The following is a 144,179-nucleotide window of genomic DNA, read 5'->3' as shown; positions in this document are numbered from 1 at the left end:
CAAGGTGCACAAAATGCCTGCAGAGAAGGTAATTCCAAAACTTCTATTAAAATTCTAAAAAACAGACATACGTTTGTCGTTGTCATGGTAACAAGGTGAGAATACAAAGAGGCAACCATTCGTAAGCGTTGCTATAGCAACAAACATGAGAATACATGATAACCTCGATAACACTTATTTGTAAGCGTTGCTATAGCAACGAACATAAGAATACAAGGAGGCACGCATTCGTTGGCGTTGCTATGGTAACACACGTATCTAATCATACAAGAAGGGTACGCGTTGCTATGATAACGAAGGTGAGATATGAGAATACTAAAAGGCACTCATTCGCAGGCGCTACGTGGCGCTACTATGGTATTGCGCCCGGCAAACGAAACTCAGAAATACTTAGAAACTACATTTAATGACTAAAATGAGACTTTTACACCCATGTCTGCACGATGCAGACCGGAGTTAAAGAATGAATTTATACATTTTAATAATTATAAACACGTAAGCTTGGATGCTAACTCAGGAAAATCGGACTAACATTATATTCCCGTGCGAACGGCGTATTCATCAGTTTCGTATGAAGGCAGGGCCGTAACTAACTAGTATACCAAACACATGAATTAAAATTCAATACAGGGCATACAGATAGATTGTTAAGGTTATCATTTTTTGTTTGTTAAAGCTAGAGATTGTCTAATCTAAAAATGAACGCCCCTCCACTGTGTTTACGCTCACATTCAAAGTACGTGTATAGACGCAATACACACAAATTGGTCTGCCTCATTGGTCGTTCAGTCCTCCAGTCCCGTCCATGCCCGAACGACAGGACCAGTTGGCCAACTAGTGCATAAATGACGCGATGCACGACAGAACGGACGTGTCATTCCGTACATAGCGCGCTCTCCCCGCCATACAATGCTAGGCACCTGAACTGATCGCCCGATTAGTTGACAAATCAGTGCGCGAGTGTCAAAGTTTGCAGTAGAATCGACGCGCGCACACATATAAAGTGGTTCAATAATTATTTGTCCTCACACATTGAAACAATTAAGTTTAGTGGAGGGGCGTTCATTTTTAGATTAGACAATCTCTACCTTAATTATAAGTACATCCATAGATTACAAAATAAAAGACAGATGGAGCGTTGCCGAACTAAACCGAATGATTTATCGTCATTTCCATAAAGCTATGTGTGCTGTCATTTCGCCATTGCACTGTACGAACACGGTGCTACTGTGTGCGTGTTATGTTACCAGATGTTGAAAAATTTCCCAAATTTTTGCCCGACTACGGAAGAAAGAGGGTTATGTTTTTCGAGTGTATGTATGTATAATATTTCTTTGACACGCCCTGCAGTATAAACTGTTGGATCGATTTTGAGTTGTGAGGTGTCATTGCAATCATCTGAATTATGAAGGTGGTGGTAGTGACGTAGGCTACATAAATTAGCAGTTGTGTTTTAATTTTTATTTTAATATAAATTCGGGTTTATGATATTATATTATAATATTGTTAAAATTATTTTGTTACATAAAGCACCTGTCTACTAAAGTTATACAGATATGAATACAAAATAATTTTATTCAATTTTTAATTAAATAAATTACTTTTAAAAAAGTTTTTATTTTTCAAAACATATGAATGCGAATAGCGGTAGTTTTTAGTCGAGAATGCGGGACATTTTATTTTCATCATATCCATCATGGAGTTCACAAGGCGATTTATCGCGAGTGAAAACGACTATGACGCTTTTTATAAAAGTAACAAAATAATGTACATATAATGTTTATTAAAATAATCTAATAATGATCATGAACCTTTATTACACTATACAAATAATCACATTCACGATCGAAAAATCCAACAGCACTACCCCGAAGATCTTTTAACCATTTTACCGTTTTACCCACAGATCACAGAAACTAAAGGGTTTTACCCCTAAAAATGGCAAATTCATTTTCAAAATACTGGCAGCATACGTTGAAGTTTTGAATTCCTTCGTATATGTAAAATTATTATTTGTATACAAAATTAAATAAGCCAAATAATCTACAGAAAACCTGTAAAACGATGTTTTATCTTTTTGTTTGTTTTCGGGGACAAATTATACAGCGTTTTAATATCACAAGACAGCATTTTTTTACTAAAATATCAAACCTATTTTGACGTATTGCATGACACTAGAATCGCTATAGCACTGGCGGAGGTTCGTATTCGTTTTTGATTTCGTATTTTCTTTGACAAGGGCGATGGACGATTGACATGCTCCATCTGCCTTTTATTTTGTAATAAGGGTAAATCAATTCGGTTGCAGATAAAATGTCGTGCCGGCGAGTGGGACACACAGACAGTCAACGAGCTGTTGTCCCACGTAGAACGTGGTGTTAGCAAGATCATCGTGCATCCGGAATTTAATGATAGTATGTTTTCCTTACAAGCACAACACATAATTACAAATTGAAGACTTTTCACTGATTGCAGTTCCCCGTTGCATTGATAATATTATCTATACTATATTATTTTAAAGCTGAAGTGTCTGTTTGTTTGTTTGATTGAACGCGCTAATCTCAGGAACTACTGGTCCGATTTCAAAAAATATTTCGTTGTTAGGTAGCCCATTCATCGAGGAAGGCTATAGGCTATAATATATCATCACGCTGAACAGGAGCGGAGCCACGCGGGTGAAACCGCGGAATACAGCTAGTGTTATACACAAAGCCGCTTGGACATATTTTACGAGTCTAGTCGCTAGTCCCTTCAACCTGACAGTAATGTTTACAGTCTATTAGAAAACTCTGCCTATTATTTGCATAGGCAGACTTTTCTTTTAACCAATTTTTGAGCAATTGTGATTCTGTAAGTTTAATTTGATTCCAGAACGTTCTCAAAACAACGTAGCGCTGCTAATACTACAGAGCCCCTTCAATTTGACGGATCAGCCCCATATGGGGATCGCCTGCTTGGGTCGGCAGGTCCCTGCCCCCGGGACGCTTTGTTATAGCATGGGATGGGGCAAAACGTTTTATGATTCTCAGGAATACGCTACTATATTAAAAAAGGTAATACATATTATGTCACCGTAACATTGTAAACAATTTTGTATAATACATTAATATTGTGAAAATAAGTTTACGGCGACAGATTAAAATTTTGGTTTCACTTCGATAAATTGTAGTCTAACGAATGATAATGCGAGTTGTAAGTAGTATGTTACAGATAGGAAATAGTGTTTAAAGCAAATCTCATATTCAATTAAGTACTAGAGTCTAGAATTCATTCTAAAATGTAATTTTATTCAAAAGTTGTTATGAATTTACGGTCACAATAATTTTCTTTAAGTTCACAAATCTTAATATATATAAATCTCGTGTCACAATGTTTGTCCTCAATGGACTCCTAAACCACTTAACCGATTATAATAAAATTCGCACACCATGTGCAGTTCGATCCAACTTGAGAGATAGGATAGTTTAAACATGTTGGTACCACGGGCGAAGCCGGGGCGGACCACTAGTATATTATAGACATAAATTAATAAAAGAGCACGTATACTATGAAAGTAATATACAAAAAAGCAATGGGTAGATACAAATATTTTTAATGTTATGAAGCAGATAACAGAATAAGTGCAGCTATATCTTTTTATAAAAAACTAGCGGTCCGCCCCGGCTTCGCCCGTGGTACATGTTTACGATATCCTCCATAAGAATCATCCTCGTACTTCGAGGAATATTATAAAAAAAGAATTAACGACATCGGTTCAGCCGTTCACACGTGATGCCGTGACAACGCGAAACGGGTTTCATTTTTTTATATATGTACTAGCGGTCCGCCCCGGCTTCGCCCGTGGTACATATGAAAAATAGATGTTGGCCGATTCTCAGACTTACCCGATATGCACAGAAAATTTCATGAGAATCGGTCCACCCGTTTCGGAGGAGTATGCAGACTAACATTGTGACACGAGAATTTTATATATATGTATATATAGATAAGATTTTCAAGCTGCAATAAAAAAATATCAATATTTTATTTTATCTACATAATTTATTTCAGCTACCTCTGCCCATAGTCGAGAAGAACAGCTGCGAATATTCCTTGAGGACAACTTTATTGGGTTCGAAGTTTAAACTCCACAATTCCCAGATTTGCGCGGGAGGGGAGAAACAAATCGACACTTGCACGGGGGACGGGGGGGCGCCACTAGTGTGCGAGATATCCGTGAGTGAATCTGTACTAATATTATAAAGCTGAAAAGTTTGTTTGTTTGAACGCGCTAATCTCAAGAACTACTGGTCCGATTTGAAAAATTTTTTCGGTGTTAGATAGCCCATTTATCGAGGAATGCTATAGATTATTTATCATCACGCTTAGGCCAACAGGAGCTGAGCACAGCCAGTAAAATATAAGTTTTTAATTGCCTTACTTTTACAAACATTTTACAATGTAACACTAATTAATCTTACTAATATTATAAATGCAAAAGTTTGTTTGTTTGTTACTTCTTCATGCAAAAACTGCTGAACCGATTTTCATGAAATTTGGCACACACATAGAGGGTAACTTAGATTAACATATAGGAATATCCCACAGTAACGGGATCTATGCAAATTTTTCTTTGAAAACGCGGGCGAAGCCGCGGGCTTAAACCTAGTATAATATATGTTTATACATAGGTATATATACTATAGACATAAAAAAGAGAAAAACTAGCTGTCCCGGAAAACGTTCTGCCTTACTCTTATCACTAAAGGGTATGGAAAATAGATGTTGGCCGATTCTCAGATCTATCCATTTGATGAGAATCGGTCAAGTCGTTTTGGAGGAGTTCATCAGCTAGCATTGTGATACGAGAATTTTATGTACAGGGTGTCCCACCGTCGGTATTCTAAGCTCAATGGAGGTTTTTTTTTTGCACGTAAAAATACTTATAAAATTCCAGATGCATTTTTTTTAAATAGATGAATTCTTAAAACTTTTTGTGTACACCCATAACAAGCAACCCGCCCAGCTTTGCCACCCGCACGTGAGCTATCGTTTAATATTATGTTTTCATGGACAAAATGCTCACATTAGAGAAGCGGTATATGCCGGCTGCGCGAAGCTTGAGAAGAAAACATGAATTTTAAGGAAAAATTAAGCAAAAAATTTTTGGCGTAATTTTGTTGTTTAAATATTTTTTACGTGATCAGTGTATGCAAGACTACAAGTTTCTTCGCGCTTAGTATACCGATAGTGGGACACCCTGTATATAGAGAATATCAATGTAATGAAAAATAACTAGTATTGCTGATCCTTTGAATCACGCGCAAAAGCCGACAAAATAGGGAGCAGTGAGCAGGACGATGAGCACGACGAGTGGCATGACGAGTAACGTGGCCACACTATGTCTCTGCCTACTTTCCTCGTTACTTCCCATACCACTCGTCGAGTGTGTGGCCGGCCTATAATATTACTAATTTCAGCCCCTTTTTTTAGGTCTATTATATAAATATTATATACTAGCGGTCCGCCCCGGCTTCGCCCGTGGTACATGTTTACGTTTTCTCTACATAAGAACCATCCTCGTACTTCAAGGAATATAATAAAAAAAGAATTATCGAAATCGGTTCAGCCGTTCTCGAGTTATGCGCTTACCAACACATTTTGCGATTCATTTTTATATATAAGATTATATTAGGTAATAAAATAACAAAAAAAATATTTTTTTTACAGAAAAACTCTGACGTCAGCCGGTACGCTATTTACGGTATGGTGGCATTCGGAATTGGCTGTGGAAGCAAGGTACCAGGAGTATACGCGAGTATACCCCACGTATACGACTGGGTCGTGGAAACCCTGGCCAATGAGGGGATACCGGCAAACACTTTCACGATTTAGTGAATAAATTATTGTTAAAATAACTTGTTTTATTTTTGACCCTGCAACCCATCTAATAGCTATATGTACTTATATTTATATCTATACTAATATTATAAAGAGGAAAGGTTTCTAATTATGTATGTATGTATGGTTTTCACGCATAAACTACTGGACCGATTTTGATGAAATTTGGCACAGACAATCTTTAGACCCTGAGAAAGAACATAGGCTAACTTTTATTGCGAAATATATACCACGGGCGAAGCCGGGTCGGACCGCTAGTATATTATATTTTAATATTATAATTTATAAAGCTGAGAGAGAGTTTGTTTGTTTGTTTCACGCGCTTATCTCAGGAACTACTAGTCCCATTTGAAAAATTCTTTCGGTGTTAGATAGCTCATTTATAGGAATAATATAGGCAAAATACCTATCACCAAGACCCAACAGGAGCGGAGTTAGTTACTACATACAAACTCTTATCTTGTATAATAAAATCCACGTTTTAGTGAATAAAATGTTGTTTGAATTTATTTGTTTTATTTTATCCTTACATCTTGCATTTATTTAGAAGTTTCTAAAGTATTGGCAATATAAATACAGCTACAGTCTCTAATATTCCCTGCAAACTATGTGACTATCAAGCTAATTTTAGAGATTCCATTTTACGAAACGCTTAAAAATGTTTCATAACACGCTCCTGTATGTTTATTTATTGTAACCGATTCCTTTAGGGTATTTTTCCACCAATATTGTGCGAGGAATGTGTTTGTAGAAACCAATCATATCGCTTCATTTAGTTTGAAGTTTGAAGAGTTCAGCGTGTTAGGTGCGGGTCAAACACAAGCGGCGCGGGCGCGGGCGTGCCATAAGCGCACCTCTTGAATCTGTTTTGCACCACGTTCTTCTTATACATTTTGTATGAAAGAATTTTGGACAGGCGTCGAGACGGCACGCCACGGTTGTGCCACGGTTGCGCCGGCTTTCCAAAATTATTTCATACAAAATGCCAATAGCGCACCCGATGCACGCCGGCAGCGCGCCCGATGCGCGCCGCGCCTTAAGCGATATGATTGGTTATTTACAAAGACATTCCTCGCTACACATCCACGCACATAATTGGTGGGAAAGCACCCTTATATTCGATTTTTACGACGGCCTTAGAAAATGTATCGATAATAATCTGCCCTTTACCCACTACCCCGGGGACACGGGACTTTACTAAACACAAAAATTATCGTCGAAGTTTTCGCATCGTCATCGAGAGTATGACGTCATTATCTATACCAATAATAAAATTGGTGTCTCTAATATTTAATTTACCCCTTTTTACTAAATGCATATGGACGTATACAGTAGGTATACACGGTATATGACGATACTAGAGGTAAAATAGTGTTTTTTTACAATTTTTTTTGTCTGTCTGTTCGTTCCGGCTAATCTCTGAAACGGTTGGACCTATTTAACGGGACTTTCAATGACAGATAGCCGATGTAATAAAGAGTATTACAATTTTTTAAACTGATATTCCCACTCTCAAAACTCATTTACGCGAGTGAAACCGCGAGACGCAGCTAGTTAGTTACATATAAAAATTAGTTCCTTTTATGCACGGTAGGGGCGCTGTTCAAATTCCTATACAAATGCTCTCGATGGGGATATGAATACTTTGACGATAGTTTGCGTGCTCGCACTTCTGATAAAAGAGGGAAAACCTCGTTCGCAGTTCGAGTTGAGCTCGTAAATAAAAATGATAACATACTGACCTTTCTTCGAATAGGACAAACCACAAAGTAATATAAATATAATAATATAAATAAACTGGGGAAACCTCATCGAGATATAAATAACAATTGATAATAATTATTACTTAAAAGTTAGCAAAAATAAATTGAGTATTTGAATTAAAAAAAAATATTGATTTTTTTTATGTATTTTGAAACTTTATTATTAATAATATTGATATTTAATACAAATAACTTAAAAAAATTTTTTTCCGTTAATTATAAGCAATTAAAAATTGATGAAATTTGAATTAGAATCACGTGACTACAAACGCGCCATGACTGGTCACCACAGTTGTGACGTCATAATGTTATAGCTATGTATTAACTGCAGTACATAGCGTTTACGGCTATTACACGTGACTAGGCAATAATATTGAAAGTTTATTGCTAAAATATGATTTGTTAGTTGGTTCCGAATTAGTTAGTTAGTTACGAAAAAAATAAGAATCATCAAGAATAGATGTTGATATATTTATGATCACCGATTTTTGTCAGGAGTTGCCTTTGTAGTATTCGTACATAATGGTACAAAACGATAACTTTTGAGGTTCGCCATTTTTAATATAAATTTAAGTAATATAATTATTAACAATTAATATATTTAATATGTAATTTAATAATGACAACAAAATTAAATAGATCAAAACACTGTATTAACACGCTTTTATTAGCTTCACCTGTATGTTTGTATGTAACAGAATCCTTTCGAAGTTTCGACTCGATTTTGACCCACTTAAAACCGACGGATTTTGTTCAAATTTTGAACACTTATCAAGGTCCGATGACAATACAATAATATCATAAATTTATCCTGATAAGGATCGCCAGGATCAGCTTAAAACATATGTTTGTATGTAACCAATTCTCCTTTCGATTCGATTTAGAGCGTATACGCACTATGCGGGTAGCCGCATTGCGGGTAGCCGTCCGGCTGACCGCAAGCACAATTATGTACGTAATATTCATTTCTATGCGCACTGTGCGGTCTGCGGTTGCGTACATAATTGTGCTTGCGGTCAGCCGGACGGCTACCCGCAATGCGGCTACCCGCATAGTGCGTATACGCTCTTAGACCCACTATAAACCGACGGATTTAATTTAAATTTTTATACTTATAAAAACCCGGTAACAATACAATAATTTCATAAATTTACCTTATAATCCTGTTAAGTATTTCAAACTATATTTATTGTTCTATCAACTGCAATGAGTGAAAATTAACATTATGACGTCACACGCGCTTGGGTGACGCTTCGGGAGTTGCCGGCGTGTCTTCGGTACTGGATTCAAAGACTAATTTTTATTTTGAAATAACTTTTGAATTATTGCAAAAAAATAAAAATAAAAACAGTTTTGCTATAAAACTAATATATAATCTTTCCATTTATCACAAAAAAAATTTTAATTCAAATACTCAATTTCAACAAAAAACTACTGGACGGACTTGGATGAAAATTCACAGTAATGAATGATCTACATCAGAGTCACACATGAGCTGTAGAAATAGTTGATTTTGCCCGTGGATTTGTCTGCGGGTGAAAGTGGGCGGCACAGTTAGTTCTCATTTTATAAAAGCAAAAGTAACCCTTCTTCACGCCTCAACTACTGAACCGATTTAGATAAAAATTTAGTACAGATTGAGACCTGACAAAGGACACATACCTAAATAGTAGATAGTTTAATCCTGGAAGTCCTAAAGGAATGCAAAACTATGCGGGTTTTATTTTATTCGACTATTCGGGTGGACAGCTAGTATCAAATAAAACACAAAATTGAAAAGAAAAAATATATTTTTGAATCCTATGTTACATTCAGATAGGTTACTAGTTACAATTACGTAATATTATTAAACATGATTTACGCTACACCGGGGCACGATCAAACATTATTGCATACCTTTTGTATGAAATTATTCATGCCTAAACATGTGACAGTGCACGGCGGGAATGTCGATGAATATTGTTTCATTTGTTTCCCGGCTCCGGCATGGGCACGGCTTAGTGTTGTAACAGACGAACGGCAAGTTGTGAACGGCAGAGGCTACTTCAACCGTCGCCACAATATGTCGACGTCAGTCGTCAACGTGTCGGCGGCAGCAGTTAATATATGTCGACGGCTGCCGTCGACAGGCAAAAACGGATGCCCTCAAACGTCAAACGTTTGCCGTCAACGCAAACTGCAAGCGTCGTCACTTGTCAACGGCAACCGCCGACGTATTGACTGCTGCCGCCGACACGTCGACGTCTGACGTCGACTGGTGGCGACGTCTGAAGTAGCCTCTGCCGTTCACAACTTGCCGTTCTTCTGTTAGAACGCTTACAGGGCACGTAAGCTTCTAACTTCAGGCGTGTCTGCGATCTCCATGCCAGCAGCTAGACAGTCTCTCCATATTTTTGGATAGCTCGACGATTCTGCTGATCAATAATTTATACTAATACTAGCTGCATAGTATTAAGAGAGAAGTATGTTATCTTCGAACAAAGGTACATCACGCTGTTACTGTAGCCTATGCTAGCTGTCCCGGAAGACGTTGTTCTGCCGTAGGGCGCTTGTGCACTACAAGGAATTTTACTGTCCGGCATTCCGATTTTTTACGGTCCGGTGTGGCATGAAAAAACCGATGAATTGCTTGTGCACCTGTCCGTCTTTACTCGGATCAGTGCGGTACAGTTCAAGGAAGTATGGCGGTATAATGCTATCATAAATGATTGTTTTCGCATTTTACAAGAAACGAGTAAAAATATAGAAGGTGAAATATTATATTACTTCGTTATAATAAAAAGTAAAGTTCTGTAAGAGATTTAAAATGCGTGTTTCACTTATTTATTTTAATCGGTGACGAGGAGCTAAATCTATTCCCACTTGAACTTTAACTTACCAACACTTACTAAGATAATAATAATTATAGGTCAATGCTTGGTCAATGTATATAAAATAACAATACCGACTTCTCAAATCTCATTGCCAGCTAAAAGAAAGTAAAACAAGAGCTTGCTTTCAATTGGCATATGCAATAAAAAGAGTAAAATCCAAGCAAGTGGGCACTCGAAAACAATTATACCTACAGCGACTCGTAAACTCCAAAAACCATCCGGAATAGGGAAAAGTAAAATGTCGGACAGTAAAATGACGTATAGTGCACAAGCTAGTATTTAGATTAATTGCGTGCCATACCGGACCGTAAAAAATCGGAATGCCGGACCGTAAAATTCCTTGTAGTGGACAAACGCCCTTACTCTTATCACTTAGAGGCATGAAAAATATATGCTGCCCGATTCTCAGATATAATAGGTACATAAAATTTCATGACAATCGGTGCAGCCGCTTCGGAGGAGTATGGTGACTAACATTGTGACAAGAAAATTTTATATATATAGAGAAGAAGAGATTTAAAGCTGCACAGTTTGTTTCTTTTGTTGTAGGTACGCGATAAACTCAGGAACTAGTTCGATTTGGAAAATTATTTCAATGTTACCGTGCATTTACATCAAACGAGCGAATGCTCATTCTAACCCCACTATGTCCAATTCTTTTAGTGTAAACAGGCGTAGAGCATTCTTCCGTTGTTCTAAGTGCATACCAAAAAATTCTATACAATCCTAGTTTTCGTTTACACTAAAAGATCACGAAAGAATGCTCTTGCTCTAGCTCTATGTTCGTTTGTTGTAAAAATGCATCAGATAGACCATATTTTATCGCAGAAGATCTTACCAAAGTTATTTTTCCGTTGCGTTGGACAGGTAGGATATGATGGTACCACGAGCTGGTCCAGGCAAGCCATTTTATACCGTAGAGTCACCAAGCATTGCCTGGTAATGAAACGGCTCAATGCTGATTTTTCCACGCTCAACATGTTTTTGAATATTGTTTTTGACTTCGTGTGGGAATTTTGACGGATCTACATAATGTATTCAAAGTTTTGTCAAATTATGGTATGGGATGTTGAAAGGAGGTTTCATTCAACTATTTTTAATGTGACAGTGCATTTACATCAAACGAGCAAATGCTCAATCTAACCCCTATTATGTCTTCATCAGCATTCTTTCGTTGTGCTTAGTGACTGATGCTGTGACGTTTTTTTTATACGTTACAGATGTTCACCGAGTGATTTCCCCTTTTAATGGCATCATGCTTCACAGACTACACACTTCAATGTGTATTTTTAAGTATTGTAGTAAGTAAGTATTGTAGTAGTATTGTAGCATATAAGTATTGTATAAATTGTTTTTCATTATGTACGTGTGAGGCTATGTGTCATTAAATAAACGTTTTTTCTTTCTTTCTTTCTTTCTTTCTAGTGCGTTCGAAAAGATTCTATATAATGTTCTAATACTGAACAACACTGAATAGGAGTATTCGTTTTGACTAAAAGATCACGAAAGAATGCTCTTGCTCTAGTAGTCCATTGAAATGTTACATTTTTTAGGCCTAACCTTGCGTAAAATTGCGTCCTCTAAAAAACGCAACGCTCTATGTTCGTTTGATGTAAAATGTAAATGCAGCGAAGAATTTGACCCACCTGTTACCAGAAAAACCTTTGTCTCATACATTTAAAAAAAACCTTTAGTTCAGACATTTGGCGTAGAGACACGTAGGTAGGCAGAGGCCAGTTATAAGTCATCATAATTTACCATTGTCGACCAAGGGATACGTTCTTTACTTCTTACCAAAGATACAAGAAAAACACTTTTCAGATTGCGTATATTTTATTATAAGATAATTATTTTACTATTATTGAAGTATAGAAAGAAGAAAAAGAATAAACTTATCTAGAGATTAGAGCATGATTCCCTTGCTCCGTGCCACCAAGCCATGGTCAAGCATGAATCAATTCATATAATAAGTATACAACAATGTTTGATCATGCCCCGGGACACGACACAGTGTAGCATGAATCATCCTTAATACACAAAACTGTCAGTAGTCAGGCCTTCTGCAGACATTGTCTTTTTCACCCAGTCATATACATAAGTGACATCAGTGTACACCCCGGGGGTATCTTTTCTTCCGCAATCTATTCCAAAAGAGACCATTCCATATACAGCATAGCGGTTTGAGTCGGCGTCCCCCTGAAAAATATTATTGAAGTATAGAAAAAAGAAAAAGAAGGAAGGAGAAGAAGTATAGAAATAACGTTAAAACAGATTTTAGCGCAATGGGCAGCTAGTCTGCCCGTGACCACGCTAGCTGTAAAGTGTCCAAGATTAAAATCCGTGAATTTCTAAATGGTAGGTATAGTTACAATATACATAGAAACTCTGTAGAAACTGCTTTCCGAACCGGCTAAATTTTTATTTTTCTGTAAGTACTTTGACGATTCAGAAGCGTTTCTAAACGAAGTCTATTTGAATAAACAAATGTTTGAGTTTGAGTTTGATAGATTTTACTTCTGTTATAATTTTACATCAAGGCTGTGGTGGCTCAGTGGTGAGGACCACGGAAAACAAATCAATAAGTCGGGTTCGAGACCAGGCGGGCGTGCTGAAAATAAATTGATTTTTAAATTTATCTGCTCAAGTATATAACATCCACTGCTTGAAAGGTGAGGGAAAACATCGTGGGGAAACCGACTCATTTGGCCAGCGTAGTGGATTACGAGCTGACCTTACGGGAGGCCCGTGTCCAAGCAGTGGGAACCTAATGGGCTAATAATGATAATCTTACATCTATTTCGCAGACTAGTGGTGAACCTCCGTCTCCCGTGCAAGTGTCAACGCCTTCCTCTCCCCCAGCACACATCATAGAATCATGTAGTGTCCATTTGCGAAGCTTTTTGTATTTACGAAGATTCACTTGACATTGGTCTCTATTGTATATCGGTAGTTCCACCTGGGAAAATAATTACTTGGTACTTTATATTTTGTTTTCAATACTTTATAAATATAAAAAAAAAAATCTATCCTAGCTATCACGGGTGGCTGAGAAATCAGGTGTCACCCCGGCATGGCGAAAGATGAGGGTTCAAATCCAACTTGTAATAGGATTTTTCTATTCTTTAAAAATGTATACTTTGGTTTCTAGAAAGATAACAGGGAAATTTCCAGAGAAAAAGTTCAAGAGTCAAATTCAAGATTTTTAGGTGATTTATGTTTCTTTTTTTTCGGGATAATTTGTAAAATTAACAAGGAAAACGTACAAGATGCTAATTAATGAGTTACGAATTAAAGAAAAGTGCAAAAAAGTAAACATAAAATTTATCTAAAGCGGGATTACGGTAACGTCAATCGGTCAGACTGCTATTACCTTTTTTAATATAACTGCATATGCGTCTGGATTCTTGAACTCTGTTTGTCCCCAGCCCATACTTATACATTTCGTTCCTTCACTGGGCATCGACTGCCCTAAACATGCGATACCGATGTGAGGGGCTCCAACCAAATCAAAGGGCTTCTGGAGAATTAACAGGGCTATGTTATTAACGCCCTTTTCTGAAAAAAAGATGGTCAGTCATGTTATTTTATGTACCAGCTTTCCTCTCGAGGCTTCGCATGCTTTGTTAGGGACAAATTATATACTAGAACCTTCGAGAACTTTTCTATATATTAAAAAAAAACCAAATCAATATCCGTTACGTTATTTGAAGATTCTAAGCATACATAGAGACCGACGGACTGATGGAAGCAACTTTGTTTTGTGTATTTAGACAGACCAAAATTAATTATTATGTGCACTTTTGCTATAGGCACATATAGTTTTTATTTATAATCTACTTCTCTAGTCTAGTATTTTGCAAGAAAATTTATTTTTACAATAGCTGTGCCCCGCAGATTTACCCACAGTGCTCCGCTCCTGCTGGTCTTAGCGTGATGATATAAAGACCTGACCTTCTTCGATAAATGAGCTATCTACAGCCGAATGAATTTTTCAAATCGGACCAGTAGAGGCTGAGATTAGCGCTTTCAAACAAACAAACTCTTCAGCTTAATAATATTAGTATAGATAGGTATAAATTTGGCAAAAGCGAATAAATAATTTCTAAACACACTCACTTAACCACAACCCTTCGTGAGATATAATCTTGGCCACGTCTCTCTCTTGGTGATCATATTGCTCATTGAGTGTCTGAGTATCCCATTCTCCTGCACGACATTTGATCTAAAGACGATAAGAATTATATATTTTAGTTAAAAAAAGCACACGTGTCAGAAGTGAAACTTCTATAGCAAGTTTCAAAGATACCAAAATCGTCGCATTACTCTATGACGTGACAGTATTGCCATGACGCGACCTGGAAATATTACTCTCAACGTGCCTAAAGAAGTTTCACTTCAAAAACGTGCTTACCTAAATAAGATAAATTCAAGAAGTTTTAGTTTTGTCACCGATACTTGATGAGTGTACAAAGTTTGGATTAAATCTGTCTGTTTTAAGTCAAAATCGTGTCGAAAGGAGTCGGTTACATACAAATATACAAGCTAGCAGACATACAGGTGAAGCTAATAAAAATGTGTACAATGGCTCTAATTTCTCGCAACTAGACTCATTTCAATTATGTACCTAGAATAAATTTACACTAACTTTAAGGCCTTATTTTATTACAATCGAACTAAACATAGCGTATCCTAGCAGTGGGAACATAATGGGCTGATGATGATGATGACGATAATGAAACACTCCTATGGTGCCTATGGTGGAAGCCTCTTTCATTTCCACTTCTATCTATCTTCTCTTAGAAATTAAGAAAATCATCTTGGAATACCTCACCTCGTTTTTGCTTAAATCGCTGACCTTATGCGCCGTTGTCATGACAACCCAGGGGTGAATCAATGAGCCTCCCCCCAAGTAATCCTTTTGCTCCCAAATGTTGGAAGTTTTGCTAAAATAAAAATCAAGGTTTTGGTTGGTTTCAAAATGAGTTGTAGGTACATTACTAACTTGGCCAACGTGGTTGGTGGCCTGAATCCTCGTAGGAGGCACGTGTCCCTACATTATGTTCATAATGATGATGCATTATGTTCATAATCATGATATTTTCGTTATGATCGGTTCCACAACTTTTGGATGTTTATTGTCATACTTCAGATGCTGACAATTTCTTTTTTTGGAAACTGTCTTTTTTTAATTCTGGCAATTTATCTTTAAATATCGCCAATAACACAGACTAATAATAATATACTACGTATACCACCACATATACAAACAATAACTAACTTTCATTAAAATATTCAAGAAATAGGCGTATTTGTTATTCAAGGGCCGGCAAATCACCTACGAGTATTACTAATGTTTATGTGCACTGTTCACCACTTAAAATTATCTGGTTCACCAGTTTGCGTGCTCTACCATAATATAAATAATTAATAACTAAAAGGCCTCCAAATTTTCACAACTAACGAAATTTTACCAGGACGGCCGGAGATCAAATAAAAAATCTTCTTCTCAATCAAATTTCTGAGGTAACAATCCAAAAAATACAGTCGAATTGAGAACCTCCTTCTTCTTAAGGGTGAATTACAATACACCGTGTCACGATCGTCCGTGCCACGTCCGGGGCTCGATTAAACATTACTGTATAGGTACTTTTTATATGAGGTGATTGATGCCTGAACGTGGCTCGGACGGGGCATGGCGTTGAAATGTATATGGATATAGTTTCATTTGTTTTCCGGCTCCAAAACGGTGTAGCGTGAATCATGATGATGATCTTAATACTATTATAAAGGCGAAAGTTTGTAAGGATGTATGGATGTATGGATGTATGGATGTTTGTTACTCTTTCACGTAAAAACTACTGAACCGATTACAGTGAAATTTAGCACACATATAGAGGGTAACTTGGATTAACACATAGGATAGGTTTTATCCCGGAAATCCCACGGGAACGGGAACTATGCGGGTTTTCCTTTGAAAACGCGGGCGAAGCCGCGGGCGGAAATCTAGTAATTATATAAGGTAGAAAACCCCTAACCGTAAGAGAGCCACCATCCATGGGAAGTCTCCAAAGTTCGCGTAGTTGGTACCGGTCGTCCTGATGCTGGTTAAGTCAGGCATTGGCCAGCCGCAGCCCACGCGGGGCGCGACGGTCACTGGCGGTATTGTGGTCGGCTTCGTGATTATCAGCTTCCTGGGACAACACTTCAACAAATAGTGGCAGTCCAACCCCCTGAAAAGTAGAATAACATTTTGTAATCCTTATCACTACATGGACTTAAACTAAAAATTACTATTTTGATAAGGTTCATAATAGATAGAATGTTTCAAGAGGAAGGCTATGATATAATTTGTCAAGTTTTGGAAAGCTAGTTAATATCATAAATAAGAAAGTGTTATTGTTTGTGCTTCTTTCACGTCTCAACGGTACGATTTTATGCTACATTATTTTTGCCTGGAGGCATGACATTGACATACTGTCAGTATAGGACACTTTTTACCGGATTGGATTATCTCATTGATAAGGGAATTTCCTTTAAATACGCGGGTGCGGTCGCGGGTCAAAAGCTTCATTATATTTATGATTATTTTATACTAGCTGTGCCCCGCGGTTTTACCCACAGTGCTCCGCTCCTGTTGGTCTTAGCGTGATTATAGCCTATAGCCTTCCTCAATAAATGGGCTATCTAACACCGAAATAATTTTTCAAATCGGATCAGTAGTTCCTGAGATTAGCGTGTTCAAACAAACAAACTCTTCAGCTTTATAATATTAATAATATAGGACAACACATTAAATTCTCTAAAGGGCCTCTGCGTGTTGGACCTGTGTCCCCACGTAAGCCTTCCAAAGGACCGGGTATCTTCCTTAATGGTGGTACCCGTGTATTATGGAGAGAGTAATAATATAGGTAGTATAAATAGTAATGCACCTGTATGCATCAATTGCGGTCAGATCTATTTCTTCATCAGACGCGTTGTCTGCACACTCGCTCGGCTTCACACACCGGCCAACTAGCTGGTCTTTCGTTATACAGTCTCCCGATTTGGCTGTAACCAATAATAATAATAATTAATATTATCCTTGTGGAAAGGAAAACATCGTGAGGAAACTGACGTGTCGACGAATTACATTATTTATCATATAACATGAGTGTGTGGTTACAACAGGCTTGGAATTTCCCTGATAAGTTAAAAATAACCTATGGTAGGGAAGTTGGCTCTTCCTCATTTATTAAAACAAACATTACATTTAAATATATATAAATATATATTTTATATATATATAAAAGCTTTTCTTAAGTCTTTTCTTGATATCAGTGTTCTAATATTCATCCTTAGGATAAAATATGAACGTTATAGAGCCATTTTAAGGCCAGAAAATTGCTGGAGAGTAGACTACATCCTCAGATGCTTACGCATTATGAGGCGTGCAAAAGTAATTTACTTCAAATTGTGCATAAATATTACTAACGGCGCATTAACATCAAACGTTCATAGAGCTAGAGCAAGAGCATTATTTCGTGATCTTTTAGTGTAAACCAAAACTTTATATAGAACAACTCTAAATAGTATTCAGTGTTGTTCAGTATTAGAAAATTGCATGGAATCTTTTCAAACACATTAAAAACGACGAAAGAATACTCTACGCCTGTGTACACTAAAATAATTTGACATGGTGAGGTTAGAATGATCGTTCGCTTGTTTGAATGCACCGCGACCGTAACAACTAACAGGTCGGGTCTACATTATATAGGATACTAGTAGTCCGCTCCGGCTTCGCCCGTGGTACCTACATGTTTAAACTATCCTATCTCTCAAGTTGGATCGAACTGCACATGGTGTGCGAATTTTATTATAATCGGTTAAGTGGTTTAGGAGTCCATTGAGGACAAACATTGTGACACGAGATTTATATATACATATTAAGATAGGCTATGTATATCTTGACGCTAAGACCAATAGGAGTGGAACAATGCGGGTAAAACCGCAGAGCAGAGATAGTAGTAGATAAAGGAGTCAAAATAAATCTATAAGATTGTACATCTTCAAAAGGTCTGCGACACTATATTTCTTTGCTTCTTATCTCGGGATAAACCCAGAATGGCCATTTTTAGGGTTCCGTAGCCAAAATGGCAAAAACGGAACCCTTATAGTTTCGTCATGTCCGTCTGTCCGTCTGTCCGTCTGTCCGTCTGTCACAGCCGATTTACTCGGAAACTATAAGTACTACAGTGATGAAATTTGATGGGAATATGTGTTGTATGAACCGCTACAAAAATATGACACTAAATAGTAAAAAAAAGAATTGGGGGTGGGGCCCCCCATACATGTAACTGAGGGATGAAATTTTTTTTTTCGATGTACATACCCGTGTGGGGTATCAATGGAAAGGTCTTTTAAAATGATATAAAGTTTTCTAAAAAACATTTTTCTTAAAGTGAACGGTTTTTGAGATATCAGCTCTCAAAGTCGTAAAAAGTATGTCCCCCCCCCTCTATTTTTATAACTACGGGGTATAAAATTCTAAAAAAAATAGAGGTGATGCATGCTAATTAACTCTTTCAACGATTTTTGGTTTGATCAAAGTATCTCTTATAGTTTTTGAGATAGGTTGATTTAACTGTAATTTATTATATTTGCTGCTACGGAACCCTTTGTGCGCGAGCCCGACTCGCACTTGGCCGGTTATTATCTTTTACATATTGCAATTATTTATTAACGAAGCTATTTTAAACAATAAAGTATAATCTGATATTCTTTATTAATTTGACTGACCGGTTGGCTTGGTTGATAGTGGCCCTGCCTTCCAAGCCAGAGGTCGTGGGTTCGATTCCCACCCGGGGCAAATATTTGTGTGATGAACATAGATGTTTGCTCTGTGTCTGAGTGTTAATTATCTATATAAGTATTTATTTAAAATTATATAACTATATATGTTTATCAGCCATCTGGTTTCCATAACACAAGCGAAAGCTTAGTATGGGATCAGATCGTGCCGTGTGTGAGAATTGTCCTGAATATTTAAAAAAAAATGCATTAGAAAACTACATCTTTACACCAAACAAACATTTAATTTACCTTTTTACTTATTAGACCGTACGTATTTGTGATCCCGGAGGTAAATTGTAAAAATATGTTCTGACGATTCAAAAGTGCTTCTTGAAGAACCCTAATTTAATAAATAAATGTTTGATTTTGAGGATATTGTAATGTCATAAAATAATTAATTAACTTGATTAGTTCATGAATAACGACTCCTAGTAGCACCATTATTGTAAGGTTGAAATATATGGTACTAGCTTACCGCCCGCGGCTTCGCCCGCTTTGTCTAAAACCTAATAAATTATATACAAAAACCTTCCTCTTGAATCACCAAAATCTATCAAAAACCGCATCAAAATCCGTTGCGTAGAAACGAAAGTAAGATTTAAGCATACACAGGGACATAGGGACAGAGAAAGCAACTTTGTTTGATGAGTGACTATGTAGTGATGAGAGGATTACGGTGAAGGTAAACATCATGAGGAAACTGACAGGTCGATGAATCAAAAGTTCGACGACGTTGGAGGCCTGTGTTCTGTGGGAAGCTATGTAATATGGGCTGATGATGATGAATATCTAATGCTAGGCGTCCATTAGAGGCGGATCGGGCCGGGCCGCATCGCAACGGGCCGTCTCTAATGGACGCGCTGTTTGCTCCTGTGTCCACCTGTACGGGGCGCGGCGGACCGCCTAGGCGGATTTTATCTAACAGACGCTCGCCGCTCACATCCGCCTGCCTGCGTCCACTAGACGGGTCGGGGCGGGCCGGGCCGCAGCGCACCGCCGGCAGAAATCCGCCTGCGAAGCGATATCCGCCAATGCGTTGCGGCCCGCCCCGACCCGATCCGTCGCTAATGGACGATGTTTCATACAAAACATAGGCCGGCGTATTTTTGCGTTGCGATGCGGCCCGGCCCGATCCGCCTAGTGGACGCCAGCCATAATAGAAGAAAATACTAATTATTTAAAGTATTTTCATATTAGTTAATTATCTTATTTATGTTCTGTTATCCACGAATTATATTTATTATTATTTTTTTAATTTATCTATTATGCAAAGCACTTGACAATCTAGATGTTGGAAGGGTGTCACTGAAAATCAGTGCTGAGGTATCCCGCATGCAACCACATATTATTTTATGTTTGTATTATATTTTTATAATTTACCTTGTACTTATTTAGAATGTTATTGTTGTGTGTTTGTGTGTTGAAATAAATGCTTTCTTTATTTATACCTGTGGGGTCTAAAGACTTCGGCGTACTCAGAAAACTTCCCAGCCACTGTAGATGCAAAGGATCCATCGTTGTCTGTGATTCGATCTGAGTCACCGCCAGCAGCAGGCATAAAAGAAAATACCTGTAATATCAATTTATTAAGCTTTCCGTCTGCGGCTTCGCCCGCGTTTTAGAGAAAAACCCGCATAGTTCCCGTTCCCGTGATATTTCCGGGATGAAACCTATTTGTTAATCCAAGTTACCCTCTATACGTGTGCTGAATTTCATTATAATCGGTTCAGTAGTATTTGCGTGAAAGAGTAACAAACACACATATTATATGCATCCACACAAACTTTCGCATTTATAATATTAGTAGGACTAACACTAACAGTCTACCCCGGCTTTCGCTTGTGGAATATAAACTTTACTCAAAAATCACGTAGGTACCTAACGTAACGGCACCAGTCTTGTACAGATTAAGGAAAAAATTGAAGTTTTTTGCAAATTTCTCGTAGGTTTTTTAACTTTATTGGATATTGTTTAGTTATACCTTTAGTTCTATGTTAGTTTAACGTAACCAATGTTAGAAAAAAGATTACAATGCATAAATAATGAAGTTATTTATAAATTAAAAAACCACTTTTTTGCACCAGTGTTGGACAGTGAAAAATCTAATGATGGACACCCAGTTTTGGACAACATCCAGTTATGAACACCCATTTATGGACTGTACCTAATGTCGTTTCTCCAGTTATTTACACTTGGAGAAAGTTATCAATAGAAACTTGAAAATGATGATTGGAATACAATAAATCGGGGATGTATTTATAAAAAATAGTACTTATTAATTATTTTGCATACTTATAATATTTAAAACAGTCTTAATTTCCATTTTCTAGGCAAAAATTGGAGAAATGCATCGTTAAATACGAGCTACGTCCGTTAAGAAACACCAATATGGTTTTTTTTCTCAATAAGTCAGGGATGAAAAATATAACTAAAAAAAGTACTGCCATTCCATCCATTTTGGGACTTCTTCTTCTTCGTCATATCACTCTAGGGGGGTAGATGTTACCCGCTTCACGATGTTCCGCCATATCTCTCTGTTTCCTGGCATTCCGCTACACTCGTGAAGTGAATCGCCAATCTGAATCTACCAGCAGCCTTAATCTGATCGGTCCATCGATATGGATTCCAAATTGTAGCACGAGGCAAAAAGCTTTTTTTAAACTGTTGTCAAGATGGTGTGGAATGTGGATGAAATTTAAGCGTGTGTGCTATATGGTGGTGGAGTTTGGCAGCAGACAACGATCCGAACAGTTCATCAGAGAACTCTCTATGATAGATGCGTTACAATACGCATAAGTATGCGACTTCTCTACGCAGTGATAGAGAATGAAGCCGAGAACGAGTCGCACAGCACATAATGACCCATTGTTCTAAAATATATTCTTCATGTTTAGATAGATATTATGTTGTTGGGCCCATTAGTGTAATTTTAACAAAAAATATCAATGTCCATTATAGGAACCAAAGCAAATCCAGTCATGGACAATTGTTGTACAATATTGGAACCCTTTGTTTGAATTGGTCGTGATAGGTATATTATTAATCAGAAAGAAAAGACAATACAGAAAAGCGCATGTAATTAATACCTTTAAAAAAAGTTTATTTTCGACATATGTCCATAAATGGATATATCCATAGAATTAAATCCAGTTATGGACACTGATGAATTTTATTTAAACAACATAACCTATCATGATACTAAATCGTGTAATATTTCGTACACTTAACTACTATAAATAAAAGTAATATCAAATTTTGCTGACATTTATACAAAAATTCTTATAACCAAAATTGTGTCCTCACTTCCTTAAGGATTTTCTTAGTGAAAACGGATTTCTTCGAAACGAGTCGCAGCAACTAAACATAACGTTCTGCCATCTTTAAACATTTTGGCCGAATAAGATGAAATGTCGTATTTTGATAGCTTATGAACCAAACTTTTATTTTAAGTATTGCCAAATTATATAAGGTTAATTTTGGTCTTAATATTTAAATTTAATATTTATTTTGTCCATTACTGGATGCTTGTCCACGACTGGTGCCTTTACCTTACGTCTTTAAACAAAATGTTTAAACTTTTGAAATCGTCAAGTCGATCTTGAAATAACTACAAAAACTTTTCAGCTATATATAATAGCTGCGTCTTTAGGTTTCACCGGCGTAAATGAGTTTTCCCTTTTACTTCTAATGTTCTTACCCTTATGAAATATCAGAATAAAATAATAATAGTTAAAAAAAACTAAAAAACACGCTTTTTATAGAAAACCGAACTAAAAAATAGAAAATTTTATCAAATTAGTGTATTGTCATCGGTCCTCAATAAATCTACAAAGTTTGAACGAAATCTGGCCATTTAAAGTGGGTCAAAATCGCGCCCAAAGAAGTCGGTTGCAAACAAACATACAGGTGAAGCTAATATAAAGCGTGTAAAAAGGAGCCTAAGTTATTCCTTATGGCATCGGCTATCAGTCAGTGAAATTCTCGTCAAAATCGATCCAGCCGTTCCAGAGATGGAGCCGGAACAAACAGACGGACAAAAAATGTAAACATTGAAATTTGAAAGTCGCTTAAAAGTTTTTAATTAATAAAAACGAAAATACTCACTTCATTATAACCACTTTATTTGATGTATATGTTAATTGTATATTTTATTATTTACTATTAAATTTATTATTTAAATTCCTAATAAAACGTTAGTCCCGAGACTATGCTAATATGTGACTGAATGTTATTATTATCGACATTATTATTTGAAGACGATATCGAATAGTGTTGTGATCTCTATGTCGATGTTTTTATTAATTTATAATTTTTTATATAGTATCTTTTATCGGTTCTTCTCCATAGATAATGCTTTCCGAATCGGTGGTATATGTAATGACGATTCAAAAGTGCTTCTAGAAGAAGTCAATGAATAAATAAATGTTTGAGTTTGAGTACTATATCGCTGCAAATTATTAAAGAAAGTCCTCCGCCGCGTCTAACTTTTTTCTGTCTGTCTGTTAGTCGTAAACTCGAAAACTTACGGCAATGATTTTCATTTTGTTTTCACATATTCGCGGTTCTATAGGAAGGATATTTATAATATAACTTGTTAAGTTTAAGGCGACGTGGGTGAAGCTGCGGGCAGAAAGGTTCTTTAAAATTAAATCTCGACAAAAATTGGAACAATCATTAAACTTGTCTGAACCGCCTTGAAACCAAATATAAATTCGACCATACGGGTCATCAAATCGGTTTACCTAGTCGAAAGTTTTGATGTAACAAATCTAAAAAAAGTTTGGAAAATCCAAAAGTGCACGCCTCATAATTTTTTTTTAATAATTATTTATTAATTATTATTTTTGTTTATTTAATAACAATTAAACCACATCGAATCAGACCCTGAAAAATGAAAGGGTTCTATTCCTGAGCATACTCAAGCGTAAGAGAAAAAAAAGACTCGATTAGTAAAGTATTTCGGTCGCTATCGTGTTAACAAGAAAATCCTCCGCACATACAGACACACGGACGTCCAAGACAGAACTTTTTTAAACTGTTTTTTAACTAGTTTAAATAACAAAAATGACATAAAAATATCATGAATGTTAAAAATAGTGTTTTTTCTTAATATGTGTGTGTATGTATTATCTTACAAGTGCAATGTATGATACATAAAGACATTTTATAAGTTTGAAAAATCAGATGTTTTGCGCGAAGTGACAGTAGTACCCACCTCAACGCTTCGCTTATGAGGCGTGCAAAAGAGTGTGTGTGCCGAGCACATATTGTGTTGGAAGTGAAACTTCTTTGGCACGGTTCAAAGATGTCAAAATCGTCACCTTATCCATGACACGACGCGAACTTGAAATTTTACTCTCAACGCGCCCAAAGAAGTTTCACTTCAAAAATACAGTGGAATTGAGAACCTCCTCCTTTTTTGAAGTCAGTTGATAAGGATTAGAGAAAAACTAAGTTAGTTTTATACCTATGTGGATGAAATTACTAATTACTATTCATTTAGATAACTCAGGTCAAGCGAAACGCTTGCAGCGATAAACTGTGTGATAATATATTTATATGTATAGACATAGTTAATACTTAATACGTATAAAAATAAACAATTATAAATATTACTTGTTATATTAGGGTTCCTAAGTAATTGGTTCCGAACCATAAAATGAAAAAACGGAACACTTAGGGTGCATTCCCACCAATAATATGCGAGTATATGTACCGACGAATGTCTTTGTACAGACCAATCATATTGCTTCATTTAGTTTGAAGTTTGAAGCGTTTAGCGTTTAAAGCGATACTATTGGTTATTTACAAACATATTCCTCGTTACACATCCTCGCAAATTGTTGGTGGAAAAGCACCTATATATGTACCTATGCTTTGTTGTCCGTCGCTCTATCTTTCTGTAGAAACACTTTTACTCAGGAACGCGTGGAGGTATCAAGCTGAAATTTGTATCAAATGCTCAGGTCTACCGTCCCTTGAAGCTCTGAAAATATTAAACTTCTAAGTCACCGTAATCAAAAGTTGCAGCTGTTTATGCTGAAAAAATTCGATTTGAAAATTTTCATTTTTGAATCAAAACCTACAGGGTACTTCCGTGAACACAGAATATTGAAATTTTGTATGAAGCAATGTTATATAGCTCAAATAGATATAGAAAAAGATGTGAAAAGTAAAATATTTTAAGTTACAAGTTACAACGTATTATAAAATTGGTTTGTTCGGACCCACGGTGCGCGAGTCCGACTCACACTTGGCCGATTTTTTCAGTCTTTGATTTCACCATTGTAAAAAGGTAAAATTACGAGTATATTTTAAGTTTAAATGTTTTTAATAAAAACAATACATTAAATGCCGTCTCATGTAATTTGTGGATTTCCTCTTAGATAAAAAATGGTATTTCTGTATGAGCAGAAAACAACAAAATACCTAGTTGTATAATTAATATAAATTAAACATATCAATTTATTATTCGTCTTCTGCTAATTTGGGACATTATTTAGAGCAATTCAAACGCTTTTAAATGACTTTTTGACTTATAAATTTCAAGGCACGAGGTAACATTTTATTTGAATACTAGCTTTCCTCCCGCGGCTACGCCTGCTTTGTAGCAAACGCAAAACTTAACAAATTATAAAGTTAAACTTTTCTCAAGAACCACTATTTATTTAAAAAAAATCTCATCAAAATCCGTTTGAAAGATCTAAGCATACATAGGGACGGATAGACAGCGACGGGGCCTTTGTTTTATACTAAGTATAGTAATGTATCGGACCACCTCCTTGGTACAGTGAGCGTAGAACCGTGGGGTCCTGGGTTCGATTCCCGGTGGAGGTGAAAAAAAAATGTTTCGGTCTGGCAGGACACAGAAGGCTGATCACCTACCTACTTGTGCGGTGTGCCTAAAGAAAATCGATCAGTTATACAGAAGTATAATGCATCTGCCCCTTACCCCACTAGGGGACATGGGACACACATAGCGAAACTCTAGGGTCTTTAAATTCAGATATCTCGGGCACATATTGACCCCTAGACTCAGAGACGATGATGACATTGAAAGGGAACGACGGGCACTGGCAGTGAGGGCAAATATGATAGCTCGTAGGTTTGCACGTTGTTCTAATGAAGTTAAAAAAACCTATTTCGTGCGTATTCATCTTTCTACACGTGCAGCCTATGGGCTAGTCATGCTCGACATTCTTACAGCTCGCTTCGTGTTCAATACAATAATGCGTTCCGGGTGTTAATGGGGCTGCCCCGTTATTGCAGCGCATCAGGGATGTTTGCAGAAGCTCGTATAGACTGTTTTTACGCTACAATGCGAAAGAGATGCACATTGCACATCCCTGGTGCGCCGTGTGCGGGACAGCCCCAATGTAATCATGCGCTGTATAGCGAGTCGGCTCGACTGCTGGTATGTAAACCACTGCTGCAAATTGTCTGCTTCTTTGATAGCGTTGTAGCGGTGGTGTGCATTTCTAGCAGTCATAATAAATTGTATTATTTTTACTAACATAATTTTTAAGTTATTAATTGTTACAAACAAAATGTTTCCTGGTTACTTGAATAAATGAATGAATTATTATATTATTATTATAGCGATGTATATCATCAGATGATCAAACAACTTTTAATGCCTTTCCTAGAAATATTATAAATGCGAAAGTTTGTGAGCGTGATGTGTGTGTGTATGTTTGTTACTCTTTCACGCAAATACTACTGAAACGATTACAACGAAATTTAGCACGCATTTAGAGGATAACTTGGATTAACACATAGGATAGGTTTTTCCCGCAAATCCCACGGGAACGGGAACTATGCGGGTTTTTCTTTGAAAACGCGGGCGAAGCCGCGGGCGGAATGCTAGTAAAAGAAAAGCTTCTATAAAAGAAGAGTTTGCAAATATTAGGCAATATGTGGGTGACATTAATTTATCTTATTTGATAAACTCTTTTGTGTCACCAAGTGGGGGATACCATAATTAATAACCTTTGATATACATATTCATTATTCATATAAGAATGATAATTATTAAAAAGTATTTATTAACTAGCGGTCCGCCCCGGCTTCGCCCGTGGTACAAAATATTTACGTTTTCTCTACATAAGAACCATCCTCGTACTTCAAGGAATATAATAAAAATAGAATTATCGAAATCGGTTCAGCCGTTCTCGAGTTATGCGCTTACCAACACATTTTGCGATTCATCCATACTAATATTATAAATGCGAAAGTAACTCTGTCTGTCTGTCTGTCTGTTACTCAATCACGCCTAAACTACTGAACCAATTTTCATGAAATTTGGTATGGAGATATTGTGATACCCGAGAAAGGACATAGGCTACTTTTTATCCCGGGAAGATGACGCAATCCCGAAAATCCCACGGGAACGGGAACCATGCGGGTTTTTCTTTGACTGCGCGGGCGAAGCCGCGGGCGGAAACCTAGTTTTTATATATAAGAAGATTATTTATTACTTAAAATTATTATTGTCATTATCTTCTTGGAAAATTACTAAAGAAGTTTTACTTCTGCCACGTGTGCTTGGCGCACACACTCTTTTTAAGGTGATTCAAGGGGATGGTTTTACTATGTAATTTACTAGCTGTGAGCCGCGGTTTTACCCGCATTGGTTCGCTTCTGTTGGTCTTAGCGTGATGATATACAGCCTATTGCTGTTGAATTTTTCAAATCGGACCAGTAGTTCCTGAGATTAGCGCGTTCAAACAAACAAACTCTTCAGATTTATAATATTACTATAGATTTTAGACAAAGCGGGCGAAGCAGCGGACGGAAAGCAAGTAGAAACTATAATTATTACGTCACAAATAATTAAGCCATCATTGTAATTCTTGATAGTTTTATTTCATACAACACTAGCTTACCGCCCGCGGCTTCGCCCCCTTGTTCTAAAACCTAATAAATTATATAGGTACTAAAACCTTCCTCTTAAATCACTCTATCTACTTAAAAAAACCGCATCAAAATCCGTTGCGTAGTTTTAAAAATTTAAGCATACAAAGGGACATAGGGACATAAGGACAGAGAAAGCGACTTTGTTTTATACATAAGGAAAGGAAATGAACATTTTACACTACGGGAATACATTGTTTATATTTTATTTATCTGTGTGGCAACATTAAGTTTTATTTATAGTTACACTAGCTTTCCGCCCGCTGCTTCGCCCTCATTGTCTGAAACATAATCTTCTATGTATAAAAATGAATCCCTATTTCCCTTGGTCACGGCATCACGCGTGAACGGCTGGACCGAATTCGATAATTTTTTATAATATTCCTTGAAGTACGACAATGGTTCTTATGGAGAGAAAAAGTAAACATGTACCACGGGCGAACCTGGGGCGTACTGCTAGTAAATACTATACTAAAACCTTCCTCTTGAATCACTCTATGTATTAAAAAACCGCATCAAAATCAGTTGTGTAGTTTCAAGATTCAAACATACTAAGGGACATAGGGACAGAGAAAGCGACTTTGTTTTATACTATGTAGTGATAAATCTTACATGAACTTTGCCTTGTTGGGTTTTAAACTTACGAGTAAGATTGCAAAACTAAGCAATAAAGAGTCACCTATCTATACTAATATTTTAAAGCTGAAGAGTTTGTTTGTTTGTTTGTTTGAACGCGCTAATCTCGGGAACTACTGGTCCGATTTGAAAAATTCTTTCGGTGTCAGATAGCCCATTTATCGAGGAAGGTTATAGGCTATATATCATCACGCTACGACCAATAGGGGTGGAGCCACGGGAGTGAAACCGCGCGGAGCAGCTAGTGATAATATACACCTGTCATGGGGTTTTCTTAAGAATTTGAGTATAATCGAGCAGTGTAAGATGATATATACCTACAAAAAGTGAAGTCCCGTGTCCCCTAGTGGGGTAAGGGGCAGATGCATTATACATCTGTTTCACTGATCGACTTTCTTTAGTGACAAGTAGGTGATCAGCCTTCTGTGTCCGGCCAGATCGAAACATTATTTTTTCGTCTCGACTGGGAATCGAACCCAGGACCCCTCGGATATTTGCGAGATGTTTGTCGAGATCTTTGATCATTTTGTGTAAATACTTTTAGTTTCATTGCAAACGCAGCCTTACGCCAGACCCTGTAGGTATATCAACTTGACCGCCTCATTGGTACAGTGGTTGACGCGTGAGCGTAACACCGAGGGGTCCTGGGTTCAATTCCCGGTGGAGACGAAGAAAAAAAATGTCTCGGTCTGGTAGGACACAGAAGGCTGATCACCTACTTTTCCTTAAAGAAAATCGATCAGTGAAACAGATGTATAATGCATCTGCCCCTTACCCCACTTGGGGACATGGGACTTCACTTTTTTCTCGATATTATAACATGTCATTTGTGTTTAACTAAAAAAGGCACTTTTGTAATGTACATATTACTTTTTAATTAAAACATCGACAGAACATCAGAATTACATCACTATTCGATAATATCATGAGTTATGTTTAAACTTTAATGTTTTTCCTTAATTTAGTCAAGTACTTATATTTGTTTAATGTTGTAGTCGTTTATCTTCAGGCCCAAGTGAATAAAATGAAGTAAGTATTATAATATACAAATTAAAATGGATCCATATCTTTCGTAAATTATATTTTTATTCTCATTTTTTTTAAACCTTTTACTAAAAATATGCATTAAACTTATAATTCTTTATTTCGTGGTATATATTTTAATAATTCAATAAAAAATAGTTTATGATTTCCCTTAACTTCAACACACATACACATACTTTGACTTTTTTGTATATATTTCATTGTTATGTGTTCACTTAAGCGTATTTAAATTTGTAAATCGAGTTTTCAATCTAAAGGTTAGCTTCTATTAAGTTTGGTCTTACCACAAAACAATTTAAACACAGTCTAACTTTAAACCAAGGATCTGTCACTTTAATAGTTGTCTATGTGAAATACAAAACCAGATCAAAGAGAACCCGCGCTTAAAGTTAAACCCTGTCTAAAGTTTTTTGTGGTAAGATAGTATGTGTCTAAAGTAAAAAATGTAACAAGGTGTTATTGCATAAAATATATCTTAATATATATAAATCTCGTGTCACAATGTTTGTCCTCAATGGACTCCTAAACCACTTAACCGATTATAATAAAATTCGCACACCATGTGCAGTTCGATCCAACTTGAGAGATAGGATAGTTTAAACATGTAGGTACCATGGGCGAAGCCGGGGCGGACCACTAGTGTACCTATATAAAGCACTATCAACTTTTTAGCAGATTATTAAAAAATCGACGACCCTGTGAACTTCGTATCACTAATTTCACAAATATAATATAATATGTATGTATGTGATAAACTTTAGGTTTCTCACCATTCATATCTTTCCTCAACTCTCCAATAATTCAAGATTAAAATTACCCAAATCGGGTATTCACGAGTTTTAGCGAGACAAGCTAATCTATAGGTACCTACTTAATATTATAAAGCTGAAGAGTTTGTTTGTTTGAACGCACTAATCTCAGGAAGGTCCGATTTGAAAAATTATTTCGGTGTTAGATAGCCCATTTATCGAGGAAGGCTATGGATATATTATATCATCACGCTAAGAACAACAGCCCCCCTAGTCAAGTGGCTTTCTGTTAGCGTAGCGTTCAATAGAATAGACTACGAATGTATGAGATTGACGTAAGCTGTAGATAAACGTATCTACGCTGAACGCTACGCTAACAGAAAGCCACTTGACTATAGGGGGGCAGGAGCGGAGCAATGCGGGTGAAACCGCGGAGCACAGCTAGTAGGTATTTTTATACAGGTACAGGTAACGATACCTAAAATGAATGACAGAATGAAAATCCTATAATGCCGTAGAAATAAAAAAAATCATAACAGCACACAATACATTTAAAAATTAAGCAAAGGGTGGCCTTATCGCTAGGTAGCGATCTTTACCAGACAACCTTTACAGTATAGGAAAGAAATAAAATAAAAACAAGGCAATTCAAACAACATTTTTATATATATAGATGTAAACCCATGAAAAAATATAACTAAAATTTATTTGTTTATTTATTTATGCTTTATTGCTCAAGATAAATAACAAATTGAGACATTATTGCCATGACGAGACCTGGAAATATTACTCAACGTGCCTAAAGAAGTTTCACTTCAAAAACGCGCTGAAATAAGATAAATTCAAGAAATTTTAGTTTTGTCACCGATACTTGATGAGTGTACAAAGTTTGCAAAATCGTGTCGAAAGGAGTCGGTTACATACAAATATGTGTTCATTAACGATGCACCCTCATGCTTCAAATTTTCAAACAGCTTTATGTATGCTGATGACATTAAGTTTGGTAGAGTGATAGAAAATATTGAAGATGCATGTAAATTACAAATTGATCTAAATAGTTTTCTTAGTTGGTGCCACCAAAATGATATGGAGATCAATGCAAAAAAAATGTTACTTCATAAGGTTTACAAGGAAATTAAACTCAATAAATTATAATTACAGTATAGGCGACCATAAAATTCAAGAAAAAAGCTTGGTCCGTGACTTGGGTGTTTTAATGGATAGCAAATTAACATACTTACAACACATAGACAATATTACTGCTCGCGCCTCGGGTTTTATAATGAGGAACTCCAAAGGATTTAGAAATTATAAAACTAAAGTTACATTGTATAACAGCCACGTGCGCAGTGTATTAGAATTTTGTTCTACTGTCTGGAGGCCACACTACGCCACACATATTTTACGTCTCGAACGCATCCAAAAGAGATTTTTATGGCATTTACTACATAATTGCGGAACACCAAGAAAAAAACCACACTCATACAATGACCGACTGACTTACTTCAATATGAACTCGCTCGAAGATAGAAGAGACACGAAACGAAAAGAAGATCAATAGATCTTCTTTTCGTCTCTAAACTTTTTAATAATAAAATTAACTGTCCCCAATTACTAGCAAGATTCAATATTCGTGTACCGGCTAGATATCCCCGCTTTAAAATAACCCCATTAGCTCCTCCTCTCCGCAAATCTGTTTCCGGGGCCAACTCTAGGTAGGTAGTGACCTAGACTATCAAAAATTGTTAATAAATACAGTGCTCCGTTCTATAGTGAAGGATATACAAAAATTGAAACCATAATTTGTTGTCATCATCTATTAATTAAAAATTCTTATTCTTTTAATAATAACAGTAAGTTTGTATTGTATTTTTAAGAAATAGCTTTGTATAATTGGCGCATGCTGTGTTAACCTCTAATTATTTGTTACTTTATCGCAAGAACTATATGTTATATAATATTTATATCTAAGAATCATTGTAAACAAAAAATAAATAAATATACAAGCTAACAAACATACAGGTGAAACTAATAAAAATGTGTATAAAGGCTTTTATTTCTCGCAACTAGACTTATTTCAAATAACTTTAAGGCCTTATTCTATTAAAATCGAAATAATGTGTCTTAGCAGTGGGAACAGAATGGGCTGATGATGATGATGATGATGATGATGATGATGATGATGATGATGATGATGATGATGATGATGATGGCGATGATGGCGATGATGAGGCGGTTTTGTGGCCGGCTTCGTGATTATCAGCTTCCTGGGACAACACTTCAACAAATAGTGGCAGTCCAACCCCCTGAAAAGTAGAATAAAATTTTGTAATCCTTATCACTACATGGTATAAAACAAAGTCGCTTTGCGCCGTCTCTATGCTAAAAATTACGCTTTTGATTAGGTTTATAATAGATAGTGTTTCAAGAGGAAGGTTATGATATAATTTGTCAAGTTTTGGACAAAGCGGACGAAGACGCGGTGGAAAGCTAGTTAATATCATAAATAAGAAAGTGTTTGTTTGTGCTTCTTTCACGTCTCAACGGAACGATTTTATGCTACATTATTTTTGCCTGGAGACATGACATATTGACATACTGACATAGGATACTTTTTACCGGATTGTATTATCTCATTGCTATGGAAATTTCCTTTAAATACGCGGGTGCGGTCGCGGGTCAAAAGCTTCATTATATTTATGACTAGTGGTCCGCCCCGGCTTCGCCCGTGGTACATATTTCACAATAAAGGTAGCCTATGTCCTTTCTCGGGTATCAAAATATCTCCATACCAAATTGCATGCAAATTGGTTCAGTAGTTTAGGCGTGATTGAGTAACAGACAGACAGACAGAGTTACTTTCGCATTTATAATATTAGTATGGATTATTTTATACTAGTTGTGCCCCGCGGTTTTACCCACAGTGCTCCGCTCCTGTTGGTCTTAGCGTGATTATAGCCTATAAGCCTTCCTCAATAAATGGGCTATCTAACACCGAAATAATTTTTCAAATCGGACCAGTAAGTAGTTCCTGAGATTAGAGCGTTCAAACAAACTCTTCAACTTTATAATATTCGTAAAAATAGTAATGCACCTGTATGCATCAATTGCGGTCAGATCTATTTCTTCATCAGACGCTTTGTCTGCACACTCGCTCGGCTTCACACACCGGCCTCGAAGCTGGTCTTTCGTTATACACTCACCCGATTTGGCTGTAACCAATAATAATAATAATTAATATTATCCTTGTGGAAAAGAAAACATCGTGAGGAAACTGACGTGTCGACGAATTACATTATTTATCATATAACATGAGTGTGTGGTTACAACAGGCTTGGAACTTTCCTGATAAGTGAAAAATAAACTGTGATAGGGAAGTTACTCTTCCCCATTTATAAAAACAAACATAACAAAAATAAGCTCTTCTTAAGTCTTTTCTTGATATCAGTGTACTAATATTTATCCTAAGGATAAAATATGACCGTTATAGAGCCATTTTAAGGCCAGAAAATTGCGTGGAGTTCAGAGTAGAGTACAACCTCAAATGCTTTCGCATTATGAGGCGTGCAAAAGTAATTTACAGTACTCCAAAATTAATAATGCGCATGCAGATCTTCGCTAATTATCGTATTTCCAGAAACACCCGAATCACCCCGAATCATTGAATCGTAAGTGCCCTGAACAATGCACTTTCATCTTGCACCTTGTTCGAAAGAAATAGGAGTCAATTCAGAGTCATACACAATCGAAAACAATTCGGGCGGTAGGTGACGGTAGCCTGTCAGTCAAAAAATTTAAAAATCCGTCAGTCGTCTTTATATATTGGTGGTGACAGCACGTATTATCTCTGTATGGCATTATATAGAGCTGCTGTTACATACCCTTCTTAGTTTTGTTTCAAAGTTGAATTTTCCAATAAAATGATTATTTACACAGGTAACTAGCAGATATCAGTGGGAAAAGTGAAAGTTAATAAGAGCATAATAAAAGATCTGATCATTCTAAGATATCAGAAATAGAGATAATCCCTGATTCTGTAAATCCTTTGGACTGAGATTTTAATGATTAGATTTCTACAATTTAAATGTAAACCAGTGTTTGAAAATATTTTTTTAAATATAAACTTTGTCTTATTTTAACCTTCCATACATCCACCATCACGCCAGCTTCAGTAAGACACTTTAATAGTTCTAAGTATAGAATTTTCCAAGTAAATCAATACAACAAATATATATTCGCAATCGTGTGGCTTATCCTCGCTATTAACTTACATTGAATTATCGAAACAATTTTCGTTACTTTTCTCTTTTACCATAAAATCACAATAAAACTCATAATTCTAATAAACTATGCATGAAAAAAATACATTTAACCACTCTATATACATATCGTCTTCGGAGGCTCGGGGAATATGACAGTTGCCGAACAGTGACGAATTTTTCTATGCGCATTATCAGTTTGGGAGTCACAATTTGAAGTATGTATGTACATACACAATGTACATACATACTTCAAATTGTGCATGAATATTACTAACGGCGCATTTAGATCAAACGTACATAGAGCTAGAGCAAGAGCATTCTTTCGTGATCTTTTAGTGTAAACCAAAACTCGTATTCTGTGTTGTTCAGTATTAGAACATTGCATGGAATCTTTTCAAACGCACTAAAAACGGATGGAATCTTTTCAAAGCGATTAAATAAATCTACGAAATTGTACATCTTCAAAAGGTCTGCGACGCTATATTTCTTTGCTTCTTATCTCGGGATAAACCCAGAATGGCCATTTTTATCTTTTACATATTGCAAATAATTATTTACGAAGCTATTTAAACAATAAAGTATAATCTGATATTCTTTATTAATTTGACTGGCCGATTGGCAGAGGTCGTGGGTTCGATACCCACCCGGGGCAAATATTTGTGTGATGAACATAGAGTTTGAGGATATTGTAATGTCATAAAATAATTAATTAACTTGATTCGTTCATGAATAACGACTCCTAGTAGCATTGTGCCATTGAATAAACGTTTTTCTTTCTTCTTTCTTTCTAATTATTTAAAGTATTTTCATGTTAGTTAATTATAATAATATAAGCGTATTTTATGTAAGTTTCACTGGTCTTGTTTATGTTTCTGTTATCCACGAATTATATTTATTATATATTTTAATTTATCTATCATGCAAAGCACCTGACAATCTGGATTTCGAAAAGGTGTCACTGAAAATCAGTGCTGAGGTATCCCGCATGAAACCATATATTAATTTATATTTTCATAATATAGTATTATCTTATATATAAAATTCTCGTGTCACAATGTTAGTCTGCATACTCCTCCGAAACGGGTGGACCGATTCTCATGAAATTTTCTGTGCATATCGGGTAAGTCTGAGAATCGGCCAACATCTATTTTTCATATGTACCACGGGCGAAGCCGGGGCGGGCCGCTAGTATTTTTATAATTTACCTCGTACTTATTTATAATGTTATTGTTGTGTGTTTGTGGGTTGAAATAAATGCTTTCTTTATTTATACCTGTGGGGTCTAAAGACTTCGGCGTAGTCAGAAAACTTTCCAGCCACTGTTGGTTTATAGGATCCAACGTTGTCTGTGATTCGATCTGAGTCACCGCCAGCAGCAAGCATAAAAGAAGAAACCTGTAATGTAATATCAATTTATTAACAACTAGCTTTCCGCCCGCTTAGACCGCCTTTTAGAGAAAAACCCGCATAATTCCCGTTCCCGTGATACACACACATACGCATCCTCACAAACTTTCGCATTTGTAATATTAGCAGGACTATAGTCGAGCCAATTTAATAGGTAACATTTGACGTCTATCAATTTTATCTTCGTAGGGTGGTAACCTGCTTAAAAACATCGATTAAAGTGAATTAATCGATACGGACTTGAAACATTTGTCAATCGAACTTGAAACATGTTAATTTTAAATTATTCCCAAGTAATCAATGCATTCGATTCTAGATGTCAGATTTCGATTTTTAGAGTAACGTCTCTGGTATTTAAAAAGAAAAAAGGTTTATTGGCATAAAATTGTAGCGACGTCAGTTCTTTAAATCAGAAATTGTTTATTATGATTAGAATGGTTTATCAGTAAAATCAAATCTTAAAATTACTTGTATCGGTCATTATTATTATAAATATGTAATCGTAATTGAAAAAAGTTAAGCAAATGTGCACGTTCTAACAAAACGAAATATCATGTTATTCTATGTCGTCGTTACTAGGTTACGTTGTTTAATTTTATTGAACTGTCAAATGTTGCCTATTAAAATGGCTCTACTATAACACTTAACAGTCTACCCTGGCTTTCGCTTGTGGAATATAAACTTAACTCAAAAATCACGTACGTCTAGATACACAACATTTATAACTTTTCAGCTTTATACAGGGTGTCCCACTATTGGTATACTAAGCGCGAAGGAAATTGTAGTCTTGCATACACTAATCACGTAAAAAATACTTATAAAATTCCAGACACACTTTTAATTCAAATAGATGAATTCTTATAACTCTATGTGTACCCATAACAAGCAAACCGCCCAACTTTGCCACCCGCACGTAAGCTATCGTTTAACATTATGTTTTCATAGACAATATGCTCACATTTGCGAGCGTTATATACCGGCTGCGCGAAGCTAGAGAAGAAAACATGGATTTTCAGGAATAATTTAGCAAAAATTTTTTGATGTAATTTTGTTGTTTAAGTATTTTTTACGTGATCAGTGTATGCGAAACTACAACTCCCTTCGCGCTTAGTATACCAATAGTGGGACACCCTGTATAATAGCTGCGTCTTAGGTTTCACCGGCGTAAATGAGTTTTCCCTTTTACTTCTAATGTAAAAGGGAAATCCCTTATGGAATATCAGAATAAAAAGGAGCCTAAGTTATTCCTTATTGCATCGACTATCAGTCAGTGAAATTCTTGTCAAAATCGATCCAGCCGTTCCAGAGATGGAGCGGGAACAAACAGACGGACAAAAAATGTAAATATTGAAATTTGAAAGTCGGTTAAAAGCTTGTAATTAATAAAAATGAAAATACTCACTTCATTATAACCACTTTATTTGATGTATATTTTAATTATATATTTTATTATTTACTATTAAATTTATTATTTAAATTCCTAATAAAACGGTAGTCCCGAGACTATGCTAATATGTGACTGAATTTTATTATTATCGACATTATTATTTGAAGAAGATATCGAATAGTGTTGTGATCTCTATATCGATGTTTTTATTAATTTATGATTTTTTATATTATAATTTTTATCGGTTCTTCTCCATAGATACTGCTTCTCTGATACTGCTTAATCGGTGGTAAATGAAAATATGTTATGATGATTCAAAAGTGCTACTAGAAGTCAATGAATAAATAAATGTTTGAGTTTGAGTATATCGCTGCAAATTATAAAAGAAAATCCTCCGCCGCGTCTTTATGTTTTTCTGTCTGTCTGTTCGTGATAAATTTAACAACTATGACACTGTGTTCCCATAAAAAAAGTGAAGTCCCATGTCCCTTAGTGGGGTAAGGGGCAGATGCATTATACATCTGTTTCACTACTCGATTTTCTTTTAGGGACAAGTAGGTGATCAGCCTTCTATGTCCTGCCAGACCGAGACATTTTTTTTCTTCGTCTCCACCGGGAATCGAACCCAGGACGCGTGAGCGTAAGCGTAACACCGGGGGGTTACGCTCACGCGTCAACCACTGTACCAAGGATGCGGTCAAATAATAATAATATTTAAGGTCGTGGGTAGCTTCAAGCTCCTTGTAGTAACAGTACATATGAGGCTCCGCGCTGTATGTAGTTCCCTGTACACACACAATACATTCAAAGCTTCGGCTTTAGGAGACAGTAGCAGTTGTTGACATCACCGATGATGACGATGATGAGTAATAATTTGTGAGTCGGTGTGAAAAGTTACAAACCGTGAAGGGAATAGAGTTTGAATACAACAAATGAAATAGCGACGCAGAAGTAATCTCGCAAAATTACTTGTCGAATTGTTCGCGCGAGAACGCGCTCGTTGTCAGAATGGCCGTGTGAGAGAATCATAACAGAGTAGTTGTTATGTGGCTATACCTTCCTATTACATATAATGTACTCTATGGTGTCCAACATAATGTCGATATTGAATTGATATGAAATGCATGGGGTTACGGGCCATGCTATGGTTTATATTCCTTGAGTCAGTAGCTCGATGATATAGTCTCGGTACTACCAACGACCGCGCAAGGTGTGCGCACTGAGTCATTATTTAATATTATTTCACATATCTACCTAATTATAATTAATTATGGAGAGTTATTTAAATTCTCCGACATACATTATGATTTTTAATTAAAACATCGACAGAACACAAGAATTACATCACTATTCGATAATATCATGAGTTATGTTTAGTGTTTTTTCTTAATTTAGTCAAGTATATTTGTTTAATGTTGTAGTCGTTTATCTTCAGGCCCAAGTGAATAAAATGAAGTAAGTATTATAATATACAAATTAAAATGGATCAATTTCTTTCGTAAATTATTTGTATTCTATGTTTTTTAAACCTATTAACTAAAAAAAATATGCAGTAAACTTATAATTCTTTATTTTGTGGCATATATTTTAATAATTCAATAAAAAATAGTTTATGATTTCCCTTAACTTCAACACACATAGGTACATACTATGACTTTTTTGTATATATTTCATTGTTAAGAGTTCACGAAAGAGCATTTATAATTGTTAATTGAGTTTTCAATCCACAGGTCTACTATTAAGTATAATTCTTGGTATTACCACAAAACAATTTAAACACAGTCTAACTTTAAACCAAGGATCTGTCACTTTAATAGTTGTCTATGTGAAATACAAAACCAGATTAAAGAGAACCCGCGCTTAAAGTTAAACCCTGTCTAAAGTTTTTTGTGGTAAGACAGTATGTGTCTAAAGTAAAAAATGTAACAAGGTGTTATTGCATAAATATGTACCTATATACAGCACTATCAACTTTTTAGCAGATTATTAAAAAATCGACGACCCTGTGAACTTCGTATCACTAATTTCACAAATATAATATGTATGTATGTGATAAACTTTAGGTTTGTCTCTCTCATATCTTTCCTCAACTCTCCAATAATTCAAGATTAAAATTACCCAAATCGGGTATTCACGAGTTTTAGCGAGACAAGCTAATCTATAGGTACTTAATATTATAAAGCTGAAGAGTTTGTTTGTTTGAACGCACTAATCTCAGGAAGGTCCGATTTGAAAAATTATTTCGGTGTTAGATAGCCCATTTATCGAGGAAGGCTATGTGCTACGCGGTTTCACCCGCATTGCTCCGCTCCTGTTGCTGTTGGTCTTAGCATGATGATATATAGCTAATTTTTCAAATCGGACCAGTAGTTCCTGAGATTAGCGCGTTCAAACAAACAAACTCTTCAGCTTTATAATATTAGTATATACATGTATACAGATACATTGTACAGGTACAGTTACATACTACATATACATATATGCCTATTGTAAGGACTATTGTAATTATAATTTAAAGATAATGACCATTCTTCATTTCAGGGCTCTCTTTTGTTTTTTGCTGTTGGTTTATAACGGACATTCTGAAGAAATCAATGACACAGATAAACAGGCACAAAATAAGTCTCCTACAGTAAAGGCACCATTGGGTAAGCATAAACATACATATATAATTTTAAATAAATACTTATATATAGATAAATAAATAACACCCAGACACAGAGCAAACATATATGTTCATCACATAAGTATTTCTCCTTGGTGGGAATCGAACCCACGACTTTTGGCTTGGAAGGCAGGGTCACTACCAACCAAGCCAACCGGTCAGTCAATTAATATTATTTCCCTGCGACATAATGTATTTCTATACCCATAGGCATTAGGCATAGAATATAGAATCTCCACCTTTTAGGAAGTCAGTTAAGAAACTGATTTATTCACAGTATATCTGTATAATATATGTATATCAAATTCTCGTGTCACAGTGTTAGTTACCATACTCCTCCGAAACGGCTGGACCAATTATCGTGAAATTTTGTGTGCCTGTTGAGAATCGGCCATCTATTTTTCATACCCCTAAGTGGCAGGGCTGAACAACGTTTGCTAGGACACAGGAATATGTTTTCGTATACATTGTGTAAAAATGATTAGAGATAAACTACGATAACATGGCGCGCCCCTCCAAAATTCAAAACGTTTGAAAGTATTTGTGAAAGTATTTACAATGCACCACCAAGATTCACAACGCAATACGCATGTGTGCGTAATGAGACGGCCGTCAAACAAAAACAAATCCACGGATTTGTTGCTCGACTAGTCACGCTCTAATCGCTCATTATTATTAGTAATGGCGCTGTACTGACGTATTCTATGAAAACGACACGTGCGTTGTCTTGGGCGCTCGGCAACTTATGATTAGTTGACCAACAAATCTGGACGTAAAGTACTAAAGACGAATACGTACAACTACATACAAACTCCTTCGTAAGGATGTCACTACACACATTGAAACAGTAATTTGGAGGGGCGCGCCATGTTATCGTAGTTTATCTCTACCTGTCATCATGTTTCCATATTGCTAAATTGAAACTAGATGGCGTTGAAATAAAAAACATATGGAACTGATTTAGGGGAAACCTGCGTGACGAACAAACAACTGCGAGGACGGTGTGTGAAGCCGAGCGAGTGTATGGAAACAGAATATTTTGACGACATTTTAGCCAAACCAAATGCATACAGGTATGTTAACATTGTATTTGATTGGATAAAGAGCAACAGTACACGTGTCAGAAGTGAAACTTCTTTGGAAAGATTCGAAGATACCAAAATCGTCACCTAACTCCATGACGTGACGGTATTGCCATAACGCGAACTTGAAATTATGTGTAAGTTGTATCTTGTCTGTCTGGCAAGACACAGACGGCTAATCGTGATCACCTATTTATCCCTAAAGAAAAAATCGATCACTGAAACAAATGCATCACGAGTGAACGCGGGTGGACTGATTTCAATATGTTGTGTAAATTTCTATGCGTTAAAATAATGCATCCATTTTAACACACCCATACAAGCTTTACCTGTATTTTTGTATGTAACCGATTTCTTTAGACCGATGTTGACTTACTTTAAACGGACAGATTAAATACAAAACTTGTACACTTATCATTGATTCGATTGATATGTGATAATACAATAATTTCATGAGTTTCTCTTTGAAGTATGTTTTTTTTGTTTATTAACTTTATTTATTACTAGTGGCGCTCCGCAGTTACACCTGCGTGGCTCCGCTCCTGTTGCTATTAGCGTGATGAGATAGCCTTCTTCGATAAATGGGCTATCTGACACCGAAAGAATTTTTCACCGGACCAGTAGTTCCTGAGATTAGCGCGTTCAAACAAACAAACTTTTCTGCTTTATAATATTAGTATAGATTTAATAATAGCTTAATTTCGTTTAATGTCAGATCTCCATACGTCTGTGAAACCTCGAAGCTCTGTTGCCCTAGGAAGTCGATAATAGTGCCTAAAGTTCCTGAGCTGCCTAAACTGGAAGGGTGCGGCTGGAGCTATCGTGATAATCCCGGGCTCAGGGTGTTCAGTGATCACGCCGGTTTTAGAGAGTACCCTTGGATGATAGCTGTCTTACGGTTAGTATACGATTCAAACATGGCGGCTCGGAACATCGTACGATCCGATGCGCAGAAAACAATTATATTAGCGGGACGTTAAAGGACCTACGCACTCGCACCTGCACCTAAATTCCGAACTGCCAGTTTCAATCGAACTGTATAGTGTATTTCGTTTACTTTTTTTATTGGGTTCCATACTCAAAGGTAAAACGGGACCCTAAGGATGCTTTTCCACGAATAATGTGCGAGGAATGTGTTTTTTATATATATTTTTTTGTGTTTGTAAATGACAAATGTTATCGCTTAAATTTTTTTAATTCTATTTATTTTAACTGGCTATTCTATTTTTAATTTCTAGGAAATCTAGTGAAAACTTTGAGATAAAGGACTATGTGGCAGGAGGGACGCTCATCCATCCATCGGTTGTGATGACAGCAGCACATAGAATCCTCAAGCATAAACCAAATGAGGTTGGTAGTATAAAGTTACTAGATATCCGCCCGCGGCTTCGCCCGCGTTTTTAAAGGAAAGCCCGCATAGTTCCCGTTCCCGTGGGATTTCCGGGATAAAAACTATCCTATGTGTTAATCCAAGTTACCCTCTATATGTGTGCTAAATTTCATTGTAATCGGTTCAGTAGTTTTTACGTGAAAGAGTAACAAACATCCATACATCCATACATCCTTACAAACTTTCGCCTTTATAATATAATTAGATATTAGATATATTAGATTAGTTATATTAAAAAAATATTTTACCATACGTATACTAGAACCATGCTAGAACCTCGTGAACTTCATCCCCTATTTAAACTATGAATCAATTCGATTTTTGATGTGAAAGTTGTTTATGCGCGTTGGGAATAAAATTTTGAGGTCGCATCATGGAGTAAGGCGACGATTTTGGTATCTTTGAATCTTGTCAAAGAAGTTGCACTTCTGACACGTGTGCTCGGCACACACGCTCTTTTAAAGTGAAACTTTTATTACATCGTCTCAAACTTTTTGGTCTGTGTAGCGCATGTCGCGTGACGGTCGGCTGCCGAGTAGGTATAAAGCAGTGTTCGGAAAGTTTCACTTTTACCGTGGTTTCATAAAACAACATAACATTTTTTTATATTAAATAATTATTTTACCATACCAGAACCACGAGAATTTTCATCCCCTATTATTTTTAAAGTAGCCTTTGCCCCTTGTGTCATCACTTTACAATCCGAATTTTATCAAAATCTGTGTTGTAGTGTGCCGTGTATGAGTAATAAATTCAAACATCCTATAGCGCCCGGCAAACTTTTTGGCCAAAAAGTAGCGTGGAGGGGAAAGCTTGCGCATATAAAAATGTACTAAAACTTGATGCGCATACTTCTCCCACCACGCTACTTTTTGGCCAAGAAGTTTGCCGGGCGCTATAATAATAGGCAAAAAGATTGTCAATTTTTTTCAATTTTTCCAGCTAAAATGCCGAGCTGGAGAATGGGATATCAAGTCAACTAACGAAGTGTTTCATCACCAAGATAGAAATGTTAAAAACATTATAATACACGAGAAATTTAGTATCAGTAAGTATAATTTTATACAGGGTGTCCCACTGTTGGTAAGCTCAAAGGAGGTTATAGTTTTGCATACGCTGAGTACGTAAAAAATACTTAAAAAATTCCAGACGCATTTTTTTTTTTCAAATAGATGAATTCTTAGAACTCTTTGTGTACACCCCTAACAAGCAACCCACCTTACTTTTCCACCCGCACATGAGCTATCGTTTAAAATTATGTTTTCATAGACAAAATGCTCACATTAGCGAAGCGGTATATATGCCGGCTGCGCGAAGTTAGAGAAGAAAACATGGATTTTAAGGAAAAATTTTGCAAAAAAATTTTTGACGTAATTTTGTTGTTTAAGTATTTTTAACGTGATCAGTGTATGCAAAATTACAAATCCTCCTAAAGAATAAATTAGCCACTTGAAGAGAAACCTCTTTAGGCGATATTGCATGGCACCGATTTTGGTATCTTGAATGTGGCCAAAGAAGTTTCACTTCTGACACGTGTGCTCACATGGCCTTTTTTTCAGAAGTGGCACACAACAATATAGCCCTATTGATTCTTGAGCAGCCATTCGACTTAACAAATAGCCCACATATTGGAATCGCGTGTTTGGGGCAACAAATGCCACCAGTGGGCACAACATGTATCAGTATGGGTTGGCATAATCACGTTTTAGGCAACACAAATCCAATTATATTAAAAAAGGTAATTTTTCCCTTGGTAAACTCTTTCTCTTTTTAACCCTTAAATTGTCACCCCTAGATAACTTGTGTTTATAATGTCCAAATTTGGAGGATGTGTTGGAATTAGGATAGAAAAGAGGAAAATGAAAAAAAAAATTAAAAATTTTAATTTTTTCTATTGTTTTCACTATGTCACATAAAACGGACACTGCCAATTATATGTACATGTTCGAACCGTCACATATAACGGACATTGCACATTATTCCTGCAACCGTGGTACATGAATACAATGCACATTTTCAACTCTGTAATTCAAAATTATTATCAAATTATAATTATGGACGATCTAGAATAAGCTTTTCAAACATCTGTCTTAAAATGTTGGTTAAAACTTTAACGATATCGTTAAAAATAATGGATTTTAAATAACGACACTACCAAAAATCACAGCCTAAGAATATGCTAAGAATTGGAATATAAATAGTATTACATAGCCTGAGAACTTATCTAATACACCAAGAAAGTCCTCTTCCCATTCCTTATATTGTACAGATTGAAATGTGTTCGCTTCATCGTATGCAAAGAGTCGTATACCATGCCTGAAGTACCAAAACAAACAGGAAATTTAAATCGCTTTTTTTGGATTCTTTGGCATATATTATATCCATTTTCTGCCAGTTTTTTTAATTTTTAAGGTATTATTATTTTAATTTTTCATTATTGGGTGGTATTTCTGGTAAGTAACATCATGCTGTGGCTGAAGAACTACTGAGAAGTAGGGAAGATTCATCTCGCACCGCATGTAATGGCTGTAATTCTGCAGCAATAATATTTTGTTGGTGGTAAAAATTCTGACTTTTTGGGTCTTCATTGTGTCTCAAATCAATATGTCGAATAATTCCGAAGGTATGGTGCTGGGGGTAAATGATTGACACTGTTATCATAGTGAAATCACTCCCGTAGGTCTACATTTCCTTCAAAATCGTCATCTCAACTCAACGCCAGACTCTTCAGCTTCCGCCAGAGATAGGTAGTTAATTTTTTTATTGATTGCCAAGTCATGCTCCTCTAAAACATATTAAAAATAGAGAAAAATATATCAAAATGATGACGTTGAAAATGGATGGCCTTATTGGCAACGTCCGTTACATAGGACATGTGAAGAATACCCTAGTATATACTCCAAGCTGTCAACGTCCGTTTTATGGGACATCGTATATAAACTAAGATTTGTATTCCAAATATTGTAAAATATGTAAAAATTATGTCAAAATACTATACTTACAATCGTATTCTAACTAATAATATAACATTATAAGCATAATAGCCAAAATACTTACAGTTATTATCAATTTTATCAGGAGAGTCAAGAGATCCGTTTTTTGCAATTTTCAAATGGTCACCATTCGCGACTGTACTTCGCTTTGGTAAAAAAACCTGCATGTACGCGAAGGACATAGCTAGTACCTTCCCAATATACCGATTAGCGAAGCTTAGGTCTGCTATAACAGCGCCAGCATGTGTTTAAATACTATGTCCTTTAAAACGGACGAAATCAATTTAAGGGTTAACTAGATATTCCATAATAAATACAAATATAAAATTAGTATTTTCTTTTTGATTTTACGCGAGTATAATAAAAAGTCTATTCTTAATATTATAAAGCTAAAGAGTTTGTTTGTTTGTTTGAACGCGCTAATATCAGAAACTAGTGGTCCGATTTGAAAAATTCTTTCGGTGTTAGATAGCCCATTTATAGAGGAAGGCTTTATATCATCACGCTAAGACCAATAGAAGCGGAGTAATGCTGGTAAAACCGCGAAGCATAGCTAGTCTATAATAATTTCGTTATTTAACAGGTGCAGCTGCCTATATACGACAAGCAGAAATGTCAGGCGGAATTAAGTAAATTGCATCATCTGCGTCATTGGCAAATTCACGACTCTATAATGTGTGCCGGCGGGATGGAAGGCGAAGACACCTGCACGGGAGACGGCGGTTCCCCTATAGTCTGTGAAATACAGGTGAGCTGAGAAGATAAATAAATAAATAATAAATAAATATTTCAGGACAATTTCACACACGGCACGATCTGATCCCATACTAAGCTTTCGCTTGTGTTAGGGAAACCAGATGGCTGATAAACATACATATATACAGGGTGTAATCGTTAAGTGTGCACAGGCGATGTTTCCGTAAGTATTACAGATAACAAAAAACTTTAAACCGATATCGAAAGTACTTAACCTAATGAGTAAAATGGCCGTAATAAATTTTTAAAAATAAATCGAGAAATATCAAAAAAAATATCTTTAAACCCTCCCATACATTAAGTATGAAATATGAATATCCCATATTATACATTTAATATGAAAGATTTTAGCTTTCTTTTTCTTTTTTTGGTTTTCTGCTTTAATTACTTCGCAAATTTGAAGTGACATTTTCCACGTTTTTCCGGACATTTTCACGCATTTTCCGGTTATTTTCCGGGAATTTTCCGGACATTTCCCAGGCATTTTCCGGGGATATTCCAGGCATTTCGACGCATTTTCCGGACATTTTCACGCATTTTCCGGGTATTTTCCAGATATTTACCAGGCATTTTCCGGACATTTCCCTGACATAGCCTGTAAATGTCTGAATAAGAATAAGAATAATTTATTTCGCCAAAAGCCAACAACAGATATAATGAAAAGAATAAGGAATACAAAAAACACAGAAAAAGACAAAAGTGTGGCAGACCTTTAGCAAAAAGGGGACCAACTCAGTATTAAGCTGTGCCTTCAACAGCACAGCACTGATTTTCAGTGGCCCCCAATGTTTGAAGTACAGCTACAGACTGAAGTATAGAGGGATAGAAATTATATTAATAAAATAAACAATATTACACGTTATAAATATTATACATATAAAAAGAAGGCATAGGAATGTACATATACTAGAACATTAAGAAAATAGTAATAAATAATAACGAAAATAAAAAATTAATAAACATACATACAGATAAATAGACACAAAAGAGAGATGCTACATTCTACAGTAGGTTACGGTTGTTTTTTAAAAATAAAAGCAGCAACTTTATTTTTGAAGTTATTAATGGAACGAAGGTTACGTAAGGTCTGGAAAATCCCCGGAAAATGCTCGGAAAATGCCTAGGGAATTCCCGGAAAATAACCGGAAAATGCCTGGGAATGTCTGGAAAATATCCGGAAATTGCGTGAAAATTTCCGGAAAATATCTGGAAAATGTCCGGAAAATATCCGGAAAATGCGTGAAAATGTCCGGGAGAAGCGTGGAAAATGCTCGGAAAATCCCCGGAAAATGCCTGGGAAATTCCCGGAAAATTCTCGGAAAATCCCCGGAACATGCCTGGGAAATTCCCGGAAAATGCCTGGAAAATGTCTGGAAAATATCCGGAAAATGCTTGTAAATGTCCGGAAAATGCGTGGAAAATGCCTGGAAAATATCCGGAAAATGCTTGAAAATGTCCGGAAAATGCGTGGAAAATATCCGGAAAATGCGTGATAATGTCCGGAAAATATCCGGAAAATGCGTAAAAATGTCCGGGAGAAGCGTGGAAAATGCTCGGAAAATCCCCGGAAAATGCTCGGAAAATCTCCGGAAAATGCCTGGGAAATTCCCGGAAAATGCCTGGAAAATATCCGGAAAATGCTTGAAAATGTCCGGAAAATGCGTGGAAAATGCCTGGAAAATATCCGGAAAATGCGTGAAAATGTCCGGAAAATGCCTGGAAAATGTCCGGAAAATGCGTGGAAATGCCTGGAAAATATCCGGAAAATGCGTGAAAATGTCCGGAAAATGTCTGGAAAATATCCGGAAAATGCGTGAAAATGTCCGGAAAATATCCGGAAAATGCGTGAAAATGTCCGGAAAAACCGTGGAAAATGCCTGGAAAATATCCGGAAAATGCATGAAAATGTCCGGAAAATGCGTGAAAATGTCCGGAAAATGCGTGAAAATGTCCGGAAAATATCCGGAAAATGCCTGTAAATGTCCGGTAAATGTCTGGGAAATGCGTGGAAAATCCCCGGAAAATGCCAGGGAAATGCTCGGAAAATCCCCGGAAAATATCCGGAAAATGCGTGAAAATGTCCGGAAAAAGCGTGGCCACTCAAATTTGCGAAGTAATTAAAGCAGAAAACCAAAAAAGAAAAAGAAAGCTAAAATCTTTCATATTAAATGTATATGGGATATTCATATTTCATACTTAATGTATGGGAGGGTTTAAAGATAATTTTTTTGATATTTCTCGATTTATTTTTAAAAATTTATTACGGTCATTTTACTCATTAGGTTAAGTACTTTCGATATCAGTTTAAAGTTTTTTGTTATCTGTAATACTTATGGAAAAATCGCCTGTGCACACTTAACGATTACACCCTGTATATATATATAATTTTAAATAAATACTAATATAGATAATTAACACCCAGACACAGAGCCACGACCAGTGGCTTGGAAGGCAGGTTCACTACCAACCAAGCCAACCGGCCAGTCAAAAAAGCAGATAGATAGCAATAACTTTTAGGGCCGGCGCAGATATGTCATATGGCGAAGCGCTAACTTCAATTTATTTATTGTATCGAAGCGATCAAATGCGAAAGGATTGGATAAAAAAACAGAACAGAATGTTTTTAGTTCTTTTTTTTGTTAATTGCTATAATTACTTCTCAAATTTTAAGGAAAGTTAATTAAAAAACTGTAAAAACAGCTCGTCATTGTATTGCAAACCGAGAACTTCGAACGTCAGCTTTGAATACAAAATTATATATAAATGAATGGGAGTGTTTAATGTAAAATTATTGGATATTGTTTTATTAAAAAAGATCTGTAGGTATACAGGGTGTCCCACCGTCGGTATTCTAAGCTCAATGGATTTTATAGTTTTGCATACGCTGAGTACCTACGTAAAAAATACTTCTAAAATTCCAGATGCAGTTTTTCATTGAAATAGATGAATTCTTAAAACTCTTTGTGTACACCCCTAACAAGCAACCCGCCCAAATTTGCCACCCGCACGTGATCTATCGTTTAAGATTATGTTTTCATAGACAAAATGCTCACATTAGCGACGCTGTATTTGCCGGCTGCGCGAAGCTTGAGGAGAAAACATGGATTTTCAGGAAAAATTTAGAATATTTTTTTGATGTAATTTTGTTGTGTAAGTATTTTTTACGTGATCAGTGTATGCAAGTTTAAAAGTCCCTTCGCGCTTAGTATACCGACAGTGGGACACCCTGTATATTTAATTTGTATGTTTCCAGAGCGAACCTGAATTACGTTATGCCGTTTTTGGTATACATGCGTTCAGAATAAGATGCGGAATTAAAGATTCTCTCCCGGGACTTAATACGGACGTCACTTACGAGTACGACTGGATTAAGTCGACCCTCACAAGAGAAGGTTTCAACACTTCTTCCTTTGAATATTGATATCAAGAATAGCAGAATCTATATCAATCACTAGCTGTGCTCCGCGGTTTTAACTACGTACCAGACCAGTAGTTCCCGAGAATAGTCCGATTTGAAAAATTCTTCCTCGATAAATGGGCTATTTATCGAGGAAGGCTATTGGCTATATATCATCTCGCTAAGACCAACAGGAGCGGAGCACTGCGGGTAAAACCGCGGAGCACAGCTAGTGTTGTAATATGATGGAAATAAAATTTATGTCACTAATTACATGTTTTTTTCTTATAACCTATCAACCCTAACACAATACGACACCTTTTTCAAAATTATTATAGTACTAGTGGTACGCCCCGCCCCTGCCCCCCTAGTCAAGTGGCTTTCTGTTAGCGTAGCGTTCAATAGAATAGACTACGAATGTATGAGATTGACGAAGGCTGTAGATAAACGTATCTACAACCCAAAAAAACCGCATCAAAATCCGTTGCGTAGTTTTAAAGATTTAAGCATACACACAGAGAAAGCGACTTTGTTGTATCTATGTAGTGAAGTAGAATTTAAATAAAACACATAATAACAAACATTATCTTAATATGTATATATAAATCTCGTGTCACAATGTTTGTCCTCAATGGACTCCTAAACCACTTAACCGATTATAATAAAATTCGCACACCATGTGCAGTTCGATCCAACTTGAGAGATAGGATAGTTTTTATGAAAAAAAAACGTAAACATGTAGGTACCACGGGCGAAGCCGGGGCGAACCGCTAGTTTATTTATAAATTATAATCAATACAAATAATCAGATACCCAAGGCGACATATCACTTGTATATTTAGTTGGTGGAATATCATATGGTATTATTAGCTTTTTCTTTGTATCTCCGGTAAGGGGGAAAAAATCTTCGTTGATCTGAAAAAAAAAATATTTATTTAATATACTGAGAAGAGTTAATTGTTAATATTTTAATTTGTATTCTATTAAAAAATATATTAATAATAAAAATAACTACGTTTATTGTCGAGCCAATTTAATAGGCAACATTTGACGTCTATCAATTTTATCTTCATAGGGTGGTAACCTGCTTAAAAACATCGATTAAAGTGAATTAATCGATACGGACTTGAAACATTTGTCAATCGAACTTGAAACACATGTCAATAATTTATGATGATTTTTATTCCCAAGTAATCAATGCATTCGATTCTAGATGTCAGATTTCGATTTTTAGAGTAACGTCTCTGGTATTTAAAAAGAAAAAAGGTTTATTGACACAAAATTGTAGCGACGTCAGTTCTTTAATTCAGAAATTGTTTATTATGTTTAGAATGGTTTATCAGTAAAATCAAATCCTAAAATTAGATTAGATTTCCGCCCGCGGCTTCGCCCGCGTTTTCAAAGGAAAACCCGCATAGTTCCCGTTCCCGTGGGATTTCCGGGATAAAACCTATCCTATGTGTTAATCCAAGTTACCCTCTATATGTGTGCTAAATTTCATTGTAATCGGTTCAGTAGTTTTTACGTGAAAGAGTAACAAACATCCATACATCCATACATCCATACATCCATACATCCATACATCCAAACAAACTTTCGCCTTTATAATAGTATTAAGATTAAGATGTAATCGTAATTGAAAAAAGTTAAGCAAATGTGCAGTTCTAACAAAACGAAATATCATGTTATTCTAATTATGTCGTCGTTACTAGGTTACATTGTTGAATTTTGTTGAACTGTCAAATGTTGCCTATTAAAATGGCTCTACTATAAATTCAAATTTCATTAAAAAAACCCACTTCAAAAAAATAAAAAAGATTTGATATTATTAATTACTAGATACATGTTATTTAGATGTGCTATTTACTAAATAGATTTGATGTCGGTCACATTTTTTAATGTCTGTGTGTGTGTATTTTTCTCTTTTTTTGTGGGTATGTGTTTTTTGGCCTGTTTGTACTTAAGCCCCTGTTTATCGTGTACCAAGCGGCTTTTTTGTATGTTTTGTGTGTGTGCGTGTCCGTCCGTCTGTATATACTCACCACAAACTTGGGCAGAAACAGCACGCCTGCCTCATAGCTCATCACCCGTAGTGCCCTATTGCCCTTATTTATCGTGCCCCAAGCGGCCTTGCTCACATTGCCTGAAGTGAGCAAATAAAAGGCCGCCATTTTGTTGTCGGGCGATATCCGTGTGTAGGATTTGATGTGCGGCATCGCTTTGTTGCGGTGTGAAGATGTTGCACGCCATTGGCTGAGGGCAATATTTTTTTTACTAACTAATGGATCTGCGATACCCGAATTCTATAAAAAAAATTATGGGAGTGATACACTTTCCACTCAAGTGGGGTAAGGGGCAGATGCATTATACACCTGTTTTACTGATCGATTTTCTTTAGGGACAAGTAGGTGATCAGCCTTCTGTGTCCTACCAGACCGAGACATTTTTTTTTCCTCGTCTTCACCGGGAATCGAACCCAGGACCCCTCGGTGCTACGCTCACGTGTCAACCACTGTACCAAGGAGGCGGTCAGCGCCGTGCACCATGACAAGACTGTATTGCCATGACGCGACCTTGAAATTTTACTCTTAACGCGCCTAAAGAAGTTTCACTTAAAAAAAAAAACAAATATATACTCACTACAAAAACTGATTTAACCACATTTGTTTGGAATGGGCTTCACCCGCGTACGGCAAGCAACCGCCGCCGAGTAGACCATCGTGCGATTGTCGCACGTTCTCTGAAAGGTAGATATACAGGGTTACTTGTAATACACCAGCAACCTCGCAGGACAAGATAGCTAACATCATAAGTAACAACATTTGTTCTACGACTTTTGATAACAAAAATAAATATTCATTTAATTTTCCGTTTGAATATTATAAACTCTACGCGCATCCCAAAAATTACGTAAACAAGAAGCGAACGAGAGGGGGAAGGGGGCGTCGCGTCGTCCTTTCGATAATGAATAGAACATATACTTACAAATGTTAGGAGAGTACAATAAAAGCTTAAAAAATATTTTAAAAATAATTTATTGCGTTATGCCAAAAGTCGTAGAACAAATGTCGTTACTTATGATGTTAGCTATCTTGTCCTGCGAGGTTGCTGGTGTTTTACAAGTAACCCTGTATACAGGTTGTCCCGTAAGTAGTGGACCAAAAGGACTTACGGGACAATAAATTTTAGTATTTTTGTTAGATAATAAATCTCTCTACTCCCCATAACCCGTTGGTAGATAGATAGTAAGGAAAAAGCATTTATTTATTAAATAAACTAGATTTCGGGCCGCGGCTTTGCCCGCATCATCAAAGAAAAACCCGCATAGTTCCCGTGGGATTTCCGGGGTAATAAGTAGCCTCTGTCTTATTCTGGGTATTCAGCTACCTACATAACAAATTTAATTGTAATCTGTTCAGGGAAAAGCTAGTCTTTAAAATATTATTTAAAAATTATAAATAAGTATTAGAAATAACACGCGAGGCCGGGTTTGATATTAGTTTGAACGTAATAAGACTGTACTGCGATTCTACACAACTGCCTAATTGATGTAGACAGTTGATAACAAATCACAGCAAGGCAACGACTATTAATAAAGTGAGGGTAGTTGGGTCAAACGTCGTATAAACAACGTCTGAGCCCATATGCACGATTCGTACCAGGGTCTATTATCTTGTATGGACGTTATGTTGACCCTGCACACATGCTTAATTTACTTGTGTGTGTAGGCAAAGTATACCATTCTAAGAAAAGGTGTGAAATAATTTAACAACTGGTCATACTGAAAGCTCTTATAGTAGTTTGTTGCCAGATTGGGTATTTCTTTCACAGTTCTGGGTAAAAATTTGGATACCACAGACATTTTGGAAATTGAATAATTAGAGATACTATTTAACTGCATAGTTATTTGAATGACTTTCATGATTATTTCACATTTATTAATATTTTTAGAGTATTATAAAACTAAACTAACCAAAACAATGAAGCTTTTAAGAAAAAAAATATTTCGGAGGAAAAATAAACATGCATCTGGTAACCCTCGTACACCCGCTAATCCGCCATTATTGTCATCTGTGTCGATCGAGGATAACCTCTCCGCATTTGTTCAATAATACTACATATTATAAAAAACTTTATTGTGTTAACACAAAATGTTCGTTTAGTACTAGGTACGACAGGACGTTTTCTTAAAGATTTAATGAATAAGTGGCGATAGTACGTTTATAAAAGTGTTTACGTTTTGTTTTCGGCCTCAGCATTTGGGTAAAAATGTCCGGTATCCACAAAAAATGAGCCAAGTGCGGACGAACACGCGCTGCGGATCCATCAGTGACCTACCACAAGTTTTCCTATCCCGTAACGACTAACATTACTAAGTAAGTAACAAGCTATTTATCTTGTTGAGACCTAACAACCAAATACACTAACCGTAGACCCCCAGGCAACGTTGATAGCCGAGGTTCGAGCCCGTGTGGCGCCCTTAGTCATTATTAATCTATATATATAATACTCAAAGGTGACTGATATAGTGATCTATCAACGCACAGCCGAAACCACTGGACGTATCGGGCTGAAATGTGGCATGCAGGTAGATGTTAGGACGTAGGCATCCGCTAAGAAAGGATTTCCCGAAATTCTTGCGGGAACGGGGAAAAACGGGGATGCACGTACAAAGTCGTGCGGGCGAAAGCTAGTTTAATTATAAATTTGTTCTCTTTTTCAGAGCACGCGCTTGGGTCAAACATTGTTGGCCAAATGACAGTTGGAACTCTGTAGAATCTTTAATGTCAGTCCATAAAGCAAGTAAAGTTTTATGTGGAAGACACTTCAGTGAATCACAGTTTTATGATAATGAAAGACAAAAACTGAGCAAATTTGCTGTCCCTGATTCAACTGAAATAGAAGAATGAAAGAGTTAATGTGTTTGAGGGTATTTATAAAAATAAATATGTATTACTTAGAGATCCACCCTCATTTCGCTTTTAATCAGAGGTTTATCCAATACTGTTATTACAGAATGTTCCACAGTTAACAAAGCCAGGACCACCAACAACAAGAGTGCCTTTGTCACAAGTTGATAATAATCAGACTTCTACAAGTGGAGTAATTTCAACACAACCACAAACGGAAATTCTAAGTCTACATCATGTGATAACAAAGAGGTGAATACTACTAATTTTATTTATTTTTAATTTGTTATACAACTTTTAATTCATCATCATCATTTGCTTGCATCCACCGGTGCCCAGCGACCTTCACCAGGTCATCTTGCCACCTTGTGGGACCGTCCAACACTACGTCTTCCGGTCCATGGCAAAAACTCAAGAATCTTTCTTCCCCATTAATCCTTTTAATTTTATTATTTTAATCACAATTACAGAATTTATGTCAGTCAGCTACACTAAAACCCCTAATGCCGAATGTGTCATTGCCACAAACTGAAAATATTCACACCCAACCTTCTGCAAGTGTACAGGTAAATACAGTATAATTTTTTATTTCAACTTTTACATTTAGATGAGTGATTTTTTGTATTGAAAAAAAAAATTTGTTTCATATTGAAGTAATTAACATCTGGATCTGAATAAAGTCCATATGCCAAATGCTAATTTTAGGACAGTCAAAATAAAACTGAATTAGTCAAGTTTTTTTTTCTATTGTATAGAATAAAAAAATAATACATCAGAACAGCCTCATATAAACAAATATATGTTGTTTCAGAATGCACCTTCGAAAAGGTCAAAGTCAGGCAAAGTTGAGCAGCACTAGGGCATGCACCCGGGTTTACCCGGTTCCGAAAAACCCGGGTAAACCCGGGTTTTTTGATGATCTTGAGAACCGGGTCTGAATAGTATGAAACCCGGTTCTCCCGGTTCCGACCAAAATATTAAAATATAAAGTATTATTTATATTTTGCTGCATTATTTTAACAAATTTATTGTATCTGGCAACGTCAGACTCACGTGCATCGCGAATTTTCGTGCCACGCCTCAAGCGTGGCTCCGATTGGTTGTCTAACCTTAGATGCTATAAGTTTCCTACGGTTGTATTACCAAAAAAAATTAGGCTTCGAAAATGACAAAAATTTGGCTACAGAAATATTTTTATTACATTTCTCGTGAATTTGAAAAGCTGTTAATTTTACTGATTCATATAATGATCCAGTCATGTTTTTGTTTTTGGTATCAAGCTGAAATTTATATCGAATACTAAAGTCTTCGGTCCCTTTTATGTGAAAAAGTAGAACTCACAAGCCAACGCATCAAAAGATACAGCCGTAAATGCTCAAAATTTTCGCAAATTTCGACATTCGCATGGGACTCAAAACCTACAGCTGGGTACTTTTCATGTTTTTATGTGATATTATGATAACAAGAGCGCCGAGACAACCGTCAAAACGCTAAGGAATAGAATACGCTATCGATACAAATTGACATAAGCGTATGATGTTTTGCCTAAGGAATTTTCATCCAGTCGAAATTAAATAAATTGTGCAAAACACTATTAAAAAAAATTTTTTCGAAATCAATAAGGAAAAAATGTATTTAACCTTTTTCAATTTTTTTATACATAATTTTATGATGTACAATTTTGGTTCCAGGTGATTGTATGATAAACTTACCGTCTCGGCGAAAATCGCAAAAAAAACTATTCTTTTATTAATTGACCTCGAATTAATTTTTTTCCGAGTACCGTAATGACGGGAGATTTAAATATTTTATTTTGAATAAATTTTGGCAAGATTTGAATTTTGGTCGTGGTCGTCATCGTCGTTGGTAGTTTGACCGAACCATTACCAAAATATCATGAGCTTATGTCAATAATTAGCGTAAGCAATTTCTATTCCTTGGCGATACTGACGTTTGACTAAGGGCCAAGGTACTTTTATAAGACTGATAAATAAAGAGAAGTATTGAAATTTTGTTTCTTTATTAATTAAATAAAATAAGACACAAGCCGCGTAAAATAAAAGGCCTATCAGGTACTTTTACAGTTACTTTTGTTTAATTTAGTATTTTTTCCGAAGTATTATAAAAGAACCGGGTAACCCGGTTCTACCCGGTTCTGAGCTCCATTTGGAACCGGGTTTCAGAAACTTGGAACCGGATCCGGTTCTGCATGCCCTAAGCAGCACACTGCTATAACAAACTGTAGAGATATTTTAAAAGATTTGAATGTTGGTAAAGTATCTGAAATGACCCTCAGAGAAGTGAAATTATAAAGGATTTGCCAAAATAAACTTAAAGAAATATTTCAAATGCTGGGCAGTATCAGACATTCACATTGTGAAAAATCACTAGTCAGTGTTTCCCAGTTTTTGGTCTCTGCAGACAGAATCATCTGATTGTCCGAAAAGAAAAAGATTCCATGCTTCAGAGGGAATGTTTAGAAGTCTGTAAGGTGGTTTCCAAACTCTCACGTTAGGATTTGTGGGGTCGATCAGCCTTACAGTTCATACAAGAAAAATCTTATAACTTATATTGAAATTTCATTTTGCTCTTTACATTTAGTGCTGTTTTGGAGCACTGAAATGTTTATTATTTATTTTTATTGCAGTCATCTCTTGTATTATTAACTGGATAATATCTGCTTTGATTTTTTTAATAACGTCATATATTTTTTGTTACAGGCATTGCAAAATGGGAGCATATAAAAACTTTCCATAACTTGGACAAAAATAATACAAATTTTATGTATCTCCGATTATCATGCTTCACAATTTGAACCCGCCACGGCTGTGCAACGGTACGCGATTGCTCATTCGAAAATTAATGAAGAACGTCATCGAAGCTAGCATTTTAAATGGAAAGTTCCGAGGTGAAAACATATTACTACCACGGATTCTTATAATACCTACGGATGTGCCAATTCAATTAAATCGTGTTCAGTTTCCAATTCGATTGGCATTTGCCATGACCATCAATAAATCCCAAGGCCAAACGATGTCGGTTTGTGGCTTAGATTTAATCACGCCATGTTTTTCACACGGACAATTATACGTGGCATGCTCTCGAGTGGGTAAACCATCAAGTTTGTTTGTGTTAGCTAAAGATGGGCTAACAAAAAATATTGTTCACGCTGTAGCATTAAGAGACTGATATTTTTTGATAGTGTTGCCGTTCTTATCGAATAATGATACGTATAATGTATATATATATTACAGAAATAAATTATGATGAATTATTAATAAATATAGTGCTTGGCGTTTGTTATTTCTATATTCCCTTATCGTTCACAGCATTACACACCTATTTCGTGCATATACCACATCCTTACACACTTAAAATAGGTTAGTTATTTTCTGTCGGTTCTAGAAAGTACATAGAAATTATTTATATGGCAAAACAACGTTTGCCGGGTCAGCTAGTTATTATATGGAATCCTTTCTCCTTCTATGTGGAGTAATAAACGATAAATAAACTGCGAGTGTGTGATTTTTTGTGCATCACTTACCTACTGTTAAAATCCATTATCACGCACCCCACATGGGGAGTAAAACATCCTCCATCTCAAAATGGATGGATTCAAACCTTAAATGGTATAGAAAGATTGAGGAAACATTTTTCAAAAAATAGGTGTGAACAGCCTTCCCACACGTCGCTTAAACCAAGACGTTTTAGAAAACTTATTTGGCTGCATCAGGTACAACTGTGGTTACAACAACAAGCCAACAATAGAACAATTTGTGTCCGGCATCAAAACGGCGATAATTTCTTTGCGGCACACAGGGCAAAGAAAAAATTGTGACGATGACTCAGCTTCATTAGCTGAAAATTTTTCAAGTTTCATTAAATCACATTTGGCCGAAAATGTGAGTTTAATCATTGATACGGACAATATTGAACAGTTACTGGCTGATGCAGTCGAAGCAGTGGACTTGGTGACATCGGAAGGGCAAGCTTGTGCATATGTGTGTGGGTTTATATTCAAAAAACTTCGAAATACTGCGCAGACTGCCAAAAATCATTTTTTATAGACAGTCCCACCGAAGAACCCATACACATATTCACATCCTTCAAAGATTATAACGATAAAAACGCCTTATTTTATGTAAATAGAAATGTGATAACATGTGTTGAGACAATGGCGACCATTGATTGAATGGTCAATGAATGGTCGCCATTGTCTCAACATGGCTCAACGTGAAAATGATTATTTTATCTCCACTGCCTGGAAAGTGCATTTAAAAAAAATGATAATGACAGTGCTTGACTGTGTTCATGTGAGTTTTTTTAAAACAATGCCAACAACATATGGATGTTAATAAAACTCACATCAAAACTAGCACATTTTATATGTATATGTATAAAAAGATTAATTGTTTTAAAAAACAGAGAAATTGATGAAGAAGAGCACAAAAAAGCATTGGAGAGGAAAATGAAGGTTTTAAAAAATAAATGATTTTATCCAAGACATTTTTTTATTAATAATCCTCAAAATGCATAATTTTTGTTTTCAAAAACGGGTTCTCATTCAGAATTCTATACAATTTATGATTTTGTCTTCATGCTTACTTGCTACCACCTGATTTTGTGATTCGTACGAATTCGCCACGATTCAAAGGAAAGCGGTATTCGACAGCTAAGCATGTTCTGACAGGAAATAGTGACAACTATTCATCCACAAAAATATGTAACAATACATTATTTCAGACGAATTCATTTGGTGCCAAAGAGATTCGTAAGGGAAACTTTGTGCCCACAAAGTTCAAGGGCAAGTTTATCACTTGATCGGTAACTTCCAGCTGAAAGGGCACAACCAGAATTTTTGCAAATATATTTTGTTTCCCATGCAGATCAGGTATCCTTGCGCTCAAATTTAAATCCAAGCTTACAAATCAATCTTATCGACGTTCTCCAAACATATTTCACGATCATTATACGTATATTCAAAGTTTTAAATACAATCTGGAAAATAGACCGAATGATTTCAAACTTATTATTCATGCTGACGTGAAACTTATAACGAGCATCGAGGTCGGAATAATGCACCAATAGTAGATAAAGTAGGTGTTCTTTTGATAGACGAAGACAAAGATCCCCGAGATACTGCGAGAGATGGTGGCCTTCAACGAGTTTCTGAAATTAGATCTTATGACCCACTCCAGTATCCTTTACCGTTTCCCTTCGGTAATGACAGATACTCTATAAATATTCCACAGCAGAATACTGCTGCTAGATCTAAAACTGTATGCATATCTATGCATTTAGACTCATGGTGAGAATAAATGCATACATTATTTCAAAGGATTATTAAACCAATATTGTGTTGATATGGCGGCTAAACTGATATCTGAAAGGTTAGACCAAAAGAAAAAAAAAGCATCGAGTACATTCATTTAAGCGATGCCGTGGTTAATGATACGAATATAAACGCTTCTAATGTTGGCCAGCATGCAACGACGTCATAACCTAATAGACACCGTATCTAAGACGTACGTCTAGGTACGTTTATACAATACTTTTGACCGATGAGTACAAGTAAGTTGACCACGCGTTTTTTATAATCCATTGCATATTAGTGAAGCGAAAAAAAAAAGATCTAATTAGTTTATGTTCCAAAAAAATAATTCTTGAGGAATACCATGGTTGGTACTCTGCTCTACCAACTGCATCCTTTCAAAAAGATAGGTTACCTGAACCTTCAATTGAAGAAGAGTCAGAGGAAGATTGAACATTTTTAAAAGCCTAACAGGATAATTGTCCTGGATAGACTTAGATTATTTTTAATTTATACTTTTATTTGGTATAATAATGTAACAATTTAATTGATTGTGACCAATAAAATTGATTATTAATTGAAAATCGTTTCATTTCATCAAACTTATTTCATTTAGCACTTACCTTATTTTATAAATCTCTTTTGTATCAAGTTTAGAGTATCAGGTAAGTGACATACCCTAAATTTCTACAGGTAAAATAAGTTAAATGTATTACAAATATCATTATTTTGGTCAATTTAATCTATAAACATATTTCCTGTAAAGTGATTGGTGTCAAATACAATACACTGTTATTGAAAACTAAAGTGAGCTTCTGTAACAAATAATTCAGAAAATACAACATGTTTCTTAAATACAGGTAAAACATGTTAAATGCTGCACCCTTTCTGTCTAAGTTAAATTTTAAAAGGTTTATAATCAAAACAAATACTTTGTAAGTGTAAATATTAAAAGAAGGGTAGTTATTGCAACATTTTAACATATATATAACGTAGGTATACTGTTTCGAAATTAATGGGAGAAGCCACTGGCTCCTGAGACACAGTTTTTAACTAATTCAGGAGCCTATGGATTCATATATAAGCTGTACCTATTTTTTAATGCCAATAAAGTTATTTATTATTATTATTATTATTTTGCATTAAAATTTTTTGAAATAATGAGTGTTAAGTAGAACAAATTGAAACCTAAACTTTAAAAAGCCATTTACTCGAAATGTCAAAAACTGCACTTATTATTTTTTACCAGTAAGCAGACGATATGAATATACATATTATCTTTCCTATTAATACCTGTCACCGGTTGTTACAACTATCGGTTTTTACGACCCAATATGAGTAGTCCCTTCGATGTCGTTATAACAGATTTTGTCTTTACAAAAGTCATACACGTAAAGCATACGTAATACTGGTGTAACCAAATGGGGTTTGGTATATTTGGTAATACTGGGGATTATTTATGGGAAAGAAATTCAAATTCTATAAGAAAAGGTGGGCAAGATGTTGAAGGATATCGCGGTGTAAAAAAGACACAATTTTAGGCACACTACAACATTCATCCAACTCAAACTGAATGGTTTTATTTAAGAATGTAACTGCAACATGTTCGCGGTCCAATGTAATTAGAACATCTAAGGATCGTGAATCGTGTTATTTGTCAAACTTATCAAGGCGGGTGCAAGGAATTAGGTTTACTGGAGGGAGATTAACATTGGTAAAATAAAATGTCAGATGCTGTCATGTCCGAGCCAGCCACAAAATTAAGAGAATTATTTACTATCGTCCTTATATTCTGCCAACCATCTAACCCCTTCGAGTTGTGGAATACATTTCGTAATGCTTTATGTGAAGATACATTAAACAGAATGCGTAATGAGAATCAGGATATGACATTAGCATATAATGATGACATATATAGTGCCACAAACTTATCTGACCCGGTGACAGTGTCACTGATGTCGCTTTCTTTTTATTAAAACAAAATATTCCGTATGAAAAGTCTGTGAAAATGTGACATTTCAAAATGGCGGCACGTAGTTCCAGTTTTTGTCACCGGGTCAGATAAGTTTGTGGCACATTACAATGATGGACTTATCATAATTGAAGATAAAATTCATGAGATTTGCGATAAATTACTAACCAGTTTTGGACTTCCTGTATCAAGAAGGATTCATTCCCATATACCCTCAAATAGGTGCCCCAATAATTTTACTTAGAAATCTTAAACCACCAAATTTATGTAACGTGACCCGACTTCAAATCAAATTTCTTCGCAATAACGTGATCGTTTCAATATTATTGACTGGTCCAGCAAAGAAAGAAAGAAAGAATAATTTATTTTGCCGAAGACCAACAACAAATATATATAAAAAAAAAATACAAAGAAAAAGGACAAAAGTGTGGCAGGCCTAGGGCTCAGACGTTGTTTATACGACGTTTGACCCAACTACCCTCACTTTGCTAATAGTCGTCGACTTGCTGTGATTTGTTATCCCCTTCCCTCGTGGTCTCTGTGCGTTACAGACACGTCTGTAACGCATTATCCCTGAGGATACCATTCAAATACAAACAATGGACTTAATACCTGTACCAGGAACCATGACATTACATCAAGTAATTAACATGAATTCAGAAAACACAATATCATATCGCAGCTTAAGCTGTTTTTGTTCACAAACAGGAACTAAACCAGGTTTTTGTGACTGCTTAGATTTGGAACTAGCCACATTAACAAAACAACCGACAGACACAAAACGTGTAATTACAAAATCTAAAAAACCAACAATAAGAATTCTAGCTGATATCAAAAACACGTTGGAAAACAAAGCGTAATAAACCTGCAAGCTGTAATCTATGCACAGTCTAAGATTCGTTTATGATTATTTTAATTTCGTAAAATAAATAATTAATATCTTAAAATGGATTTTACTTGATCTGTTTCCATCCAAGTGAACAATATCCTTTACATTTTCCAGTGTGTTAATGTGTTATTGTGTGTTATATCTTCCAGTGCGTTATATTACATTTTTTGACGACCTTACCCACGTGTATTTTATTTTATTCTTTCTCATTTTTAAATCAATTTTTAAAGTGAATTAATTATACTAAAATATTAGGCGCCCATAACCTTGAGGAGATGTTTTACTAGTGCTTTCAACCTCACAAATCATCTCGTCCTGCTCTGACTAATAATAACTGTTAGTCACGCTACCAGGATCACAGTTTCGAAGAGATTTAAGAACGCTCAGCCGAACTCATTCAACCCCTGTGGAGACTGCGAAAGCTGCGAATTACGTTCGTCGCAACAAGTATTTCATCGTTCAAGTACCAGGAGAATATAAATGGACAAAAGTGATTTGCGTTAATGAGCAGGACATTCATCTGTGCGACGAAGATAAAAACTCGCGTGAGTAATCCATACAGCTATAACACAGCAGCTGCGCAAATTAGACCGTATGCTGATTATTTTGTAGAAAAGGTTGAATATAGGAATCACCTGCTAAGGAATCTATGCAACAAAATGGAGAAGTTAACGAGAGATACGCACTACCCAATTCATTTTAGAAAACTTATTACAAAACAGCGTATTATGCGCATTCGATCAGCAATACCTAAATGCAGCAAGAAATACCATAACTCTTCAGAAGATTTAGATTTTTGCACCCAGAAACTTTTTGAGGACATCCAGGTTGTACATTTGCACGCATTTGGTGACCACACCAAATGTAAAAGTCATTTCTGTACAAATCCGCAAAATTGCGATAATATGCCGCACGATTTTTTTTTAAGTTCCATATGGCAAAGGATATGTTTTTTTATAAATAATATTGCAGGCCATTCAAGAAGTCTCGTTCATGATGTAGACAGTAAGTAATATTGTAGAAAGTTTTCATAGTGTGGTGGTCAAAGTGGATGGGAAAAGAGTGAATTTCTCATCTCACCGTGGATATCAAACTCGGTGTACCGCATCTGCTGTAAACTTTAACACTAAGAGAAAACCTGTTTATTTTCTATATAAAACAATTGTAGGGCAAAGTCCTACGGGTAAAATGTGTGCTTTGGATAACAAATATCACAAAAGGAGATGATCAATCAATCAATCACGATGATTGATTGATTGATTGAATAAATAAAGAATATTGAGAGCAGTGTACTAAGCCGGATGTGAGTGATACTGTTTTTCAAGAAATGAAAAAGAATTTTTTGAGCAACTTACAAAGAAGTGAAGAAGAAAGACGAAAAATTGAGAGGTCAACAGTTCTACAAAGCGAATCGAGTGAATGGTTAGAACTTCGCCGCACCTTGTTGACCGCTTCAAACTTTGGGAGGGTAATTAAAATTAGGGCTGATACTAGTTGCACCATTATAGAAAAACAGCTACTTTATAAACTGAACATTGATGTAGCGCCTGTTCGCTATGGGAAAGAAAAAAAGAAGCATTGGATCAGCTCTGTGTTCAAGAAGGAGTAGAAATCAGTCCATGTGGGCTGTTTATATATCCTGAGATTCCGTATCTAGGAGCTACTCCAGATGGGATTGGAGAAGATATGATAGTTGAGATAATGTCCAATATCGGCGCACAAGATGGGTGTAGATTTGGCAATATCGACAAAAAAAAATTTTGGATTAAAGAAAAATCTGGCGAATTTAAAATAAATCAACAACATAATTGGTATTACCAAGTCCAAGGTCAATTACACGTAACGCGTCGAGCAAAATGTTTAAAACGTATATTAGGCAAAACCTACTTCTTCATAAATTGTAATATATTGACAATTGTATACTTCCTTAATCGTTGGTCACTTTTACTTCAACAACAAATTCAAATGTAATGACAGAATCATCAAGGTCCTTGAACCATGTAATTGCCTTAATTTGATTTAAAATAGGTTATTAATTCTTGTGTTATACCCCGTTTTCCAATTACAGCACTAGAGCGCATTATGCGGCTTAATGCTTAACGTTGAATGTTTCAACTACAGCAACGCTTCGCACAATCGAGCACTCTTAAAAGTAATGCGCGTGAATTGATGCGTGCAATCGATGCCAACTGTGACAGAAAATTAACAAGTGTTTTCCCCTTAAGGTTGGCATTGATCGAAATGTTTTGTTTATATATTATCGTTAAGGTTGATGTTCCGACCGTCCCTCCATACATTTTTGATTACCTCTAAACACTTAACACAGACACTATTTCTTTAAAACTAATCATTTTATCACTTCTCTATAATGAAATGTGTGCGCGTTCGACCTTTTTAATCAATAATTTACAATATTTACTTAGAAAAACAACAGTAAAATACCGGAAAAATTTGACACTTCTACAGTAGTGTGCGTGACTTTTGCCAAGCGAAACACGACATAAAGCACGACATCTAGCGCATAGACTATATACTTATTACAGATCTAGCGCGTCAATGTCTAAACGAAAGGCGATGTTTAGACATTGACGCGCTAGATGTCGTGCATTCGCGTTCGTTATCTTATGCATAATGAGCATAATTCTAATAAATCAAAGTTCTGTGTAAAAATTGAGTAATTTCATTTCCAATCGTTCAAAGAAAATAACAATAAAATAAAATAAAACTAATGACCTTAGAAACTATGTTTTTTTTTATTTATTACTCATTATTGTTCGTCCGTCGTAGGTCTGTAAACTGTATTGTACACTGAAGGTAAATGGTACTGTAGGTACTTTAGTTCGGCGTCGTCGCTCGTCGGTTTGATATAAAATTACATTCTTGATTTCATTGACACGCGCTATGATTTGCGCGCGGAATTTCTTGTGTTGTGAATTTATTTTTGTATGCTATGCATTTTAATTGATTCAAATTGCAATGTTTCTCTAGTATGCATTTGAGACTATATTGTAAATTGTAATAATTGATCGTGGGTATAGTAATTAATTATTCTAATAACGCAATTAGTAATATATGTATTTTCGGTGGGATTCAAAACAAAAAATTGGCCCGTGATTTTTATGAAATTTCACCACATTGCAAATCACATCAATCATAGTTCATACACATGTATGACGAAAGTGATTAGTATTGTGGCTAACATTGACTCATCAGTTCATCACTGAAACCAGTGATAAATCAGTACCTATATCATATTGTGTTTGAATATTTTTAAACAATGATATAAGTATACAATTATTATAAATCGGTAAACTATCAAAGTAATCACAAACTTGCAAACATTGGTAAAATGTCCAGTAGTTTATGAGCCTATTCATTACAATCAAACAAACAAACAAAGTTTTCCTCTTTATAATATTAGTGTAGACAAACACTATGAATACGATCACGAATGCAAATTCGGGGATTTTCTAATTATTGCTAAATAATAATTGAATTCGTTTTGAAATACTCTATAATTTTTAGTGTATAAATAGACATTTATAATGTGGTGCTCATTTTTTTTGTACTGCTAACGCTATTGTAGGTACCTATTTTCGTTGTTTTATTTCAAGTGAACACGGCCATACAATTTTGTCACGAGCCGCCTATGATTGTAGGTACTTTTGTTAGGCTCCTTCGTCGTCCGCGTCGGCTCGAAAGTTCTTGATTTCATTGTCACGCGCTATGATTTGCGCGCGGATTTTCTTGTGTTGTGAATTTATTTTTGTATTATTATTATTTTTTATATATTTTTTTATTTTATTGATTCAAATAAAATATTTCACTAGTATGCATTTGAGACTATATTGTATTATGTATAATTTATCGTAGGTATAGTTATTCTTATAACGCAGTTATATTTTCGGTGGGACAATTTGACCCGTGATTTTTCTGAAATATCACCACGTTGCAAATCACATCAATCATACACACGTATGACGAAAGTATAGTGGCTATAATTGACTCATCAGTTCATCACTGAAACCAGTGATAAATCAGTACATATATCATATTTTATTGTGTTTGAATATTTTTTAAACAACGATATATACAATATTATTATAAATCGGTAAACTACCAAAGTACTTCCGAATTTTCAGACAGACAAACAAGTAGTTTGAACACGCAGTTTTCTTATACTAGTAGCAAAAATCAAAACCATAATATTATGTTTCCCTACTATATTTTACTAAAAGTCGAGTGCGTCGAAATCGTAAATAATAATATGTTTTTCACCTTCCTGGTTATTTTCCCATAGTAAATAGTGTTTTAGGTTTGTTGTTGTAGGTAGGAATAATAATAATTATTCTTACATGTTGGTTATGAAATGTATATTGAAATAATTTACTTTTACAAATCATTAGTGATATAAGTTTTGAGTGAAAATGCTTGGATCAGCATAATATTATATGGTACTTCAAATACATGTTTTGATAAAAAAAACAATAGTGTAATAAAATAAAACTGCGTTTTATTGTAATCAATGTTGACAATTTTAAATTCCAAAATTATTGATCAATAAAATAGTTTACACCAACAAATATAACTTTTATTTTTATAACAATCGTTCATAATATAAACCGTAGCAGGTGGCGTTTTGAAGTTCTGTCTACTCATACAGAAAAATGGAAAACTTGTTTTTTTTGTAAACAATTTATTACTCATGTTGTTTGGCAACTCGAAGCGTGGTCGTCCGTCGTAGGTACTTTTGTTCGGCGTCGCGTCGTCGTCCGCGTCGGCTTGATATAAAACATTCTTGATTTCATTGACACGCGCTATGATTTGCGCGCGGAATTTCTTGTGTTGTGAATTTATTTTTGTATGCTATGCATTTTAATTGAATCAAATTGCAATATTTCTCTAGTATGCATTTGAGACTATATTGTAATAATTGATCGTGGGTAGGTATAGTAATTAATTATTCTAATAACGCAATTATATTTTCGGTGGGATTCAAAACAAAAAATTGGCCCGTGATTTTTATGAAATTTCACCACATTGCAAATTATATATTATACAATTACAATTACAATTATTATAAATCGGTAAACTATCAAAGTAATTACAAACTTGCAAAATATGCTTTTCCGAATTTTCAGACAGACACACAATTTTATTAGTTTGTTTTAGCAAAGTAGGTACCTATACCTATACGCTTACGTCGCGCGTCGCGTCGTCGAAAACGGTGCGCCCAGAAACAAACATACCTAATTCAGTTACAATCCTTTTTTTGTTCCGTAATTTATTGTATTTATTCTAATACGATTTTTTTTATTCGTCGGCCAGTTCTACTAGGTATAAAAAGATAAAATTGAAATATAATTATTGTAGCGACAGCCATATTATGTTACTATGTTTTCGTAAATATGTTTTTCACCTTCCTGGTTATTTTCACATAATCTTATCTTCTTATATATAAAAATGAATCGCAAAATGTGTTGGTAAGCGCATAACTCGAGAACGGCTGAACCGATTTCGATCATTCTTTTTTTATTATATTCCTTGAAGTACGAGGATGGTTTTTATGTAGAGAAAACGTAAATATTATGTACCACGGGCGAAGCCGGGGCGGACCGCTAGTATATATATATAAATGAATCGCAAAATGTGTTGGTAAGCGCATAACTCGAGAACGGCTGAACCGATTTCGATAATTCTTTTTTTATTATATTCCTTGAAGTACGAGGATGGTTCTTATGTAGAGAAAACGTAAACATGTACCACGGGCGAAGCCGGGGCGGACCGCTAGTCTTATATATAAAAATGAATCGCAAAATGTGTTGGTAAGCGCATAACTCGAGAACGGCTGAACCGATTTCGATAATTCTTTTTTTATTATATCCCTTGAAGTACGAGGATGGTTCTTATAGCTAGAGAGCTAGTTAGTTTAGTTTTAGTGCAGTGGCAGTGTAAATGTTGTTGTTGAGGTTATGTAAATTTAACACTTTAGTTAACTACCAAGATATAAAGAAATGAGGATAGGACACAATAACTATTGGTTGAGGTATTTATAAACTCATAATATACTTTTAAAAAAATCACGTTTTAATAAATTTCTAGAATTAAATTAGAACAGCTGATTCAAAATAGCCTAAAAAATCTTAATAATAATAATTACGCTTCACAGCAAGAAGAAATGTACCATATGTACCCGCACAAAGTCGATATTGTGTTGCCTACCGTTCGACTCAATGGCTAGGGTTGTAACTACCTTTAATAATTATTACCAAACTAATAAACCGAGTGATGCGAAATAACCATAATTCTTTTAGAGTTTGATAAAGTGATCAGGCAGGTATTTTCTTTAATCCTCTGAATTCTCGGTTACTAAATTGTATCGTTGAAATTATTCTTAATCGCGTAAATTTAATAAATAATCATATGGAAAACACTTTTCATTTGTTTTTTTACTTTCACGCCCAACTACTATACAATAATTACGTTGTTTCGGTATTTTGACGAGAAAACGCAGGAAACATCCGTTGTATCATTTTAGATAGATTGTATATTTTGTATCTGTAGAATTGAAATCAAAGCTATGTATATGTTGTCTCCATTCTTTTCTTATCGGATTGTTGATCCCAATGCGAATGCGTCACTTAAATTTTATAAAAGACAATTAAGAACATCAAAAATAAAGTGATACGTAAATATTTCACAGTGCAATATATTATGTAATTAATAATAATTATATATTTATGAAAAAATAATTACATCAGATTTAATAATAGCAATTGTTTTGAATGTACATAATATGAATAAATGATTACATCATAATAGTAATAATCACAATTGTTTTATTTCCCATTTGTTGCAACCCTAGCATATTTTCATGTAGCAGCAGAAGTACCTACACTGGCGGCGCGGCGGCATCGTGCGACATCAAAGGCATTGCCTTACTAGGTAAGTTTATAATGACTCATTTCTTTTATTATATAATTTACGTTTTACTTTTACAGAATCCGATTCAATGGATTATGAAGACGAGTCACACAACGCCATACGATAGTGATGATGAATGAACATTTCAATAAATGCATGCGTGTTTTTTTATGTTGTTTTGTAATTGTTAATTGTTTCTTAAATAAAGAAATAAACTAAATATTTAAATGATGATTTGTTATTTGCAACACAACTTTATATTTGAGATTCTTTACAAATGTATATTTAGTTTTGTATCATCAAATTTATAAATTTTATTCCATAGTTTTCAAAATTAAATGTAAATGACCATAAAGTAAATCATTGATGTAAGGTCAGGGAACGTAATACATATATACATCTGACCATGTAGAAGCTAAGTCTTGTTGACTGCTGAAGTCTGTAAAGTTTTGTTGTCTGCTGAAGTCTGTACGCAATGAAAATGTCTGCTGTTTCGAAAATAAGTTTTTAAGACCCTAATAAATAAAATATATGAATGGCAGATCTGGTCAAATACTTTCAAAATTGTATTTTTTTCAGCACTTTCATAAGTGTCTGCCAGAATGTTATCCGCGTGATAATGGTCTGCCATTGTTATTTTCCGATAGTAATAATAATCTATTTTCAAATATCAAAATGGCAGACGTGGTCAAATGGTTTCAAAGTTCGCCAAAAATTTCCACCTGTCTTACCTAAGCGCGCGCCCCGTCCACCACTCTGGGCTTAGTGACTCCTCATCTCATGTATAGTAGGTATAGGGGAATCAACACACAAAAATCCAGGTCTGGTCAAATACATACAGGTAGCTTTGCGCTAGCTCTCTAGCTATTACTTCTTATGGAGAGAAAACGTAAACATGTACCACGGGCGAAGCCGGGGCGGACCGCTAGTAAATAATAAAATAATAAATAGTGTATTAGATTTGTTATTGTATCTTGTATACCTACGAATAATTATTCTTACGTCTTGTTGGGAAATGTTCAAATACCTACCTATTGAAATAATTTACTGTTACAAATCATTAGTGTTATTAGTTTTGAGTGAATAGGCATGGATCAGAAATTCAGAATATAATATGCTACTAACTACTCAAATACATACATGTTTACACAACAAACACCACTGACCTCTATAACTATAAGTTATAGAGGTCAGTGACCGTCAGTGACAAACACTATGGATACCTACGCTCGCGAATGCAAATTCGGTGATTTACTAATTATTGATACCTAGTCATTGAATTCGTTTTGAAATAGCCTGTACTTTGTAATTTTTAGTGTTATAGACATTTATAAAATGTGGTGCTCATTTTTTTGTAATAAATCATCCCGAACGCTATTGTATTTTCGTTGTTTTATTTCAAGTGAACACCTATACAATTTTGTCACGAGCCGCCTCTGGCCTCTGGGTGAAATAAACAAGTCAAATGATTTTTGTTCTAATTGTATTTTGGTAGTAGTTTGTTTAGAATTTACATTACCATTGTTTAATTTTTATTTTGTATTTGCAGTAAAATAAAAAGATGAAAAACTTCATTAGGTATATTGTACGACACCTCACTCTGAATCGCGCTAGCGAAATTTTTTCGTTACAGAGCACATATACAACTTTCGGACAATCTTCATTGAGGCCGGCCGGCAAATCGAGTATGTCGAGAAACTTCACTTATTCGATGGAGGTATTCTACCTTCCTTCCTCCACAGTTGTGGGACCCCGACGTGCATTGAACACGCAGCTTTCTGATACTAGTAGCTAAAATCAAAACCACAGATATGTCTGTGATCAAAACCATAATAATATTTTTACCTATTATTTTACTAAAAGTCGAGTGCATCGAAATCGTAAATATGTTTTTCACCTTCCTGGTTTTTTTTCCATAGTAAATAGTGTTTTTGATTTGTTGTTGTATGAATAATTATTCTTACTTGTTGGTTATGAAATGTATTTTGAAATAATTTACTTTTACAAATCATTAGTGATATTAGTTTTGAGTGAAAATGCTTGGATCAGCATAATATCATATTTGCTACTTCAAATACATGTTTTGATAAAAAAAAAACAATAATGTAATGTAGGTAATAAAATAAAACTGCGTTTTATTGTAGGTAATCAATTTTGACATTATTTATTTCCCAAAATTACAATAAAATAGTTTACGCCAACAAATATAACTTTTATTTTTATAACAATCCTACTTCCTACTAATGCGAAAGTTCATACATGTTTCAAAAGAAAAACTTTTACTTTTACTATTATTTCAATTTATCCGGTTTAATTAAGACTTAATATTGATACATATGATCATTATAAATACAAATAGGAATTAACAATATAACGAATACGTGGCACAACTAAAATTTTACCGATACCACCCGTGGTCATTCTCCTTTGTGGGTCATTTGTAACAGGATGGCGGTTCTACAGCGAAAAAAGAAAAATGATGGTCAGAACGCTGATACCGGATACCTTAAGATACTGTAATATAAAATATTACTAGATTAGATAAAATATTATAGGTAGTATCTTCACCGTGTGTGACGCGCTTTACATTCACGCCATCTAGAGTTAAATCTTTATCATTTTTGTATACGTCTGTGTGTGTAAACGACTCTGTATGCAATGACAGATGTTAAAACGCATAATTTTACCGAATTGGGTGGATTTTAAGGCAATGATATAACATATTTCAATAAAATATAATATTCAGTAACCGCCATGACTATTCCTAGGTTTGATGACTATTCCAATTACGCAAAAACTCAAATAAACTAGAAATGTAGAATTCAGCGCCATCTAGCGGGATATTGGCTGGGAACAGATCGTTGCAATCACCTTAATAATATTATTAATTGTTGGAAAAAATTTTAAAACTTTCGTTTCATTGTAGTTTTTTCGAAATAATCAATGTTAATTCAAATTGTGTTAAAAAATAAATATAAGTATGGATGAAGGTACAAACATTGACTTTTTTTTATATTTCACATTTAAAATGTGAATACAATTTCATTTTAGAATTCGAATCTACAAACAAATTTGTTTACAGGAATATACTTTTGTAAACATTGCAATGGCTTGATCGAATCATTTAATGAAGCAGGCAATCAATGTTTTCGTGGAAAAAAATATATTTATCAAGATGAAGAAGACAACTCAATCTTATTTGTTCATAATTACGATAATGAAAATAAAGAAAACCATGAAAAGCAAGTGTTTAACAACGAAGAGTCTGAAGTTAATAATTCTTTATTATCAGGTACAAATAGTTCTTATTGAAATAATATTTAATGTCTTACAATATAATATAGAATGGCTTTCATTAATATATTTACACATTAATGAGGTTATTGCTAAATGAATATTTTTTTTTTCAACAGTCAACACTGAACTTAGCGCAACCTGCTGGTGCATTTGAAAACTATTCACGTTCCAATTAAGCATCAGCATAATACGGCATTGTGCGCCACTGAGTCGCATTATGCTCTGTAATTGGAAAATTACCATATATTGTTGTTTTTACAGTAAAATTGTCTTCTGGTAAAATTTGTATACTTTTATGCATTATTTAGGTACGTAAACTTTAGTCACACTCCGGACATTCTCAAAATTATCGTTTTGACAGTCACACTGTAAAACTGCAAATGTGTGTGTTAACGCTTTATGGTTGGCACATTTGTGACTAGCGTAAAGAAATTCGCGTTTTTCTAATGAAATACATCCGTAAACAGCACAATATCTAACCATTTTCTACGAAAAACGACAATCACAAATCCAAAATAATAAAATTACTTTAGGTCAATTTGATTAATGTTGTCAATCTTCGTTGCGTATCGTCCTTGCGGAAAAATGCGGGCCATTTATAGCGTGATCGTGCGGGGTGAGGTAAGTGTTTAATTTTGGCGGGAGGCGGAGAGTGTCCGTTCTGTAGCGTTTAGCTACTATTATGTATTCTGTGCTTCTATTTAGTCTATTTCAGGCACCAGTTTCTCACAACGTTATCCTCTGTAATTTGTGTAGTATAATTGAGTTTTGTAACCTTTTAATGTTGTGACAACCAAATAAAGATGATTTTATTTATATTTATTTATTTAACTGTCTACATCAATTAGGCAGTTGTGTAGAATCGCAGTACATTCTTATTACGTTCGATATTTAACCCGGCCTCGCGAGTAATTTCTAAAAATATATACTTACTAGCGGTCCGCCCCGACTTCGCCCGTGGTATCTACATGTTTAAACTATCCTATCTCTCAAGTTGGATCGAACTGAACATGGTGTGCGAATTTTATTATAATCGGTTAAGTGGTTAAGTGCCGATTTTTCAATGCTTGGATAAAACTTATACGTCCAATAAAGTATTACACGATAATATTAAAATGTCACCTGTAAACTGTCAAATACGGGCAATTAGAATACGTTTTTAAAATGGTAGTTTTATACATTATTCGACGAATAAGTTTTATCCAAGCATTGAAAAATCGGCTCTTAGGAGTCCATTGAGGACAAACATTGTGACACGAGATTTATATATATTAAGATTACACTAATTTAGAATACATTGTAATAACTAACAAATGAATAAAAACATACCCAAAGAAGGATAGATCAGTTTCAATTGTGGTGGCGTTGACAAAGTTTGCGCCTGATCCTTGATTTTCGTGAAGTGATGCAAGAAATCGCCTGTCAGCCATAACTGAAAGTAAAATCCTTATGATTATAAATTTAAATTTATAAAGAATAGAAAAAAATCGATCACTCAGCGGGACTCGAACCCGCATCGTTTCGCGCCATTCCGGGGCGGATACCTGACCAACTCAGCCACTCGTGACCCGCCAGAGCGATCGAATTTATTCTATTCTTTCAGTTTTATGTGTCTAAGGGACACACCGCGCGCCATCTATTGAGGTGATAAACAACACCATCTCAACCAATATGAAACACTTTTCAGTGAATACAATATTGTAACGATGGAACACGACCTTTTTTGTTAAAATTGATATTTTTTTGTTTTATGGCATTCAAATGCTTTATAAATATAAATTTATAAATCCTTATGATTAATTTGTTTTTAAATACAAAAAATAATTATACATTATCACTTTCTGAACGTCAACTTAAATCTATACTAATATTATAAAGCTGAAGAGTTTGTTTGTTTGAACGCGCTAATCTCAGGAACTAGTGGTCCGATTTGAAAAATTCTTTCGGTGTTAGATAGCCCATTTATCGAGGAAGGCTATAGGCTATATATCATCACGCCAAGACCAACAGGAGCGGAGCAATGCGGGTAAAACCGGCGGGGCACAGCTAGTATGTATACAATCTGATCAAGTAACACTACAATAGCGAGTGACTAATCTTTGTCAATAACTTTCGTATGCAGTATTGCTGTCAAAACTGTCTGTCACTCGGTATATCAATGTCAATGTGTGCCTAAGGCATCTCATCAAAAAAATAACTATAATATAAATCTCTATATATAAAAATGAATCCTCCCATGGTCACGGCATCACGCGCGTACGGCTGGACCGATTTCGATAATTCTTTTTTCATAATATTCCTTGAAGTACGAGGATGGTTCTTATGAAGAGAAAACGTAAACATGTACCACGGGCGAAGCCGGGGCGGACCGCTAGTAAAAATATATTTATTGACAAAAATCATCAAATACAATGCACTGACTATTGACTATTTCAGTTTAGTTTTAAAAAAAAAGACGGGTTGCACTGGGGGAGTGCCGGCAGAAGTGAAAACTTGATTATTAACGTTGAGCATGTTTGATATTTTGGAATGGTATCCGTCTTACGCTTTTTCGATCAGGTCACGTGTCCTGACGCGAGTTTAAGACTTTATACCCATTACAGAAAAAGTGCTCAACGCTGCTAAAGAAGTTTTCACTTCAAAAAAATTATCTACCTTAGGCTCCTTCCCATAGCTGCCCAAGCTGCTAGCTTGCGCGATCAGCGGCCAGTCCTTGTTCTCAGCGCGCTGTACACAGCAATGCTGTCTCAGCAGCGATCCGACCCGTGTGAGAGCCCAGTCCGTGTCGAAGTGCGAGCCCGGCGCTGAGGCAACTAGGAACACGCTGAGAAACACGAAAAATTAGCAAAAAAGCCGAAAAAAATGATTAAAATCTGCTTAGAAACGCTCTAAAGTAGAAAAAAAGCGCTGTAAAATTGACAAAAACATAAAAAAAACACTTAAAATACAAAAGATCTGTAATAACAATCTTCTAGCCCATGAAACAACGCTAAAAATTACGACTAAAGTTAGTCAAGCCAATAAAGACAGTTCTCAGCGCGCTGTACACAGCAATGCTGTCTCTAAATTATAAAAAGAGACTAACTTATCGTCCGCGGCTTCGCCCGCTTTGTCTAAAACCTAATAAATTATATACTAAAACCTTCCTCTTGAATCACTTTATCTATAAAAAAAACCGCATCAAAATCCGTTGCGTAGTTTTAAAGATTTAAGCATACATAGGAACATAGGGACAGAGAAAGCGACTTTGTTTTATACTATGTAGTGATGCTATAGTAGAGCCATTTTAATAGGCAACATTTGACAGTTCAACAAAATTCAACAACGTAACCTAGTAACGACAACATAGAATAACATGATATTTCGTTTTGTTAGAACTGCACATTTGCTTAACTTTTTTCAATTACGATCACATATTTATAATAATAATGACCGATACAAGTAATTTTAAGATTTCATTTTACTGATAAACCATTCTAAACATAATAAACAATTTCTGAATTGAAGAACTGACGTCGCTACAATTTTGTGTCAATAAACCTTTTTTCTTTTTAAATACCAGAGACGTTACTCTAAAAATCGAAATCTGACATCTAGAATCGAATGCATTGATTACTTGTGAATAAAAATCATCATAAATTAATAAATTCGATTGACAAATGTTTAAAATCCGTATCGATTAATTCACTTTAATCGATGTTTTTAAGCAGGTTACCTCTCTTCGAAGATAAAATTGATAGACGTCAAATGTTGCCTATTAAATTGGCTCGACTATAGATACAATATTAAAACAATAAATATATATAAACAGTTTATATAATAATATATAAACAGAAAGAAGTTTGAAATTGTTTGTGACTGACAAGCTATCCCAAGCTAATAGTCTGGTTCACATGTACTTTTTTAATAGCATCTATACGAAAATTACGACCAAGGTATCAATCGATTCGTATTTTTACCTAGAAAGTTTAAGGAAAAGTTCGAAAAGGCGCCGATAAAAATTACCAAATTTATAAACAATTAAGTGAAAAAATGGGGCTTTAGTTCTTTTCTCGGAAAATTTTATCTCGGAAAATTTTTCAAAATTTTGGAAATTTGAAAAAAGATTTGAAAATGAAGATCAATGAATTTGCGTAAAATATGTGAACCAGACTATAACTTAAGTAGGTAGTTATGTAAAGTGTAAAAGCACAAGCACAAAAGTTTTTCAAAAAGAGAATTTTGATTGTACTGAAAAGTTACAATCAAAATTCTCATATACACTAAAATACATAAAAAAAATACTCACTTAATATGCGAGAAATCGCATCTTTTTACCCTATCCATATAATATGTCAATTGGGGTAAGTGATAGTGGCCCAAATATCGAATAAGGGACCGTTTGAACATTGTTGGGGACTCCCCGTCGTGGGGCATAGCCTCCGGGGGCAGTTGGGGGCACCGGGGGCTGAACCAGAGCCTGGAAAAAACACGATTTTATTAGTCTCACCAAAAAGAGCCTGAGTACCGAGCACACGTGTCAGAAGCGAAACTTCTTTCGCAAGATTCAAAGATACCAAAATCGTCACCTGGCGTGCGGTATCTCCATGACGTGACCTTGAAATTTTACTCTCAACGCGCCTAAGGAAGTTTCACTTCAAAAATTATTACAAATTAAAACTACAGTTAGCTAAATAATTGCAACTGTCAAATAATAGCAGATAAAAAATTGAAATAAAATAATTTTTCTTTTAAGTTACATCAAAAATCAAATTCGGTTCAGTAGTTTTGGAGTCCATCGCTGACAAACAACGTGTCACGTACTTTTTATATATAAAGATTTAAAAAAATCTCACCCCTGTGTTCTGTTCTCCCAATCGTCGATGTACAAATTTGCCGTCGAAATAACGACCCGTGTGGAACCGTCTTCATAGCTCAGGACCATCATTTTCCTAGAAATATAAAAAATATATATATTTTATATCCATACTAATATTATTATAAATGCGAAAGTAACTCTGTCTGTCTGTCTGTTACTCAATCACGCCTTAACTACTGAACCCAATTGGCATGAAATTTGGTATAGAGATATTTTGATACCCGAGAAAGGACATAGGATAGGTTTTATCCCGGAAATCCTACGGGAACGGGTTTTTCTTTGAAAACGCGGGCGAAGCCGCGGGCGGAAAGCTAGTAGATAATTATAAATGTAAAATAATGTCTGCATTTGATTAATTTTTTACTCTTACTTGTGAAAATTATAGAAAAATAACATGCCTTTTTTATTTATAAACATACAGAAAAAAAAAATTCTTTATATTATTTTTACACAGTGAGAAAATTAGGTTAAAAACATATGCCTTGTTTTAAAAGTCGGTTATGAATAAAAATCTATCATCTCCTAGTTTTTGTGCCCGGCTTCGCTCGCGTTCCAATTGAAACAAATAATTTTTATTATAATCGGTCCAGCCGTTTAGGAGACACAAACACATGCACAGAAGAAATATTTATATCATAATAATTAATCGCCAAACTCGAAAACGGCTGAACCGTTTTTTATAATATTCTTTGAAGTATGAGGATGGTTCTTATGGAGAGAAAACGGGATGTACCACGGGCGAAGCCGGGGCGAACCGCTAGTATTTAAATAAAGATAAAACCCAATACTTACGTATGGTGCTTAGCGAACGGCGTTGCCATGGTAACGAGATGGGTTTCCACATGTGGTTTCTTTTGGCTCAAAGTTTTCATGTCTGGACTATCATCTCCATATAGTATTGTTAGCTTTTTCGCGCTGAAAATAAATAAATAAATAATAAATGACTCATCTCTTAGTTTAAATTATAAAAAATGAAGATATAAATAACTTATCTCATATCTGTTCGTTAAAATCTATACTAGCAAAAACTGAAGAGTTTGTTTGTTTATACGCGCTAATCTCAGGAACTACTGGTCCGATTTGAAAAATTCTTTTGGTGTTAGATAGCCCATTTATGGAATGATAGACTATCTAACACCAAAAGAATTTTTCAAATCGAATGATGATACGAGGAATGCTGTAGGAATACAGGCTATATCATCCCGCTAAGACCAACAGGAGCAGAGCAATGCGGCTGAAACCGCGGAGCACAGCTAGTCACTACATAGTATAAAACAAAGTCGCTTTCTCTGTCCCTAATCCCTATGTCCCTTTGCTTTAATTTTAAAACTAAACAACGGATTTTTATGCGGTTTTTTTAAATAGATAGAGTGATTCAAGAGGAAGGTTTTAGTATATAATTTACTAGCGGTCCGCCCCGGCTTCGCCCGTGGTACATATTTACGTTTTCTCTACGTAAAAACCATCCTCGTACTTCAAGGAATATAATAAAAAAAGAATTATCGAAATCGGTTCAGCCGTTCTCGAGTTATGCGCTTACCAACACATTTTGCGATTCATTTTTATATATAAGATTAAGTTTTAGACAAAGCGGGCGAAGCTGCGAGCGGAAAGCTAGTATATTATAAATGCAAAAGTGCTCCATCTGTCTGTCTGTCTGTCTTCTTCACGCCTCAACCAATTAACCGTTTTGGATACCTACAATTTGGTAGAAATAACTTGAGATCTAAGAAAGAATAGGTTTGTACACATTATTTCCTATTAGCTGTACTTTGTGTGTCTCTATTTATTTTGTGTGTGCAATAAATAATTAAATAAATAAATAAATACATAAGAATAGGTTTTATGACGGAAATTTCACAGGAACGGGACCTATGCGGGATTTCGTTTGATTTCGCGGGCGTATTGTTTTTATCACTGAGCGGCAATCCTTTTAGTTAAGTCTTTTTAAGTCATTATTTAAGGAAAAATTTATAAAAAATATTATTAATTATTGATACTACAGATATAAGAAATATCCGTAAATACCTGTTTACCTGTAGCCTGCGAAATAGTACTGAGCGAGTAACCAACTGGGGTCCACCATGAAATTGATTTGGAGCGAGCATTTTAGTTCACCGAGGCTGGAATCTAGGATTTCTGTAACAAATTATAGCAGTGTTTATATATACAAGCTAAATGTTCCTAATCCATAAGAAATATTAGAATAAAAGTAACCTAAGTTACTCCATATTACATCAGCTATCTGTCAATCAAAGTCCCGTCAAAATCGGTCCAGCCGTTCCAGAGATTGATTTTATATGTCTACCTTCAACAATAAAATAATAATCGACTCAAGATAATAATTAACACAACTAAACACAACCAAAACGATCGTTACGTCCGAGAGCCAAACAAAAAGTGTGTCAAATCCACTGTTCAGCTCATTTTTATAACCACCCACTCGGTACGGGTTGCCAGTTGAGAAATAATTTATAACAATAATTTTTTTTTTATGTATGCGTAAATACAATCTGTTCATAGAACATTCAGCACTTGGTTATGAATGTATTGATAACATATAATAAACTAGCGGTCCGCCCCGGCTTCGCCCGTGGTACCTACATGTTCACGTTTTTTTTTTCACAAGAACCATCCTCGTACTTCAAGCAATAGATTCCACAGCGCACGCGATGACAGAATTTTTTACACCTTGAGTTACATTATTGCATTTTTGGTAAGGATCTCTATTTTTTTGAAAATGCAATATAGCCTATGTTGCTCAGTGAAGATGCAGCTTTCTAATGGTGAAAGAATTTTTGAAACCGGTCCAGTAGTTTATGCGTGAAAACCATACATACACATACATAATTACAAACCTTTCCTCTTTATAATCTTAATATATATAAATCTCGTGTCACAATGTTTGTCCTCAATGGACTCCTAAACCACTTAACCGATTATAATAAAATTTGCACACCATGTGCAGTTCGATCCAACTTGAGAGATAGGATAGTTTAAACATGTAGGTACCACGGGCGAAGCCGGGGCGGACCGCTAGTATTAGTATAGATATGAAAACCTTCGTACCTTGAAAAGTAATAGAATACGGTTGTGAATGCGTTTCCTTAGCATCGGTGATAGTTGTATAAAATATATGGTATGGTGCGCTGGCTTCATGTTTTTCCGCCATTTTCCCTTTTGGCGGGATCACCTTGAAATAATCCTGATATTTACGTGTAGGTGGTATTATCGGACGGTAGTCTGAATCTGGAAAAAATAATTTGTTCATAGGCAAAGCAACTATTGAATATTTTGAAGTGAAACTTCTTTAGACCCGTTGAGAGTAAAATCTCAATGTCACGTCAAGGCAATATCGTCGCGTTATGGAGTAAGGCGGCGTTTGTGGTATCTTTGAATCTTGCCAAAGAAGTTTCACTTCTGCCACGTGTGCTCGGCACACACGCTCGTTTTTTTTTATTTATTACAATCCCTATAATATTATTAATGTCAAAGTAATACTTTGACATTAATTATAATATAAATAGGGAAGTCTGTCTGTATCTTCTTCACCCCTAAACCACTGCACTGATTGGTATAAAATTTAGTACAAAGACAGATTGAGATTACATAGGCAAAGTTAGTAAGTAAAAAATTTTAATTAATTCAATCAAACAGCTATTCAAATTATTGAATCTATAATCTTTTAACTACTTGCCTAGGCAAGCAATTCAAACTTGGATGGTGATACAGCTTTGAGAAAAGGAATCAAAATTAAAAAAAACGTTTTGTGCTTGTTAATTAAATACATATTTACCTCTCACTTTATTGTCTTGTATTGGTGATTTATCTCTTTTATAATCTGTATTCGGTTTCTTCACTACTTCCTTACTTATCTGTGTTTCATTGATTTTACATTCATTTTTAATCTTTTCTTTATTTTGACTATCATTTTTAATCTGTGGTTCATTTTGAGTATAATTTTTAATCTGTGAATTACTTTCTTCTTTCTTTGTACTACTTGATTGTTCTGATCTGAAATCATTAAAAAAAACATGATTTTATTCAGAAATTTTAATTACTTATATTTTTTAGGTCAATATGTCACATGTTCTTCAATGATAATAGTGTTAAAAAAATGGGCCAACATATTATTCAATAAATAGTTCAATAAAGTTCATATCTATTGGTACTAATATGATATTATTAAAGCTAAAGAGTTTGTTTGAATGCGCTAATCTCAGAAACTGCTGGTCCTATTTGAAAATTTTGTGTCAGATAGCCCATTTATCGAGGAAGGCTATAGGCTATATATCATCATGCTACGCCAACCGGAGCGGAGCAATGCAGGTAAAACCGCAGGGCAAAGCTAGTTATTATATAAATTAAACGTATCAAACTTGACCGCCTCCTTGGTACAGTGGTTGACGCGTGAGCGTAGCACCGAGGGGTCCTGGGTTCGATTCCCGGTGGAGACGAAGAAAAAAAAATGTCTCGGTCTGGCAAGACACAGAAGGCTGATCACCTACTTGTGCCTAAAGAAAATCGATCAGTCAAACAGATGTATGCATAATGCATCTGCCCCTTACCCCACTAGGGGACACGGGACTTCACTTTTTTTTTACGCCAACAGGAGCAGAGCAATGCAGGTAAAACCGCAGGGCAAAGCTAGTTATTATATAAATTAAACATCATACTCACTCTGTACTATTGCCATTATTTTTCTTAGCAACATATAAATTCTTCTCGATAATAATATTCAACTGATCTACGATCATACTCTTTTGTAGCACCAATTTTTCAGGAATATCATAATCTCCATTACCGTTGTAATTATCTAATATTTCTTCCACTGAAAAAAGATATTGCTTATTAAATAAATTAGGTAATCTAGAGTAAATGTCTTACTTCATAATATTGAAATTATTTAAAATCGGTTGAGACAGACAGACAGACAGAGTTACATTCACATTTATAATATTAGTAGGGATGTATGATTGATACTAGTAGTTACATTTATGGATAAATCCATGTGCATCACCAAGTGACATCAAAATCTATTCATTAGTTGATAGGATAGGTTTTCGTATAAGAAATCATTTTTAAAGACATTTTGATAATTTATTATCTATACTAATATTATAAAGCTGAAGAGTTTGTTTGTTTGAATGCGCTAATCTCAGGAACTAATGGTCTAATTTGAAAAATTCTTTAGTTGTTGATAGCCCATTTATTGAGGAAGGCTATAGGCTACATAATATTATCATCATGCTTAGACCAACAGGAGTGGATCAATGCGGGTAAAACCACAGAACACAGCTAGTATGTGATAATGTATGTACTTACAATGTGGATGACTAAGCTCTCTAAAATGTGCTGGATTTAATCTATAACACTTTTCACCATATGTACATTCTCTTTTCATCCTTTTTGAACTTTGAGGATCTGTAAATTTAGTTAAGGAGGGTTGTATATCAAATGACACTAATATCACTACATAGTATAAAACAAAGTCGCTATCTGTCCCTATGTATGCTTAAGTCTTTCAAACTACGCAACGGATTTTGATGCGGTTTTTTTTAATAGATAGAGTGATTCAAGAGGAAGGTTTTAGTATATAATTTATTATGTTTTAGACAAAGCGGGCGAAGCCGCGGGCGGAAAGCTAGTAAATATATTACATAGTTTTAAGCTAATAAAGACTCATATTGTATGTCATAGTTACATTATTAAAGATTTCTATTAAATCATTGTAAGAATAAAGCATGAGTTGTATTCAAGTCGATGTCCGGCATTTATTTAGGACAAAAAAATAGTTTTGAAAAAATATCTAACAATGCAACAGATACATTTTATGTACTAAGTTTTTAAAACCTTTAACTTTCGTAGTAAGTTTCAAGACTTTAAATGATGAATAATACCTAACTTAGCTACAGTAAACTTGTAACTCCGTTTTCTTTAAAAGTTATGAACAAAACTTGATAAACAAATATGTTTACGAATTATACGTACCATTCACAGTGTTCATGCGCTTGTTTGACGGATTCATAATTAATACTTTATTAATAATAATTCAATTGCTTTTTTTCATCAGCAAACGGCATAGGAAATCCACAGAATGTGATTTATTTTGTATTTTAAAACTTTCCCATGCACTGATGAGTGATGACTGATGAAAATGAAATGTAAAAAAAACGTTACGTCAATGTGACCGGTCACCGGTGACGTTTGAAGTCATTCTGTCATTTTTGAAATATACGTTCCAATTTATGCAAATGGAACTCGGAACTATTGCGTGTGTTAACTATTTTAATAAAATAATTATTTTGAAATGTTATTATGAATAGTGAACGATATACAAAATACAACATTTTAAATGGGCCTTAATAAAATATGATAAAATGTCTTACTTAGCCGGTAATTTTCATTATCATTACTATGTTTAATTACAGGCGTTGCATCATAAATCATAATTATAATTAAAACGTCTTATTTTAAAATTACATATCCAATAATTTAGGTGTTAATTCCCAATTATGTAATGGCGAGATGTTATAACTTAATATTTCGTTATTCTTTCCTCAGTAGAAAACATTAGATGTCGGTCACGTAAGCTATGTTTTTGTTACTCTGTTGTTACTATATTGGGTCAGGAATATACCGACAATGGTTTGTACCTGCAAAATATTAATCTATGGCATTTGAGATTAGACAATAAGAATCTCGAAATAAAATACAATATCTTTAGACATAAGTAATATAAAATTCTCACAATGTTAGTTACCATACTCCTCCGAAACGGCTGCACCGATCCTCATGAAATTTCGTATACATATCGGACAGTTCTGAAAATCGGCCAACATCTATTTTTGCCCGACTTCATTAGTACCTCTTATGTGATAAGATTTGCCCGACTTCATTCCTCTAAGTGATAATTAATAAGAGTAAGGCAGAACCTATACCGCGACAGCTAGTAAGTATATTTACATAAAAAATAAAAATAGCAGCGACATACGATGGGTCATTGGTAATTATTAATTTATTAATACACTGTATTTAAATCCTTAAATTTAAGAAAAGTTGTTCAGTTATTTACAGGGTCAAGGCGAACAAGAATGTAATGTTCGACTATTAGCGTAACTTACATGAAGATAATTGTTTTGATTGAAGATTGCTGTAAAAGTTGAATTAAAAATCTGAAAATGTTAACAAACTATGAAACTTTACTCATTAATAATTAATTAATTTAATTAATAATTAATGAGTAAAGGTTAATTTTCATCATCCACTATCGTTACACAGTGTGTGTTTTCAATTCCTAAAATACAATCAATACCTACCCACAATTAATTTTAACTATATATTATTATATCGTAGCATAATTTATTGTTTTAGTTATGCTGAAGTATGCTGTTCTTCCAAAAATATCGGATTCAGAATTATTGTCTGTTTGTATGTATATCCGGGCTTAACTTAAAAAGTACTGCAAGGATTTACTTCAGAGATAGCTTGAGACCTGAGGAAGGACAAAGAATAGGTTTTATTCCGGCAATTCCACTGGAACGGAAACTATGCGGGTTTTTCTTTGACTAAACGAACGAATCCGCTGGCGGCATGCTACCAGATAATAAGAATTTGTTCGGTTTGGTTCAATGCGCTAATCTAAGGTACTATGAGTCCGTTTTGAAAAATTATTTCAGTGTTAGATATCTATCGATTTATCGAGGAAGGCATAGAATTACATCGATTATAATATTATCATCACGTTAAGACCAATAAGAGCGGAGCAATGCAAGTAGAACCCCAAGCACGAATGTTAAATAGTTTGAATATTATTTCTGGAACAACGGGACCGATTTAAAAAAATATTTCGCTGTTGGAACAAAACTGAAGAGTTTGTTTGTATGAACGTGCCAATCTCAGGAACTACTGGTCCGATTTGAAAAATTCTTTCGGTGTTAGATAGCCCATTTACCGAGGAAGGCTATAGTTATAGTTTTAAAGATTTAAGCATACATAGGGACATAGGGACAGAAAAGGCGATTTTGTTTTATACTATGTAGTGAAGTGCATCAAACGATGCTAGTAACAACCCCTCAAAACGTCGCAACCATTGGATCAATCAAATATAATTAGTACAATATTGACTAACGCCGGGTTAGCAATAGCAGACATGTTATTATTCGCTCCAATAACTACGAAGAATCTATATATAGTAGGAATTTTTGTTAATTAATACAGTGTGTGAACGTCCTGTGTCGTGTTAAAATGCGGGTGAGTGTGACAAACGAACAGACGAAATATCTCGTTGTTGAGAATATTTTATTAATTAATTACCCAATACTACTTTTTAGGTTCCTACAGATAATGCATAATGGAAATATAAGTGTATAAATATGTACATAATTATATAACATACAGTAAAAATTGTATTTAAATAACAAATGAACGGCTATATCTACTTACTACATAATATAATACAACACAACTTACTTTTAAATGTATAAATTTATGAACTAAATGTAACTAGGTAAGGTCAGCCGAGGCAAGTGTGACATAAATTTAAATGGTACAAATTATTTTTTTAAATATTTCGTTACCGTAATAGTCCTATGCCGATATTTTAATTTTAATACATTAATTATTCATTTGTTCAATATTTTAACAATGATTTGTAATGTTCCTAGAAGTTTTGTGTGACATACGTAAGCAAAAAGAAAGGAAGGTTGGAGATTGACACACTTACCCCAGGAATGGGGCAAGTGTAACAGATAGCATTTTTATTTGTTCCTCTGGTTATTGTTGCTGGTCTCTTACTGAAATAATGAGATATTAAATATGTCAACTTAATTTATAATCTAATTCAATAACACGATAGTCTATTCTTGCTTGCAACAGATTTATATTCTAGAAGGGGTAAGTGTGACAGATTTTTCGAGGACTAGTGATGTGACAGTATGTTACACTTCCCCCGGGAAGGTTTAAGCATAATAAAACGTAAATATGTACTTATTAGTTAAATATTATATTTAATTAAAAAAAGTAACTATTACAATTGAAGCCATTTTCTTCTCAAAATCCTCTGAAAAAACTGTTGGTCTCCCATGAGATTTCGATTTTACACCACGAACACCATTTACGTGTGAAATTATAGTTGCTCTAGGAACATTGTAAACTCTGGATGCTTTCAAAGCTGTCATATGCTGCTCCCGTACTGCTTTGACTGCTTCGCGTAGAGTTTCTTGAGAGTATTTATCAGTAGCTTTTCTTTTATAGTATCGTACCATCTAAAACAAAAAAAATGTTTCAATTTTACTTTTAAAAAAATCGTTGTATAAATATATGCTGTCCCATCACTATCATGGTATCCTCATACAAAAGGGCTGGGGTAAGTGTGACTGTGTCACACTTTCCCATGTTAGGTTAGCGGGTGAGGTAAGTGTGACATTGCACATATGTCAAAGAATATCAGAAATTTGGGCACAGAAACATATAAAACTTCAAATACAAATCGTAATACTTTGTCGCTTACCTTTAACTCCTTAAAACAACACTCCAAAACACCAAAAATCACTAAACGCGACGTCCCAGATATCACGGACTTCAATCATAATTCGCTTTGTTTTTCAAAATGGCGTATGTCGGTAAAACAATTGAGTATTTGCTGTGTGTCGATACAAAAATTAATGATGAATAAGTTCTTCTAACGTACGTTAGATGGCGTTAAAACAAATAAACGTGTTTAGGGCGCGTAATTTGAATTTGTTACACTAGCCCCACTGTCACACTTGCCTCGGTTGACGATATATCATAGATAAAAAAAAATGTTTTTAAATAATTGAAACTTGTAAAAATGCTTAACCTCCTGAGACCCAGGATTTTTTTCTCTTTCTTTTTTAATAAAAATTAGCTGTATCTGTTCTAATGCAATTATAGATATTCAAAAAAATGGTAAAAAAAATCTTTCGTGGAAAACTTGGATTTTCTTTATGTCATGTATATATTACAGGGGGTCTCAGTTCCAAGTGTAATAAGTTTATGAAAATGAAGAAAAACTACATGTTTTTTTAGTTATTATATATTTTTAAACTTGAATCTAAATATTTATTATTCTATCCATTGTTCTGTGTCTATTTTTTGTACTTTGGTTCAAAGATAAGTATTTATAAGGGTGAGAAATGACCAGTTCAAGTATTTTGCACCGGCGCGGTGGTGTATTTATATTGTCACGTCCACCCCTAGGTCTTATTTCTTATCCATCCTCTCGGTCAGCCTCCTCTTATGCTTGGTCCACGTCATGTGCGTCCCCGAGATGGTCTGCCAACAACTGAAGATGGCATACATAGTGACGATTCTGTTCTGAAATGACTCATACTCATTAGACGAATGGAAGAAGAATCATTTTCTGGTATTTGGGCGGCTTCATCTGTATCATTTGGGGGATTATCTTCATCTCAAACATTTATTTATTCAATTAGACTTCTAAAAGCAATTTGGAATCGTCACAACAGTATTAACATTTACCACCGATTCGGAAAGCAGTATTATATCTATGGAGAAGAACCGGCAAGAAACTCCATAGGTGCATCATATAGGTCAATATTTGACTCATCCAGGTGTTGGTAGATCTCAGTATATTATAATCCTTGAAAATTATAACAAAATCTGTAACATAAACTAAAGAATGTCATATAGGTAATACATGGGGCCCTTGTAACCAATACCAATTTGGCAAGAATTGAGACCAAATGTCTTATCAGTATGACATAGAAGAAAACATTCATATTTTTGACAAGTTTTAGATTTATCTTACAAAATAACTATTGCGGTTGCAGAAATAATATCTATTATCATTAGATATACAAAGATATACTGCAATATACGAATGGTTCCACTAGAAATGTAAGATTACTGACCACGTGTTTGCCGTCGCACAGCCACCGTCAACTTCGAAATGAAAATACTTCAAATCACTGTCACTTATAAAACCAAAAACCGTTTAGTATAGTGGATGACATACCACTACATCGATTTGAGGTATTATTTCCGTATATACGCAAAAGATGGCGTTGAAATATTTTTTTATTGTTTATGTAATATATATATGACCGCAGGCCCCAGGAGGTTAAGTAGAAAATTTTATTATTTGGCTTTTTATTTTATTTTTTATTTTATTTATTTACTTTTTTGGTTATTACAGTAGGAGGGGTTCTTTTTTTGGAAAATTTGGTATTTTTTTTAAACTGTGATGGATTTTTGATTGAGAGATGTCTCACTTGTCAAAGTGACATTTGTGTCAAATAGATGCGGATTTTTGGCGCCAATTTAAATGTCATCAAGATTGATTTTTCAATTTACATTGAGGTCAAAGGAGCTGTTTAAAATCTTTGCAATTTCTCATGTTAGTGGGATTTTGTTTCGTAGATATGGAGGATGTTTGCTATTTTGGATAATGAATTTTATGGATGGAAGCCAGGAGTATTCTACCCTCAATTTTTGTGCATTTTAAACCGATTGTGTTTATTTCAACTAGTATGTTTAAAAATAGTCCATTAAAGTTCATATATAAATTTGTATTATAATGTCAACAAATTTTGATAATAAAATTAATTAATTAAAAAAAAAACATTTTCATTTGTTACTGTGACGTTAATTTTATATTTTGTAAAGTTACACAAACGAAATAATACCTAATCGATTTTAATTATTTTAATCCATTAAAAAAATAAGACTTACTTTTTTATCTATGTCAATTTTTTGTGTTTTCAGTTAATATGTTTTTGGTGTATGGTGGTGACGTATGCGCGGGCGCAGGACTACTACGCGCCGCAAACATTTAAACAGGTATGTTTGTTATATCAATAATAAGATAATTATTTGAATAATTTAATTTTAAAGGTACTTTTATCATCACTACATAGTATGACACAAAGTCGCTTTCTTTGTCCCTATTTCCCTATGTCCCTTTGTATGCTTAAATCTTTAAAACTACGCAACGGAATTTGATGCGGTTTTTTTTAATAGAGTGATGCGGTTTTTTTTAATAGATAGAGGGACAGAGAAAGCGACTTTGTTTTATACTATGTAGTGATTGATCATCACGTATAATATCTTCACATACATATACAAAATATTATGTTGTTTAACTTCGAATGCTTTGAAGCGTGAGAATTGACCAAGCGTGCAGAATGTTTATGAATATAATTGGTGTTTCCTAATTCCTTGCAAACATATTTAGGAATAGCGTGATAGGAGACAATGTATACTAATTAGTATTAGTATTATCCGTTGAAATGTGCCTCTATTTTGTCACATAGCTGTGCGCGGTTTTACCCGCATTGCTCTACTCCTATTGTTGGTCTTAGGGTCATGATATACCGGGTGTCCCACTGTTGGTATACTAAGCTCAAAGGAGGTTATAGTTTTGCATACGCTGAGTACGTAAAAAATACTAAAAAAATTCCAGACGCATTTTTTTTCAAATAGATGAATTCTTTAAACTCTATGTGTACACCCCTAATAAGCAACCCGCCTAACTTTGCTACCCTCACGTGAGCTATCTTTTAAAATTATGTTTTCATTAGTACACCGATAGTGTTACACCCTGTATAGCATGTATAGCATAGCCTTCCTCGATAAATGGACTATCTAACAGTGAAATCATTTTTCAAATCGGACCCGTGATTCCTGAGATTAGCGCGTTAAAGCAAATAAACAAACTCTTAAGTATATATGCATACTAGCTTTCCGCCCGCGACTTCGCCCGCGTTTTAAAAAAAATCCGTTCCCGTAGGATTTCTGGGATAAAACCTATCCTATGTCCTTTCTCGGGTATCAAAATATCTCTATACCAAATTTCATGCAAATTGGTTCAGTAGTTAAGGCGTGATTGAGTAACAGACAGACAGACAGAGTTACTTTCGCATTTATAATATTAAGTATGGATTAAGTACATAATATCTATACTCAAATAAGCCCCTTTTTTCTTAAAAATTCTAATTAAATATCTTGCAAAAATACTTAATTAATCTAATCTTGCAACAGGGTAACCAATTATTTGAACCAAGTAATCTCCCTTGGAACTCAGCCTTACGGAAAGCGAATGAAGTAAGATATTATTTTAAAACTAAACACTTCTATTGTACAGAGTATAAACAGCTCTATTCTCTTTAAAATAAGATCTTATTTCCTATAGATAGTAATGTAGATCTTTAAAATTAAATGCACTTTACGACTCACTGTACAACGTATAAACAACTCTATTCCTTACACTGTAAGGTCTTAATTCCTATGTAGATATTGATGTAGATTTGAATCTTTCGGTACTATTTTCAGGCTTTATGTAGAATGTTGTATTTTATAGACATCTATAACTTTATATATATACGAACGACTAAGCATGATATAGGCTGTATATATTTTATTTCAGTTAAAGTGTAAAAAATGTTAGATTGAAATCTAAGAGCGGCCGTACACGGACTGCTTCAAGCAGTTGAGACGGCTTGAAGCCGCGACGGCGCGGTGAACTAAGGACATTCATTCACTGCCGTACTCGGACTGCTCGAGCAGTCGGGACCGCTTCAAGCCGTCAACTGCGAGGTTGGTAGCGACATCTCAAGCAGTCAACGAACACCGCTCGAGCAGTCCGTGTACGTCGCTCAGCCGTTAACTGCTCGAGCTGCCCGTGTACGGCCGCTCTAACCTGCGAAATAATTGCACTGTCGAAAATGTAATCCGTATCACAGATAATATTAATACCACCGTATCTAATTGTTTACAATTTAACGCAACATTTTTTCGGTACATTTCAATCCATCGAAGTGAAACCGATTCAACTGGCCACCCGTAAAATGGTCAACTGTTTGAAGGCTGTCCCTGATTGGACTGTCTTTCTTGTGACGTCATCGATTTTACAAATGTTTCGTTTCACAAACTGTATTATTTTAATGGTTTCACTTCGATACATTATAACCTACCGAAAAATACGCGTTTAAGTGTAAACACATTATACGGATTGTATTTTTTACAGTTTACATTGCCACGTGATAAATTATAATCGATATTTACAATTTTACAGTCTCATATATAAAAAATACCTCGCGAACATAGTAAAAAGAGAGAAGTACTTAGGCTAACTCCCGGCGTTTAGAAGCGCACGTACCTAAACTCGAGAGGCACAGGGTTGTCACTTGTCACATTGATATATTAATTAATTGTATAAAGTATAAACAAACACCGACCGCTCACAGCAATAGCGCGGCCCTCACGAGAACGGTTGGAACAGACCATGAGAAGGAACCGAGCGGCGGTGTGTGCGTGCGTACTTACATGAACGGAGGGCGTGGCCAAGCGCTCTGCGTACATAAAAACGACGCGATGTACCTTTGTTCGAAGATAACATACTTCTCTCTTTTTACTATGACGCAGGCTCCAGTTAGTATACAGTATGTATATTTTCAGGCCGGCCCCTACTACAGGGGTATGTTCTCAACGGGGGACGCGGACACAGCCGGGTCGGTATCACAGTCTTGGAGGCCGGGCAACGAAGCGCCTGTGTATGAAGATTATCGCGATAAGAGTAATTATGCTGGTAATTAGTTTATTTAGTTTTAAATAACGTAACGAAACGGTTTATATTGTAACTATTTCAGACAAAAATATAAGGTTACTTAAATTTTTTCGCGCTAAAATGGAACCTGCACATCTGTCAGCACAGAAAAGTAATACCAGTTTATAGTATACATATTATGTGTTCTAAGGAAGAGACATTCTAAATCGTCATAATGTAAAAGCTTCCTTGAATCAAAATGTTTGGAGTTTATTTTTGTTAAATCGAAAATACTATTGATGAACATTACTGCCTTGCACACTATCACATAATTTTTTTTAGCAAGGCAAAAAATATCACTATATTATAGTGCTTTTAATTTAAAAAAATCTTTCTAGCACCACAAGAAACAAAGCCAGACCCGTGGCGCCAACCGTACGGGATGTCAAAAGAACAACAGGCGTCAATTCTTCACCACAAACAATCTTTAAGCGCGGGTAAGTTCTTTTATAATGCAGATCGGCTGATTAGTGATGAATTAAATCGGCAGTCAGCTAGAATGCCGATTCCACTTCTTTTGAAGTGAAATTTCTTTAGGCGTGTTGAGAGTAAAATTTCAAGGTCGCGTCATGGCAATACCGTCACTTTATTCAGTAAGGTGACGATTTTGGTATCTTTGAATCTTGCCAAAGAAGTTTCACTTCTGACACATGTGCTCGGCACACACGCTTTTTTCTTTATTTCCTAACCGATATTTTTAACGTATTGATGATTACGTAAAAAAATAAATATATACTTAAACAACAAAAACAGTATGAATAGTTTTGATACTTCGTCAGCGCGTTGTCCATCGGGGTTGCACATGAAAAGTTTTAAGAATTTATCGAATGGAAAAAAATACATCGGGGATTTTTATTTTTGATAATCAGCGTATGAATACAATACGTTCCTTTGCTCTTACTATATTTAATCTGTGACACTCGGTATAGTATACCTCTAATATGAGTACAGATAAAAAAAGTAGGTATATCTCGAGCCCAAAAATAATTTGATTCTATAATTATTATCTATGTATTTAATTGGATTCCTTAAGATATTTTGATATTCCTTAAGATGGTGCCTTCCGATTCGAGTATGCATCAGACAATGGTCTAGCCGCGGGTGAGATGATAGAACCAGATGGATCCAGGGTTGGCGCCTATCAGTATAAGGACCCGAGCGGTCAGCTGGTCAAACTGAAGTATAGAGCTGGGAAGGAGGGGTTCCAGGTATGATTGTTTCGAATTAAGGATTTATTCGCAAATATATATAAGTAAAAATGTGTATCTAAGGCTATCTAGGGTATTAGCGCTCCGAGTGTGGCACGTTGAATTTTTACTACTTAGCCAGTTTTTACTTCAATTGTCTCTTTTCAACTCACAAATCATACCATTTTGTTAATAACTAGCTTCCGCCCACGACTTTGTACGTGCATCCCCGTTTTTCCCCGTTCCCGCAAGAATTTCGGGGAATATCCATTCTTAGCGAATGCCTACGTCCTAACCTACCTGCATGCCAAATTTCAGCCCGATACGTCCAGTGGTTTGGGCTGTGCGTTGATAGGTCACTATATATCAGTCACCTTTGAGTTTTATATATATATAGATTGATGTCTAATCATGTATGCGTTAATGTGCCGTTTCTGAAGATCGAATGTTGTGTTGGTTAGCACACCTTCTTTCTTATAATAACATTACTTATTGGAAACTTTTTTTGCTATTCCAGTCTCCCACATTCGCACAAACGTCTTTCCTTAAGTAAACATAAATCGGGTTAGCATCAATAAACAGCCAGTCGTTAAGAATTCTAAATTTTTGAAAACGTACCCAAAGAGTAACCCTAATTTAAGCCCTAATTTATAAAGAATAGAATAAATTCGATCGCTCTGGCGGGTCACGAGTGGCCGAGTTGGTCAAGCATCCGCCGTGGCGTGAAAGGATGCGGGTTCGAGTCCCGCTTCGTCATCGAATTTTTTCTATTCTTTATCTTAATACTATTATAAAGGCGAAAGTTTGTATGGATGTTTGTTACTCTTTCACGTAAAAACTACTGAACCGATTACAATGAAATTTATCACACATATAGAGGATAACTTGGATTAACACATAGGATAGGTTTTATCCCGGAAATCCCACGGGAACTGGAACTATGCGGGTTTTCCTTTGAAAACGCGGGCGAAGCCGCGGGCGGAAATCTAGTAAATTTATATTAATTACTAGTGGTCCGCCCCGGCTTCGTACGTGGTACCACCTACATGTTTAAACTATCCAATCTCTTAAGTTGGATCGAACTGCACATGGTGTGCGAATTTTATTATAATCGGTTAAGTGGTTTAGGAGTCCATTGGGGACAAACATTGTGACACGAGATTTATATATATTAGAAGATAAAGCATTTGAATGTCATAAGACCAAAAATAGCAAATTCAACATTTAAACAGTTACTTGCAATATTTTTGTACAGTTGTATAAATTTAATTAATTTCAGATCTTGGAAGGCAGTCATGTACCCAAGAGCCCGCAACCAATGCCACCACAAAATACAGGTAAAAACATCTATTTTTGAAGTGAAACTTCTTTAGGCGCGTTGAGAGTAAAATTTTAAGGTCGCGTCATGGCAATACCGTCACGTCAAGGAGTAAGACGAAGATACCAATCTTTGAATCTTGCCAAACAAGTTTCACTTCTGATACATGTGCTCCGCACACACGCTCTTTTTTTTGTTTAATTACTTAGAAGACTCTTGAAATCATGGAGGAATCAAAGCCTTAAGAGCATTGTGCCTGCAGTGGCAACGTTAATAAAAACAAATCATATTTTTACACGCTTTATATCAGCTTCACCTGTATGTTTGTATGTTTGTAACCGACTTCTTTGGGCGCGATTTTGACCCACTTTAAACGGTCAGATTTCGTTCAAACTTAGTAGATTTATTGAGGACCGATGACAATACACTAATTTGATAAAATTTTCTATTTTTTAGTTCGGTTTTCTGTAAAAAGCGTGTTTTTTAGTTTTTTTTAAACTATTATTATTTCATAATATGAGCTAAGGAATTTAACATTAATTAAAAATATGATCACAAGAGGACCTATTATTATAGAATTTATGTGCTCACGCTTTAAATACTATGCCCTAAAAATATGGAAGATGTATAATATGTCTTTTTTAATAATTAATAATTATTATGTTGATGATTATTTCCAGACGCATATTATCAACAATCGTATGATCAGCAACGAAGACAGTACGACGTACCACAGCAGTACAATCAGCAACGACCTGAACCAACTCAGGTATTTATTTAATTATAACAAACTAGCTATGCCCTGCGGTTGTACCCGCAGTTAATTTTTTTATTAATTTTGAAATCTATACTAATAATATTATAAAGCTGAAGAGTTTGTTTGTTTGTTTGAACGCGCTAATCTCAGGAACTACTTACTGGTCCGGTTTGAAAAATTATTTCGGTGAGATAGCCCATTAATCGAGGAAGGCTATAGGCTATATATCATCACAGACCAACAGGATAAATGCGGGTGAAACCGCGGGGCACAGCTGGTAATAACTAATAACTATCATAGTATCGTAAAACAGTTTCAAAAAGTATCTGTTTCACGTTTAAAATCACGTTATCAAAGACAGTGATTTCTAAAAGTAAAAAAAAATCTAGATGAATAATTGTTTGTGTAAGAGTTTATTTACTAGATGTTTACAGAACTACATTGTTGAAAGTCACACCTAAATCTGTTGCCATTTATTATACACTAGCTGCTCCGCGCGGTTTCACCCCCGTAGCTCGACCACTCCTGTTGATCGTAGCGGGATGATATATAGCTTATAGCCTTCCTAGATAAATGAGCTATCTAACACCGAAAGAATTTTTCAAATCGGACGGGTAGTTCCTGAGATTAGCGCGTTCAAACAAACAAGCAAACTCTTCAGCTTTATAATATTAGTATAGATTTGAGCAATTTAAAAAAAATAAAAAAAATACGATAACGAGGTGGGATTTAAACTCGCGTCTTATAAGACGCAGAGATTTTTAATTTTTAGAAAAAAAAGCCGTGTGGCACTCGGGGACTGCCGCGGTAAAGCTATTGCATGCCTTCAAGCCACACCTCCGTGCCCGTTGGAGTGGGGAGCGTGAGGTTTTTCGTTACTAAATTTCTGGATTCGGTCCCCGCGCTCAACGCCCGCGATAGAAGCTATGCAATAGCTTAAAATCTCAATTTATTTAATTGTCCCAGACACCATTAGACCCCCGTGGGGCGGGACAAAACTTCGTACAAAACTGGAGGCCGGAAGGTGTTAGCGACGGGCAGGTATGATATTATTTTTTTGGTGTGATTTACTATACCCTACTAATCCTATCCTACTTCCTATTAATATTACTAGCGGTCCGCCCCGGCTTCGCCCGTGTGTACATATTTTGCAAAAAAAGGTAGCCTATGTTATTTCTCAGGGTCTAAAGATTGTCTGTGCCAAATTTCATCAAAATCGGTCCAGTAGTTTATGCGTGAAAACCATACATACATACATACATACATCCATACTAATATGTATTATAAATGCGAAAGTAACTCTGTCTGTCTGTCTGTTACTCAATCACGCCTGAACTACTGAACCAATTTGCATGAAATTTGGTATAGATACCTATATTTTGATACCCGAGAAAGGACATAGGATAGGTTTTATCCCGGAAATCCTACGGGAACGGGTTTTTCTCTGAAAACGCGGTCGAAGCCGCAGGCGGAAAGCTAGTACTGTATAATTACAAACCTTTCCTCTTTATAATATTAGTATAGATAAATTGCGAAAGTTTGTGAGGATGTTTTGTTATTCTTTCACGCAAATACTTCTGAACCGATTACAATGAAATTTAGCACACATATAGAGGGTAACTTGAGTGAAGTCCCGTGTCCCCTAGTGGGGTAAGGGGCAGATGCATTATGCATACATCTGTTTCACTGATCCATTTCCATTAGGGACAAGTAGGTGATCAGCCTTCTGTGTCCTGCCAGACAGAGACATTTTTTTTTCTCCGTTTCCACCGGGAATCGAACCCAGGACCAATCGGTTCTACGCTCACGCGTCAACCACTGTACCAAGGAAGCGGTCAAACACATAGGATAGGTTTTATCCCGGAAATCCCACGGGAACGGGAATTATGCGAGTTTTTCTTTGAAAACGCGAGCGAAGCCGCGGGCGAAAATCTAGTTAAAACATAATTGTATTAGTTTTTTTCAAAGCATTTTGAGCATTTTAAAGTGAAACTGCGCGTTGAGAGTAAAATTTCAAGGTCACGTCATGGCAATACCGTCACGTCATGGAGTAAGGCGACGCTTTGGTATCTTTGAATCTTGCCAAAGAAGTTTCACTTCTGACACGTGCGCTCTTTTTTAAAGTATTTTGAACATTTCTTTACTATTGTAATATTTTTCAGTACCGTGATAACGACATCGATCCCAGCAGACCACACTCATTCGGCGAAGGGTATGCCTTCGCTTTCAAGGGGAAAGGGAATTATTAAACCTGATTATTAAACCGTAGATATAGTATTTGTATGTAAAAGAGTAAATTTTGATGACATTCTTGTGTTTTATTTTTATCTCTCTAATGTTAAACGAGTTTCATGAAAATTAAGTGTTGTATGAGTGAGAGGATTGGAATGTTTAAAGGGAATGAATGCGAATGTTTAAAGTTAAATTTTTAGATATTTCTCGTTTTATTTTTAAAATCTTTTTATTGCCATTTTACTCATTAGGTTAAGTACTTTCAATATCAGTTTAAAGTTTTTTGTTAAATGCAATAGTAACGGAATAATCGTCTGTGCACACTTAACGATTACACCCTGTATAGATTATCCACTTTTTCTAGCTTCTTGTTGTTGCTAGTCAAGTCAGTCAAAGGTCAAAGTTAAGATATAATATTTATATATGTTTTAAAATAAAAACATATTATGTACTTTTCTCATTCCAATCTAGTATTTTTTTGTCTTTAGGGTGCTTTTCCACCAATAATGTACGAGGATGTGTAGCGAGGAATGTGTTCGTAAAGAACCAATCATATCGCTTCATTTAGTTTGAAGTTTGACGCGATACTATTGGTTATTTACAAACACATTCCTCGCTACACATCATCGCACATTATTGGTGAAGAAGCACCCTAAAGATAAAAAAATACTAGATTGGAATGAGAAAAGTACATAATATGTTTATATTTTAAAACATATATAAATATCTTATCTTAACTTTGACCTTTGACTGACTTGACTAGCAACAACAAGAAGCTAGAAAAAGTGGATAATCTATACAGGGTGTAATCGTTAAGTGTGCACAGACGATTATTCCGTTATTATTGCATTTAACAAAAAACTTATATTATTTACTTATATTATTTACTTTACTGATATTGAAAGTACTTAACCTAATGAGTAAAATGGCAATAAAAAGATTTTAAAAATAAAACGAGAAATATCTAAAAAATTAACTTTAAACACTCCCATAGGTACATGTATATATAAAAATGAAACCCGTTTTCCTTTGTCACGGCATCACGCGTGAACGGGTGGACCGATTTCGATAATTATTTTTTTATAATATTCCTTGAAGTACCTACGAGGATGGTTCTTATGGAAAGAAAACATAAACATGTACCAGTCTATAATATAAAATGAATCGCAAAATGTGTTGGTAAACGCATAACTCGAGAACGGCTGAACCGATTTCGATAATTCTATGGTAGGTACTTTAGCCATGTTCCTACGCTTTCCTCTTTGTCACATCTTAATTATTAAAAAAATATATAAATCTTTCAAAACGTAAGAAATAAGACAGGTTTTCCGTTTTGTTCCTTCCGTCTTCCATAAAACTAATTTTTGAACATCATATAAAAAAGCAAAACGTATGAACATTGCCTATACTTTTCTCTACTGAATTATGAAAAAAGTAATTAAATCGGTCCAGTATTGGAGGAGGAAACAGGGGACTACGGAACGTCGAATTTGCGTAATTTTCCTAGGTATTTTCGGCTCGAGCTGCAGTTGTCCCTGTCGCGCTCTACGGGGGAAGCTTGAGGCATAGCGCGACAGCAATAGATAAAAGGAAAAACTAATTTTGATTTTGCTTTTAATAATGTCCCAAATTAGCAGGAAGTCGAACAAAATATGTACAATTTATATTAATTATATATTTTGTTGTTTTCTGCACAAACGAAAATACCTTTTTTATCTAAGAGGAAATCCACAAATTAAATGAGACGGTTATAAATGTGTTGTTTTTATTAAAAACATTTAAACTTACAATATTCTCGCAATTTTACCTGTTTACAATGGTGAAATCAAAGACTGAAAAAGATCGGCCAAGTGTGAGTCGTACTCGCGCACCGAGGGTCCGAACAAACCAGTTTTATGATAACAGTTGTAACTTACAATTTTTGCTTTTCACTATATTGTCTATGTATTTGTGCTATATAACATTACTTCATACCTTTCAATATTCTGTGTTCACAGCAAGTACCCTGTAAGTTTTTATTCCTTTGCAAATGTCTAAATTTTTGCAGCATAACCTGACAGTTTGGCCCCACGCGTTCCTGAGAAAAAGGGTTTTGACAGACAGCAAAGTGATCCTATAAGGGTGCTTTTCCACCAATAATGTGCGAGAATGTGTGACGACGACGAGGTGTGTGTTTGTAAATAACCAATAGTATCGCTTCAAACGATAAACGCTTCAAACTTCAAACTAAATGAAGCGATATGATTGGTCTTTACACACACATTCTTTGGTACATATACTCGCACATTATTAGTGGAATAGCACCCTAAGGGGTTCGTTTTTTCATATCGTGGTTCGGAACCAATTAGGAACCCTAATTAACAAGTAATTTTATATTTGTTTATTTTTCTTATACGTATTCATATAAAGGGTTACCTATCTTAATCTCGAATTTTAATATTCCGAATATCATAATCCAGAAAACGTTTGGACATTTTTTCATAACCCCGAATTTTAAAATTTCGAAGTTTTGTTTGCCATATAATCGCAACTCCGAATTTCATTTGCCCATTTCTTTATTTGTACGACGTTTTACAATCCAGACGAATGAGTTCCAGACATACGAAATCTAAATGCACAAAATCCAGATGACCGTAATCCATATGCACGAAAGCCAGATTTTTAAAACACAAATTTTTTAAATACAGCTAATTGATATCCAGACAAACAATGTCCAGATTTTTGAAATTCAAATAAACGATATCCAGCAAAACGAAATCCTTCCAGGGGGACGTAGCACGAACCTAACCTAACCTTCTGAATAGATTTTAACACTTTAACCTTTCTGTAATGGGCAAGTAAAACAATAGCGAGTCGGTTCTGGCACTCGCCGGCCGCTGCCGCGGCACGCTCGCTTCGCTCGCTCGGCTCGTGCGTGGGGGGTCACAGTTCAAACCTAACCTAACCTACTGAGTCGAATTTGACACTTAAACCTTTCTGTAATGGGCAAGTAAAACAATAGCGAGTCGGTTCTGGCACTCGCCGGCCGCTGCCGCGGCACGCTCGCTTCGCTCGCTCGGCTCGTGCGTGGGGGGTCACAGTTCAAACCTAACCTAACCTACTGAGTCGAATTTGACACTTAAACCTTTCTGTAATGGGCAAGTAAAACAATAGCGAGTCGGTTCTGGCACTCGCCGGCCGCTGCCGCGGCACGCTCGCTTCGCTCGCTCGGCTCGTGCGTGGGGGGTCACAGTTCAAACCTAACCTAACCTACTGAGACGAATTTGACACTTAAACCTTTCTGTAATGGGCAAGTAAAACAATAGCGAGTCGGTTCTGGCACTCGCCGGCCGCTGCCGCGGCACGCTCGCTTCGCTCGCTCGGCTCGTGCGTGGGGGGTCACAGTTCAAACCTAACCTAACCTACTGAGTCGAATTTGACACTTAAACCTTTCTGTAATCGGCAAGTAAAACAATAGCGAGTCAGTTCTAGCGTGGGGGTCGTAGTTCAAACCTAACCTACTGAGTCGACTTTGACACTAAAACTGGTCTGTAATGGACAAGTAAAACAATAAATTTACTTACTGACAATGATTATTTTCAGTCGATAGTAAAGGTATAATCACGATTGTATGGAAATCAAATAAAAAGATTATGAAAATCTGGCAATAGTTTATCTGTTATACGATTATATGGGAACCAAATAAAAAGATTATGAAAATTTGGCAATAGTTTATTTGGAAAATGGTACGATGGGAAACAAAAAAAAGTATTCTGAGAATCTGGTATAATGAGATCTGTATTATGAGAATACGGGAAACAAAAAAATACTTTTTAAAAATCTGGTTTTAGTGCATCTGGAAATTGATTCATCTGGGATATTAAAAAAGGAATTTTAAAAATTTGTCATTCATTACATCTGTCTTTTAAAAGTTCTAACAACCGTTTTCGGGGTTTTAAGATTCGGGTAATAGAAATTCGAGTTTTTAATAGGTTACCATATAAAGATATTATCACACAGTTTATTGAATAATCATAATACCACAAAAGCTTCAAAATTATCGGGTATTTTCCGATAGGTTCGTTGCAAACAAATGAAGGAGTCAAGTTTTTAGTCAAGGTTAAAAATTGATTTTTCCTGAAAAACTTGACGACTTTATTTGTTTGCAGGGAACCTTGAGGGAAATGCCAGATAATTTTGAAGCTCGTGTGATATTCGGGAGATTATTTTTCCGTCCCAAATGTCGGCCAATAATTTCACAATTGAATGGAACCTGTCAGTTTGATGTCAACGACCAGAGAAAATTTTCAAAAAATTATCAGTATAATACCATGAAGGTTGTACCACGTGACGTTGAATGGTGCAGTTCTATTGGTCGATATTTGGGTCGGAAAAATAATCTAAACTATAGTTGAGCCAATTTAATAGGCAACATTTGACGTCTATCAATTTTATCTTTGAAGAGAGGTAACCTGCTTAAAAACATCGATTAAAGTGAATTAATCGATACTGACTTGAAACATTTGTCAATCGAACTTGAAACACATTTATTAATATAAGATGATTTTTATTCAGAAGTAATCAATGCATTCGATTCTAGATGTCAGATTTCGATTTTTAGAGTAACGTCTCTGGTATTTAAAAAGAAAAAAGGTTTATTGACACAAAATTGTAGCGACGTCAGTTCTTTAATTCAGAAATTGTTTATTATGTTTAGAATGGTTTATCAGTAAAATGAAATCTTAAAATTACTTGTATCGGTCATTATTATTATAAATATGTAATCGTATTTGAAAAAAGTTAAGCAAATGTGCAGTTCTAACAAAACGAAATATCATGTTATTCAATGTCGTCGTTACTAGGTTACATTGTTGAATTTTGTTGAACTGTCAAATGTTGCCTATTAAAATGGCTCTACTATAATAGTAATTTCATCCACATACATTAAAACTAGGTTTTTCTCAGAGCTTTGATCCTTATCAACCGACTTCAAAGAAGGAGGAGGTTCTCAATGCCACATTTGAAGTGAAAATTCTTTAGGCGCGTTGAGAGTAAAATTTCAAGTTCGCGTCATAGCAATTCCGTCACATCATGGATAAGGCGACGATTTTGACATCTTTGAACCTTGCCAAATGAGTTTCACTTCTAACACGTGTGCTCGGCAGACACGCTCTTTTCTTAGATTTGTTCATCAGAACTTTCGACTAGGTAAACCGATTTTGATGAACCGTATGGTCGAATTTACATTTGGTTTCAAGGCGGTTTAGACAAGTTTAATAATTGTTCCAATTTTTGTCGAGATTTAATTCGACATTTAATTTTAAAGAACCTTTGTGCCCGCGGCTTCACCCACGTCGCCTTAAACTTAACAAATTATATAAATATCCTTCCTAGAGAACCGCTCCATCTAGGTGAAAACAAAATGAAAATAATTGCCGTAAGTTTTTGAGTTTACGACTAACAGACAGACAGAAAAAAGCAGCTGATGACTTTCTTTTATAATTTGCAGCGATATACTCAAACTCAAACATTTATTTATTTATTCAATTACTTCTTCTAGAAGCACTTTTGAATCGTCATTTTCATATTTAACATTTATCACCGATTCGGAAAGCAGTTGGTGTCTATAGAGAAGAAACGTTAAAAAATACCTATAATATAAAAATCATAAACTAATAAAAACATCGATACAAAGATCACAACACTATTCGATATCGACTTCAAATAATAATGTCGATAATAATAACATTCAGTCACATGTTAGCTCTCGGGTCTACTGTATACGAGGATTTAAATAATAAATTTAATAGTAAATAATAAAATATATATAATTAATATAATATACCTACATCAAATAAAGTGGTTATAATGAAGTGAGTATTTTCGTTTTTATTAATTACAAACTTTTAACCGACTTTCAAATTTCCGTTACGGCTCCATCTCTGGAACGGCTTGATCGATTTTGACGAGAATTTCACTGACTGATAGCCGATGCAATAAGGAGTAACTTAGGCTCCTTTTTATTCTAATATTTCATACGCGTTAAGAACATTAGAAGTAAAAGGAAAAACTCGTTTACGTCGGTGAAACCTAAAGAAACTTAATAACCTTTAAATGTATATCTCTCTCCATAATACACGGGTACCACCATAAGGAAGATACCCGGTCCTTTGGAAGGCTTACGTCACACAGGTCCAACACGCAGAGGCCCTTTAGAGAATTTAATGTGTTGGGGGGCATTATTATTATTACTATTTGTTTTTACTTAGCATAGAATTTTGATATTATAAACCTGAAAAGTTTTAAAGTGAAACTTTTATTACATCGTCTCAAACTTTTTGGTCTGTGTAGCGCATGTCGCGTGTATCGCGGCTGCCGAGTAGGTATACCTACTCGGCAGCCGACCGTCACGCGACATGCGCTACACAAAGCAGTGTTCGGAACCGTTCGAACAGTTTCACTTTTACCGTGGTTTCATAAAACCACACAACATTTTTTTTGTACTTGTTTCAAGAACGACTTGAAGATTTCAAAAGTTTAAACATCGTGTATCTAGATTCGACTATACGTACGTGATTTTTGTGTAAAGTTTATATTCCACAAGCGAAAGCCAGAGTAGACTGTTAGTCTACTATATAAAAATAAGTCGGGTTTTCCTTCCTGACGCTATAACTCCAGAACGCACGAACCGATTTCCACGGTTTTGAGGTTTATAGCAAAGAAAAGGTGTCTCTGGTGGCGAAACGGAGTTCGCCCGGTTTACTAGTAGTTAATAAATTGATATTACAGGTATCTTCCTTTATGTCTGCTGCTGGCGGTGACTCAGATCGAATCACAGACAACGATGGATCCTATAAACCAACAGTGGCTGGAAAGTTTTCTGAACACGCCAAGTCCAGTCCAAACCAAGCAACAACAGTGGCTGGATACATTTTTACCCAAGCCGAAGTCTTTAGACCCCACAGGTATAAAGAAAGCATTTATTTCAACACACAAACACACAACAATAACATTCTAAATAAGTACAAGGTAAATTATTATAAAAATATAATACAAACACAAATTAATATGTGGTTGCATGCAGGATACCCTTCCTACATCTAGATTGTCAGGTGCTTTGCATGATAGATAAATTAAAAAATAATAATAAAAATAATTCGTGGATAACAGAAACATAAATAAGACCAGTGAAACTTACATAAAATACGCTTATATGATTATAACGAACTAACATGAAAATACTTTAAATAATTAGTTTTTTCCTCTGTTAGATATTTATCATCAGCCCATACACAGAACACAGGCCTTCTATGTCATGACATGTCGGTTTCCTCATGATGTTTTCCTTCCCTCAAGGATAATATTTATTATTATATTATTATTATTGGTTACAGTCAAATCGGGTGACTGTACAACGAAAGATCAGCTACGAGGCCGGTGTGTGAAGCCGAGCGAGTGTGCAGACAAAGCGTCTGATGAAGGAATAGATCTGACCAAAATTAATGTATACAGGTGCATTACTATCTCATTAATATTATAAAGCTGAAGAGTTTGTTTGTTTCTTTAAACGTGCTAATCTCTCATCGCTAACTACTGGTCCGATTTGAAAAAATATTTTGGTGTTAGATAGCCCATTTATCAAGGAAGGCTATAGACTATTATATATCATCACTCTAATACCAACAGCACTACGGGTAAAACCGCGGGGCACAGCTAGTATAAAATAATCATAAATGTAATGAAGCTTTTGGCCCACGACCTCGTTTGCGTATTTAAAGGAAATGCCCATAGCAATGAGATATTCCAATCCGGAAAAAGCAGCCTATATCAGTATGTCATGTATGTCATGTCTCCAGGCAAAAATAATCTTATACAGGGTGTAATCGTTAAGTGTGCACAGGCGATTTTTCCGTAAGTATTACAGATAACAAAAAACTTTAAACTGATATCGAAAGTACTTAACCTAATGAGTAAAATGGCCGTAATAAATTTTTAAAAATAAATCGAGAAATATCAAAAAAATTATCTTTAAACCCTCCCATACATTAAGTATGAAATATGAATATCCCGTATACATTTAATATGAAAGAATTTAGCTTTCTTTTTATTTTTTGGTTTTCTGCTTTTGCAAATTTGAAGTGGCATTTTCCACGCTTTTCCCGGACATTTTCACGCATTTTCCGGGGATTTTCCGAGCATTTTCCGGACATTTTCCAGGCTTTTTCCGGACATTTCCACGCATTTTCCGGATATTTTCCAGGCATTTCCCTGGCATTTTCCGGTTATTTTCCGGGATTTTCCAGGCATTTTCCGGGAATTTCCCAGCGTTTTCCGGGTATTTACCGAGCATTTCCCGGATGTTTTCCGGACATTTCCCTGGCATTTTCCGGGGATTTTCCACGCATTTCCCAGGCATTTTCCGGACATTTCTCAGGCATTTTCCGGACATTTCTCAGGCATTTTCCGGGGATTTTCCAGGCATTTTCCGGATATTTTCCGGACATTTTCACGCATTTACCGGATATTTTCCGGACATTTTCACGCATTTTCCGGATATTTTCCTGGCATTTTCCAGGGATTTTCCACGGTTTTTCCGGAAATTTCCACGCATTTTCCGAGCATTTCCCAGGTATTTTCCGGGAATTTCCCAGGCGTTTTCCGGGGATTTTCCGAGCATTACCCGGGGATTTTCCGGATGTTTTCCAGACATTTTTATGACATTTCCCTGGCATTTTCCAGACATTTTCCGGGGATTTTCCGAGCATTTCCCGGGGATTTTCCAGACATTTACAGGCTGTCAGGGAAATGTCCGGAAAATGCCTGGAAAATTCCCGGAAAATATCCGGAAAATGTCTGGAAAATCCCCGGAAAATACCTGAGAAATGTCCGGAAAATGCCTGGGAAATGCGTGGAAAATTCCCGGAAAATGCCAGGGAAATGTCCGGAAAATGTCTGAGCAACATCCGGAAAATCCCTGGGAAATGCTCGGAAAATCCCCGGAAAATGCCTGGGAAATTCCCGGAAAATGTCTGGAAAATCCCGGAAAATAACCGGAAAATGCCAGGGAAATGTCTGGAAAATATCCGGAAAATGCGTGTAAATGTCCGGAAAAAGCGTGGAAAATGCCTGGAAAATGCTCGGAAAATCCCCGGAAAATATCCGGAAAATGCGTGAAAATGTCCGGAAAAAGCGTGGAAAATGCCACTTCAAATTTGCGAAGTAATTAAAGCAGAAAACCAAAAAAGAAAAAGAAAGCTAAAAATCTTTCATATTAAATGTATACGGGATATTCATATTTCATACTTAATGTATGGGAGGGTTTAAAGATAATTTTTTTGATATTTCTCGATTTATTTTTAAAAATTTATTACGGCCATTTTACTCATTAGGTTAAGTACTTTCGATATCAGTTTAAAGTTTTTTGTTATCTGTAATACTTACGGAAAAATCGCCTGTGCACACTTAACGATTACACCCTGTATATAAAAATGAATCGCAAAATGTGTTGGTAAGCGCATAACTCGAGAACGGCTGAACCGATTTCGATAATTCTTTTTTATTATATTCCTTGAAGTACGAGGATGGTTCTTATGTAGAGAAAACGTAAATATTATGTACCACGGGCGAAGCCGGGGCGGACCGCTAGTGTAGCATAAAATCGTTCCATTGAAACGTGAAAGAAGCACAAATAAACACTTTCTTATTTATGCTATTAACTAGCATTTCCACCCGCGTCTTCGTCCGCTTTGTTCAAAACTTGACAAACTTAACCTTCCTCTTAAACACTCTATCTATAAAAAACCTCATCAAAAGCGTAATTTTAAGCATAGAGACGGTGGAGAGCGACTTTGTTTTATTCCATGTAGTGATAAGGATTACAAAATGTAATTCTACTTTTCAGGGGGTTGGACTGTCACTATTTGTTGAAGTGTTGTCCGAGGAAGCGGATAATCACGAAGCCGGCCACAAAACCGCCTCCAATGGACGTCGCGCCCCGCGTGGGCTGCGGCTGGCCAATGCCTGCCTTAACCAACTACAGGACGACCGGTACCAACTACGCGAGCTTTGGAGAATTCCCCTGGATGGTGGCTCTGTTACGGTTAGGAGTTTTCTACCATCTAACGTATGATTCACGCTACACCGGGGAGATCTTCAAGCGTAGAGTGAAGCGTACCTTCTAGGGAAGCGCGTACCATCTTAGACCACATCTCAGCTCAACATCGGGCGAGATTATGGTCAAGCACTTCTGACTTCCCACTACACAATATATCAATACACATTTTGACGCGGTGCCCCGTCCGTGCACGGCTGAGCCACGTTCACCTTCATACAAAAAGTAAACAATAATGTTTAATCGAGAGTTCAATATATCATAAAATACCGGATTATTTTAAGGATCTCCCAGTAAATATATTTAACAAGAAACTGACGAAATGGTTAATGGAGAAACAATTTTATGACAATCATGAATTTATTACAGTGCGGAATCTGTGACAATAAAGAATGAGTGTGGAAAATTAGCACTATAAAATTGTAATAACAACACCTTTATTTGTAACTGCATTCTTGCAAATAAATGTAATTTGAAATTGAATTAGAATTTGAGCCCCTGACCGGGCATAGACAGGATACAGCCCGCTCGCGAAGACGGTGTAGCGCAAATCATGGTATATCCACTCCTTTGGCCAAGTTAGTAACGAACAACTTATTTCAAACCAACCAAATTTGTTTTTTATTCTAGCAAAACTTCCGAGATTTGGGAACAAAAGGACTACTTGGGGGGAGGCTCATTAATTCACCCCTCGGTTGTTATGACAGTGGCGCATAAAGTCAGCAATTTAAGCAAAAACGAGGTGAGGTATTCCAAGATTTTCTTAATTTCTAAGAGTAGCCACTTCGGAGGGCTGTAAAACCTTAGCTATTTACTTAATGAAAAAATGTTGTAAATAAAAGTTGTTCTTCGAAAAACAATCTACAAAAATGGTCCGATATAATTTCTTCGTAAACTTATAAAAAAAAGTTTTATTAAAAAATATAAACATCTCTAACTTCTGAACATTTTCGCTTATAACTTTTTTGTTTTTAGTTCTACGACAAAAAGTTACTGAACCTAAGTTGTAGAGAATTTAATTTGCAACAAATAATGTCAACATTGTTTTATTATCAGATAAATAGTTTAGGAGATATATCGTAAAAACCATTTCAACCGCTATTTTCAAGATGGCGGCCGTGGGACAAGGGTGGCGACCCCACAAACTTGATGATAGCTTCACACTGACCCCCCCTACACATCATAAAAATAAAATTGCGTCCTCTTAAAAACGCAACCCCAAATGTAACTTTTCAATGGACTAGATGGACCATTATCAAGATTTTATATAAATTGCCTACTGTCAGAATTGATTGATTCGAAACTTCAGCATTCGATGCCCATCAAGGACCCATCCTATATCATTTGATAAAATGATCTATTGAAAAAAAAAGAGAAAAATCCAGTGCAACCGATAAAGCATCAGAATGCTAGCAAAAGATTTATTAGGTTTATCAATATAAATCTATATATTATAACATAATATAATAAATCTGTAGAAGGGTCAATTCTGTACTTTGAAAAGATTTAAAAAATAAATAGCAGTGTTACTGGATCGATACCAAACACAAATATGTGATTAAAAAATTTTTTGTCTGTATTAGTTTTCACGTGATGCCTTCACAGGCATCACGTGAAAACTAATGGTTCGATTTCGATGAAACTTAATATAATTATAGGTACCTTATCCTGGGCATAAAATGGAATACTTTTTATCCTGGAAAAATACGAAGAAAAAAAATATATCTTAATTTTTCAGTTTTATCCATAGACGTTGTTCTGTAGAACCGCGAACACACGTTGCGTTACCCGCAGTGGATTCAGTGATGTAACCTGTAGCGCCAAAAGTCGGATTTGGCTTGAACCGTTTGCGGCACACGCGGGCCGTACGACACCACCCCTCCTCGACTCCTATAATTATAAGGACGGCGTTCCGCGCGATGCATATAATTTATGAATTTTGATGCGAGCGGACGTGTCCAGTGTGGCGAGCGAGAGTGATCGTCTAATATTAATTTAGTGAGAAACGTCTTCCCAGTTCAAAATGGAGAAATAAACCATCCACGCGAAGACCGACATCCGCGCGGACGGAGTCGCGGGCGGAAGCTAGTCAGAAATAAATATCTTTTGTTTTCATTTGCGTATTTTTCTATTTTATAATTTTTTACACAAACATTACATTTTTTTTATTATATACAAAATTTGTTTTTCCGTTTTATTAGTGAAACTGAACAACTTTCACTAAGAAACTTAGGTCGAAAAAAATGTATAGAGTTATGCATTTTGTATAGAAAGCTTATTTTTTTTATATTTCGTCCAAATTTCTTTGTAAAAGTTGATCAGTTATATAAACATGAAGTTGAAGATATCAATAGAACGTATTCGCAAATTTTGTGTTCTGATAAACTAAAACACCCGGTGTAATTTTCACGAAAATTGTTTCAAATTGTCATTTTTGGTACTTATTACGAATATTAAATTATGCATACGAATGATTTAATTTTTAAAAATTAAGTGGAGCAACTTTCCCTTAGTACATTTGTATTATTTACATATAGTATGACAGGATGCATTTGTTTGCACTACTAGACCAAGCCCCCTTAAGCACGTTTTTGAAGTGAAACTTGTTTAGTCGCGTTGAGAGTAAAATTTCATGGTTGCGTCATGGCAATACCCTAACATCATGGAGTAAAGCGACAATTTTGACATCTTTGAATATTGCCAAAGAAGCACACACGCTCTTTTTAACTAAAATATATAATATTTATTGTCTTTAGATCAAATGTCGTGCAGGAGAATGGGATACTCAGACACTTGATGAGGAACATGAACACCAAGAGAGAGACGTGGCCAAGATTATATCTCACGAAGGGTTGTGGTTAAGTGAGTGTTTTTAGAAATACATAGTTTTTAAAGTGAAACTTTTATTACATCGTCTCAAACTTTTTGGTCTGTGTAGCGCATGTCGCGTGTATCGCGGCTGCCGAGTAGGTATACCTACTCGGCAGCCGACCGTCACGCGACATGCGCTACACAAAGCAGTGTTCGGAACCGTTCGAACAGTTTCACTTTTACCGTGGTTTCATAAAACCACGCAACATTTTTATTCGCTTTTGCCAAATCTATACTATCTATATTCTATACTAATATTATAAAGCTAAAGAGTTTGTTAATTTGTTTGTTTGAACGCGCTAATCTCAGCAACTACTGGTCCGATTTGAAAAATTCTTACGGCGTTAGGGCGTATTCAGAAAGAAAGCTTGAAACTTATAAGCGCTTATCGGCGCTTATCGATGCTTGTCAACGCTGGTTCGCTCTACACAAAGGAAGCAGGTTGAAGCAGACCAAAACAAATTTTATATGGCAGCGCCCAGCGCTTACCAGCGCTTGTTGAAGCTTGTCGGAACTTGTCGGCGCCGATCAGTGCTTAGCGGCGCTTGTTCATATATTTTCCTGCGCGGGTTACCAGCGCTGACAAGCGCCGATAAGCGCTTATAAGCGCTTATAAGTTTCAAGCTTTCTTTCTGAATACGCCCTTAGATAGCCCATTTATCGAGGAAGGTGCCCATTTATCAAAAGGCTTTATATCATCAATCTTAGATCAACAGGAAAGCAGCACTGCGGGTAAAACTATGGGGCACAGCTACTGTAAAAAAAAGACGGGTTGCACTCCGGGAGTGCCGGCAGAAGTGAAAACTTGATTATTAACGTTGAGCATGTTTGATATCCATCCGTCTTACGCTTTTTCGATCAGGTCACGTGTCCTGACGCGAGTTTAAGATTTTATACCCATTACAGAAAAAGTGCTCAACGCCGCTAAGGAAGTTTTCACTTCAAAAATATTCTTAGAAAATACTTTGGATACTAAAGTAGAGAAGTAGGACAGACTATAAATAATAAAGTTAAAGTGCACATAATTAATTTTGATATGTATACATAGTACAAAACAAAGTCGCTTCCGCCAGTCTGTCTGTCTCTATGTATGCTTAGATTCTTGAAATAACGTAACGGATATTGATTCGTTTTTTTAATAGAATAGTTCTCGAAGGTTCTAGTATATAATTTGTCAATAACAAAGCATGCGAAGCCTCGAGAGGAAAGCTGGTACATAACATTATTTTTATGACTATTTTTTTTTTCAGAAAGGGGTTATAATAACATTGCCCTGTTAATTCTCCAGAAGCCCTTTGAATTGGTTGGAGCCCCTCACATAGGTATCGCATGTTTAGGGCAGTCGATGCCCAGTGAAGGAACGAAATGTTTAAGCATGGGCTGGGGACAAACAGAATTCAAGAATCCAGACGCATATGCAGTTATATTAAAAAAGGTGATAGCAGTATATTTTGCACTTTTCTTCAATTCGTAACTCATTAGCATCTTGTACGTTTTCCTTGTAAATTTTACAAATTATCCCGAAAAAAAGGAACATAAATCAACTAAAAATCTTCAATTTGACTCTTGAATTTTTTCTCTACGATTTTCCCTTTTTACCTTTCTAGAAACCAAAGCATAGGTACATTTTTAAAGAATATAAAAAAATCTATTACAAATCGGGATTAGAACCCGCATCTTTCGCCTTGCCGGGGCGCTCTCAGCCACCCGTGATCGCGGGGATCGATTTTTTTCTGTTCTTCAAAAAATATTTATACAGCATTTGAATGCAATAGAACTGAATATCAAGTACCAAGTAATTCTTTTTCCCAGGTGAAGCTACCGATATACAACAGAGACCAATGTCAAGTGAATCTTCGTAAATACAAAAATTTTCGCAAATGGACACTACATGATTCTATGATGTGTGCCGGGGGGGAGGAAGGCGTTGACACTTGCACGGGAGACGGAGGTTCACCACTAGTCTGCGAAATAGATGTAAGATTATCATCATTACTTGACTGGCCAACCGGCTTGGTTGGTAAAGATTTAGATACTTCGACATGTCGGTTTCCTCACGATATTTTCCTTCACCTTTCAAGCAGTGGTGATGTTATAAAACATGAGCAGATAAATTTAAAAATCAATTTATTTTATGTACTGACTCATCACTGACTTATCACTGACTCACTGAGCCACCACAGCCTTGATGTTAATTTATAACTTACTTATAATCTATCAAACTTGTTTATTCAACTAGACTTCGTTTAGAAACGCTTCTTAATCGTCACAGAAAAATAACAATTTACCGCCGGTTCAGAAAGCAGTTTCTACAGAGTTTCTATGTATATTGTAACAATACCTACCATATGGAAATTCACGGATTTTAATCTTGGAAGCTTTACAGCGAGCGTGGTCACGGGCAGATTGCCTGCCCATACACGTTAAAAATCCGTTAAAAAGTTATTTGTATACTTCTTCTCCTTCCTTCTTTTTCTTCTTTCTATACTTCAATAATATTTTTCAGGGGGACGCCGACTCAAACCGCTATGCTGTATATGGAATGGTCTCTTTAGGATTAGGATGCGGAAGAAAAGATACCCCCGGGGTGTACACTGATGTCACTTATGTATATGACTGGGTGAAGAAGACAATGAAAGCAGAAGGTCTGCCTACTGACAGTTTTGTGTATTAAAGATGACTCATGCTACACTATGTCGCGACCGGGCCGTGCACCGTCCGGGACATGATAAAACATTATTGTATACTTTTTCTATGTAGTGACCATGGCTTGGGGGTACGGGCAACGGGAATCATGCTCTAATCTTGAAGACATCTTTGTCTATAATAAGGATTTAATAATGCTTGTAATAAAATATACCTACGCAATCTGAAAAGTGTTTCTTTTTTAATCTTTGGTAAGAAGTAAGGACATCCATTGGTCTACAATGGTAAATTATAAAATTATATTATTATAGTAACTTATGACTTATAACTGGTCTCTACCTACGTACGTGTCTCTGCGCCAAATTTCTGAACTAAAGGTTTCATTATAATTAAAATCTGGAATAATCCATACTAATATTATAAATGCGATAGTAACTCTGTCTGTCTGTCTGTTACTCAATCACGCCTAAACTACAGAACCAATTTTCATGAAATTTGGTATGGAGTTATTTTGATACTCGAGAATGGACATAGGCTACTTTTATCCCGGGAAAATGACGCCATCCCGGAAATCCCACGGGAACGGCAACTATACGGGTTTTTCTTTGACTGAGCGGGCGAAGCCGCGGGCGGAAACCTAGTAAATATTATAAATGTATTAGACAGATAGGTGTTATGTGGGTCCAATTCTTAATTTACATCAAACGAACAAAGAGCTATAGAGCTATAGCAAGAGCATTCTTTCGTGATCTTTTAGTCTAAACGAAAATTTCTATTCAGTGTTGTTGGTATTAGAACATGCATATAATCTTTTAACGACCGCACTAAGAACAACGAAAGAATGCTGATGAAGTCATAATAAAAAATATGGTAAACAAAATATCCTTAAAAGTTACCCAATTTTTGTGTACATTTTTGTCCTGACACTTATTACAAATCAATAATATGAAGGTAAAAAAAATGAATAAAAAATTACAAAAAAATAATATTTGAATATACTTATATATGTATAAAATGAAATGAAATGAATTTATTCGCAAGAAAAGTGGTAATACAATGGTGTTATGAGAGAACTTGTTCTACACAATTCGCCAGTCACAGCTGGCATGCGAATAGTTACATTCACTAAATTTTACAGTGCTTGTTAAATTTTAAATTAATATCTTCTTATATATAAAATTCTCGTGTCACAATGTTAGTCTGCATACTCCTCCGAAACGGGTGGACCGATTCTCATGAAATTTTCTGTGCATATCGGGTAAGTCTGAGAATCGGCCAACATCTATTTTTCATATGTACCACGGGCGAAGCCGGGGCGGACCGCTAGTAAATTATAAACATTCATTAACGATGATGACAGAGATTCAAATAAAATTAAAATAAATTATTACATATTATTTGCATCAAAAAAGCTCATTTAAATTATAATGGCATTTATCAATTAACCAGTTTTTAAGTTTAAATTTAAAACTATTTAGATATAATTTTATATAAAAAAACTCCTTCGAGCCGGATTTGAACCAGCGACCTATGGATATCAGTTTAATCATTCTACAGTCCACCGCTCTACCAACTGAGCTATCGAAGGTCATTGTCCAAAATAAGCTATAGGTTTTTTTTTTACATTTTCTAATCTTAATCTTAATCTTAATCTTTCTTATATATAAAAATGAATCGCAAAATGTGTTGGTAAGCGCATAACTCGAGAACGGCTGAACCGATTTCGATAATTCTTTTTTTATTATATTCCTTGAAGTACGAGGATGGTTTTTATGTAGAGAAAACGTAAATATGTACCACGGGCGAAGCCGGGGCGGACCGCTAGTATGCTATAAAAATGATAATGTCTTTATTTGTATGTTAAATATTTATAATTTCAATGTAACCAATTAAATGTAAAACCACTATCGTATTGGGAAACTGTAATGTTAGTGTGTGTTTTTTGAAAAAATAAATAAATAATAATAAATCTATACTAATATTATAAAGAGGAAAAGTTTGTAAGTATGTATATGTATGTATGGTTTTCACGCATAAACTACTAGACCGAGCAACATAGGCTATATTGCATTTTCAAAAAATTAGATATCCTTACCAAAAATGCAATAATGTAACCCAAGGTGTAAAAAAATCCATAATAAAAATTCTGTCATCGCGTGCGCTGCGGCATCTATTCCTTGAAGTACGAGGATGGTTCTTATGAAAAAAAACGTAAACATGTAGGTACCACGGGCGAAGCCGGGGCGGACCGCTAGTATTGTATAAAAATGAATCGCAAAATGTGTTGGTAAGCGCATAACTCGAGAACGGCTGAACCGATTTCGATAATTCTTTTTTTATTATATTCCTTCAAGTACGAGGATGGTTTTTATGTAGAGAAAACGTAAACATGTACCATGGGCGAAGCCGGGGCGGACCGCTAGTACTATTATAAAGGCGAAAGTTTGTGAGGATGTATGTGTGTGTGTTTGTTACTCTTTCACGCAAATACTACTGAACCGAGTACAATGAAATGTAGCACACATATAGAGGGTAACTTGGATTAACACATATAGGGTAGGTTTTATCCCGGAATTCTCACTGAAACGGGAACTGTGCGGGTTTTTCTTTGAAAACGCGGGCGAAGCCGCGGGCGGAAAGCTAGTCTATAAAATTCCCTTCGCAACGTCCTAAATAAATCTTAAATGAACAGAATTTAAGCTATTTAGTGAATTTGTAGCATAATATAATTAAGTGGACTAACAAATATGTAATTCATCTTTAATACTAGCTGTGCTCCGCGGTTTCACCCGCAGTGCTCCACTCCTGTTGGTCTCAGCGAGATGATAATATATAGCCTATAGCCTTCCTCGATATATGGGCTATCTAACACCGAAATATTTTTTTCAAATCGGACCAGTAGCTCCCGAGATTAGCGCGTTCAAACAAACAAACTGTTCAGCTTTATAATATTAGTATAGATTACATACTTATTATCAAAAGGAGTTTCGTTTATAAATAAAACAACAATCTAGTTCATATACCCACATTTTATTAAGACATCACAAATAAATAGGCACAAAAATACAATGTATAAACAATAAAAGATAAACTTTAAAAATTTAAATATCAACAGAAATATAATAATGATAACAATATCTAATTCAATAAATGCACAAAATAACTGGTAATTAAACATTACGGCCAAACAAAATAAATTTAATGAATAAAATTAGCTTAATGATTCCAAATATACGACACCAAGCATTCATTATTATGTTATTAATGATAAATTCCTGCGACATTCAAAAGCTTTAAAATATCACTATACTATCACAATAATATTATTATTGGCATGTACCAATCAACTAAAAGTACTAACAATCTCCTTACTATGGAACGTGACTCGGAAATAAATAATGGTACGTTCAGACGCGTGGCAAACAGCCTGGCAAGCAGCCCGTGCGCTTACGGTACAAACAAACAAACACGAGCGCATGCACAAAGAACATGTTTACATGCTTGTGCCCGTGCTTGTGCTCGTTGAATGTCACTTTGAACGCAAGCGTCTGAACCCACCATAAAAATACATACTCTATAAACCTTGGTTGCGTGGCAAAACGAGCGGGTTGCAAAAAATTTCCACTACATTCGCTGGTTGTCAATAAGTATACGTTCTTAAAGTTTTAATGATTATCGAACCCCATCTGTTGGCTATTCCGTCGTATCACTACAATATTGACTCAATGAATAATAGTACACAATTTTTTTTTTGTTCACTGGTTCTTGGTGTTTTTCAATATTGATACTTTTAGCGCCATCTAGTGTCCTTACTAGAACTAATTTCAAAATCACGCTCGATAGTATAGAGATTGTCAATCCTCATAATTTATTAGTCCATGTTATGACAACAATTATTACAAGAAAATAGCATTACTCATTTAAATGTATACCTACGATATTAAAATATTTTACAAAATTCACGTATTATTACTGCATACACTTTCAGCGGTTCGCTGTCACCTTACGCTAACTATCACCTACAATTATCCGAAACTAAATAATGATATAATAGTTCAATCATTACGTAGAGTAAAATGAAATTTTATCATTAAAATAATGACAGATACGTTAAGGACCCAAATCCAGCTATTGTTTTAAAAATTCAAAACTATTATTTTAAACGAATCAAATATGAATGTATGAAATATCTCGATACGATTAAGATTATTTCTCTTGAAGAGAACTTACCTAACATGCAACGATTTATACTAAACACTACTTATATTGGAAGTTTATGTGATTATTCCATATTACTTTTTCTACTTCTAACAGCTATTAAAATGTTAAGTATTGTGAATATAAATATAGTATATTAAAGTTCAAAGAGTTGTTCTAAGTAATAAATTGATAAGCGGACTTAGTAATTATATAGAGATGTTAATTAATAAAATGTAACAGACCAAGTTTCAATACATTTACCCAATCCACTCTACGCAGCCATACGTAAGAGAATCGGTATAAGTCTTCCATATTTTGTATCATTACCAAAATGTTAAAATTTCCGAAACAACGTGACTACAAAATGACGTAATTTAATGATGTGATGATATTAAAAATTTGATGACTTTATGATATTTCTATATGCGTATACGATTTTCAATACGTATTTTTCGATATGTATTTAGATTTAATATTCGATATGGCTTGATTCATTTATTAATGATGAACGCACATGATATTTCGTGTTTCGACTTTTAACTTTTAGTAATGAATTGATAATATTTTATAATGATATAAGTAACATAGGAAAATGACAAATACAGTATCGAAACATGTTCCATTACATTTATTTTTTAATACTATAAAGAGACATCAACATTCTACTTTCACATAACGAATATATCATGATTGTTTTATACGAGAAAGAGAGTAAATACACTTATATGAGATCCTATCATTAAAATTTTATCATTAAGTAAATGTTCTAGAAGCTTTTAATGATAAATATTTCTTACAATAATGATAGATAACACACATTCATATTTGATGAATTAATCTACTTTATCAGTAATTATTGTGATATTTTATACGATTATCTATATAGAGAATATTATTGTTCAAAGTATCTACTAGTATAGCAATATGTATTAAAAATATAAATAAATCATGCTTTATTGGTCCATTGATTCTGCAATTATGAAACAATAGTGCAAAATTAACAAGTGGCAAGCTTAATAATATACATATAAAAATTATATTTATTGTCTTTAAAATGTAAATTAAAAAAATATATTGTCAAAGTCACAAATGCAAAATTAAAACGTATACAGAGTATAAATAATGGGGTTAGAAAATGTCACTATAAGTATCTATTATTTATTCTATGCCTAATATAGTTATAGAAAATAGTAAAAGATTTCCAGCCAAAATTTGAAGTAACACTCAGAAAATTGGTCATAAATCTACATAAATTTTCATTAAACATGTCTATAGAAATATATTTCAAAACGCTACTGTTAAATATTATTGTTCGTATATATAACTACAATATAGTTAATATTTTATATAATATAAACACGCAAAAACGCTTCGACGTCTTCTAAATATGAATATATTTATTTACCACAGATAATTAATCTAGTAAGCAACGTTCATACCTCTTATTTATAGATTAAAAATAAATCGGGCGGGTGACAAGATGGCGGCGGTAAGATGGCGGTTTATTCGTCTTCTTCGTTTTGGTAGCTCACGTAGCGAACTGATGATTTGTCGCTAATTATTAGACTCTGTAATAAAAATTATTAATTATTGTTATTTTTTTACGAGCGTTGTTTTAAGCAAATTATAAACATAATATATCATGACCATAGTTTACCCATGACATGGTTTGCTGTACTAATTCCTTGTCCTAGTTGTTCCTAGTTCCTAGTTGTATAACGGCAATAAAGAAAATTATTCGACCTTACCATTGATACAGTTTTAAAAAGTTGACAGTATACAGGGTTACTTGTAAAACACCAGCAACCTCGCAGGACAAGATAGCTAACATCATAAGTAACAACATTTGTTCTACGACTTTTGGCATAACGCAATAAATTATTTTTAAATTATTTTTTAAACTTTTATTGTACTGTCCTAACATTTGTAAGTCTATGTTCTATTCATTATCGGATGGACGGCGCGACGTCCCCTTCCCCCTCTCTTTCGCTTTTTGTTTACGTAATTTTTGGGATGCGCGTAGAGTTTACAATAATATTCAAACGGAAAATTGAATTAATATTTATTTTTGTATGAAAAAAAAACCGAACAAATTATCAAAAGTCGTAGAACAAATGTTGTTACTTATGATGTTAGCTATCTTGTCCTGCGAGGTTGCCGGTGTTTTACAAGTAACCCTGTATAAAACGATACGTATGAATCTTTTCTTTAGAATAAATATAATATATTCGGTCTCGTTAAATAAGAATAATGATAGATTTTTTCAACAATAAAAAACTTACTAATTACATGTAACATGAAAATAACGATATGTCACCGTTAAATTGTAAAAATGCGCCTTTTTTAATGCTCTGGGTTACCTGTTTTTCGTCTCTAGCCGGTGGCGAGCGTAGCAACACTAAAAGTGGTGCATACGCAAAGTTCAGTATGGCAATGATCACTAGCATCCATTCAAAGCCAATGCTGTTCACTAGTGCTCCAGAAAACGCTGGGCCTGTTCAAAAGATGATAAGTTCGTTATTAATTCACATATTAATATTGTTAGACGTAACTTTTGATTTAATATTTTTGTGAATGAATAGTTGTCACTATTCTGACCATGCTTAGCTGTCGAATACTATAAATTATTGCCGCTTTCCTTTGACTCGTGGCGCATTCGTACGAATAGTGCCTAGGGGCTCGGACGTTGTTTATACGATGTTCGACCCAACTACCCTCACTTTGCTAATAGTCGTTGACTTGCTGCGATTTGTTATCAACTACCTACATCAATTAGGTAGCTGTATAGAATCGCAGTACATTCTTATTACATTCAAACTAATATTTAACCCGGCCTCGCGTGTTATTTCTTATAATATATCACCATTATATACCATATAGCAACATTAAGTCATTCTCTATAATAAACTAGCGGTCCGCCCCGGCTTCGCCCGTGGTACCTACATGTTTAAACTATCCTATCTCTCAAGTAAGATCGAACTGCACATGGTGTGCGAATTTTATTATAATCGGTTAAGTGGTTTAGGAGTCCATTGAGGACAAACATTGAGACACGAGATTTATATATATTAAGATTATTTATAGAGAGACATTTTTGCTGTTGTTATAAAGTCTATGGTTCAGTAACAAGTTTGATAAAATCAGACTCCATAAGATGGGGAAATGAATACTCAGCTAGTGATAATGAGGTTGCCGATAACAATGATAACGGTTATGATGATTATAGAAATTTCGATGATGATGGTGATTATTATAAATTTAATGATGGTAATAATGGATAAAGTTGAAAATAACGTTGACGATATTGATGTGAACAATAATGATAATAAAATTAATGATAAACTAGCAAACCGGGCGAACTCCGTTTCGCCACCAGAGACACCTTTTCTTTGCTATAAACCTCACGGAGCCCGAGACTTTCCAACGAATGCAAAACCGTGGAAATCGGTTCGTGCGTTCTGGAGTTATAGCGTCAGGAAGGAAAACCCGACTTATTTTTATATAGTTGTATAAACTTCAAACTCACCAACAGCATATCCTAAACAAAAAGCAGTGTCTCCAATCGCATACACTGAACCGTACACGGCAGCATGGCGGATGTCGACAAGGAAGCCAAGTTCCGGCATCATGGACGAATCAACCATGCCTATAGCGAAGCCGAGACCAGCGTTCGGGATTATCAGGTGTTCTAGCTTGCGGGCCATTGGGATCTGGAATAAATAGAAATAAGGATGAAGGAAATACTGTTTATTCACAGTATAATTTTGGAAACAAGAATTCATGAATTCGTGATCTTTTAGTGTAAACGAAAACTCGTATTCAATATTATTCAGCATTAGAACATTGCAAAAAATCTTTTCTATTTTATAAAGTGCTATTTCTGTGTGTGAATTATATAGTGAATTAAAAGTTGTATTGTGTATCGTTTAAATCAGTGAAATAAATAAATTATTATTATAATTGTGTGTTTTTTTAAACACATTTACGCAACAACTTAACAGAACGCTTTTTGAACGAACGCGAACGAAGAACAACGAAAGAATGCTCTACGCCTGTTTAGACCAAAAGAATTTGACATAGTGGGGTTAGGGGGCGTCCATAAATTACGTGAGTTGTTTTAGGGGGGGAGGGGGTCGAGTAAAATCTCATCTAACCTTACGTTGGGGAGAGGGGGGGTGTCAGCAAATATCACGCAATTTTTTTTTAATTGAAATAAAAAAAATTATACTCTTTTGGTCCATTTAATCCAAATAACATGCTTAAGATTTTAATGTTACGGTTAAGATTTAAATATTCTATTGTTACTTTGTTATAACACTAAATTATAACTTGCTGAAACAATACATAATATTAATTACTATTTTTAACTAGTCGTAAACAAAAGCACAAAACAGTTTTTTTTTCTTTTTAAAATGACAAATAAACATAAGAAACCACGAAACCCACATTTTGAAAAATCTCACGTGAGATGAGGGGATGGGGGAGGTGGTTCAATAAAATCTCATGATATCTCACCAGAGGGGGAGGGAGGGTCAAAAAATTGACAAAAACCCCTCACGTAATTTATGGACGCTCCCTTAGAATGAGCATTCGCTCGTTTGATCTAAATGCCTCGTTAGAGACCGGTAAACTTTAAAGATGTATAACCAAAGAAAATCTTACCAAAATGAGGCAAAAACCAATAATGATGAGTCCTGAGCAAGCAGCAAGCCAGCGTCCCATTTTGTGTCCAAGAGGTCCGAATAGATTTGTTCCTGTAAAATAAGGTATTAAAGAACTTACAAATTGTTCTTTAAAATTTGATATTTTTAGTTTTATGGCATTCAAATCCCTACTAATATTACAAAATATGCGAAAGTAACTCTGTCTCTCTGTCTGTTACGCTTTCCCGCTTAAACCTCTCAACCGATTTTGATGAAATTTGGCACAGACAATCTTTATAACCTGAGAAAGAACACAGGCTACCTTTTATTGCGAAATATGTACCACGGGCGAAGCCGGGGCGGACCGCTAGTGCTTTAAAAATATAAATTGGTCAGGCATCCGCCCCGGATTCGTGTGAAAGGATGCGGGTTCGAGTCCCGCCTCGTGATCGAATTTTTTCTATTCTTTATAAAATGTTCTTTAAAATATTTTTTTTGACTCATTAATAAAAATACGATAGAAGAGATTTAAATAACAGTAAAAATACAAGATATTTTATTTATTGAAGTAAAACTTCTTTAAGCGTGTTAAAAATAAAATTTGAAGATCGCGTCATAAGAACACCGTCACGTCATATAGTAAGGCGACGATTTTGGTATCTTTAAATTTTGCCAAAGAAGTTTCACATCTGACACGTGTAATATTTAATTGATTTTTTTAAGATGCAATAGGCAGCCACTATTTAAGCTGGCATGTCTATGGCCACCTACGCCAGTTTTATTGCCCCAATGGTAAGTTTTATTTTTAAGTTTTTTAAGAAGTGTCTTAATTTTTGTTGTATTCATTTTTTTTTCCTTCCTAATGAAATACCACACATTTTTTGTATCTTTTTTTGTGTTTGTTTATCCCTCACCAATCAGATAGCATATACTAGCGGGCAGGAAGGCGACGCCCTGCTGCCAGCGACGCGCCTCCATCGTGTCCGCCATCCAGATCGGCAGGCTCGGCTCCAGCATCGCTATACCCACGTTTGCGAATGTTATTGCACCTGTAAGGAAAAAAACGTTATGTAAAAAACGGTATGAGGCGTGAAAAAATTTAAGATAAGCAACAAAAAAAAAGATTCTTTTCCAAAAATAATAAATGCCACCTAACTGGAACACGCTTCACTTGCTATGAAATATCTAAGTATTAAGGTATAAAGTATGTGCTTATCCAGACTATAATTGTTAATCTCTAGTGTGATAAATACGAAAATGTGGTTGGTGTTTCTTTCTTTGATTTCGCAGCGAAGAGATTTTGTGGTATGGTTTGCGTCTACAGATAGTAAGTAGGATAGAAAGTGGCATAGGCTACTGTTACTGCTCTATGAACCTCTGTGAGTCTCATTCCGATTGCAATTTCAACACATACAAGCCAAATTATGCTTATGTGTGTGTGTGTGTATGTATGTCTTTATGGGAAAGATTGTGTGTATATATAATTACCAGCAGCAACAAGGATGTAGGGATCCGTGACGAGTGCCTTCAAAGATGGTGGTTCGCTCTCCTGTCGTACGACTCCAGGCTGGAGAATCATGAGCTGCAGTACTGTAGAACAGTAAAGAAATTAAATTATTAGATTTCCATATAAGTTGACGTCGGTCAAGTAGTTAAAAGTGTAATTAATTATTTAAAAAAGTAAGTAGTCATAAGAACTGTCATATCGAATTTACTTTTACCATAATTTATTCTACAGGCCCATGTTGAATAAATTATGGGTCATTTAAACCACCAGGTGAACTATCTAGAACGATATAAGAGCATAAAATAATAAGATTCAGCACTATGCCGTCACTTGTAAGCTGACCTGCGTGCAGATGAGAATTCGAAAGTACAGGTACAGATTTTTACCCTTGTCTCCATGATTTTTGTGCGGCGTTGCGGAATAATGGATTAAAGGCAGTATTGAAATATGTAGTATGACACAGATGACGTACAAAATCAAATGACCAAATTTACCCCGGCAACTGTCGGAAAATAAAAATAAATTTCAACTTTTTGGACCACCATTTTGAGATGTGAAAACTTAAAACTCGATGCTCATATCTCAGAATTTTGAGTGTTGAAATTTCAACAAAGTATGAACAACAACATGTCGGTAACGTGATTTTATCTACATAAAATTACTCAATGCGGCTAAAGAATAATTATATTATCAAGAAGTTACTATACAGAGTAAAAAAATATTGCATGAAGCTTTTTTTGTACATTTTATCTACTCCTATGGTATGTACATTGTAACTCACATCCATCACCCAGCGCGAGAGCAGACAGCATCAAGAAGGGTGCAGTTTTTCCCACGAACTCGTACATCAGGCCTCCAAAGGGTGGACCGATGAGGACTCCCAGCGCCAACCCTCCGAGGGCTATACCCATCGCGTTACCACGTTCCTGTGGGGGGAAATAAATGATGGAATATAACTAGTCAAAATGAGATTTCGAATATAAATGAGCTCATGCGTTAATCTGATGTATAACAAATGATCGTAGTTTCATCCTAATACATCCAGTATTTTTTTTTGTCAAAGACTACATACATCCGAGCAAACTTTCTTATTTATAATATTAGTAGGATTAGTAAGAGGATTTTGCTGCCAAAATATACTAATAAACACACATCAACAAAGTCTAGGGATATTTTGTAATGTACAAATATCCAAAAATCAATGAAGAATTTTGTCATAATATTGTAAATGGAAGATATATAGTTATAATAATACATGTTTTTCTCTAATTTTATGTTATTTCTGTATCTCTATTTCTTCTGTATACATGTACCATAAGTTAACGGATTTTTTTATTTATTTATTTATTCATACTTTATTGCTCTGACAAAACTTAACTAGGAACTTAATCTAATTATAAATTAAAACAAATGGCGGTCTTATCGCTAAATAGCGATTTCTTCCAGACAACCAGACGTACGAAAGGAAGTTAGCTTGAGGAGAGGAATAGGGCAGAGCATAAATTTAATAAGTAAGAATATATTAATATGTAACTATAAGATTATCGAGAAATACAATATATATTCACAATAGTAGGTATAGGAAGGAATAATTAAGGCCATAAAAATATGTTAATAAATATAGTTATAAAGCGATAAAGATATAATACAAAATAGATTATTAAGTACGACAAGAAGAATGATAATTATCGCGTACCATTATTTTAAATTTATGTAATGACTGTGCCTTTTTTATTGGTTCTGGTAATGCGTTCCACAATTTAATAGCCTGAACAGTGAAGGAAGTATCGTAGAAACAAGTAAGGTGTGGTGGCATTCGTAAACGATACATTTCAGTGGAGCGAACAGGTTCTCCATTGTTACCCCTGAAGACAATTTTTTCTTTTAGGTATTTCGGCATCTTTGGGTTGAACATTACCTGATAGAGAAGATGCAGCACATGAGCATTCCGGCGAAATCGGATCGGTAGCCATTTGAGTTTAGACCGGAACTCAGATACATGGTCATATTTCCGTAGACCAAATATGAATCGTATACAGAGATTTTGTAGACGTTCGAGTTTGTTTATTTGGTCTACGGAAAGATTGACATAACTCACATCGGCGTAGTCAAGTATGGGCAAAAGGAGGGATTGAGCTAACAGGATTTTGGTTGGAAGAGGAAGGAAATTTTGTAGACGTCGCAAAGACGCCACAGTTGCATACATTTCTTATCGGATTTATAACGACTACACAAAAACAGACTTAAATCAAGAGCTAATAAGATCAAATTTACCTTATCATCCGGATATCTTTCCGCCAACATGCCCATACCAGATACGGAAGAACAAGACGACCCAATACCTTGGAGTGCTCTGGCTATGAAGAGTACGCTGTACGATCTACCGAACGCGAATACTGCAAGAAATCAAACATTTTTTTTCTATATTTTTTTATCTGTGTTAGTGGTAACGCGTCTTTGAACATTTTTGAAGTGAAAACTTCTTTAGCGGCGTTGGGTATAAAATCTTAAACTCGCGTCAGGACACGTGACGATCGAAAAAGCGTGACGGATACCATTCCAAAATATCAAACATGCTCAACGTTAATAATCAAGTTTTCACTTCTGCCGGCACTCCCGGAGTGCAACCCGTCTTTTTTTTATTTTTTTTTTTATTTCGCTCTATCGTTAACAGACATTACTGCGTTTGATTGTTGGTATAACCTAAATGTCTCGATTTAGTATAAAACGACACGAACGAAATTGTTGATTAAAATTTAAAATTATTGACTTTCTTATTCTTATATATGTTATTTCTTTACTTTGTGAATTAAATCTATTTACGGAAGTAAAAGTGTTGTTACAGAATAAGATACAAATTTTTAATAACAAAATTTCCAAAATAAATTTTCTCTAAACAAACTTACTTATCGTGGAGAGGAACATCAGTATGAAACCGGTGAACATTGGTACGCTGTAACCGATCCTAAAAAAAAAATTATTAAGCATTACTAAAAAATCATTGATTTCAAACTTTTACTCCCGTGTGTAAATTGTAAATGTAAACCATCCTCGAAACAAGCTAAAGTCACAAAAATTTCATTGAAATCGGTCCTGCCGTTTATGAGGAGCTTACTGCCAAACACACGAGCAAAATTTCTAAAATTTAACACACTATGCAAACTGTGTCGTGGCCAGAAAGTTTCGAATAATTTATAATTATAATTTCAAATCTTACTTATGTGTCAGAGGACCAACGAAGGGGTTAGCTATGAGCTGCACTATGGCTTTGCTCGCAAACATCACTCCGACAGCTACCGTCTCATGGATCAGTTCTTGATGACGGACTTCCTTTTCAGCCGTGATGTTAACTGCAAAACAAAATTATTAAGCACTAGCTTTTCGCCTGTGGCTTCACCCGCTTTGTTAAAAAAAAATTGGTTGTCTGTAAAGTCGGTTTACTGACGATCAGAGGCGGCTCGTGACAAAATTTTATGGGTGTTCACTTGAAATAAAACACTGAAAATACATGGTGTAAAGCAGTACATTTATCAAAAAAATTACTTATAAAGGAAATACATACGTCTTTCTTTTTACGCTCGTAAAATATGTCTGTTGTTGCTTTCATCACAACCACACAACCACGGTGTTTTCACATAATATTGTTCGGACTTCGGATTTAAACACCCGCGTAACTATATGTTTTCGTTTTTGTCGTACATTTTTGCGTAAGGTCAAGTTCAGGCCGTGGCAGTCCCTTAGCTTTCAATTCAAGCCGAATTTGTAACGTTTTAACACACTTTTTAATGAACGCCACATTATAATTGTTCATTTTCACACTCACAAGTAATACTGATAACTAGTAACTACAGACTATTTCAACACGTATCTTATGATTTTAATTAGAAAATTCCCGAATTTGCATTCGCGCGCGTGCATTGAAGTTGACTCGAGAGTCGAGTGTTTGTTTATAATATAGAGAGTGGCAACCTCGCGCAATCGCTGTCCTGTGTACGGGCGCCCAGGCGCGGCGGTAAAAACGAACCGGCAACGTTTGCGGGTGCGGCGCTCCGAATTTTGCTATTTTTCCATAGAAAATCTTCTGTTTCACGCGCGCAGGGCACTGGCAAACCCTCTCTTTCACTCCTATTGGATTTCGTATTAGGAAATGTACTAAATATTTTTTCATTGGAGCGCAATCGTGAGCGCTCCGCTTCGCGCGTTACTGTATAATACAGTATTATTCAGGTGTATGGAATGATGGAATGATGGATATATTCATTGGTATTGACAGTAGTTTTTTACGATTACGATTGATTTTAAATAGTAATAATTAATATTAATAATGAAATTAAGGAGTATGATTTTATTATAATTATTTATGGGAGTTCACTGCACCAGCGCTCCTTAGGGCGAGCCGCCTCTGCTGACGATAGTTGAACGTGACAACGTCCGATTGTGCTTCTTTGTCGCTCGTTCCGCGCTCTCGCTCGCACTTCAAGCCTTACATGGAACGCCTCAGATGAGTCAGAGCGAGGTAACGCCGCATGAGTCATGTTTTTTCGTGCGTGCAGCCGGCTTTATCGAATTATAAGACGTTGTCACGTCAAAACCTAAATTATATACTAAAACCTTCTAGTTTAATCAACATATCTGCCGCAGTCATGGTTGTATTTGCTATTTGATTGAATGACTAGCGCCTTCATTGAATGACGACATTCAATTGATAACTTCTAACTAGGCTGAACGTTGATTTAACAAAAATGTTATACAACTAGTTAGCAGATTGTAAAATAGCCCTTTGAACTTTGACTAAAGAACTAAGTAGCATATTATGTATTGGAAAATGTATTCTTTTTACCACAAATCTACCTTAATAGTTACTTAGAAATTAAATCTAAAAATGACTACTTACCACGAGTAACATTTTCAATCGGCAAGCCAGTAATATTCATACAGGGACAGTAGGGGGTCGGCGCTGGCGGCGGGGTGGTCAGGTCCTCGATAGCCACGGAGAGAGGCGCGTCCGGGTGCTGTATGTCGTATAGGAACTCCGGGATGATGGGCACTGAGGAATAATAGAGTAAATGATGCAGGGTTCTGTAGTAATTTAAGTTAATGATGCAATCTATAATCGTTAATTTTGTATCCATGATAAACGTATTTTAATTTCATTTCATTTTCATTCCAATCTTAAAAAAGAGACGAGATTCACAATCAAACAAATCTTTAGTTTTTATAGAAAGAAAGAAAGAAAGAAAGAAAATACGTTTATTCGGCAATCAGTAAGACACAATCATCACAAAACATTAATAAAAGCAAAACAAAAACATACAAAAAAGAAATGGAAAACAATAATAAAATAAAACAAAAAATAAATCAATGTAATATGAAAGTGCCCCCGTATCGCCAAAAAGGACCAAGTTCAGCATGTGCCAGGCATATTATGCCTGGCGCTGGTTTTCAACAAGATCCCTTTAAGATCCGACTCACGGACGTGAGACGACGCAATGATAATAATAATTAAAATAGTGTTTATAATAAGTAAGTAGTGCATTTTGAGTGTATGAAAATCATATATATAAATATCACATATAATTATAAAGTAATATAATAAAATAATACAATAAAACAGATATAGGTACATTACATTATACATCATATTAAATTACACGCAGGCCTAAAATAAAGAACATTGTCCAAAGCTACAAACACATCAAATATAATTCAGTGAAAGAACAGAACACGAAAACAGAAACAGAAACTGGACACTAGCTTATCCTACGCTGCTCATCGATCAAGTAGTTTTTAAGGTGTTTCTTGAACGTGTTAATATTAACCAATAACCTAATCGGTGGGGGCAAGTCGTTCCATATTTTTGATGCTGCATAGCGGAAGCTGCCTCTAAAAGTAGTCGATCTATGCTGAGGAATAATAAGTGGCTGAGCGCAACTTCTGCACGCAACATCCCGACTATTGGTTGTCCAGTTTAACTTTTCATAAAGGTAAATGGGCGTACGGGTCTTGATGATCCCAAACATAAGAGACGCCAGATGCAATTGGCGCCTTGCCTTTAGCTTGAGAATTCCATGCTTATTTAAGAATGGCGTGACGTGACTGCGAGGTGGAATTGTGTAACAGTAGCGCGTACACGCATTCTGTACTCTTTGTACGAGCCTTTCGGTTCTGGCCATGAGACGTGGACCGTAGACAGTATCACCGTAATTAAGTTTAGATAGAACCAAAGATTCTATCAAACGCACTCGAAGGTCCTCCGACAGGTATGGACGCACTCTATACAAAGTTTTTAAACGGAAAAAACAATTACTAACTGTGTTAGTGATATGTTTCTCATATCTTAGTGAGCTATCTACATAAAGACCTAGATTGCGCGCCTCGTAAACTCTCTGGATTGTCTTACCTACGATTTTAACATCAAAAGGTGGCATAGATGTGATATACTTTTTTGCACCGAATAACATATACTTTGTCTTATCAGGATTTAACACCAAAGCATTTGTGTCAGCCCAATCTGCAATACGTGAAAGGTCATCATTCAAGTGTTTTATAGCATTATCAAAATCATTCGGAAAGAAAGAAATATAAACCTGAGTATCATCGGCATAAATGTGGAACTTACACTTTTTTATTGAATTAACTATATCGGCCGAGTATAAAATAAATAGGATGGGGCCCAGAATAGAGCCTTGGGGAACACCTCTATCAAGAAGACCAAAATCTGAAAATACGGAGCTACCATCATCCAATCTGATTTCGACACTCTGCTGACGGTTGTATAAATAACTGTGAAACCAGTGTACTGTGCTGTGGCTAAAGCCATAGTAACGCAGCTTCGACAGAAGCAAAGGAATACTTATACAATCAAATGCTCGGGAAAAATCAAGCAGCACAAGGATGGTACACATACCCTTATCCTGAGCGGCCAATACATTGTCCGTTACGTCCAACAGAGTTGTTGTGGTACTATGGCATTTCCTAAAACCAGACTGAAATACGGGAAGCAAGTTATTGTTCTCAATAAACTCCGTAAGTTGCCTACAAACAACCCGCTCCAATACCTTCGACATGCACGGCAAAACACTTATCGGCCTCAAATCCTTGAATGAAACAGGGTTACGATTCTTAGGCAGAGGCCGAACCAAAGCTTTTTTCCACAAATCGGGAAACGTCGACGTCAAAATGGAGCCATTAATAATCTGAGTTATAGGTTTCAGGGTGTGAGGAAGAGTAAGCAGCAGCATATTCAAATTTATTCCATCACAACCCCCAGCGTTCGACGCGAGTCCCAGCAAACATTTTGACACAGTGTCTTCAGAAACAGTTGTTAATTCAAAAACCGCCTCGCTGTGCAGATGGGAGTCGAAGAACATTAAGGACGTTGAATCTACAATAGCACTACCTGGGACTTGTAAAAAATGCTGATTTATTTGATTGGGGCAGGACAGATGTGGTGGGAGCTCATTTAATTGTTTGCGAGGTAAAACATTAGATTTTATATTTTTCCAAAGCACCTGAGGTTCATTTATTTTATCATTTATACTAAAACGAAAATAAGCTACTTTTTCATTATGTAAAGAGGACACGACGAGAGATTTCAATTGATGGTAGTAATCCTTTTTAGAATCTGTCTTAGATTTCCGATATTTAGATAAAGCGGCATCGCGTAACTTCATCATGGTTTTTATAGTGTCAGTAATCCAGGGATGTGAGGGCTCTTTGAAAACGATTGTCCTAATGGGTGCATGTAAATCAAACAGCGCAATAATGCACTTTGAGAAAGCCTCAACCATAGCATTTACTGAGTCCAGATGCATGAAATTATTCCAATCTATTTTACTCAGGTCTTTATTTAAACTTTCTCGACAAATACATTTAAGAGGACGGAATTTAGTTACATAAGGTTTTAATCTATTTCTTTTTATGTTGAACTCACACATAACGACAGAATGACCAAGACTAGATCTGTATGGTTCGACTGTAACGTTCCTAGCCTGCAAATCCGTGCAAACTAAATCGATTAGAGTTTGACTGCCTTCAGTAAAGTGGGTAGGAGCAGAAACAAGCTGTGAAAGGCTCAAGGAAGAAAGAAATTCATTTATTTTTAAAGATTTAGAATCATTACAATTTATCATATTTACATTGAAATCCCCCAACAATACACAATGATCAACTTTATCAAGTGCACTTATTGTGTCAGTCAAAGTATCCAGAAACAAATCCAGATTAAGCCACGGCGGACGATAGGCTGTTCCCACCGCAATATGTTTACCGTTGACCACTAACCTCAGCCACATTTGTTCAACCGATTCACAGTTTGGATTAATTGGGATGGTTATCGCTTTAACCTTTAATCCACACCTGACATAAAAACCTACCCCGCCACCACGGCCCGAGCGCACCGTCGCAGGCCGCGGGACATGCCGCAGTCGGTATCCGGGAACAACAGGAGCGCGACCGCCATCTCTATAGCATTCAAATGCTTTATAAAGAAAAGAAAACATCGATTATCAGGCGAGATTCGAACCTATGTCTTTTTGCCATACATAAACGGACAGATTTTATTCAAACTTTGTACACTATAAAGGATATGTGACTATAGATTATAATATACTAGATTTCCGCCCGCGGTTTCGCCCGCGTTTTCAAAGGAAAACCCGCATAGTTCCCGTTCCCGTGGGATTTCCATCCAAGTTACCCACTATATGTGTGCTAAATTACATTATAATCGGTTCAGTAGTCTTTGCGTAAAAGAGTAACAAACACACACACACACACACACACACACACACCCTCACAAACTTTCGCATTTATAATATTAGTAGGATAGTACAATAATTTCATGAGTTTTAACGTAGATGGACAAGAAAAAAATAATACCCTTAAAGAAACTTTATTTTACTTTAATTTTTTTTATTATTGCCAGTTAAATTCCATGCAAGATTATACTATAGTTATTAGTTACTAAGATATATGTTTATTTATTTATTTGGGTACATCGACAGATCGCGCATACATCATTCCTTAATAATAAATGGATAGAGTAATAATATTCTAATGCTTGACCCTATTATAAATGTACACAGCATTACAAGAAAAACTAAAGATAAATGTAGTCAATGAGGATGGTTTATACAACTAAAATAAGTATATTAATTCAATATTGCTTAATTCTAAAACGTGATGTGATATGATCTGTGCACCTTTCGTTAAAACATTGGCAGACTATCGTGAAAAATATCAAGTTTCGGAGCTTTAGTGAGTATATGTTATCATATAGCTTTAAAGATAGCCGAGACACATCGTTAATGATGTAAGTATTAGCTTGAATCCTAACATACTTAGATAACATAATATATTCTGTACTTAGTGTTAAGAGGAGGCTTCCTAACTTAATTTCATTGCACTGAGAGACCGGTTAGACCGCTACGGTGCTAGACGCTAACACAGCCGTAATAAAGTTGAACATCTCGTAATATCGTTCGAGCTCGAAACTAAATCTCGTAAGTCTCAATTCTTATTTCGTTTATAACTAAAGTAATAATTGATCTAGAGAAAAAATATCTTGGGATTGGATAGTAAACTATATTTTTTTACTGTTAACATTTATTTTAGACATAAAGTCCAAGTAAATCTTAAAAAAATGTAATAATCCTTAAAAAAGGCATAATTTTTGAATAAAAAATGAATTGAGCGAAAATGTTACAATTACACAATTACGTAACTGTCTTGTACATGGAAAGAAAAAGACCCAATAAATCATATACTAAAGTTCCATTTTGATTGTATGTGTGACTGTTTCAGAATATTAATGCAAATTCACATAAAATTTAGGGAGCCTCCCCTTAAAGATAGCCGAGACACATCGTTAATGATGTAAGTACTAGCTTGAATCCTAACATACTTAGAATAACATATATTCTGTACTTAGTGTTAATGTGTTGATTTAGTGCTTTCGTTAGAGAAATCTGCAATGTGACCTAGATTGCTTACGTTTCTAGGATATGTTTATTGATATTCTTAAGGGGACTAGTAGAGGTAAACGCGAGTTTTATAATGCTAAAGTATATGATTAACTGCAGTAAAAAATCTCAGACAAATATATGATATTCTTCAGGAGATATACTAGCTAGATAGTGTGTTGAAAACACAATACAACTTATTTTACTCGATAAAATAAAATCGTGATCTCTATCAACCGTCGTCGATTGTGTTAATGTGTGCGCAAGTCACTCAAGTTCAGCTAGCTCTTGTAGTCCTCTATGGTTAAAATTGAGGTTTTTATTGTTTAAATTGTAATAATGTAAATTAAAAAATTAAACAAGAAGTTATATTGCGTATTTTGTTTTATTTCATGAAGTAGGTTTTTATTATTTTGATAGACCAAATTTAGATTTTATAACATTTTTTTTTTACTATTTTAAAATGACTTGATTATTTTAAATATTGTTTTATACATTTTGTTTTAACTATGTTTTAAAACATTTCTTTGTTATTCAATTAGAATTTTCACTTTATGTAAATGGTATAACTGTCTCATTCAAAAATCCATCGAAATATGTTTAGCCTTTTTAGGTGATATCTTAAGGCGTTCGCTTACCAGTTAACCAGTAAGCTAGATAAAATTAGTATTTTACTCACATTTAAATTTAAAAGCTAAATTTCACCCTATTTATCGATATCCCAGCGAAAATACACCAAACCCAATTTATCGATACAAAGCACATCACTAGCTGTCATCGACACGCTCACTCGACACCATTGAGAGCGTAATGAAATTTCGCACGAAATTGAACGATTTCTATGAAAATATTGTAAAGGGTAGATTCGGAGCAATTTGTATTCATATTTTATATTATTAGTATAAGCAAAAGTGGATTTTGAGTGCTGCTAAAGATTTTCTTTCTTGTGAATTGTGATATAAATATTAAATTAAGTTAAGAAAGGTGATGGTCCAAAAAAAACCCAGAGTCGATTTAGACAAATTGGGTATCAATGGCTTTATTATATTGCACAATTTACCCCACCGAAAAATTAATGCCCATATCCATGGGGTATGAGAGTTATAGGCTAACAAAGTATATATGGAAAAATCATGAGTAACTTGTTATTTAGCCTATAACTCTCATACCTACCCCATGGATATGGGCATTAATTTTTCGGTGGGGTAAATTGTGCAATATAATAAAGCCATTGATACCCAATTTATCTAAATCGACTCTGGGTTTTTGGTCCATACATTTTTGGACCATCTCCTTTTGAGAGACATTTTTTAAGGTTTTTAACAGGTGTCAATAATATAAGTATTGAAATGAATACAATTTTTAGGTACCTAAAAGTTGGTTGGAAGAGATTCGTTCTGATGTATAAGTCCACCGTAGGTATAAACAGTAGGTATATGTTAGAATAAAACAAGTTATATTTCTTTGTTTTAAAATATACTAATTACATATTATGCTCTTTTTTCTATAGGTACACACTCACTTTTCAAAAACTTTAAAGAATAGAACAAAAATTGACCATTAAATGAACCTACGTCTTTCGCCGTACCTTAGCGACTCACAACTCTGCCCCTTATGATCTCAGATTTTAAATATAGAAAATCTGAATAAAAAATGTTCTACAGTAAGTTTCTCGAAAACTATCAACCTTAGAGAAAAAATACAAAGAATAAAAAGGGTTTATTTTAGGCTATTCTTGCCGATAAAACCATAAAAAATAGATGTTATACTGACTAAAAAAAAATTTCAAAATTATGGTCTTTTTTCCATAGCGCCCCCATGATTATTTTTATTTTAATTAGGTCTCTTATTTAGCAGTTATATTAAAATAAACGATGTATCTATTAATAGAACTTTCATAAACAAACACGAGTAAATCTAAATAACTAAGTTAACAAGAATCAAGATTGCGCGAATATCAAGTCTACGAAATTTGATTGGAGTTGTAACAGCAGTGAAAACTAGAGGCAATTTCATTTGTGACACGCTCTAACTTCATCAGCGTAGTGTTATGCCGCGTACGCTTTATCGATATAATTTATACTGGATTATCAATATAGAACGTATTTATTTTGTTCTGTTTTCTTCTGTGACGTTTTGATTAACTAATTCAGCAAGTGCTTAAAACGTGATTTAAAAACAAATTCATATGAAATACGAATATATATTATGATCGTTGCCATCAACCTATATTTTGTTCCATTATAATAAATGTAGACCGGACTGGCCAAAGGTTGGCTGGTTTCCTCACGACGTTTTCCTTCACCAATTAAATTGTTGCATGACCTAGTCGTCGAGTGTAAATGAATTGAGCTTAAAGTAAATTGAGGAAAATATATTTATTGCTTCAAAGTTCAACCAAAAATAAAAAAATGTTGTGTGGTTTTATGAAACCACGGTAAAAGTGTAACTGTTCGAACGGTTCCGAACACTGCTTTGTGTAGCGCATGTCGCGTGACGGTCGGCAGCCGAGTAGGTATACCTACTCGGCAGCCGCGATACACGCGACATGCGCTACAAAGACCAAAAAGTTTGAGATGATGTAATAAAAGTTTCACTTTAAAAATATCTATCGACATCGCAGCACATCACTAGCAGCGTCCTTTGATGAGGCGTTTAAGTGAGTTCCACTTTGATCTCGCCGCTCAGTAAATTGCCTCGCTTCCGGCCACAGTTGGAGTACTAGTTATTTTAGAAATACTAGTAATATGCCCTTGCTTCGCTTTAGTTTTTAGAATTTCATGTATATTATCACTACATAGTATAAAACAAAGTCGCTTTCTCTGTCCCTATGTCCCTATGTCCCTTTGTATGCTTAAATCTTTAAAACTACGCAACGCATTTTGATGCGATTTTTTTTAATAGATAGAGTGATTCAAGAGTTTTAGTATATAATTTATTAGGTTTTAGACAAAGCGGGCGAAGCCGCGGGCGGTAAGCTAGTATTAAATAACTTATTTAACCCCGTCAGAAACATGAGGAAAAATACATAGAGAAATACAGTCGTATCTAAAACCTTATTAACTATTTTAATCAGTTAAAAAGTGAATTTTGACCACCAGACAATACTAAATGGTTAAAATATAAGCTACTTGAACTTTCGTTTGTTGAAACTCTTGAAAATACTTTTCCTTTGAGAACGAAACATTTTGAGGTAAATGCAAGAACTCTTCGACTTACGAACAAGTTTTGAAAATTATTAAGTCCCTTTGGTACAAATTCATATTTTCGTAAATACAAAAATAATAATGTAAAATAAATAAAAAATGCAATCATTTTAGAACTTAATTAAAAGGAGTTATCATATTTTACTGTGAAATGTTCGGTACCATCGATTTATAAATAAAAAAGAGCGTGTGTGCTGAGCTCACGTGTCAGAAGTGAAACTTCTTTGGCAATATTCAAAGATATCAAAATCGTCGCCTTACTCCATGATGTGACGGTATTGCCATGATGTGACGTTAAAATTTTACTCTCAACGCGCCTATTTTTTTCAGTCCAGTAGCTAATTCCTAAGATAAGCCAATAAAAAGATTGTTTAAAACAAAAAAACTTCAGTTTTACATTATTGAGTAGGTATTAAATAAATACTTATTAAACCAGCCAAGTGCGAGACGGACTCGCGCACGAAGGGTTCCGTACTATCATCTATAATAGAATAGCATTTATTGTATGGGCCTCCCTTTAATATTTTTTATTTTTAGTACATATTTGTTGTTATAGCGGCAACGGAAATACATTTGTGAAAATTTCAGCTTTCTAGCTATCACGGTTTCAGATACAGCCTGAGACAGAGTGAGACAAATTAGTTGATTCTATCACTATATCGTGCTTTTTTTTATTTTTTATCTATACAGAGTGTCCCATTGTTGGTATAGTAAGCTCAAAGGAGGTTATAGTTTTACATACGCTGAGTACGTAAAAAATACTTATAAAATTCCAGACGCAGTTTTTGAAGTGAAACTTCTTTATTTTTTTTCAAATAGATGAATTCTTAAAACTCTATATGTACACCCATAACAAGCAACCCGCCCAGCTTTGCTACCAGCACGTGACCTATCGTTTAAGATTATGTTTTCATAGACAAAATGCTCACATTATCGAAGCGGTATGCCGGCTGCGCGAAGCTAGAGAAGAAAACATGGATTTTCAGGAAAAATTTAGCAAAATTTTTTTGATGTAATTTTGTTGTTTAAGTATCTTTTACGTGATCAATCTATGCAAAACTACAAGTCCCTTCGCGCTTAGTATACCAATAGTGGGACACCCTGTATACAATTTAAGACAACATTTAAAACAATCTGTAATCACAATTGACAATTGATCAAACGCGGGAAACATTTACGCTCCACAGATAAACAAAGGTAAGATGGCGGCCAATCTAATAAGTGCTCCATGAATTATGTATCTGTGCTCTTCGATTTTTCTCCCGCCGTTTCTATTTAATATGGAGTAGCTGATAAAATAAGAGTGTTAAGGAGAATAATGTACTGGGGAAATTCCTAGGTCATTATTATTTTAGGTACTTATTAAATTTATTATTTCTAAATCCAAAATTTGAAGGAAATTTTTCAACAGCGATGATTGAAAATATAAAAAAAAATTCAGACTTAGAGACCACTATTTAGAAATTTTAGTACCATTTAAATTGGTACCATTTAAAATTTTGAATATTCTGAATAAGCTAAGTTACAGTGAAGGTATAAATAAAAATTTATTTGGCATCTGTTTGAAATGTATTAAATAATTTTATATTACACACTAACTTTTCAACCGTGCCTTCATCCAGTTTGACTTAAAAATTACATACTAAAACCTTCCTCAACAACCACTAAAAAAATTGCATCAAAATCGGTAACGCAGTTTTAACGATTTAAGCATACATAGAGACAGACATATTATGTAGTAGTGATATAATATAACATTAGCAACTTGTAAATCATCGTAGCATCTCGTAGCACCTCGTAGCAGATCGTAGCAAATGTCGTAGCACATTAAGATAAGCTTCGGTAACTTCTCTGGGTTTGTGACGTCATTTGTGAAGCATATTAACCGATTACGACTGAAGTAGGGTTATGTTTTTCGAGTTTAGTTTATAGAATGTATGTATAAAAGTATGTATAATTAATCATTTTTTAAACCATGATTCATAATAAAATCGCAAAAAAAAATGCAATGCAGTGCATTATGCGTGTTAGGATTAATGCCATAGCATTTCTCTTTAATCACTCTATCTATTAAATTACCTGCATCAAAATATGTTGCGTAGTAAACATAGGGGCCGACAGTGGGAAGCGTTTTTCTTGTATTGTCAGTACAAATAAAAAAAAAATCATAATATTGCTGTCTTCTGAACTTCCTTAAAATTTTCATATAAAAATCGCTTCTCACTGTCTGTTTTACTTTATGTATGTTTAGATTTAAAAAAAAAAGCATTAGATTCAGGTGCGTTTTTTTAATAGATACAAGTGATAACTGCGTTAAAAACAACCGACTTCAAACTTGCACTTGCAACATTTACAAATACAGACAAAAATGCTTATAAAATAAAAACTACTGGGTCTATCCGAATAAAATTTTTATGGGACCAATTCGACACCATCCCGCATCGAACAAAAAAAGAATCACGTAAATCGGAGAAACCTCGGAGTAATCGGTGTACATACATAAAAAAAAAAAAATTCATACCGGCCGAATGATAGCCTCCTTCTTTTTTTTGAAGTCGGTTAAAAATGGTTAAAGAGTAAGGTTAGTAAAGAATAAAAAACAAATAATAAGATAGGATTTTTACATAGTTTCAATAGTAATACTCACCAACAGTAGTCAGCAGCATGTTATCCAGCAGGAGAGCAATAGCCACGATCACGAGGACCAACTTGCGGGACTCGCGCATCGCGGCGATGCGGCCGCGCCATCCCGCGAACCCGTCTGATGCTGCGCCCATTGTACTGTGGTAATATTTTGTTCATTGATAATATCTATTCATTCTTTAGCAATTAGATGCTTTATCTCTAAGAAACCCGCTTCAAAATCAGAAAGACTAATAAAAAAGCGACTCTGTTTTATACTAAACTAGTAGTGATTATTTCTTTCTTTTTTTAGTTAGTCAGCCCGCGAAGCCGTCTGACACCGCGCCCATGGTATTGTGATAATATATTAACACCCAAATATACTAAAACTTCAATCATAACCGCCTTATTAAAAAAAATCCAATACCGTATTAAAATTTCAAATCCTTTCAATTTTATTTTTAAATTTCAAGTTTTATAAATCGTAAGACAATTAAATCGTAACAACCCTGAGTTTCGTATTTGATTGCTGTAATTAAAATAAAAGACGTTTAGAGCAATTCAAAATGGCCGCCGGAACAATTTGAAGTCTAATGAGTCCTTTCAAAGTGCTCTGGAGACAAGTATCTATTTTATCAAAGATGGCAATTCATTTTGGATAAAGTTATTGTTAAGCAAAGAGTGCTCCGCGGTTTTATTTTTAGACGTGTTCTTTAAGTTCAGGCGTATTCTATATTAAGTTAATTTAAATGCTTTTTTAATGCTTTTCAACCGACTTTAAGAAACAACGAGGATCTTATTTTCACTGTATTTGTATTTGGGTTTGTTATCTCAGAATTTTGAATAATATGAAAAATAATGTGTGAGATATTTTGATTGCAATGGTACCAGTTGAGTCTATTCTAATGTATCATTCGCTTCATTCTTGGACTCATGATGAAATTGTCTATTTGTGACTCAATTTTATAATGTATGTTATAATAAATTTTGAAATTTTTATTGTTTAATGAATAATGTGAATGAATGACAAATGAATTACACACTTTGATTATAGATCTTATATATAAAATTCTCGTGTCACAATGTTAGTCTGCATACTCCTCCGAAACGGGTGGACCGATTCTCATGAAATTTTCTGTGCATATCGGGTAAGTCTGAGAATCGGCCAACATCTATTTTTCATATTATGTACCACTGGCGAAGCCGGGGCGGGCCGCTAGTACCTATGTAATAAAATAATTTACACACTGTTAAATAACAGCTAAACATGCTGTAATATTATATTGTAAGTTATAACAACCTAAAATACCATGTTCATGCAAATATAGGATTTATTTATTTATTTGAAGTGTTACGATCAAGTTATATAAAAAAATGAAAAACAATTTTCCTTGGACACGGCATCACGCGTGAACGGGCGGACCGATTTCGATAATTCTTGTTTTATTATATTCCTTGAAGTACGAGGATGGTTTTTATGTAGAGAAAACGTAAATATGTACCACGGGCGAAGCCGGGGCGGACCGCTAGTTGCTTATAAATCAGATATTTTTTCTAAAAAAATCCAAATATTAATGCAAAGCTCAATCAGTAAAGACTTATTAATAAACTAATCCATACAAATATTATAAATGCGAAAGTAACTCTGTCTGTCTGTCTGTTACTCAATCACGCCTAAACTACCAACCCAATTTGCATGAAATTTGGTATGGAGATATTTTGATACCCGAGAAAGGACATAGATTACCTTTTATTGCGAAATAATATGTACCACGGGCGAAGCCGGGGCGGACCTCTAGTAATTTATATATAAAAAATCAAATTAACCACTTTCTAGATTTATTTTGAATGGACTTCATATTATTATTGGACGTCAAGTTTTATTATTTTTGGAAGTCATTTTAATAAGTTCTAAATATTTTTTTAATATATTAAAAAAAATATTTAGCACTTATTAATATATTAAATCTGTAAAAAAAATCAACGAAATTTTATATTCGCTACATAAAAATCTAATTGTTTCCTAGTTAGATTTATTTTGAGTAAACTTCAAATGGTTGATTGCACGTAAAGTATCTAATATTAAACCAAAAAGTATTAAGGACTTATTAAAATGTAATAAATCTGATGAAAATCAACACCAAATTATATATTTGCTAAAAATCTGTATGCTATTACCTAAAGGCTAATAATCCCTCTATTAACAATAAAAATATACGAAAAAAAATCTTACCCTAATTGTAATGTTCAGGACATCTCAACATAAAGATATGTATAACAATACTATGAAGCCGTCCGTCCACCTCGGTGTCCGGAGGCGTACTGAGCTTTCCACACACTCAAAATCAAGCTTGGAATGCAGACCAATATAAAAGAACCGACGTATATGCGATACTACCCCCTTTATACTACGAATATATATGAAACGCAGGGGCAGAGGCAGGTCTTTGTGATTGGTCAACCCTTATCAGGATTATTAAAAGCGTGTTGATTGAAATTGAGCGCTGCATCTATAGATATAGAGTTGATTGTCCATTGTCAAAGTTAATGGTCCTGTATAGAATGTAGCTAGTGATAAAGTGGACTTTATAGCATTGGTTTTAGGGTCGGTTTTCGTGTGTACAGTTATATAAAGCTACAGGTTTTCGATATCTTCTTGCTGAAAGAGCGACATGGTGCTGAGTGGAAAATGACGTAAAGAATTTTTGTTAATGACCCGTCACGTATTGTTTGAAATTGGGTTGGCTTTATGGATTAATGAGTTAATGGGTTATTGAGTCATTAATTTGAAATACAAGATAAAAAGTAAAACAACTAAAACCCAACTACGACAAAAAACGACGCTGAAAAAGTATAAAACAAAAGTTAAATTGATGAACAGCTAATAAAGAAGCTATGAACGAAAAGATGTGAATTATATGCAATCAGCCCATGAATACAGGTAAAGTCACAAGCAAATGCTAGTAATATATATATATATATATATATATATATATATATATATATATATATATATATATATATATATATATTCAAAATGTGCAAGTAAAAAGCTTTCAAATGATACCAAACACGGCATATTTATCTTAACTTTATTTTTTTACGCTGTATGTTTTGTCCGCTAGAGGGCGCCACATTAGATTTTGTGAAACCCCATATAGCCTATAACCAGCGGACAATTAAGACGCTTCTAATGATATGTCATTTGTCGAATTCTGATAAGTAGTTTAGAAGTTACGAGGGAACAGATGAACATACATACATACATACATACATATATACATACATACATACATACATACATACATACATACATAGCCTGTCAAAATCATAACCCTCCTTTTGCTTTGCCGTAGTCGGGTAAAAATGAGTTTATTTAGTGAGTGATGTCTCAGTAATGAAGAAGTAACATTACATTATAATAAAGTTTATTTTGAAGATTTTTTTATTTTCTGGGATATAACTAACGTACTTAGTAAGTATTATACAACAATTTTAAAAATGTCAGCCATAAAGTCTCAACAGACGCGCCACAATTTTTAAATGGTTTTTTAATAAAATTAGTTTTTAATCAAAATTATTTTTGAAATTGATCTACTAGTTTCTGAGATTAACTTTGGTATTCAAACAAACAAACAAAAAAATCTCATCTTTATATTATTATTGGAACAAAATTATAGATGCAAAAACTATAGAAATAAAAATTACATCAAAGCTTTTTTTAAGCAGTATGAATTCATACGGTTTTACCTCACTATTCTTAGTAGCCTTTCTCTTATCTAAAATAATCTGTTATCACAATTTTATTACTAAAATTACCTTTAATCCATAAGTAGCTATAATCTTTCTTATATATAAAAATGAATCGCAAAATGTGTTGGTAAGCGCATAACTCGAGAACGGCTGAACCGATTTCGATAATTCTTTTTTTATTATATTCCTTGAAGTACGAGGATGGTTTTTATGTAGAGAAAACGTAAGTACCACGGGCGAAGCCGGGGCGGACCGCTAGTAAATAATAAAAAAGGTACTACAAAAACATAAGGCGTAATAACGCGAAAATATAAAATTTTCACGTACGCCATTTTACTTGAATCTCCTCATAAGAGGTCCTTAATTTCTATCTCTATCCCTTTCACACCCATACATTATGATATAGCTATCTCG

The 144,179-nt window shown here is 35.1% G+C and overlaps 8 protein-coding genes, 2 long non-coding RNA genes and 1 other non-coding gene across 14 annotated transcripts in view; 5 read left to right on the top strand and 6 right to left on the bottom strand.

Moving 5' to 3' along the window:
* LOC149475989 (phenoloxidase-activating factor 2-like) overlaps positions 1-5,891 on the top strand; it is an 11,546-nt gene extending 5,655 nt beyond the window's left edge. The window contains exons 5-9 of the mRNA XM_089713064.1: positions 1-28; positions 2,309-2,414; positions 2,872-3,053; positions 4,051-4,215; positions 5,710-5,891. The exon at positions 1-28 is cut by the window's left edge and continues 75 nt beyond it. Of these exons, the coding sequence (XP_089569190.1) occupies positions 1-28; positions 2,309-2,414; positions 2,872-3,053; positions 4,051-4,215; positions 5,710-5,874 (646 nt within the window). The 3' untranslated portion in view covers positions 5,875-5,891. The remainder of the gene's footprint in view (positions 29-2,308; positions 2,415-2,871; positions 3,054-4,050; positions 4,216-5,709) is intronic.
* Positions 5,892-12,338: 6,447 nt separating this feature from the next.
* On the bottom strand, positions 12,339-23,721 carry LOC149475988 (phenoloxidase-activating factor 2-like). Its single transcript, XM_089713068.1, has 9 exons — positions 23,450-23,721; positions 20,794-20,915; positions 17,446-17,563; positions 16,552-16,746; positions 15,348-15,459; positions 14,633-14,738; positions 13,887-14,071; positions 13,308-13,472; positions 12,339-12,712 (listed from the first exon to the last, which is right to left on the bottom strand). Exons 1-9 carry the CDS (start codon positions 23,452-23,454, stop codon positions 12,545-12,547), a joined length of 1,176 nt encoding a protein of 391 aa, XP_089569194.1. The 5' UTR covers positions 23,455-23,721; the 3' UTR covers positions 12,339-12,544.
* A 9,061-nt stretch (positions 23,722-32,782) lies between these two features.
* LOC149475987 (uncharacterized) lies at positions 32,783-39,188 on the bottom strand. The gene is made up of 4 exons (XM_089712471.1): positions 37,759-39,188; positions 36,223-36,344; positions 33,782-33,899; positions 32,783-32,993 (listed from the first exon to the last, which is right to left on the bottom strand). The coding sequence occupies exons 1-4, from the start codon at positions 37,761-37,763 to the stop codon at positions 32,783-32,785; spliced, it is 456 nt and encodes a 151-aa protein (XP_089568597.1). The 5' UTR covers positions 37,764-39,188.
* A 5-nt stretch (positions 39,189-39,193) lies between these two features.
* LOC149475986 (phenoloxidase-activating factor 2-like) lies at positions 39,194-50,269 on the top strand. Its single transcript, XM_089712470.1, has 9 exons — positions 39,194-39,198; positions 40,285-40,391; positions 41,373-41,481; positions 42,206-42,388; positions 42,729-42,840; positions 43,823-43,928; positions 44,440-44,618; positions 46,457-46,621; positions 49,883-50,269. The coding sequence occupies exons 1-9, from the start codon at positions 39,194-39,196 to the stop codon at positions 50,048-50,050; spliced, it is 1,134 nt and encodes a 377-aa protein (XP_089568596.1). The 3' UTR covers positions 50,051-50,269.
* Positions 50,270-50,668: 399 nt separating this feature from the next.
* gkt (tyrosyl-DNA phosphodiesterase glaikit) lies at positions 50,669-84,338 on the bottom strand. Its single transcript, XM_089713025.1, has 14 exons — positions 84,179-84,338; positions 83,513-83,611; positions 82,868-83,018; positions 81,984-82,201; positions 81,257-81,436; positions 80,224-80,326; positions 78,980-79,102; positions 78,165-78,260; positions 77,618-77,788; positions 75,985-76,153; positions 74,659-74,761; positions 52,667-52,766; positions 52,069-52,279; positions 50,669-50,941 (listed from the first exon to the last, which is right to left on the bottom strand). Exons 1-14 carry the CDS (start codon positions 84,213-84,215, stop codon positions 50,819-50,821), a joined length of 1,884 nt encoding a protein of 627 aa, XP_089569151.1. The 5' UTR covers positions 84,216-84,338; the 3' UTR covers positions 50,669-50,818.
* Positions 55,046-55,792, top strand: LOC149475985 (uncharacterized). The gene is made up of 3 exons (XR_016318003.1): positions 55,046-55,188; positions 55,407-55,502; positions 55,748-55,792. It is a non-coding gene; the product is annotated as an uncharacterized LOC149475985 (long non-coding RNA).
* Positions 84,339-86,326: 1,988 nt separating the features above from the next.
* LOC149475982 (uncharacterized) lies at positions 86,327-98,344 on the top strand. Of its 4 annotated transcripts, none has more exons than XM_089713078.1 (10): positions 86,333-86,440; positions 89,936-90,010; positions 91,211-91,273; positions 92,627-92,744; positions 93,113-93,211; positions 93,828-93,982; positions 95,241-95,298; positions 95,960-96,048; positions 97,003-97,077; positions 98,199-98,344. In XM_089713078.1, the coding sequence occupies exons 1-10, from the start codon at positions 86,435-86,437 to the stop codon at positions 98,283-98,285; spliced, it is 825 nt and encodes a 274-aa protein (XP_089569204.1). In that variant the 5' UTR covers positions 86,333-86,434; the 3' UTR covers positions 98,286-98,344. The 4 variants fall into 4 exon arrangements, with proteins under 4 accessions (XP_089569206.1, XP_089569204.1, XP_089569203.1 ...); XM_089713077.1 differs by having other exon boundaries at positions 86,357-86,440; positions 92,627-92,756; XM_089713080.1 differs by lacking the exon at positions 91,211-91,273 and having other exon boundaries at positions 86,327-86,440.
* LOC149475983 (uncharacterized) lies at positions 87,171-87,812 on the bottom strand. Its single transcript, XR_016318001.1, has 2 exons — positions 87,699-87,812; positions 87,171-87,453 (listed from the first exon to the last, which is right to left on the bottom strand). It is a non-coding gene; the product is annotated as an uncharacterized LOC149475983 (long non-coding RNA).
* A 4,898-nt stretch (positions 98,345-103,242) lies between the features above and the next one.
* On the top strand, positions 103,243-114,105 carry LOC149475981 (phenoloxidase-activating factor 2-like). Its single transcript, XM_089713060.1, has 9 exons — positions 103,243-104,120; positions 105,037-105,212; positions 105,642-105,759; positions 108,149-108,346; positions 108,989-109,100; positions 111,115-111,220; positions 112,480-112,664; positions 113,042-113,206; positions 113,736-114,105. Exons 1-9 carry the CDS (start codon positions 104,116-104,118, stop codon positions 113,901-113,903), a joined length of 1,233 nt encoding a protein of 410 aa, XP_089569186.1. The 5' UTR covers positions 103,243-104,115; the 3' UTR covers positions 113,904-114,105.
* A 1,270-nt stretch (positions 114,106-115,375) lies between these two features.
* Positions 115,376-115,463, bottom strand: TRNAY-GUA (transfer RNA tyrosine (anticodon GUA)). Its single transcript is given in 2 exon segments — positions 115,376-115,411; positions 115,427-115,463. It is a non-coding gene; the product is annotated as a tRNA-Tyr (tRNA).
* A 3,811-nt stretch (positions 115,464-119,274) lies between these two features.
* Positions 119,275-142,329, bottom strand: Vmat (Vesicular monoamine transporter). Its single transcript, XM_089713039.1, has 13 exons — positions 142,246-142,329; positions 140,038-140,171; positions 129,120-129,272; positions 127,443-127,575; positions 127,132-127,190; positions 126,500-126,621; positions 125,007-125,151; positions 124,207-124,308; positions 123,633-123,767; positions 122,738-122,829; positions 121,602-121,785; positions 120,436-120,569; positions 119,275-119,643 (listed from the first exon to the last, which is right to left on the bottom strand). The coding sequence occupies exons 2-13, from the start codon at positions 140,165-140,167 to the stop codon at positions 119,578-119,580; spliced, it is 1,455 nt and encodes a 484-aa protein (XP_089569165.1). The 5' UTR covers positions 140,168-140,171; positions 142,246-142,329; the 3' UTR covers positions 119,275-119,577.
* Positions 142,330-144,179: the final 1,850 nt, after the last annotated feature.

Source organism: Colias philodice, chromosome 29 (assembly GCF_061535455.1).
Source record: "Colias philodice isolate Cphi_HAF_F1 chromosome 29, ilColPhil1 Martin Lab GWU primary, whole genome shotgun sequence".
Classification (NCBI taxonomy): domain Eukaryota; kingdom Metazoa; phylum Arthropoda; class Insecta; order Lepidoptera; family Pieridae; genus Colias; species Colias philodice.
Note: the sequence above shows the minus strand (reverse complement) of the source record. Positions and strands in the feature narration are given on the sequence as shown.

Bases quoted from the DNA above. Each gene is read 5' to 3' on its own strand.
- LOC149475988 (XM_089713068.1), bottom strand. The intron at 17,564-20,793 runs GTATAAATAAAG...TATTGGTTACAG, and splicing joins GAAGTCTTTAGACCCCACAG to CCAAATCGGGAGACTGTATA. The intron at 15,460-16,551 runs GTTAGGGGTTTT...TTTTTATTTTAG, and splicing joins TGGATGGTGGCTCTCTTACG to CAAAACTTCCAACATTTGGG.
- LOC149475987 (XM_089712471.1), bottom strand. The intron at 33,900-36,222 runs GTATAAATAAAG...TATTGGTTACAG, and splicing joins GAAGTCTTTAGACCCCACAG to CCAAATCGGGTGAGTGTATA. The intron at 32,994-33,781 runs GTGCATTACTAT...TCTACTTTTCAG, and splicing joins ACCGCAATTGATGCATACAG to GGGGTTGGACTGCCACTATT.
- LOC149475986 (XM_089712470.1), top strand. The intron at 42,389-42,728 runs GTTAGTATACGA...TTTAATTTCTAG, and splicing joins TGGATGATAGCTGTCTTACG to GAAATCTAGTGAAAACTTTG. The intron at 43,929-44,439 runs GTAAGTATAATT...CCTTTTTTTCAG, and splicing joins ACACGAGAAATTTAGTATCA to AAGTGGCACACAACAATATA.
- gkt (XM_089713025.1), bottom strand. From the start codon at position 84,215: ATGAATCCGTCAAACAAGCGCATGAACACTGTGAATG. The intron at 82,202-82,867 runs GTGAGTATGATG...TAATGATTTCAG, and splicing joins AATAATGGCAATAGTACAGA to ATCAGAACAATCAAGTAGTA. The intron at 76,154-77,617 runs GTGAGTATTTTT...CGTGTTTCTCAG, and splicing joins TGCGATTTCTCGCATATTAA to CGTGTTCCTAGTTGCCTCAG.
- LOC149475982 (XM_089713077.1), top strand. The intron at 93,212-93,827 runs GTAAGTTCTTTT...ATATTCCTTAAG, and splicing joins CAAACAATCTTTAAGCGCGG to ATGGTGCCTTCCGATTCGAG. The intron at 93,983-95,240 runs GTATGATTGTTT...AATTAATTTCAG, and splicing joins CTGGGAAGGAGGGGTTCCAG to ATCTTGGAAGGCAGTCATGT.
- LOC149475981 (XM_089713060.1), top strand. The intron at 111,221-112,479 runs GTGAGTGTTTTT...TTTTTTTTTCAG, and splicing joins TCACGAAGGGTTGTGGTTAA to AAAGGGGTTATAATAACATT. The intron at 113,207-113,735 runs GTAAGATTATCA...AATATTTTTCAG, and splicing joins CACTAGTCTGCGAAATAGAT to GGGGACGCCGACTCAAACCG.
- Vmat (XM_089713039.1), bottom strand. From the start codon at position 140,167: ATGGGCGCAGCATCAGACGGGTTCGCGGGATGGCGCGGCCGCATCGCC. The intron at 125,152-126,499 runs GTAAATTTGATC...TTCCCCCCACAG, and splicing joins AAAGATATCCGGATGATAAG to GAACGTGGTAACGCGATGGG. The intron at 123,768-124,206 runs GTAATTATATAT...TTTTCCTTACAG, and splicing joins CTACATCCTTGTTGCTGCTG to GTGCAATAACATTCGCAAAC.